Below are 142,826 nucleotides of genomic sequence, written 5' to 3'. Positions count from 1 at the left end.
GCTAAAGTCAATTTCCAGTAAATGAAATAAGGAAGCTGGATATAACTTTCACAAGTGTCCTTCAATGTAATTTCACTGCTGCTGCAAAACTAAATAAAGAAATAGACAGGCCTGTTCCCTTTAATTAATGTTTTAAAAGTTTGTTTGTCCTTGGTTTACATTTAGAAACATTAGGAAAGTAGAAAGTGTGTGGTGAGGAAAAACCGATTCCTTATCTCTGGTAAAATGTGTTAACTCTTTTCCATAAGTTGTTTTTCATGTTTCTCTATACTTTTTCTCTTTATTCTTTAAAACCCTTTCCCCTCATTTTCCTCTTTCTTTATGTAACTTTATTTTTACTCTTTTATTTGATTGCTTTCTCTATTCTTTAATTCAAAATACCCCTTTTTATTTTCTTTAAAATCCTCTTTTCTCTCTTTTTTTCAAAATAACCCTTATTTTTTCTCTAAAGCACTTTTAAAACTCTTTGCTCCTCTCTCTTACTGCTTTCTATACTTTTATTTCAAAGTAACTTTTTTATTTTCTCTTTTTAAAAAAATACTTTCTTTTTCTCTCATCTTAAAACCCTCTCTTTATCCTGTGCTCATTAAACCCTCTCTCAACCTAATGAAGAAATCTTTAATTTTGAAATAACCCTTTTTATTTTTTCTCTCTATTCTTATCTTTATATTTTACACTTTTCTTTCATAAACCTTTTGCTTTTCTTTAATTTAAACAATTCTTTTTATTTTATTTTCTAATAAAACCTTTTTTTTTCTGTAACAACTTTTAAAAACCTTCTTAGTGACACTGGTTCTCTTGCCAAACATGTCAATACACAGGCACACCAGCACCCCTCATATTCCCAAATAAAAAATATTTCAAAATCATAGACTTTAAGGTCAGAAGGGACCATTATGATCCTCTAGTCTGACCTCCTGCACAATGCAGGCCACAGAATCTCACCCACCCACTCCCGTATCAAACCCCTAACCTATTTTTGAGCCTTTGAAATCCTCAGATCATGATTTAAAGACTTCAAGATGCAGAGAATCTTCCAGCAAGTGACCCATGTCCCATGCTGCAGAGGAAGGCAACCCCCACCACCCATGGCCTCTGCCAATCTGCCCTGGAGGAAAATTCCTTCCCTACCCCAAATATGGTGATCAGTTAAACCCTGAGCATGTGGGCAAGACTCACCAGCCAGCACCCAGGAAAGAATTCTCTGTAGTAACTCAGATCCCACCCCATCTAACATCCCATCACAAGCCACTGGGAATATTTACCACTAATAGTCTAAGACCAATTAATTGCCAAAATTAGGCTATCCCATTATACACTCCCCTCCATAAACTTATCGAGCTTAGTCTTGAAGCCAGATAAGTCTTTTGCCCCCACTAGTCCCCTTGGAAGGCTGTTCCAGAACTTCACTCCTCTGATGGTTAGAAACCTTCATCTAATTTCAAGTCGAAACTTCCTAATGTCCAGTTTATATCCATTTTTTCTTTTGTCCACATTGGTACTGAACTTAAATAATTCCTCTCCCTCCCTGGTATTTATTCCTTTTATATATATATATAAAGAGAGCAATCATATCTCCCCTCAGCCTTCTTTTGGTTCAGCTAAACAAGCGAAACTCTTTGAGTCTCCTTTCATAAGGCAGGTTTTCCCATCATCCTAGTAGCCCTTCTCTGTACCTGTTCTAGTTTGAATTTATACTTCTTAAACATGGGAGACCAAAATTGCACACAGTATTCCAGATGAGGTCTCACCAGTGCCTTGTACAACGGTACTAATACCTCTTTATCTCTACTGGAAATACCTTGCCTGATGCATCCCAAGACCGCATTACCTTTTTTCATGGCCACATCACACTAGCGGCTCATAGTCATCCTGTGATCAACCAATACTCTGAGGTCCTTCTCCTCCTCTGTTACTTCCAACTGATGTCTCCCCAGCTTATAACAATAGTTGTTATTAATCCCTAAATGCATGACCTTGCACTTTTCAATATTAAATTTCATCCTATTACTATTACTCCAGTTTACAAGGTCATCCAGATCTTCCTGTATGATATCCTTATCCTACTCTGTATTGTCAATACCTCCCAGCTTTGTTATCACATTCCCACTTTTTGTGCCAAGGTGAGTAATAAAAAGATTAAATAAGATTGGTCCCAAAACCGATCCCTGAGGAACTCCCCTAGTAACCTCCCTCCGGCCTGACAGTTCACCTTTCATTGTGACCCATTGTAGCCTCCCCTTTAACCAGTTCCTTATCCACCTTTCAATTTTCATATTGATCCCCATCCCCAAACATAACCAGAAATGGGACCAGAAGGTGGGACATAAACTCTAGAAAGGGCATGGAAACCTGTCAAAAATACATGGTGATGAGGCCTATTGAGCGGTATACTACTCAGGCACAGGTTTCAGCTGTGGTAGTCATGTTAGTCTGTATCAGCAAAAAGAAGGAGGAGTTCTTGGGGCACCTTAGAGACTAACAAATTTATTAGGGCATACGTTTTCATAGACTAAAACCCACTTCATCAGATGCATATTATATACACACAGAGAACATGAAAAAAGGGGGGTTGTAAACATGCTAGACCCTCAGATTGTACAATCAACTCACCAGACAGTCCATCATGGGCCAAAAATGACAACCCAGGGTTTGTTTTATTAAAACTCCCTCAGCAACATGAGATATTCAACCATTTTTGCCACTGTCCAAACACAAAGTTGCTGCACACAACCCCAGCTCTGGTGTCATGGCCGCTGCACCTCATCCAGACAGATTCCAGCCCCTAGTTACGTTTTGATTTTTTGACACTTGTTCAGGGCACTGACCAGACACGGGCCTTTCTGCTGCAGAGGGTGGGAAGAATGATCCTGGGGGCTACGCACGGGCCTGGGTGCTTGGACACCTGGGTTCCAGCCTTAGCTCTGCCGCTGTCTTTGGCAGGTTCCCTCCTGTCTGGATGTCTCAGTTTGCCCCTCTCTAAGCTGGATCTATAACATTTGTGGGCTTCATCAGGCTGTTAACAGCCAGGCCTAATCTGAAAGCAGCCATGGAAATGACACCCCAGCAGTGTGTGCACAGAGCCGGGGACCACAGGTGACTGATGCGATGGGGAAGTTCATCTCCACAATAACTGGGAGGCGCGACGCAGCTCGTGTAGACAGACCCATGTTAGTGCCTGTAAACAGCAGAGCGGCTGCAGTTGTGCAGTGGGTACTAGGCCCAGCCGTCAAAGTAGATGATCACTGTGGTCAGACCTCCTCTGTCACCTGCCCGTCCCCCTTCCACCCTCAGCCCCCATCTCCCGCCGATCCCCCCTCCCCTCCCCTCAGCCCAGCTTATTCCCCACCCCACCCCCTTCCCCAAGAATAGACTTTTTTGGTTTGTCTCAGTTGTTTGGTTTCTAACAAGGGTTTTATGTGAGAACTGCTTCTCACAGTGGTGGGGCCACCCCTCCCCCAGGCCCAGGCCCAGCCCCACTGACACAGAATCACCAAGAATGGGGCCCCGTCGCGCTGGGCATTGCCCAGACACAGAGTCTCCGAGATCGGGGCCCTGTTGTGCTGGGCAATGTCCGGATACAGAGCAAGAGACAATCTCTGGCCTGAGGAGCGTGCCCTGACTAGTGCTGTTAGGGGGTTAAGTGGGTGTCATCTGGTCTAGATTTCCAAGAAAGCTGAATCAGCTGAATCTAAACTGCAAGGGGCCCATTTGCTCTGGCGTTTGGGGAAGTGAGAGCAGAGGAAGGTGCTGACCCCACTCACCAGCTGGGTGGATTTTGCTGACTGGGGCTGGGTTAGACTGAACAACATGTCAGCGCTTTAGCCAGGCGGCACCAACGGGACCTTTCACCCTGAGGTTCCTGGGTGCAGAGTGTGGCCCAACAATGCCCCGGGCGGCGTGTGGTGGAGAAAGCTGAGGGCACTTCCTGGGCAGGGGTGGTGGGAGCAGGATTTGGGAATGATCTGAGTGCACTGTTGGAACCAGGGTGGGGCTAATGCCTCAGCCCTATTCCCCTGTGCCCAGGGGAGAGGTGGGGGGCAGGGGAACTCAGCAGGGTTTCCATGGGGCAGGAGTAAGGCAGGGGTGTCATGGTGGAAGATTGTCTCAAACATGCAGCAACAATGACGTGGCCTACTCCGGGAGACACCACTGGCGGGTCCCCATGGCGTGAAAGAGCCTCTTCTCCCACAGCCACATCCCCACGCGGGTGAGCTGAGGGTGCAGATCAGGCACCTGCTCTCGCTGTGGGTCGTAGCCAGGAGCCTCCCCTCTGGACACCGGGGAGCAGGCAACACTGGGACCAGGCAACACTGTCATGGGACAGCAACACTGGGATCAGTAGGGCCAGGAGGCTGCCCCTGCCCCTACCCGGGCTCCACAGTCGCTCTCCGCATCTTTTCCAGCCAGTTCCTGGGCAGAGCCCCCTCCCTTCTTCCAGGGCTGCCTGAAACTGGCATGGGGCTGGCTGGAGAGTGGCCCTTTGACCCTGCACTGCCAAGGGCCAGAGCACAGTGAGGGCAGAGACATGGGCCATTAGCTCTGGGCTGTCTGCATCCCTGTCCCTCCTGCAATCCCATCACCCCTGGGAGAAGGGCTGGTGGCAAGAAGCAGGGGGACCATTTCCTGCTGCTCCTCAGTCAGCCAGCGTTCCGGGGAAAGGTGGTGGGACATCTGTCACAGGGCCCAGTGTGACGGGTTGGATCACTGAAACCCCTTTGGGACTGCCTCCTGATATGCTTAGTCTACCTCTGAGCCCATTTTCCCTGCCAGCTTGAGACTTCAGTGCCCTGCCTTATTTGTGCCAGACACGCTAGCCTGCTGCAAACTCAGATCCAAGTCTGAACCACGTCCCACACAAGCTGCAGGCTTAACTGAAAACAGCTTAAGAAGTGCTTCTGTCTCCAGCACTCAGGTACCCAGTTCCCAATGGGGTCCAAACCCCAAATTCATCTATTTTACCCTGTATAAAGCTTATACAGGGTAAACTCATAAATTGTTTGCTCTCTATAACACTGATAGAGAGATATGAACAGCTGTTTGCTCCCCAGGTATTAATTACTTGCTCTGGGTCAATTAATAATAAAAAAGTGATTTTATTAAATATAAAAAGTAGGATTTAAGTGGTTCCAAGTAATAACAGACAGAACAAAGTAAATTGCGAAACAAAATAAAATAAAACACCCAGGTCTAAACCTAAAACAGTAGGAAACTAAATGCAGGTATCAGAGGGGTAGCCGTGTCAGTCTGGATCTGTAAAAGCAGCAAAGAATCCCGTGGCACCTTATAGACTAACAGACGTTTTGCAGCATGAGCTTTCGTGGGTGAATACCACTTCGTTGCATCCGACGAAGTGGGTATTCACCCACAAAAGCTCTAAATGCAGGTAAAACTCACCCTCAGCAATGTTCCAATAAACCTCTTTTACAGACTAGTCTCTTTCTAGTCTGGGTCCAGCAATCACTCACACCCCTACAGTTACTGTCCTTTGTTCCAGTTTCTTTCAGGTATCTCTCTGGGGTGGAGAGGCTATCTCTTGAGCCATCTGAAGACAAAATGGAGGGGTATCCAGGGGCTTATATAGTTTCTCTCTTGTGGGTGGAAACCCCTCTCTCTCCCTGTGTAGAATCACAGCCTAGAACATGGAGTTTTGAAGTCACATGGGCAAGTCATATGTCCATGCATGACTCAGTTCTCTACAGGCCGAGCTGAAAGCTCATATATGGATTGATGTCTATCAAGGTCCATTGTTAGCCAAGTACTTCCATTTACTTGAATAACCCCTTCACACTAAGTTGACCAAATTTGCCTTGGGTGCTTTCTACAGCTAACACTTTAAAAACAAGCAAAGAGCCAACGCTCATAACTTCAGATATAAAAATGATACATGCATACTAATAGAATGAATACATTCAGTAGAACATAACCTTTGCAGAGATATGTTACATGGCATATGTAGCATAAAACATATTCCAGCTATATAATATTTACACTAATAAGCACATTTCTATAAAGCATTATGGGGTGCAATGTCACACCCAGCCAGAGCCCTCCCCGGCCACCCAGTAGGGCTGCTGTGAGAAGATCTAAGTCTCTGTACATCGCACCCCAGGGATATTGCGAGCTCCTGGAGCGTGACCGGAAGTCAGCCACGGCCCAGGCCTCAGGATCCAGACACACCTCAGGGTGCAGCCCTTCTCCCCAGCACCTCCCTCTGGGCGTGGGAACCAACCCAGCCACCCCGCCCCTGGTCACAGCATGCTCCCCTCCCCAATCTGCCCCCCACCCCGCATGAAGCTGCTGTTTCCAGTTTAATGCCTTCAGGGTGCAGAGCCGGTGTGAAGCAGACAACACACGGTGACCACTCTGACCGTGTTGTGCTCCTTATATTTGATCACATAAAGCCCAGAAAATGTTGATCGTACAGTGCCATCAAACCTCCCAGCACCCTGGTGTCTGGACCCATTGACTCCAAGAGAGTGTGACCAGTTTACACCAGCTGGGATCTGATCCATTGACTCGAAGGGAGTGGGGCTGGTTCACACCAGCTGGAATCTGGAGCGGGGCCATTGACTCTGGCCTTGTTTGGGCCCATGGACTCTCCTTAGTGAGGCCATGTCTGTGGGTCGCGTGTGGTGGGGCCCTGAGCCCGAGGGTCCGTCAGTCTCTCTCTCAGCAGGTTATTTTGGGTGTGAGTCCTTCAGGGAAACGATTCTCAGGGGTTTGTTTCCTGTGGGGGTTGAAGTAAGTCCCCAGACTGTGCCAAGCTCATGTCACTGCCCTGGGATTGGCGTGAGGGGAGTGACTATTATGGGCCAAACCCCCCCGCTGGTGCTGAAATCAATGGGGTGACGCCGGTCACACCCACTGGGATCTGGCCCTGTCTGCTCAATCCATCTCCATTTTCCCACTGCAAGGGGGTGAAAAACAAACCCAGCCTCAGCTCTTCCCTGCACACACAGTCCTGCCCAGCGGGGACGCCAGACTTCATCACCAGAGACCTGACTCCTCCCGCTGCCCCACAGCCCTGGGTGAGTGCCCCCCGCTCCCTTAGGGGAAAGCCTGGCACTGTGTGACGATGATCGCCCCCTCTTGGCCACTCACTAGATTGCTGTGAGGGGACCCAGCCACTGGATCCTGAGTATGAAGAAAGCCCAGACTTTGTCCCTGTCTTGGGGTCCCCAGGCACACTCTTGGGGTGCAGACCCCCTGCCTAGCACCCGCCCTGACAGTTTAGACACCCGGCGCCCTGACAGTTTAGACACCAGGAATCTCGGATTCTGCCCGTGGCTCCCTGGATCAGAGCCACGGGCAGAATCTGAGATTCCTGGTTACCAGTGTGCTGCTGCTGCTGACAACTGACTAGTTGTGTAACCCAGTGAGACAATGTTTGTCAAGTCTTTCTCCCCTGGCTGGTGTAGGAATGTGCTAATGACTAGTTATTACTCCTTGAGCTCAGCTAATAAGGGCCTAAGTTAGGGAGCTAAAGTGTAAGGGGTTCAAACGTTGCTGCTGATCTACGTTGGGCTGAGTGTTCTTTTCATTCTGGGTTTGTACCACACCTAAGAACTCCTCGTTGTTTTTACAAAAACTAATCCCCCCTTGCTAAATACTCACCCCTTCTTGTCAACTGTTTACATTGGCATCATTAGCACTACAAAAATGATTCCACTCCTTCTTGTCAACTATTGAGAACAGCCCACTTCCATCTTAATTGAATTGGCTCGTTAGCACTGACCCCCCACTTGGTAAGGCAACCCCCATCTTTTCATATGCTGTGTATTTATACCTCCCCACTGTATGTTCCACTCCATGCATCTGATGAAGTGGGTTTTAGCCCACGAAAGCTTATGTCCAAATAAATTTGTTAGTCTCTGAGGAGCCACAAGGACTCCTCGTTATTTCACCTGTAAGCTTTGCAAAGAGGAAACAAACCCTTTAATTTTTTTTTGCTAGCAGTGAATATAAAGATGTTCTATTTCTCGCAAAAATATACCAGCTTGTTTTTTAAAGTTACTTATGCGCAAAGGTAAACTTAATTTTCATACCTAAATAATTGTCATTCTTGCAACACAAAGATTTTATTTTAAAGGCCATGCCTAATAAGAAAACCCCTGTGTACTGGAATGTCACTTGTAAAGAAATAACAATATAACCATTTACAATCAAAATAAAATGTATTTAACACATTCTTTTCAACTGTTTTAAAATAAAAGTTTAAAGAAGAGAAATTCTGTAGCACCGGGTCCCCTCCTCTTTTTTCCCTAGAAGAAAATTATGCAAGGAAGGTAGATAAAAACTGACCCCTGTCCCACCCCCACACTTTCTTCTTTCTAATGTTTTTAAAAATGTAAACCAAGGACAAATCAATTTTTAAAACATCTGCATGTACATTTCTTTATATAGTTTTGTTAAAGACATTTGTGAAAGTTAGATCAAACTTCCTTATGTCACTTACCGGAAACTGACTTTAGCATTGTAAAGGGCGAATATCATTTACAATAAAAGTTGAAGAGGAATGAATTATAAGGTATAAAAATAATACAAAACTAAAGGTACAACAGTGCCCATATTCCTATGTCTTTAAATAGAAGTTCCTCCTTACTTAGGGAGAGAGATCGATGGACTTCTGAAATGTTAGACCTAAACTATTGGCTAATCATTGTATGAAGGAGGTTGAGCCATTTAAAGGGGGGTGGGGGGGAAGACTGTTGCTTAAAGATAGCAAGGCCCTGGCCAACACCAGCAGTCAAACTGCTCATGAAAAGGTGTTACACAGGCACCGTTGTGGTACCTGAAGAAACAAACATATCCTTGACACAAACGGTGTTTGAGATGGGTCATGGGAGTGGGGAAACAGCAATAGCCACCGACAACTGTAGCCACAAGAATGATGCGGAGGAGGAACATGAGGCCAGATCATTGAGCCAAGTTGTGCTTGAGACTCCGGACCCCGACCAGGAGAACCCAAACGATTCAAGCAAAGAGATGTACGAAGGCGAGGTGCGGGTATATTATATATAAGAATGTTCAAGGGGGTTTGGTGGGATCCTGGGCACCAGTGCGTGGTTGGCGAGAACCTTTTGGCTCAAGCCTGCACAGATACATATTGTTTTGGGGTTTTATTTAAGCTGCATGCTGAAGGGGTAACACAGTGTAAAATGTTTTAAAAACACATTATGAAAAAGTATGAAGATGCCTTACATGTATTTCTTACTGTAATTTTTTCAGCAGTTGAGCAATAGTTCTTTAGAGGATTTGGAGATTCTGGACACTGACAGCTCCAAAGGGACAAACGGATTTATGCCCAGACCCAAAGACAGATGCTCAACGGGATGCCGAAAGAGAGGGAGATGCTTATTCTATAGGCCTGTACTATGTAACATTGAGGACGAAATATAGTATTGAGCCTCTGCGAGTTCATAAAACCATTATGCATTGAATTGTACAAGTTGCTGTGCACGGAATCATCAAGCAGTGTCTGAGAGAGAAGGAAATTGAGGATTGCCCTGGGTGTGTCGTAGATGCCCTGATCAGAGGTGTCATGACTGCGTGAACTGGTCTGTAGATGACGTAAACTGTAAAATTAAAGAAATTAGTGATAGCTTGTGTTAGGAGAGTGTTTTAAATATCTTCAAAACAACGAGGAGTCCTGTGGCACCTTAAAGACTAACAGATTTATTTGGGCATGAGCTTTCGTGGGTAAAAAAACCACTTCTTCAGATGCATAGAGTGAAAATTACAGATACAGGCATAAATATATATTGACACATGAAGAGAAGGGAGTTACTTTATATGTGGAGAACAAATGTTGGAGGCCAATTTAGTCAGGGTGGATGTGGTTGTGACGGTGCCCCCCATAAGGCTTTATGGAAATATGCTTATCAATGTATATGTGACATAACTGGAATATGTTTTATGCTACATATGTCATGTAACATATCTATGTAAAGATTTGATCTACTGAATATATTCATCCTATTTGTATGCATGTGTCATTGTTGTATTTGGAGTTATGAATATTGGCTGTGTACTTGTTTGATTTTAAATAACCTTAGTAAGACATTTGGTCAGCTTCTTTAGAAAGGAATTTGCAAATTAAGTGCCCAGTCAGGAAGTACTTAATGCACAATGGATCTTGGAAGGCTCCAATCCACATAAGAAGTCTACATGAGGACATTCAAGGTAACATGCAAACAATGGCTGCTGCCTGTAGAAACTGAATCATGCATGGACATGTGACTTGCTCAGTGTAGAACTGATGAATGAAATTGTTTTTAATTGTTCACTTTATTAATGTAACTTCATAAATAAAGTTTATGAATGAAACAACATTCATTCATAAAACCGGTTACCCCAATAACTGGCTAATTGGCAATTAAGATGCTTTTTAAGAGCCACAGCCTTCAGCCAGTTGCCCTTGTAAGTTTCACTGTCAATCCAATTCCTGTTTAAATCACTGACACTTGCACTGTTTCAGTATTGTAACTTCTGTTCATTGTTTGCCATTCATTACACTTGTCTACTTCTGTTCACTGTTTGCCATATTGTAATTAAAACACGATTTTAAAACACTCACTCCATTTTGTAAAAGCTTCCTCCAACCTTCATTTTTGCAAACCCTGCTGTAATATTATTCGTTTAGTTTAGATGTGTGAATGAGGTATGTATGGATGATGGAATCAACCTCCAGCACTAGCCTGTCCTGATGAAATAGAGTTCAAACACCAATGGCTAAAGATGCAGACAAGAGCCCTAACAAAGTAAGAAGAGTCCACCCTAAAAAGAAAAGAGCAAAGGTACAATAGAAGGGAGATCCAAGCCAGGTCTGAGGCTGAAAGTCACGCCTGCAATTGACGGGTGATCAATCACACCGAACCCAGAGGCAGCGTGACACAGCAAGACCTATAGACTCTGGAGTCAAACTAAAGCCTACAAAAAGGATGGGTGAGATGAAAGATTTTGGAGGGTAACGTTCTGCTGCCAACATGAGAGGGCAGATCCAGCCCTTCCTTGTGCCCAGCTTTCCTGGCCAGTTAGCCGCCACAAGCTACAATCCCAAGCTGGGGCCTGGAATTGCTGTTGGCCAGCCTGCTACTAGCCATGTCCTTTCAACTAAAATGTTATGCCGCAGAAATGATAATTATTTAGTTATGAAAATTAAGTAAATGTAGCATCTCGTTAGGCTTGCATTGCTTAATTTTAACCCTGTGCTTTCATTGCAAAAGTTAACAGCTTTTGAAAAACATGCTGCTTCAAGTACACCTCATTGCATGCTAATTTTTTTTGTTGAAACACATGTGTAAACTCTTCTCAGCTGAGTTTTCATATAATACCAAGTTATTATTTTGGTAGTTTTAAAACTCTTTTTTAAAAAACTCTTATTTTTTTCATGATAAACTTTTAAACTTTTTTAAAAAGCTTTATTTGATATGATTAAACACTGCATATTTAGCGAAAAAAATGTAAAAGATTTTAATTGAGGGGAAAAAAGTCAAGAAAAGAGGTGGAGGTTCAGGTGTGGGGAGTGGGGTGGTGTTGGTGATGCTAGTCATTTCATCAAACAACAAGGGTGAGGGGTTAGTTTTTATCTAACTCCTCCATGAAGTTTTTTTTTAGGAAAACAAAGGAGAGGACCTGTTATTACATGATCTCTCTCCTTTAAACTTTTATTGTCAATGCTGGGATATGACAGTCACTGTTTTCCATGTTTTATATAAATCTAAACTCTAAAAAGCAAAGTGGGATATTTGTTTAAGAGAAGGGTTTGTTTCTTCATCTTACATCTTCAAAGCAGTTAGAAGGGGGTGGCTGGTTCTTGCAGTAAAATATAAGGTTTTCCTTTACATTTGAAAAAGTAGCCCATTTCTTTGTAAAAGCTGCTTTCTTGCTGTCATCTAGTATAAAAACCTGCTAATATAGCTTTATTCTTATCATGCTGTTCTTCAAGCCTTTTATTATAAACGCTGGGGATACGATATTCTCCATTTCCAAAGCTAACAGCTAAAGTCAATTTCCAGTAAATGAAACAAGGAAGCTGGATATAACTTTCACAAGTGTCCTTCAATGTAATTTCATTGCTGCTGCAAAACTAAATAAAGAAATAGACACACCTGTTCCCTTTAATTAATGTTTTAAAAGTTTGTTTGTGCTTGGTTTACATTTAAAAACATTAGGAAAGTAGGAAGTGTGTGGTGAAGAAAAACAGAGTCCTTATCTCTGGTAAAATGTGTTAACTCTTTTCCATAAGCTGTTTTTCATGTTTCTCTATACTTTTTCTCTCTATTCGTTAAAACCGTTTCCCTTCATTTTCCTCTTTCTTTATGTAACTTTATTTTTACTCTTTTATTTGATTTCTTTCTCTATTCTTCAATTCCAAATACCCCTTCTTATTTTCTCTCTTCTTTTTCAAAATAACCCTTATTTTTTCTCTAAAGCACTTTTAAAACTCTCTTTGCTTCTCTCTCTTGCTGCTTTCTATACTTTTATTTCAAAGTAACTTTTTATTTTCTCTTTTTTAAAAATACTTTCTTTTTCTCTAGTCTTCTTAAACCCCTCTCTTTATTCTGTTCTCATTAAACCCTCTCTCAACCTAACAAAGAAATCTTTAGTTTTGAAATAACCCTTTTTATTTTTTCTCCCTATTCTTATCTTTATATTTTAATCTTTTCTTTCATAAACCTTTTGCTTTTCTTTAATTTATTTAAATAATTCTTTTTATTTTCTCTTTTCTACAAGAACTCTCTCTTTGCTGTAAAGTACTTTTAAAAACCTTCTTACTGCCGTGTGTTCACTGACACTGGTTCTCTTGCCAAACATGTCAATACACAGGCACAGCAGTACCCCTAAGTGGTTAGTGGATAGACATGGATAGTGACCTAGTGAGGCACTGAGCTCGCTGTTGATTAACCTGGCCATCGGCTGCCATCTGCTGGTGAACTGGAGTAAGACACGTCACGAACACAAGGAGAAGACCCTAGTTTGCATGGGACAGAAGCTCACAGAGCAGCAGAGAGACTCAACCCTCAGTGGGAAAGGGCTGAAAGGGGACTGGGGCAGATCTATCCTGTACGCCCTCAGCTGGGTGCATGATGACACAGAGTTCACAAGAACTGCTGGACAAAGCGCTCCTGCTCCAGCGCTGGGCGCACATCTATATGCACTGGGACGTGTACGTGACCTGAACTGATGGGACGAGGCTGGGCAAGTGGAATGAGGGGCAGGAAAGCCAGTTAGATAGAAACGCAGGCCTGTCCTGGCTTTCTCATTCGTACATGCCTATTTCATTTCATCCAGCTTCTCTCCTTGAGCCAGTCTCACCTGCTCATTAACCAGGCAGGGATCCGCTGATGTGGACTGGTGGGTGGTAAAGGCCATGGCTAGGGTCATGCCCCTGTCACTAAAGCACGTGCTTCTTATGATAATTCAGAGGAGAAGAAATATGTTTCTGTTCCGGCAATGTGGCTCTAATCAAATGCAAAAGAACCCAATAAAGCCTGAACATCTGGGCAATGTGCAGTGAAGGAATTGTAGAAATCAGAATGAATTCTATTTACTGGAAAATTACAAGGATCACATGGCTGATGTGATTAGGTCCTATGATGGTGTCACTTGAATAGATATGTGGACATAGTTGGCATATGGCTTTGTTGCAAGGTTAGGTTCCTGGGTTAGTGTTTTTGTTCAGTGGTGTGTGGTTGCTGGTGAGTATTTGCTTCAGGTTGGGGGGCTGCCTGTAAGCGAGGACAGGTCCGAAGATCTGTGAGAGTGAGTGATCATCTTTCAGGATAGGTTGCAGGGGCTCGTTCACTTGCACATCTACCAATGTGATATATGCCATCATGTGCCAGCAATGCCCCTCTGCCATGTACATTGGCCAAACCAGACAGTCTCTACGCAAAAGAATAAATGGACACAAATCTGACATCAGGAATCATAACATTCAAAAACCAGTAGGAGAACACTTCAACCTGTCTGGTCACTCAATAACAGATCTAAAGGTGGCAATTTTGCAACAGAAAAGCTTCAAAAATAGACTCCAAAACTGCTGAACTTGAATTATTATGCAAATTAGATAGTATCAACTTAGGCTTGAATAGAGACTGGGAATGGCTGAGCTATTACAAACATTGAATCTATTTCCCCAGGTAAGTATTCTCACACCTCTTGTCAAACTGTCTGTACTGGGCTATCTTGATTATCACTACAAAAGTTTTTTTTCTCTTACTTAATTAGCCTCTTAGAGTTGGTAGGACAACTCCCACCTTTTCATGCTCTCTGTATGTGTATATATATCTCCTCAATATATGTTCCAGTCTATGCATCCGAAGAAGTGGGCTGTAGCCCACGAAAGCCTGTGCTCAAACAAATTTGTTAGTCTCTAAGGTGCCACAAGTGCTCCTGTTCTTTTTGCAGATACAAACTAACATGGCTGCTACTCTGAAACCTTTCTTCCCCAATGTGATTTTTGCCCAGACAAACTCTGTCTTATCCATTCCATCACTTATTTCTTTACAGTCTACCTCATCATTGATATACAATGCTACTCTACCACCTTTGCCTTTATTTCTGTCTTTCCTAAACAGCACATACCCTTCAATACCTGTACTCCAGTAATGACTCTATTTCACCATGTTTCTGTTATCCCTATAATATCCGGTTTCACTTCCTGCACCAGTAGCTCTAAATCCTCCATTTTGTTACCTAGGCTCCTTGCATTAGTGTACAAACATCTTAATTTTTGCTGTTTGGCTTCACTCACATTCTTTACCCAATTAGGCACAGACATTCTACCACCAATATTACCAATATTACCTATTAGACTGGTATCTACACTACCTTTCTTCCTTATGTCCATTCTCCTGCTCACGGCTGTATCCTTTCTTACTTTGCATCCGACGAAGTGGGTATTCACCCACGAAAGCTCATGCTGCAAAATGTCTGTTAGTCTATAAGGTGCCACAGGATTCTTTGCTGGTCTTTCTTACTTTGTTTTCTTCCCTCTCAAAGAGAAAATCCAGCATGGAGATTACCTGGACATCTCCCAACCATCTCCCCTAAATTCCTAGTTTAAAGCTCTCTTGACTAGTTGTGCCAGCCTCCATCCTAGAAGTCTATTTCCCTCCTTACTCAGGTGAAGTCCATCCCGAGAGAACAGTCCTTTGTCCATGAATGCTTCCCAGTGGCCATACATCCCAAAGCCCTCCTTATAGCACCACTGCCTGAGCCTTCTGTTGAGCATCATAATTTTGTCACACCTTTGTTGCCCTTCTTTAGGAGGAGGCAGAATCCCACTGAAGATCACTTGAGCCTTGATTTCCTTAAGCGTCTTCCCCAACCTGGCATAGTCTCCCTTGATACATTCCAGTGAGAATCTAGGGCTTTGATTTAGTCCCATGTAACAGTCTGATCAAAGAAATTAGCACTCTACAAAATCAATGTAGCTCATATTCAACAGATTAAAAACTGGCTAACTGATAGATCTCAGCATATCATTGCAAATAGAGAATCCGCAGAGAATGGGGACTGTTCCAGTGGGATTCCCCAGGCCTCTGTTCTTGTCCCAATACTATTCAATATATGCATCAATGATGTGGAAGAAAATACACACACACACACGGGTTGCAGACTTCCTAGCTTGTGTCAGTCAAGTTCACTGCACACACCAGGTCTCCTTCCATCCCCCCACACCCGCCACCAGCTGCCTGGGTGTCACATCATCCCTTCTCCCTAGTTTCACAGACCCTCCACACTCCCACCCCTTTGTCAGGGGCTTGGTGTATCACCTTTTTCTAGAGGGTTTCCCATGTCATTGCTTATGTAGGCCAAGCTGTATTCCCTCCACTCTGAGTCCCATCTGCCCTCACTACCCACGCACCCACTGCCCCCTCGTAAGGAATGTGTAGGTGTCTGGAGTGGGGGAGACCAAGATCCTGAGAGGGGAGGGTACAGCTTGGCCTACGTAAGCAATAACATGCATCCCTCCATGGGGCTGGCTGGCTTTCAGCCTCTGCAGGGGTGGACATGTGTAGGGTGCCATGTGTGACGAAGTGAGAATTTTTGATAATATTTGTATGGAGCCTAGGTGTGCCTCAATTTCCCTCTGGACATTACATTGTTACCCAGTGGTGGCAGAGGGGGTAGCACTGCTCCTGGAAGAGCACGGGAGACAGGAGATGTGTGCATGTCACCTCGCTGTCTGAGTGGGATGACTGGGTCATTAAGGAACGGGCCCAAATTCATCGAGGGTCCCTGGGTCAGTCAGGAAATTCAGGCTTGAAATTAGACGAAGGTTTCTAACCATCAGGGGAGTGCAATACTGGAACAGCCTACCGAGGGAAACAGTGGGGGCGAAGGACCTCCATGACTTTAAGATTAAGCTAGATAAGTTTATGGAGGAGATGGTATGATAGGATAACGGGCTTAGTCAATAGGTCAATTAAGTGCCACACTGGTAAATAGTACAATGGGTCAATGGTATGATATAACCTTTTCCAGAGGGTTTGGCTGGAGAGTCTTGCCCGCATGCTCAGGGTTCAGCTGACCGCCATATTTGGGGTCGGGAAGGAATTTTCCTCCAGGGAAGATTGGCAATGGCCCTGGAGGTTTTTCGCCTTCCTCCGAAGCATGGGGCAGGGGTCGCTTGCTAAGGAGTGGGTGGATCGGCTTATGTGGCCTGCATCTTGCAGGAGGTCAGACTAGATGATCATAATGGTCCCTTCTGATCTTGAATTCTATGATTCTATGAAGACAAAGAGACACCCAGCAACTGAATGCTCTGTACCTACCAGGGGGAACCCCTGGTAGGTGGACATGTGAATGGAGCTGGGGAACACGGGGCTGGGGACTGGAATAAGGCCGGCCTTCTGGAAGCACTCAGGAGCTCTGACCTGGGCAGGTGAAGGGGACCTGGGCAAGAGAGGAGGAGAGAGGGAGCCGGAGATGGGGCCATGACAGCTTGGCTGGCTCATCTGGGCACTGGCTTGGCCAGAGTGGACTATGGCTGAACTTCTGCCGCTCTGTGCTAACCTAAGGCCTGTCAGGCTCTGTGGCCAGGTGACTCAGTGGTACTGAAGGGCTGGTCTTGGATTCGGGGAGGCCGTGGACCCGCCCCTGTGGAACAGTCCTTGGGGCCTGGCCAGCCATGGGGGTCACTCCCAGGGGCTGGTTCCAGGCTGTGGCATAGATCAGCCCTGGTGACTCCGTGACACCATGTAGTGTCCTTAGAGAGAAGCGAGGAGGAGCTGGCCTGTGGGGATCCAGGCCGTGCTGTGTCTCTGGGCATCTGAAGCTTCCCCAAATGCCCTTCCTATTTTCCGATTTTCACCAGAATCAATAAGGCTCTGCCTCCTGAGGCCTAGCACAATCCTGTATGCTTTGGAAGGGGTGGGGTGTGATGTTCAGAGGTGATTATGTGACACCCAGACAGACAGAGCGAGCGAGTAATGCCGCCCTGTGGTGGTAGGGTCCAGCTTAGCTCGGCCAGTAATCCTTGCTAGTAAACTTGGCAGAGGCGTAAACACTGGGGGAGTGTAAATAATGGTGGGGACTCAGTTCTACAGAGTAACCCTAGATCACCGGATAAGCTGGGCTCACTCAGACAACAGGTGTTTTAACACAGCCCAGAGCCGGGTCAGACACTTAGGAGCAAAGAGCGCAGGTCACAGGTACAGGATGGGGCTTGTCTCCTGAAAAGCATCGACTCTGCAAAGCATCCAGGGATCACGGTGGAGGTCAACAGAACATGAGCTTCCAGTGCAATGCTGGAGCTGATAGAGTGAAAGCAACACTTGGCTGGATGAACAGGAATATTGGGTAGCAGAGAGGAGGCATCACCTCTGTATACAATGTTATCAACCCCTTTACAGGATACTGCGTCCAGTTCTGGGTCCACGCTGCAAACAGGATGCTGAACAATTGGAAAGGGATCGGAAAAGATGGATCCGAGGTCTGGATCTCCTAGAAAGAGACTAAAGGAGCTCAATCTATTTGGCTTATCACAGAGCAGCCAAGAGACGTGACTTCAGCAGGGTCTGTAAGTATCTGCGTGGGGAGGAGATTTCTGACAGCAGAGGGCACAGGGGCCGACTTTCATTTTCCCCATTCTGCCTCTTTTCCCAAGACCCCACCCTTGCTCCACCTCTTTCCACCCCAGCCCCGCCCCCTCCCCCAGTGTCTCCCGCCCACCGCCAAACAGCTGATTGGCGGGTGGCTGATGGGTGCTGAGCACCCACTATTTTTTTCTGGAGGAGCTCCAGCTCCAGATCATCCATGGAGTCAGTACCTATGGCAGTGGGTGCTTTGGTCAAGCAGACAGAGGCAGAACGAGATCCAGTGGCTGGATGCCAAAGCGAGACAATTTCAGAGGGGAAATAAGGTGCAATGTCTAACCGGTAGAACAACTTACTAAGGGACACGGTGGCGTCTCCATCATGTGGAGTCTTTAAACCAGGGCTGGGTGTTTCCTTCTTAAACATCCACCCTAGCTCATACAGGAGTCATGGGCAGGGATCCCTGGGGGAGGCTCTCTGGCCTGGGCCATGCAGCTCAGACTAGATGGTCACAATGGTCCCTTCTGGCTTTAAACTCTATGAATCTGACCCAGACTCTCTCCTCTTTTCCCCACAAAGGTTTCTTCCCGACAAGGATGGCCAATACACAGTTGCGGTGAACCTGCCCCAGGCGGCGTGTAATCTCCTTGATGAGCAGCAGCTGAGGGCGTACCTGAGTGAGGCAGAGCTGAATGAGATGAAGGCTAAACTCAACAGCAAGGAGCTGTTCGAGGGCCAGAACGTTGCAGCTGCCCGGCCCAAGTTCCAGAAGAAGAACCCCGACCTGCACTCTGAGTTCCTGCTGCTCAGCCCGGACCAGAACAATGTCAGCCCCGTCTCCTGCCTCCTGGACAAGACCTGCCCAGAAACCCACGTCCTGGGCAAGGAATGCGGCAACAACTGCTACAAGAAGTGTCCCTGGGCCAGCGCTGTGGTTGGAACAGCTGCCTCATCTTCTTCACCAAGAACGCACCGTGCCTGGGCACCTGCCTTAACGACTTGAGCTGCATCCGGGACCTCATGGACGGGGTCTTCGGTGCCATCAACAACAATTTCTGGGGGCAGAACCAGGGGCTTGAATCTGTCTGGATTAGGTGCCGTGGCAGTGAGACCAGAGCTAGGTTGTATTTGGACAGTGGCAAGGATGGTTGAATATCTCGTGTCGCTGAGGGAGTTTTAATAAAACAAAACCTGGGTTGTCATTTTGGTTCACGATGGACTATCTGGTGAGTTGATTGTACAATTTGAGGGTCTCGAAAGTTTACAATAAATTGTTGAAAAACAGGTGTGTTGATGATGTGTGTGTGCGCGTGCGCTATGTCATTTTTCTCCATACTCCTATAGCAGCAAGATCCCATCAGAGACATGGGCCACATTGGCATATAGCATAGTTCGCATACAAGGTAAAGTACTTTGAAGTGTTCATGGTAAATTTTGTGCCTCAGTTTGAAGGTGCCAAATTTTAATCTGATGGCAAAAATGTGGTGTTGGAAAAATGGCTAAAAATGAGCGAGAGGAGGAGCAGCCCAGGACCCAGGGCTCTAAAATGACAAAATCCACTTTGATCTGCTACAGCCCGACACTGTTTTCAGAGTGACTAACCCAGGTTGGGGGTCTCAGATTTCTAACCACTAAGCCACATTCCTCTCCCAGAGCTGGGGGGAGAATCCAGGATTCCTGGGCACCAATACGCTGCTGACAAGTGAATACATGGGTAACTTACTGAGAAAACATTGCTCACATCCATCTTCAGTGGCTGCGTGCAGAAGGGTCTAGTAATTACTACTGTTCTCTTTCTGGTCCAAAAACTGGGAAATTAAATAGCAAAAAGCTTTGTTAACGGAGAGTTAAGGTTGCCCGGTGACAGCTCATGCCCTCCCGGAACATCAAATTCAGCAAAACTCCAACTGGTGAGCGCCAGGCAGCATGGAGGGAAGGTAAGTGCCCACGCCACCGAAACTCTGCCCTCTTGGAGCGATGCCCCAATGAGCCTGCACCACGTCCTCACCTGGCACTGACCAGCAGCTCCCTGCACTCAAATCCTTCGCCTGCGCCACAGAAAGACAATCACAGCTACTGACCGTGACAGCTCCTTCCGCCCTTTGCAGTCTCTTCACCCTTGGGCACACGAGACCATCACTCTTCGTTCACTTACCCGCTGCCCTCCTCTCCCACCTCACTGCTGACAGTCCCCACGGCCAGGAGCCCCTGCATCCACCCAGTGGCACAGCCAACCCCAGTGGGTCCCCAACTTCTTTGCCATGTAACTATTGTGCACTGTGGGGGGAATTGCTGCACTGTGGAGTGAGGCTGTGACCTCCTGAGTGGGTTAGTGGAGATGGTGCTAGACTAGGAGCCTGGCAACTTCCGTTCTAATCCTGACGCTGACCTTGGGCAAGGCTGTGCCTCAGTTTCCTGATACGAAGAAGCTATTTACCCTCCCTATGTAAAGGGCTTAAAGTTGCAGAGGAGAGTCTATAGAACAGGCAGAGAGGCCAGGTGGGTGAGGTAACATCTCTTATTGACCCAGCTCCTGCTGGTGACAGAGACAAGTGTCAAGCTGCACAGGTTGGGTGTGTAACCTCCAAAGTGTCTCTCTGACTAGCAGAGACTGGTCCAATAAAATCTGTTACCTCCCCCACCTCGTCTCTCTAATACCCCAGGACCGACACGGCTATGGCATTGCTGTATAGTACAGTGAGCCGCTGTTACTCTTCGCTGCCTCTGCGCTCTGGGTGGGAGGGTTCAGAGGCAGCTGCCTCCCCCACTGAGCTGCCCTCAGGTGCCCAAGCCGCACACCCATTAGCTATTGCCCTGCCTGTGCTCTGTGCTGCACTCCCCCTGCCCTGCGCAAGGACCCTGTATCTGCCCCCCGGACACTCTCTGCAGCTGCGTTTGGGACACACTCAGGGATACGCAGCAGATCAGTAAATCAGAGCAGAAGTTAGTCCAGAAGAAGGAAAAGCGTCAGGGCGATTCCCCTGTGTGTTCGGTTCTCCCCCAGCCCCACCACTCAGGGGAGCAGGAACACTTGAGAATCGTTTCCCTGAAGGACTCACACCCAAAATAACCTGCTGAGAGAGAGAACAATGGAGCCTCGGGCTCGGGGCCCAAACACCACATGTGACCCACAGACATGACCTCACTTGGCCCTCCATGGGCCAAAAGTGAGGCCTGAGTCAATGGCCCCACCCCAGATCCCAGCTGGTGTGAACCAGCCCCTCTCCCTTGGAGTCAATGGGGCCAGACACCAGGGTGCTGGGAGGGTTGATGGCTCTGTACAATCTACACTTCCCTGGGCTTTGCAATGATCACATATAAGGAGCACAACGAGGTCAGAGTGGGCACCATGTGCCCTTGTGTTGTCTGTGTAAGGGGACTGTTGCTCCCTTACTAACATTCAGTGGGGGTCTTTGGTTGCTAGCTCCCAGCACTAAAAAGGGAGGGGTCGATGGGAAATCAGGAGCCTGAGACTGATAGTCTAAAGTGACCATTTTTTTCAAATTTAAAACTAGGACATGACGAGTATTGCCGAGATCCAACGACGAGAACCGTCGTGTAAACTAAAACTAAAACTAGAATAAATTAATACAATTGATTTAGGCTGGTTTATCAAGGATTGATTTGATGTACTCAATCTTTTGATAAATTAATAATTTTTGATTTTTGATTTTGTAGTCCTAAACTGTACTGGTTACATCTCACGACTAACCAGACCAATGTCCAAAAAACCAGTACTGTACTGGTAAAACCAGTACGTATGGTCACTTTATGATAGTCTCCAGGAACAATGTGGAGAGGCCAATGCTCCAGGTCAGCCTGATTGGCAGGGCGGGCTGGCTAATCAGGGAGTCAGGAGGCCAGGGGGGTCCCGTCCTCCGTGTAAGCTGGAATTGTCTGAGTTGGATGAAGTGGGGCCGAGCTAAGGAGAGAGCAGGGGCCCAAGCTAAGCTGCTGGGAGTAGAGCTGCAGCCCAAAAAAGCCAGATCACAGTCCAGAGAGAGCAGCCCTGCCCTGGGAGCAGAGCTGCAGCAACCAGAGCCAGAGGGGCCAGAGAAGCAGCCCAGGGAGCTGAAGGCAGACCAGCAGCAGCAGCAGCAGCCGTGCTGAGGTAGTGAGGAGCTGGAGCTGGGGCTGGGGCTGGAGCAATCCGGAGCCGGGTGCCGTGAGCACCTGGAGAGAGCAAGGGGGGACCCTGGGCAGCAGGCCCAGTGCAGGGAGATGCCTCAGCCAAGAGGCCCTGCAGGTCAGACTTGGAGGGGGATCGTAACCCTGACAGTGCGGGGGTGACGCTGGGGAGAAGGGTCCTGCCACCCAGAGCCTGAGAGTGTGTGGCCACCGCCAGAGCAAGTGTCCAACCCGCAGCGTCCCTGCAGCACAGCCAGGGCCTGAGAAGGAGGCCTGGGACCTACAAGGAACAGAGTGAACTGCCCTGACATTCCAGAGACACTGTTTGTGATGTTCCCTGCCACAGAGCGGCATGATGTGTTTTCCTTTAACCTTTCCCATTTTGCCTTATTCTTTTTTTAAATTAAGTGTTAATTAAATAACTTGTATTTGCTTTACATTGTATGATGTGATCAGTGGGTCAGGGAGGTGCCCCATGCAGAGAGAGTACCCTGGAGTGGGGACACCCTGGCTCCTGTCCTGGGTGACCACAGCAGGGTTGGGGGTTGAGCCCCCCAGGAATCCTGGGCCCAGCCTTGTTGGGGTTACGAGGACTCTGCCAGACAGGAGAGTGGAAGGGGAGTCCTCAAGGTCAGGCAGGCCTCTGGGTAAAGGAGGTGGGAGCTGTTGTCAGAGTTGTACCGGTATGGTGCTCTGCTCTCTCCAATGTTGATATCACTCAGCTGCGTGCGTGTGTTCCCTCTGTGTGCTGCCCCAGCTCTGCGCAGATAGCTGACACAGCAGACCCAACGAGAACCCCCAATAACCACAGAGTCCAGTAAGATGCAAAGTCACGTCGACTAGGTTTATTGCGACCTCAGACACAATGGCAGTTCCCTGTAGGTTTCTTAGCCTAACTCAGGGCATACTACGAGAAAGTGCCTCTTGGCAATGGACCCGGCTCAGTCAGTGGTGGGACTTTCCACTGCCCCCTAGGCCGAACAAAGGCACCTCCCCAGGAATGCATTCTTTTACACAGATACAAACAAGTTACACATCACACCTGATGTATTTTCCTCCAGGGTAGATTGGCAGTGGCCCTGGAGGTTTTTCGCCTTCCTCCGAAGCATGGGGCAGGGGTCGCTTGCTGGTGGATTATCTGCTACTTGAAGTCTTTAAATCATGATTTGGAGCATTCAACAGCAGAGTCAAGGGAGAGAATTAGTTCAGGAGTGGGTGGATCGGCTTATGTGGCCTGCATCTTGCAGGAGGTCAGACTAGATGATCATAATAGTCCCTTCTGATCTTGAATTCTACAACCCCTCTACGTATTTAGGTGCCGCCTTCTACCTTGTACATGATGGTTCGATCAAAACAACTCTATCCATCATTTTACCCTTTTGCCCCTGTCATTGGGATGGGCCAGCCTGTTCTTTATTATCTGTGTGGAATGTGCAAGTATGTGAATGTTCAGTACCTTTTAGGTACATATCAGCCCTTTCCTTGCCAGCTTCTGTGAGCAGGGCCTGTCTCTGGCTTTCTTTGCTTTATGTTAGCAAAGTCTTGACCATTACTTTAGATCAGGCCTCAGGCCTCATATCGGGCCTCTGATACCAAGGTTTATATCTTAGGGCCTCCTCTTACTACAGGAGCGAGGACTCAGATCCTTTCGCTAGCCCATTTCACCGGGGTAGTGCAGAAGCCAGGAAAGTTCCCCACAACAGCGGGACCATTCCCCCACTTTCATCTGCTTCACACCGGCTGCACACACTGAGGGCATTAAACTAGAAACAGCAGCTCATGCTGGGGGGGCAGTTTGGGGAGGGGAGCATGCTGTGCCCAGGGGCTGGGCAGATGGCTGGGTTCCCATGCCCAGAGGGAGATGCCAGGGGGAAGGGATGCACCCTGAGGGGTGTCTGGATCCCGAGGCTGGGGCAGTGGCTGGCTTCTAGTCAGGCTCCAGGAGCTTGAAATATCCCTGGGGTGCAGCGCACAGAGACTTAGATCCTCTCACAGCAGCCCTGCTGGATGGCCGGGGACTGGGAAGGCGCTGGCTGGGCCCTGTGACAGATGCCCCACCACCATTCCCCAGGGCGCTGGCTGACTGGAGAGGGGCAGGAAATTGTCCCCCTGCTTCTAGCCACCAGCCCTTCTCCCAGGGGTGACAGGGCTGCGGGAGGGGCAGGGATGCTGCCAGCCCAGAGCTCAGGGCTGCGCAGCCTGTGGCCTAGTTGGTGGCCCATGTCTCTGCCCTCACTGTGCTCTGGTCCCCGGTGGTGCAGGGTCAAAGGGCCATTCTCCAGCCAGGCCCATGCCAGTTGCAGGCAGCCCTGGAAGAAGGGAGGGGGCTCTGCCCAGGGACTGTCTGGAAAAGATGCAAAGAGCGACTGTGGAGCTTGGCTGAGGGGACGGGGGCAGCCTCTCGGCCCCACTGATCCCAGCCCAGCAGTCCAGTGTTGCCTGCTCCCCCGTGGCCAGAGGGGAGGCTCCTGCCTAGGACCCACAGCCAGAGCAGGTGCCTGACCTTCACCGTCAGCTCACCCCACATGGGGATGTGGCTGCGGGAGAAGAGGCTCTTTCATGCCATGGGGTTGGCCAGTGGTGCCTCCCAAGGCAGCAACAACGATGCGGCCTGTGTGTTTGAGACAATCTTCCACCACGACTTCCGCGCCCTACTCCTGCTGCATGGAAACCCTGCTGAGTCCCCTGCCCCGCACATCTCCGCAGGGCACAGAGGAATAGGGTCGAGGCATTAGCACCACCCTGGTTCCAACAGTGCACTCAGATCATTCCCAAATCCTGCTCTCACCACCTCTGCCCAGGAAGTGCCCTCAGCTTTCTCCACCACACGCCGCCCAGGGCATTGCTGGGACACATTCTGCACCCAGGAACCGCAGGGTGAAAGGTCCCATTGGTGCTGTCTGGCTAAAACCTGACATGTTGTTCAGTCTAACCCAGCCCCAGTCAGTAAAATCCACGCAGCCGGTCTTCTGCTCTCACTTCCCCAAACTCCAGGGCAAAGGGGCCCCTCGCTGTTTGGATTCAGCTTCCTCAGAAATCTGGACCAGATGACACCCACTTAACCTGCTAATAGCACTAGTCAGGGTGTGCTCCTCAGGCCAGAGACTGTCTCTCACTCTGTGTCTGGGAAGTGCCTGGCGCAATGAGGAGCTCTGGCCAGTTCACCCTGTTGGTGTCCCTAGGCCTAAGTAAACCAAAGTTGTGACTTTGGGCTTGAGTGAACCAAAGTTCTTCCATGCTGTGAACTTTAACCAGCCTAAGATGCTAATAAACGGCAAGCAAAAAGGGGGGGAAGATGCTTCACATTTGCTCTCTGTGGCTTTTTATCTGGCATTGGTGGCTCAGAGCTGGGAGGGTGATTCTGGGGTGCAGGAGGAGATGGGGCCCAGAGCTGGGCGGGGTGATTCTGGGGTGCAGGAGGAGAGGTATTGCAGTGCTGGAAGGAGAGATTCTGGAGGAGCAGGGGGGAGATGTGGGTCTCATTACTCATGTAAAGGTCTGGTCAGAAACTGGAATTCCAGTTCCATTGGAAATTTCTATTTTTTTCCCTTACGAATCAGAACTAAAATTTGAAATCTTCTACAGAACGGGAATTTTGATTTTGGAAAAATTTAAAACAGATTTTGGTTTGATCATATCTAACTATTTCATTTCAGTAAGTTCATAATCTTTCCATTTCAGCTTTAACAGCTTGACTATATAATATAATATAATGTGAAAGTCCAGATGTTTTCACTTGTATATTATAAACAGTAATATAACGTAAGAAAAGTAAAAAAACTAAATGTTTCAATCTAAACAAATTGTTCTGATAATTTTTCATCAGAAAATTACACAAAATCGAGGTAATCCCTTGGAACCTTTCAATTTTTTTGAATCAGCGTTTTCCTAAGGAAAACTGTTCTGTCTGAAACATTTTGACCAGCGATAGTCATGTGCTTGCTGTATACTCCCTTTGGAATAAATCAGGAGCAGATAACTTGCACCCAGGAGTCTTAAAAGAACTGGCCGCGAGCTCTCTCAGCAACTGATGTAGATTTTTAACAAAACTTGGAACCCTGGGGAAGTTTCACAGGATGGGGGGAAAGTTAAGGTTGTGCCTGTATTTACAAAGGGTAAATGGGATGGTCTGGGGAAGTATAGGCTGGTACCTGACACCAATCCTGGGCACAATCTGTGTGCGCTTCCATTGCCCACACATCTCAGTACCAGGGTCCCCATCCCTTCCCACCAGTGACTCAGTGTGTCCCCCCATTTCCACTGACAGTGACCCTGGATAGACTCATGGAATGCTTCACCCAGGGCTCCAGGAATAAAGGTAACTGTGCTGACTGCCACGGCTCTGCGGAGGACGATGGGCCAGTAAGTGACAGAAGGCTGGGATGGAAGCTGCCTTTGGAGAGACACAGCAGCTCTTGCCTGGGAATGACAGAGGTCAGGTAGATTGATCCCCTTACATCACTCACAGGTGTGAAAAATCCACCCCCCTGAACAACATAGTTAAGCCGACCTATGCCCCAGTGCAGCCAGCGTGAGGTTGAAAGAGGAACTCTTCCGTTGACCTCTCGGGGAGGTGGATAATACAGCGCTGAGAGACCCCTGTAGCATTTCAAGTGTAGACAAACCCAGACAGACAGACAGAGACGGGGCCCAAATGGTTTCCACGGCAGCTTGGCCGGGTAGAGCCCTGACGTCGGCCAGTCTGAACCGTGTCATAACGTTCACGTCTCTGTGCTCACCTACGGCCTGCCCAGTGCTGGGTTCCCGGTGACTGCTAGACCCTGCTCTGTGTCGCAGAGGCTGCCTGGTGTTGCTGCAAGGACTGGCTGAGATACATGGATCTATGAAGAACATCAAAGTCTCTGACCAGGACGGAGTGAAGCAGGAGGGCGGGAGACCAGGGGCTCAGGCTCAGAAGTGGGGAGGCCCTGTGGCCTGCCTTTGAGGAGGAGTGGGACCACTTTGGGGGCTGGCACACTGAAGGGCTCCTCCAAGGGACTGTAAAATCTGGGGCTGTAGCTCATTGGGTTGGCTCACCATCCCTCTACTCAGCTGTAACACAAGGAACAGGCCTGTCTCCTGTCAGACATTAGCTCAGGCAAGTTAGCGTAAGTGCAGCCGAGTATCATCAGCCTGTGACACAGTTAAATGGTCTGACAGTTACCCTGAGATTTTGGGGAGCTAGGAATAGCAGGAGATGGAACTTAACGGTACACGGCAGCTGCAGGAACATGGACGTGAGAACCACAAATCTGCTTGAGCACGAGGTGACGGGTATGATAATGAGCTAAAATAGCATTAATATGTATCACTGTGTCAGCCTATAGCCAGGGCCCTACCAAATCCACGGCCATGAAAAACATGTCGCGGACCGTGAAATCTGGTCTCCCCTGTGAAATCTGGTATTTTGTGAGCTTATACCCTACACTGTGCAGATTTCATGGGGGACACCGGTGTTTCTCCAACTGGGGGCCCTGATCCAAAAGGGAGTTTGGGGTGGGGGAGAGGACAAGGTTATTTTAGTGGGGTTGGGATACTGTCACCTTTTCTTCTGTGCTGCCTTCAGAGCTCGATGGCTGGAGAATTGTGACTGTTGGCTGGGTGCCCAGCTCTGAAGGCAGCGCCCTGCAAGCAGCAGCGCAGAGGTAGGAGTAGCAATACAGGTCTGTCACATCTTAGGCGCATTTAACATGCGCAATTTCAGCTTTACGCAGGTGGCAAAAACAATGAAAAAAAAAAAGAGAAAAATAACAATTTAAATACTGTTTCTGTAGTGCGGGTGATTCCACCCGCCATTACACTCAATGTAATTTTGACTGTACGCGATTTTCGCTATACGCGCTGACTGCAGAAGTAACCCCAGCGTAAGATGAGACAGACCTGTACTGCAAGACCCCCTACAATAACCTTGTGACCCCCCGCCCACACACACAACTTCTTTTTGGGTCAGGACCCTTCAGTTACAACACTGTGACATTTCTGATATAAATAGATGAAAACACGAAATTTATGATTTGTAAAATCCTCTGACCATGAAATTGACCAAAAGGGACCACAAATTTGGTAAGGCCCTACCTATGGGGTAAGTGCTCCCCAGTATTATGAGGGTGAAGAAGTTAGATTTGGACATGGGAGGCTGAGCATTAGCATGAATATTCGTGATAGCGCTCAGGCCCTATGATAGGGCAAACCACCATGAACCCAGCTTCATTCCCACCCCCTGCTGCAGAGGTTGGGGGCTGCAGCAGGAGGGGAGGCTCAGCTTAGAGGATGAAGGATCTGCAGTGCTCCCCCAAGCCCATGCTGTAACTCCCAGAGCAAGGTTCCCTCCCAATATATCGTAGCTAAGGAGAAGGTGCACTGGGCTGGGAGCCAGTGTCTAGTGCTCAGCACAGCCCTTGTTACTGATTTGTTACCTGCACACTCCAGCCATCTTTACCCATCCGTGGGCTCAAGACGTAACCCGGTTAATTTAGGCACCCCCGCGCTTTCCCAATTCCTAGGGCTCAGAGTGTAATTTTCCGCAGGTTTTGTGGGGCCTTTTACCAGTGAAAGAGCCTTGCACAGTAATATCCTTAACGTCTGTTTATTAACAGCTACCAAAACAGAATACACAGGGGACGCAGACAATGCTCACCACTCCCAATAAGGCAGAGGAACATTTCCTGGGGGCCAGTCAGTGCCAGGTCATGTGGGGCTCCAGCTGCTGCATTGAGGGCTGGCAGGGTGCTGAGGGCTGGCAGCTCTGATCTTGGGCTGTGCCCTGGAGTTAGTGTCCAAAGAACTTCCTTCCTTTTGGATCCCAGTTTATATAGTGAAACGTGAGTCCGGCTTATCTGTGCCTGAACCAGTCATTGTAAACTGAAGTTCTACAAAACAATCCTTGCCTCACTATGAAACAATTCTTTACCCAATTAGACCCCACCACCTTGGTTGGTTTAAATCTTGCAAAATTAGTTCTGTACCAGACAGAAACCACAGAGCTAAACAATAGAGAAGTGGGGACCATAAGGGCAAAACATTAGAAGTAGCAATTTCACAATCACAGCTGTTGCTAAGTGGTTTCCTGTCAGACAGAACGCTATCAAAGTTTTATTAACGATCTTAAACTCTGGTGATGGTGGGTACTATTAGAACAGGAGCGCCGCCTTAACAGCCTGATACTAGATTATTTTGATATATTTTAGAGGGAATGTGAGCATGTGACTCTCTCTTTCCTGGCTGCTGCTGCTGACTGCAGAAAAAGGCCTCAGACCATACAGATTACTACCCTCTCCTCAGCTCCCCTCCCTCCCCAAATCAGCTGCATAAGGTCACTTCAGGTAGAGATGGGACTAGAACCCAGCTTTCTAACATAGCAGACACAGCCTTTCACAGGGAATGTGCCACATAGCTGTGCTGTTGTTAACCTCTCTTTAACCACAGTCACAGTCCCTTCCCAGAGCCTGGGGGAGAACCGAGGAGCCCCAATCTGCAGTGTTCTTCAGCTCTCCAGCAAATCGCTGTGTATCCCAGGGGCCAACTGTGTGTCAGATCCCCCTCTCTGGGTGGCTCCGCATAAAAGCTCCAGCTTGCCCCTGAAGCGCAAGTGGTAACGCTCAGGCCTGTGGGGCTGACGGACCAAAGCTCACACCGGGCTGATGAGTCCCGGGGGCATCTGTGGCAGTTTCTGATCTTAAAACCACCCTCCAAGTGTATTTCATTCTCCCAGGGTGCAAACATCCCCTGACCCAGGCTGGAGCCCTGAGAGCTTAGAACTAGCCAGTAACGGCACCAGGTGTGACCCAACCCAAGTGCCAGCACTGCAGCCATTTGCTGCTCAGGGCTGGGGACAGAGCCATCCAGAGCCCCACAGGCCCTCACTGCCCTTTGCTTTGCCTTCCCTTAGGTATAGCGTGAAGGGTCAATACGCCTTCGCCGTCAGCCTGAAAAGAACCTATTGCCAGAACGTAGCTGATCTGGAACAGGAGCTGCCTGAGCGTGAGCTGGAGAAGATGCAGAAGGCCATTGAACCAGAGGGTGGCCTGTACAACCCAGACTGGGGGAACATCGTGGCTGCCAGGGTGAAGGAGCTGTCCAACAATCGCAAGGAGCACGCCGAGTGGCGCCTGCTCAAGGGCGGCCAGAACAGCCCTGTGTCAAATCTCCTGGCCCAGTCCTCCAGGAAGAACAACTGCCTGATCTTCTTCACCCTCAACTCACCCTGCACGGAGATTTGCCTGGCTGAGAATGGGCCCTACAGCATCCTACAAATGGTGAATAACACCTTCCACCTCATCGATGGCAACAACAAGGCCTTTGTCTTCCGGCACATCTACCAGGACCCTGTGACGCCCCAGAGACAGCTGGAGGCCTGGCACCGGCTGTCCAACATCCCCCTGTATCGCTGCAATAGAACACAGTGCTCCAACTGCCGCAGGAACGACCCCAAAACCAACGCCTGCCTGCATGGGATGTGAGCCGTGGGCCGCCACTGCACCCACCTGGCAGAGGGCACAGGGGAAAGCAGAGGATGCAGGGGAGAGCATGGGGCACCATCAGAGGGATTGGGGGATGATGGGGCAGGGGGCACTGTCAGAGGGATAGAGGGGATGGCGGGGCAGGGGGCACTGATGTGGGGATGCCATGGTGGAGCTGGTGGGATCTTTCTTCTTGCAAGGCCTGTAATTTTTCTGAATCCCCCCATCCCCGTCCCCTCCAGCCCATAAAATTAACACCAATAAAGTGTCAGACCATCCTGGGGCCTCCTGTCTCTGTCCATGCGTCTGGTGCCCTCGTCTCTGTGCGTGTGACTCAGCTTTCCAGGGAGTGTGAGGCCTCCCAGTCTCCCTGGCAGTGCCCCCTTCATTGGGCCAGGCCTGGGCCCCCACTTTTTCCCTGGGGCTCCCCCTGAACCCAGACCCCTGGTAGAGTCACACCCCTGGGAGCGACACAGGCCAGCCTTTGCGAAAGACCCAACTCGCTATGGATTGACCTGGCCATCTGCTGCCATCTGCTGGTGAACTGGAGGAAGACATATGATGAGCACAAGGAGCAGACCCTAGTTTGCATGTACCCTGCCAGCTCCCACTGGCAGTGGGGAGACCCAACCCTCTGAGGGAAGGAGGCGAGAGGGGATCAGGGCAGATCTGCCCTGTACGCCCTTGGCTGGGAGCATAGTGACATGGAGGCCACCCATGTAGCCCCCTGAGAACTGCTGCTTAAAGTGCGCCAGCGTGAGTGCTGGGTGCACATCTACCTGCAGTGGGATGTGGATGTAAGCAGAGGCTACGTCTTCACTACCCGCCGTATCGGCGGGTAGCGATCGATTTTTCAGGGATCGATATATCGCGTCTCATCTAGACGCGATATATCGATCCCCGAACGCGCTCCTGTCGACTCCGGAACTCCACCACCGCGAACGGTGGTGGCGGAGTCGACATGGGGAGCCCCGGACATCGATCCTGCGCCGTGAGGACGGGTAAGTGATCGATATAAGATACTTCGACTTCAGCTACGTTATTCACGTAGCTGAAGTTGCGTATCTTATATAGATTTTCCCCCTTAGTGTAGACCAGCCCAGAGTCTGAATGAGCTCTCCCCTGACATCTAGTGGTGAGCTGTGGAAAGACATCAGAAGCTGATGTTTGCATGGACACACCCACCCTGCCTAGGTGCTCAGCACGATGGGACTGCTTGCCCAATTGATCAGTTGTGGGTGGTGTTGGATTCCCCAGTCTCTTTGTTATTGGGGCAGGAGTAATAAAAGGTTGCTATACTTGTTGTGCGAACTGAGGGCAGCAGAACTGTATGTGGCATACCCCAATGGAGGGAGTCACCCTCAACCCAATAGCACTTGCTAGGCAGGGGACATGGGTTCCAAATCCTAATGCATTCAGGTAGGTAAGTGGGTTGTCCCCTTGCCTGTTAGTTATAGCAAAGGTAGATAAGTGTTATGAAAAGGTTAATTTAGAGTTGATGGAGACCTTTATTACATGCTACAGAGCTTAATTCACTATTTTTTAGGGCTATGTACTAGGTGTGCTTTGGGACAGTGTTTCTGTTGTAGTGTTTATGTGCCCTCACAGTGAGGATTCCCCCCACTAAGAGCTGGCTGTAGGGGCATGAAGACATTTTGGTGAACAGCCAGCAGGGGGGCTGCCAGAGAAGCTGATGGAGAGGAGCGAGTTCCCCAGCAGTGCAGCATGTAAGGTGCCTCCTTAATCCCCCCACCCCCCCTGCCTTCTGCCAAGGTGGGAGGTGAACTGTGCAGATGAACCTCTGAACTCTGAGGTTGCACTGGCCACAGACTGCAACTGTGAGTGGGGTACAGAGAAGGGATGGGCACGTTAAAGGGACTTTTGGGTAGCTGGACTTAAGACCCTGAGAGGAAAAGGACAGTGCCCAACCTACTTCAGGGTGGGTCTTTTGCTCATAGTTTGTGTTTATGAGCCCTAGTTGTGGTGTTTTCCCTAATTAATGCTGAGTTAATTTCCTCCTTTTATTACAAGTTTTTGCTCCACTCAGACTCTGTGCTTGTGAGAGGGGAAGTTTTGCCTCTTAGCCCTGGTCTACACACACCCCCTAATTCGAACTAGGGTACGCGAATTCAGCTACGTGAATAACGTAGCTGAATTCGAACTACCCTAGTTCGAAAACTTACCCGTCCAGACGGCGGGGAAGCGAAGTCCGCGGCTCGCAGGTCGACTCCGGCAACTCCTCCTGACGCGGTGGAGTACCGGAGTTCGACCTAGCGCTTCCGGAGTTCGAACTATCGCGTCTAGATCAGACACGATAGTTCGAACTCCGAGAAGTCGAACTCCCCGCGTCGGACTGCAAGGTAAGTGTAGACCAGCCCTTAGAGGCACCCAGGGGGTGGTGTGTAATTGTCCCAGGTCACTGGGTGGGGGCTCAAGCTAGTTTCATGTTGTATTGTTGAAAAGGAACCCCTAGATCCTGAACCCGGCCCCTGTTGCTGCTGGCTCCACCTGGCAGAAAGGTTACACGTATGTCCCTGTCACTTTACAGAGACCTACAGCTCCCCAGACTGATGGGATGAGGCTCCAGTTGGTGGCTGGGGGTTCTGACATGCCGTGCTGGGGATGGGGGAAATGGGGACCAGAAGAGCCGGTTAGATAGAAACGTGGGCCTGGCCTGGCTTGGTGATTCGTACGTGCCAATTTCATTTCATCCAGCTTCTCTCCTTGAGCCAGTCTCACCCACTCATTAACCAGGCAGGGATCCACTGATGTGTACTGGTGAATGGTGCTGACAGACACCCAAGAGCAATCCGTCCCCAGCTCCACCGAACCTGCAGGGAAGGCAGCATCGGCACAGTGATCTCTGCTGGGTCCAGGCACAAGGATGTTGCTGGTGCAGGGAGCGCGTGGTTGAGGGACAGGCTGCCGTAATGCAGATACAAGCAGAGGGTCGCTGCTGAGGGGCTGCATTAGCAGCAGGGGTGGCTCTAGGCACCAGCAAAGCAAGCACCTGCTTGGGGCAGCCCATTTGCAGGGGCGGCATGGGAGCTGAGAACCAACAGGGGGCTCTGGGAGCTGTAGTTCCTTGGTTAGCTCCCTGCCTATAGGGCCAGCCCTGAAGCAGGGAAAGAACTACATTTCCCAGCATTCCCTTGGCCACTACCAACTGGAAAGGAAGGAGGGGGACCTTATGTGGCAGCGTGCTGTGAGTGGAGAGTTGCACTGTGAATGGTGGGGAGACCATATTTTAACATTCAAAAAACAGGACACTCCAATGGGAGGGTAGCCCCAGCCTGCCATCATCCACTCCCTCCGACTGCCCCCCACAGAAACCCCAACCCATCCAACTCCCCCCCCTCGCTCCCTGTCCCCTGATCACCACCTCCTGGGACCTCTGCCCCTAACTGCCCTCCGGGACCCCACCCCCTATCTAAGCGCAGCTGGTCCTTGTCTACTGATTGCCCCCTCCTGGGACCCCTGCCCCTAACTGCCCCATGGGACCCCAGCCCCTATCTAAACCTCCCTTCTCCTTGTCCCCAACTGCCCCCTCCTGAGACCACCCCCAACTGCCCCTCAGGACCCCACCCCCTACCTGTCCCCTGACAAACCCCTGGGACTCCCATGCCTATCCAACTGCTGCCTGTCCCCTGACTGCCCCCCCGAACCTCTGCCCCATCCAACCCCCCCTTCTCCCTGTCCCTTGACTGCCCCCCTGGAACCCCCTACCCCTTCTCCAACCCCCCAGCCCCCTTACTGTGCCACTCAGACCAGCGTGTCTGGCTCCGCACAGCTCCAGACATGCTGCTGCATACATGCTGCCGTGCTCCCCCGCAGAGCCACAGCCCCCACACAAACCCACCCAGCACCTGCCTTCCAGATTTGAACACCTCAACATTCAGGAGTGCTCAAGCTCAGTTTGGGCAGCTGTTACTTCATTTCTCCCATATTTAATATACTGATCCACTGTAACTTGCAGTAGAAAAAGTAGGATAAAATTGAGCAAGAAATGCTTCCCAGTGGTTATTAGGACTGGAATTGCTGTTTTCAACAGCCATTGCCTTTTTTGTTTGTTTGTTTGTTTGTTTAAAAGGAAGACAGTGATATCGCATTGGCAAATTCCCCATAGAAAGAAAGAGTGGAACAAAAGAGTAATAAAGGCACCTCAACTTTTCCTCATTTATGGAGGACAGTCTTATAATATGCATCCAGATATTCTCCAGTCACACAAGCTGAAAATTGTTCCACTTCACTGCAGCTCTGTAACCATATGAGAACCAATTCTGTCTGTGTTCTGTGCACATCCAAAATTCCCACTGAATGACCCGCCCTGGGAGCGAGTTACCAGTGACTCAGGACTGCGGCGGAAGGAGGGTGCAGGTGTGTGAGGGGAGAGCCCAGGGCTGGGGCGGCAGCAGGGTGGGAGGAGGGCACTGGTGGGGGGGAAAGGGGGAAGCCCAGCACTGGGGCGGCAGGGGGTGCGGGTTGGGGGGGGGAGATCCCAGGGCCGGGGCATCAGGGTGGTGCAGGGGGGAGCCCAGGGCTGGGAGGGGGGGGGAGCCAAAATATTTTTTGCTTGGGGCGGCAAAAAACTTTGAGCCGGCCCTGGGATGGAGGCTGAATTCTGTGCTGGGAATGACAATTCCTGTCTTCCTGCTGCTGGGGCTGGGCCTGGCGGGTTACCTGCTGCTGTGAAAAGGGAGACGAGGTAAGAGCAGCAGGGACTGGAGAGGCAGTGGGGTCTAGGGGGAAGGGCAGGGGCCTAGAGACAGGTAGTGAGGTTTGGGGGAGGGGCAGGCAGTGGGGTCTGGGGAGAAGGGCAGGGGCCTAGAGGCGGGTAGTGGAGTCGGGGGGGGGACGGGTCGGGGTCTAGGGGCAGGCAGTGAGGTCTGGGGGAAGGGGGAGGGGCCTAGGGGCAGGCAGTGGGGTCTAGGGGCAGATAGTGGGGTCTAGATGGAAAGGCAGGGGCCTAGGGGCAGGCAGTGGGGTCTAGGGAGAAGGGCACGGACCTAGGGGCAGGTAGTGGAGTTGGGGGGAGGGGCAGGGGCCTTGGGGCAGGCAGTGGGGTCTGGAGGGATGGGGAGGGGCCTAGGGGCAGGCAGTGGGGTCTAGATGGAAAGGCAGGGGCTTAGGGGCAGGCAGGGGGTCTGGGGAGCAGGGCAGGGGCCTGGGGGAAAAGGCGCTGGCGTACAGACAGGTGGTGTGGTGTAGGGAAGGACACACTTACACCCCACACCCCACCCATCTGAAGGATTCTTGTGATGCTGGGCATGTGTCAGCCCCTCTGCACAGGGAACAGCCTCCCCCACCCACAGAAAAACAAGGGTCTGGGTTTAGCCAAGTGCTGAATGATTTTGGGGGGCAGCGAGGTTGGGGAGCCCACACTGAGATGCCTCTGAGGGGCCAAACCCCAGAGTTTGATACTCAGCGTGGTGGGGAAATCAGCCCCTTTTCGAGGACTCAGGTGGACTCCTGACCCTCTGAAGCACCTGACGCCGGCCACTGTCAGGAGACAGGATTCTGGGCTAGACGGACCTCTGGTCTGACCCAGTCTGGCCACTCTTATGTTATCAGTGGATAGAAGCAGGTCAGCGGGAGGGGCTGCAGATGTTTGTAACCCACGGTTAGAAGTGACCATTTGGTCTGTTGGACTCTAGAACCATCGATGACATTCAGTTAACCATTACAGCACCTAATAGTCATTAATCGACCCTTAGTTAACGATTTATCAACAGAATCTGATATAAATACTGGCTGACAGCAGTGGGCTCTTTACGAAGGCAGAACCCACCTCCAGTAACTGGAAGTTGAAGCTGTGTAAATTCAGACCAGAACTAAGCTGTATAAATGTTTAACAGTGTCATAAACAGTTAGTTAAGGGTTAAGGGTTTTTTCTACCAGTAAAGGGTAAACAAGCAGTACCTGTGAACACCTGACCAGAGGACCAATCAGGGACAAGATATTTTCAAATCCCTGTGGAGGGAATTTTTTTTTCCTGTTCTTTTGTTTTTTGGAGAGTCTCTCTTGGGAGTTAAGAGAGTCCAGACATCTTAGTCAAGTCCTCCCAGGTTTCTGCAATAAATTCTTCTATTCAAGCTAGTGAGTATTAGCAAGGAACTAGTATTCTTATACTTATATTTCTGTATTTGCAATTCTGTGTTTTGCTATAAAATTTCTTTAATTCTTTACTGTTATTGCTTTTACTGAGAAAGAAAGGAGGGGGGATTCTCTCCAGAGATTGATAAGTTTAGACCCTGTGTATTGTTCCATCTTGGTATTACAGAGACAAGTTACTTTCTTTTTATTCTTTAATAAATCTTTTCTGTTAAGGACTTGGTTGATCTTTCCTTGGGTGAATTCTCAGGGAAAGGGGAGGAGGGAGGCATCCCTCTGTAGTCGGATCCCGGTATCTCTCCTAGGAAAAGGGAGGGGGGAGGAAGCAGGGGGGAATGGTTTATTTCTCCTAGGTGTAAGAACTCCATGGATTTGGGGCTCTTGGGATCCCCAAGGATTTTGGGGAAGGACTGTGTCCCAATACACGTACATTATTGGGTGGTGGCAGCTTTTACCAGATCTAAACTAGGATTTTAGTTTAGGGGAGTCCAGGCAGGTCCCCATCTTGTGAACCCAACAGCTCCAAGTGAGGGAGAAACCTATGACAAACAGCGAGGGTGATTAACCGCCAGAACGATTTAACTACAGACGAGGCGGATTCTCCAACACTTGGAGTCTTTAGATCAGGATCCGAGGATACTAATAGATACACCTCTACCCTGATATAACGTGACCCGATATAACACGAATTTGAATATAACACGGTAAAGCAGCGCTCTGGGGGGCTGCACACTCTGGCGGATCAAAGCAAGTTCAATGTAACGCGGTTTCACCTATAACGCAGTGAGATGTATGATTACCTGCCCTGTGGGCGGGTGGCGTATGTGTGCAGTCGGTGCAAGGAGCTCTTGGCCCTCAGAGACCATGTACGGACTTTGGAGGCCAGGGTGGCGGAACTGGAGGAGCTGAGAGAGGCAGAGAGGTATGTTGATGAGGCTTTCCGGGACACTGTAGAATTGTCCCACCTCCGCTTAGACAGCTCCTGTGCTGTTGAGGAGGAAGAACGGCCCAGGGAAGTAGAGCAGTCAATGGAAGCAGAGGGAAACCTTCCCATAGTTGGGACCCTCCTGCCAGATGGTGCTGGGGTTGCCTCTCGCACTGAGGTTGCCTCTCCGGGGGAGGGAACTCCAGTTTCTAGGAAAAGGCAGGTGTTAGTAATGGGAGATTCGATTATTAGAAATGTAGATAGCTGGGTCTGTGATGACCGGGAGAACAGTATGGTGACTTGCCTGCCTGGTGCGAAGGTTGCGGATCTCTCGAGGCATCTAGATAGACTTATGTGTAGTGCTGGGGAGGAGCCGGTGGTCGTGGTACATGTAGGTACCAATGACATAGGGAAGGGTAGGAGAGATGTCCTGGAAGCCAAATTTAGGCTGCTAGGGAAGAGACTGAAATCCAGGACCTCTATGGTGGCATTTTCAGAAATGCTCCCAGTTCCACGCGCAGGGCCAGGTAGGCAGGCAGAGCTTCAGAGTCTCAATGCGTGGATGAGACGATGGTGTAGAGAGGAGGGGTTCACGTTCATTAGGAACTGGGGAAACTTCTGGGATGGGAGGAGCCTATACAGGAGAGATGGGCTCCACCTAAACCAAAGTGGAACCAGACTGCTGGCACTAAACATTTAAAAAGTTGTAGAGCAGTTTTTAAACTAGGAGATGGGGGAAAGCTGACTGCTGCAGAGGAGCGTGTGGATCGGACACAGACTTCTCTTAGGGGAGAGTCTGATGGTAGAGAATCTCCAGGTTATAGTCAGGAGCAGAGGACTGAAAAGTATAATGTAAGGGCCGGATCAGATGATAAACAGTCACATAAAAAAGAATCTGGCACATCAGAAAAAGGCAGGCTAATAAACAGGGACAAGTTTTTAAAGTGCTTGTACACAAATGCCAGAAGTCTAAATAATAAGATGGGTGAACTAGAGTGCCTTGTGATAAAGGAGGATATAGATATAATAGGCATTACAGAAACCTGGTGGACTGAGAGCAATCAATGGGACACAATCATTCCAGGGTACAAAATATATCAGAAGGACAGAACAGGCCGTGCGGGGGGAGGAGTGGCACTATATGTTAAAGAAAGTGTAGATTCAAATGAAGTAAAAATCTTAAGCGAATCCACAGGTTCCATAGAGTCTCTATGGATAGAAATTTCATGCTCTAGTAAAAATATAACAGTAGGGATCTATTATCGACCACCTGACCAGGACAGTAATAGTGATGATGAAATGCTAAGGGAAATTAGAGAGGCTATCAAAATTAAGAACCCAATAATAGTGGGGGATTTCAATTATCCCCATATTGACTGGGAACATTTCACTTCAGGACAAAATGCAGAGATAAAATTTCTCGATACTTTAAATGACTGCATCATGGAGCAGCTGGTACGGGAACCCACAAGGGGAGAGGCGACTCTAGATTTAATCCTGAGTGGAGCGCAGGAGCTGGTCCAAGAGGTAACTTTAGCAGGACCGCTTGGAAATAGTGACCATAATACAATAGCATTCAACATCCCTGTGGTGGGAAGAACATCTCAACTGCTCAACACTGTGGCCTTTAATTTCAAAAGGGAGAACTATACAAAAATGAGGGGGTTAGTTAGACAAAAGTTAAAAGGTACAGTGACTAAAGTGAAATACCTGCAAGTTGCGTGGGCCCTTTTTAAAGACACCATAATAGAGGCCCAACTTCAATGTATACCCCAAATTAAGAAAAACAGTAAAAGAACTAAAAAAGAGCCACCGTGGCTTAACAACCATGTAAAAGAAGCAGTGAGAGATAAAAAGACTTCCTTTAAAAAGTGGAAGTCAAATCCTAGTGAGGCAAATAGAAAGGAGCACAAACACTGCCAACTTAAGTGCAAGAGTGTAATAAGAAAAGCCAAAGAGGAGTTTGAAGAACGGCTAGCCAAAAACTCCAAAGGTAATAACAAAATGTTTTTTAAGTACATCAGAAGCAGGAAGCCTGCTAAACAACCAGTGGGGCCCCTTGACGATCAAAATTCAAAAGGAGTGCTTAAAGATGATAAAGTCATTGCGGAGAAACTAAATGGATTCTTTGCTTCAGTCTTCACGGCTGAGGATGTTAGGGAGATTCCCAAACCTGAGCTGGCTTTTGTAGGTGACAAATCTGAGGAACTGTCACAGATTGAAGTGTCACTAGAGGAGGTTTTGGAATTAATTGATAAACTCAACATTAACAAGTCACCGGGACCAGATGGCATTCACCCAAGAGTTCTGAAAGAACTCAAATGTGAAGTTGCGGAACTATTAACTAAGGTTTGTAACCTGTCCTTTAAATCGGCTTCGGTACCCAATGACTGGAAGTTAGCTAATGTAACGCCAATATTTAAAAAGGGCTCTAGGGGTGATCCTGGCAATTACAGACTGGTAAGTCTAACGTTGGTACCGGGCAAATTAGTTGAAACAATAGTAAAGAATAAAATTGTCAGACACATAGAAAAACATAAACTCTTGAGCAATAGTCAACATGGTTTCTGTAAAGGGAAATCGTGTCTTACTAATCTGTTAGAGTTCTTTGAAGGGGTCAACAAACATGTGGACAAGGGGGATCTGGTGGACATAGTGTACTTAGATTTCCAGAAAGCCTTTGACAAGGTCCCTCACCAAAGGGTCTTACGTAAATTAAGCTGTCATGGGATAAAAGGAAAGGTCCTTTCATGGATTGAGAACTGGTTAAAGGACAGGGAACAAAGGGTAGGAATTAATGGTAAATTCTCAGAATGGAGAGGGGTAACTAGTGGTGTTCCCCAAGGGTCAGTCCTAGGACCAATCCTATTCAATTTATTCGTAAATGATCTGGAGAAAGGGGTAAACAGTGAGGTGGCAAAGTTTGCAGATGATACTAAACTACTCAAGATAGTTAAGACCAAAGCAGATTGTGAAGAACTTCAAAAAGATCTCACAAAACTAAGTGATTGGGCAACAAAATGGCAAATGAAATTTAATGTGGATAAATGTAAAGTAATGCACATTGGAAAAAATAACCCCAACTATACATACAACATGATGGGGGCTAATTTAGCTACAACGAGTCAGGAAAAAGATCTTGGAGTTATCGTGGATAGTTCTCTGAAGATGTCCACGCAGTGTGCAGAGACGGTCAAAAAAGCAAACAGGATGTTAGGAATCATTAAAAAGGGGATAGAGAATAAGAATGAGAATATATTATTGCCCTTATATAAATCCATGGTACGCCCACATCTCGAATACTGTGTACAGATGTGGTCTCCTCACCTCAAAAAAGATATTCTAGCACTAGAAAAGGTTCAGAAAAGGGCAACTAAAATGATTAGGGGTTTAGAGAGGGTCCCATACGAGGAAAGATTAAAGAGGCTAGGACTCTTCAGCTTGGAAAAGAGAAGACTAAGGGGGGACATGATAGAGGTATATAAAATCATGAGTGATGTTGAGAAAGTGGATAAGGAAAAGTTATTTACTTATTCCCATAATAGAAGAACTAGGGGTCACCAAATGAAATTAATAGGCAGCAGGTTTAAAACAAATAAAAGGAAGTTCTTCTTCACGCAGCGCACAGTCAACTTGTGGAACTCCTTACCTGAGGAGGTTGTGAAGGCTAGGACTATAACAATGTTTAAAAGGGGACTGGATAAATTCATGGTGGCTAAGTCCATAAATGGCTATTAGCCAGGATGGGTAAGAATGGTGTCCCTAGCCTCTGTTCGTCAGAGGATGGAGATGGATGGCAGGAGAGAGATCACTTGATCATTGCCTGTTAGGTTCACTCCCTCAGGGGCACCTGGCATTGGCCACTGTCGGTAGACAGATACTGGGCTAGATGGACCTTTGGTCTGACCCGGTACGGCCTTTCTTATGTTCTTATGTTCTTATGTTAACACAGTTTCACCTATAACGCAGTAAGATGTTTTGGCTCTCAAGGACAGCGTTATATCGGGGTAGAGGTGTACAATTTAGCTCAGACGGAAGTTCTGGGCTAGACACATGAATTACTGGGGGCGTTCTCTAGCCTGTGTCATGCAGAAGATCAGACTGGGACGTGATCACAGTGGTCCTGTCTGGAATTAAATCTGTGCATAGGCGCAGCCTTTGATTTTGTGTTTATACAGGGCCCAGTGCAATCACAGCTGGAGCCTCTGGGCCCCAGTGCAATAATATTAATAATTAATAATAAAGTCATTGTATTTCTTCTGCAGCCCCCTCAGCCCTGGAAGCCCCCAGTAAGTCACATTTTATATTAAAAGCCCTCTGTATCCATTTCAGTTCTGCCATGTTATTTATGCTCAGGGATTCCCAGGCTGGATTTTGTTTCGTGATCACATCTGTAACCAATGGTGAGATCACTCCAGCACATCGGGCCCGATCTTGTTGCAGATTCTGATCTGTTCCCGGGCCAGATCCCCAGCTGGTGTCAGAGCGCCATTGGTTTACATGGACGTGGCCACCATGCTGTTTTGCACCAGGCAGACGCCTGCCCTGAGGGGGACGAGGGGTGTTTGGTGTCCAGGCAGTCACAGCTGGTTCTTTCAAGCACGTGTGCAAATGGAAACATTTCCCGCCACTTCTCTTCACTTCCTTTTCCCTGTCTCCACCTCCTGGTTGTTTTATGTAGCTGCTTGCATGCCTTTAGATGTCCCTCTATGCTGTGGGGTGCAATTCCCCCTGTGCAGAGGGAGCACGAGGCCCAGGCACCCTATTTTGACGGTCCAGTGGGAGGTCAGTCAGGCCTGGGTGTTGTGCTGGCCCCTCTGTGCGGTGGCGGCGGTTGGGGAATCCCAGCCCCTGCGAAAGGCTTGGACACTCCTGCGGCAGGTGACGTCCCGTTGTCCACAGCATCCCCAGCCACCAGAAGAGGCTGGGCTGTGCATGCAGCCAGCTGCCAACGCACTGGTGCAGCTGGTCGATTCAGAGATCTACGGGCCCCAGCCAGAGCGAGAATCCCAAGTAGAGAGAGGCACCTCTCTCCGGCCCATCAGTCAGGCGACGTGAACCCAGATCAATGCGGGGTCAGTCTCAGTCCCGGTGAGACTCCAGCCCTAGGCGCCTCAGCCACTGGGTACGTCTACACTGCGATCAGAAACCCGCTGCACCGAACTGCAGAGCCCGACTCAGCTGAGCTGGGTTCCCAGGGCTATGGAATTGCAGGGTAGCTGTTCAGGCTCTCCAGCCCAGGCTTTCCAGCCCACCCTCCTTGCGGGGTCCCAGAGCCAGGGCTCAGACCGAGCCTGAACACCTACCCTGCAATTCTGCAGCCCCGCAGCCCGAGTCGGCTGAGCAAAGCCAGCGGCGGCCGTGCCAGGAGTCTCAACTGCAATGTGGACGTACCTGTAGGGCCAGGCTTTCAAAGGGATTTAGGTGTGTAGGGAAGCAGAGAGGTCCCACTGGGATTTTTAAGGACCCAAGCAGGTTTGGCACCTCAGTCCCATTGACACCAGTGGCTGACAGGGGCTGTGTGAGGGCTTTGGGAAGTGGCTCAGGTTCTGATCTGCTTCTTTGGGAGCCCAAATCCCTTAGCACACCTGGCCCTGAGCAACTCCCTGCCTCCTCAGGTGGCACGGGGGTGGGGGTGGGGCAGCTGCATCGACTCCGACGGCACTGAGTGCGCTCTGAGAGGTAGGCACATGCGGATGGGCCTGACCCCAGCTGGGTGCTGCTGTGATACAGGAAATACTACATGGATTGTCCCTACTTGGGAAAGATCAGTGCCGCTCCCCCCATGTCACCCTGGGGTAGACGTGGTGGATGCAAGCCCCCCACCAGTGTCGTCGTGGGGAATGCAGCATAGTTTGCCCAGACAGCAAGTGTGAAAAATCAGGATGGGGGCGTGGGGAGTAATAGGTGCCTATGTAAGACAAAGCCCCAAATATCGGGACTGTCCCTCTAAAATCAGGACGTCTGGTCACCCTAAATGCAGGCCCCCCGCTATGTCACCCTGGGGCAGTCACGGGGAATGCAGACCCCCCATAACATCACCCTGGGATAGTCATAGGGAATGCAGGGCCTCCCCGCAATGTCACCCCGGGGCAGTCGTGGAGAATACAGGGCCCCCCCCAAGTGAAGAGGGGCCTTACACGTAACAAAGAGACATGGTCAAAAACGCTGATTATTTTTTGAGGGATATTTTTAAATTCATTTTCTTCTAAACATCCCATGAACATTTGTCAGTTCTCAGATGAAAACTCAAAGGTGGCTATGATGATATAGTCAGGTTTCGAAAACTTCCGCTTTCCTATAAAAAAAACACCTGGATTTCTGAAAAAAAGCTCAAAGAGTTTTGGAGTCCAGGGAAAGTTGTTTTCTTTAACCGCCTGCCTTTTTTTTAACCAACCCCCCAACTGTTTTCCAGCAATTAGTTTTTGATTTTTGGTTTTTCATTCCAAAATGGAAAATGTTCACTGGATTACAAAATGTTTGTTTTGATCAAAAATGCCATTTTTTTCATGCACAAAATGTTTCAATGAAAGAATTTCCACCAGTTCTGCCAAAGCATCTCCGGTTCTGTCCAGTCACGGCTGACGATCCAGCAGAGAAGCTGGCTTAGCTTTAGCCAGGTCTCCTTTGAAATACCCGGCATCCCGTGGCTGCTTTGCAGCTGTTTCCATGCCGCCATCCCTGTGGGCTCCCCCTCTGTGCTGGGCGAGGGTGTTACTGACCCAGATGCTGCGAACGCTGAGTCTAACCCCTGGGGATCTGCCCCCAGACGTGAGGGAGGTGCCAGTGTTTTCTGTCGGATCCGCCCCACAGAATCCACTCAACTGTCCCCCCTCACACCTTTCTGGGCCTTTTCCTCTGTGACGTTATTGATATAAATTGGGACCATATAGAACATGGGTTGCAACCAAGGTCCTGCAGTGGCACCAAATTTTAGATAAAGGGGGTCATCTAAGGTGTCTAAGACCAGATTATGGGTTGCTGGTTATAATTATGCTGTCTGTATGTCTATCATTTTTAGTTGAAGTTATGAATGTTGGCTCTATGCTGTCTGTATTTCAAGTTTGTGCTGTGCTTCTGGGGGAAGCCTCCCAGACAAGCTGGTGTTAGCTCTGCCTAGCCTGTTTGATGGCCCATTAAGGACCATCAGCTACACAATTGACCCATGGAGAGAAGGCAGACACGCCTTGTGACTCAGCAAGGTATACAGAGACTTGTCCATGTGACTGCAGACTCCATTTTGCTGTGATTTTCCACAGTGAGAACAAAGAGATTCTTACACCTGGAAAAGTCTATATAAGGCTGATTCATCATCTCCATCTTGTCTTCAATCCTGCTTCTGACCTCTGGAGGGACTTTGCTACAAACTGAAGCTCTACACAAGGGACTGAATGACCCATCCCAGCGGGGGATGTATTCCAGAGACTTAATTTGAACCTGCAGTTTACTCCATCACTGCTGCAAGCCTGAACTAAGAACTTTGCCATTACTGTATGTAATTGATTCCATTTAACCAATTCTACCTCTCATCTCTACCTTTTTCCCTTTGTAAATAAACCTTTAGATTTTAGATTCTAAAGGATTGGCAACAGCGTGATTTGTGGGTAAGATCTGATGTGTATATTGACCTGGGTCTGGGGCTTGGTCCTTTGGGATCGAGAGAACCTTTTTCTTTTATTGGGGTGTTGGTTTTCATAACCATTCATCCCCAGGACGAGTGCACTGGTGGTGATGCTGGGAGACTGGAGTGTCTAAGGAAATTGCTTGTGTGACTTGTGGTTAGCCAGTGGGGTGAGACCAAAGTCCTTTTTGTCTGGCTGATTTGGTTTTCCTTAGAGGTGGAAAAACCCCAGCCTAGGGCTGTGACTGCCCAGTTTAAACAATTGGTCCTGATTTGGCACTCTCAGTTGGGTCCCGCCAGAATCGCTCCGTCACATCCTCAAACGGAGTGTATGCATGGATCTGTTTATTCATTGGCTGATCTATTGTGCTCAGTGCATGCACAATGTCAGGTGATACATAGCGCTGGCACATGCTCCTACACATGGGGACACACAACAGGATAATAGCCTACTACTGCTACTAGCTGACAGAGCTGCTCCTTTAGCTCCACTGACAGCATTCTCTGCCTTTTCATGCTGAAAGTCACAGGTTTGAATGCTAATACTGCTGGCTCAGGACAGGGCTGATTACATTGTCACAGGCCAGCTAGCTGCCAGGGTGTGGAGAGGCCTGTAAAAACCAAAATATTTTAGTTCCGAAAGGCTGCAGTGGGGCCCCATGGACAGTTCTTTATAGGCCAGGCTCCCGGGTTGAACCCTGGCTGTCTCCCCTGGTGGCGAAGGGAAGCTGTATATCATGGGAATCCTTGGCCTCAGTCTTTTTTTAGCTGAAATCCAAAATTTCACCTGCTCAATTTTAACCAGCTGCAGAGTGGGTGAAAAATAAAGTGTGTGTGTGTGTGTGTGTGTGTGTGTGTGTGTGAGAGAGAGAGAGAGAGAGAGAGAGAGAGAGAGAGAGAGAGAGAGAGAGAGGGATATTGGAGCCATTCCACTTTCATTTAAGAAATAAGCAAGTTTCTAGCCCTTGCGGTTGCAGAGGAAAGCTGGAAAACGTGACCCGACGGCCCCGAAAGGCTCAGAGACGAGAAGGCAGCAGCAGTCCCTCTCGCCTCCCCACCCCACCAAAATTATTATTAATTTAAAAAATACTTGATGGATTTTAAACCAGTCTTGTGATCTGGGGCCTGACAGTGTGAGCTCGGGGCGGCCACACTGCTAGCACTGGCGCAATGTGGCTTGACTGGGAGCCGCATGTAAATCTCCACCGGCCCGTCTGAGCCGTGGCATTTCTCCGGCAAGCCCAGACCCCTCTGAACACACCAGTCCCCTGCAGCAGCATCCCCAGAGCCCCCCAGTCCCTGCCGGCATGATGCTGTGGTGGTCCACTGAGTTGCTGCCCCCCTCTGCCCTCGGCTGGTCAGTTCTCATTTCCCACGGTGACCCCCCGGTCTGGCTGGCTCGGGCCTGGTGGCGGCTACTTTCCCCAGCACCCAGGTGATGAGTGGAGCGGAGGCCAGAAGGAGCAGGAGCAAGGTGCTGCGGAGGATCCAAACCCAGAGCGGGATGGCAGGGCCTGGAACGTGAGAAAAGACAAGGGCCGTGAGATGGCAGCTGGGACCCTGTTTGTGGGGACAGAGCGGGGGGTGGATTGTGTCCGGGGTGTAACTGCAGTGCCAGGGACTCTGCCAGGGGCCCTGGGCGTAGGAACCAGAGCCGGCCTTGGCAGAATAGTAACACCGGCAGCCTGGTGCGCTGATGGAGCCGATGTTACTATAGGCGCCAGCTCTGTAGGTGCTCAGCACCCACCAGCCACAGCTGTTCAGCAGCCAGTGGGGGGCAGGCAGGGGCCTCAGGAGGGGATGGATTGGGGGCAGGAAGAGGCGGAGCCAAGGCGTGACCTTGGGGGAAAGGGCGGAGTGGGGGCGGGGCCTCAGGGCAGAGCAGGGGTGGAGCATCCCTGGGGAAAAATAAAAGTACGTGCCTCTGGGTGTTACTTAGGGTTGCCAACGTTGTATTTCAAAAATAAGGGACTGTTTTCCTAGCACCCCCACCCTACCCCCTCCTCTCAATATAATCATTATTTATGATTATTAGCAATAATAATAATAATAACGAACAAGCAGAACTCACCGACATTTGCCAGGAGTATTTCTTGCTGCTTTTTGCAGCACTCAGCAATCCCTGATCTTGTTGTACAGAGATGAAGACGCAAGGGACGTGTCTAATAAGGTATCGCTGGCAAACCCCAGTTTAGTGTCCCTGTAGCGCCTACGGGGGGGGAGGGGCTAGGACCGTGCTTTGGCGACAATAAACCTGGCCGGGCACCTTGGCAACAGGGCTGATTCCAGGCACCAGCTGACCAAGCACGTGCTTAGGGCGGCACCTTGGGGCGCTCGGGTTTATTTATTTATTTTTGGTTCCTCAGGGCAGCGCTGGAGGTTTTTTTTTTTGTTTCAGCGGCGCGGCGCTGGGGGAGTGGGGCTGGTGCGGCGCTTGGAGGGGGTGGGGGCTTGGGCAGCATGGTGCTCGGAGGGGGAGCGGAGGCGCGGCGCTTGGGGGGGCGGGGCCTTGGCGCGGCACAGTGCTTTGAGGGGGCGGGGCTTCAGGGGGCGTGTCACTCAGGTCGGCGGGGGCTGGTGCGGTGCTCAGAAGGGGGGTAGGGGCTTGGGGCAGCGCAGCGCTTGGAGGGTGGCGGGGGCACGGCGCGGCACTCGGGGGGGCGGGGGCTTGGGGCAGCGCGGCACTCGGACAGGGGGTGGGGGCGCGGTGCTCAGAAGGGGACGGTGTTTGGGGGAGCGTGGCACTCGGGGGGCAGGATTTTAGTGGCGCTCGTGGGGGGGGGTATGGCAGGGCGGCGCTCTTCTTTTTTGCTTGGGGCGGGAAAAAGGTTGGAGCTGGCCCTGCTTGGCAACCAGCCCGACTTGGCCTCTGTTTATGAACAACCCTGAGGTCGGCTGAATCTGCTCGTGCTGCTGACCCCGGAGCTCTGAGAACAGCCTGGGGCATTACCCACACAGCACATCGTGTCTGCTCAGTGCGGGCTGGGCGGTGCGGGGGGGCGTTACATATCACAGCTCCCATCCTGCGTGGCTGCTGACACAGACACGGAGCTGAGACCCCTGCCCTGCTGTCCCATTCACAATGGGCTTTTCCCCGGAACTCCTCCTACCCCTTCCATTCAATCCCGGGGAAACGCCGGGACATCAGAGCTTTGCTGCATTCAGAGCAGCTTTGGGACACCCCAGTCTGATCCCATGGTGAATGCCAACGGGGGTGGGGTGGGTGTGTGGCCAAGCAAATGTCCAGCTCCTGCTGCCTCGTGTTTATAACCAGGGCTCCCCGCAGCCAGCCACGCATCGCTCTATGTTCCCTCATCACCAGGGGGAGCTCCAGCACATAAGGGGCCACGATTTTGCCAAGCCACTAGTGACTCTGGGTGCCTGGCTGGAGAAGGATTTTTCAGACAGTGCCGAGCGCCTGCCTCTGGACTCAGGGCTTCGATGGGGTCTCCTGGTAACCCCCAAATCTCGCTTCGCTTTAGGGAATCTCAGGCTGCTGCACGATTGATTGCGATTCTCACACCATGGGCTCTCTGCCCTCTCTAGTGGCCCCGGGGCAGCTGGGGGAAGCCTCCCTGAGCTACCCAGCATGCACTGCACACCGGCCCTTACACACACTGCACTGGGGCAGAGAGAGTGCCCCACTGAAGGAGCAGGCACAATCAGGCCCCCGTAAGCTGCCCCCCTGGTTTCCAAGCACTCAGCATGCGCAGGCAGGCCCGGATCCCCAAGGGACCGTGTGTGCGAGCACTGGTTAGTGCCTCAGTGGGGATGGAGCGCTTGGGAAGTTGGGCCCAGCTGTAGGATCTGGGCCTTGCTAAACATCCAGGCCTCAATGGGCCTGCAGCTGCCCCTGTCCAGTGCGTGGGAGCAGAACCAGAGCCAGTGAGAGCAGGGGCCGCCGAGAACAGCAGGGAAGCAGAGAGGAGGGAGCGACAGGCAAGCGGGGGAGCCTCGGGGAAGGGGTGGAACAGGGGCAGGACGAGGCAGAGTGAGGGCGGGACCTCGGGGTCTGGGCGGAGCAGGGGCGGGGCCTCGAGGCGGAGGGGGAGTGAAGCACCTACCAGGAAAAATACAAGTCAGTGCCTGTGCAAAGAGCCCTGGAGGCCCCGGTATTTTTTCTTTAGTATTTTCTTAATGCCAATTGGCAAGTGCTTCTACTGGCCAAGCCGTAGAGTTGTGTCCTTGCAGCGACTAAACAAGGACAGCGTCTAGTCAGTAAATCAGCTGCAGGGGGACTATATGGCCACAGAACTGGGGGTCCTTTGTAACCGAGCTGTAGGTGATTGATCTGCACCCCTGACACCGACGGAGCAGTACATTGTGCCGCCCGTGTTGGCTGGCTGTGGACTCACCTGTCACACGCAGGAACCGGGAGGTGCTCAGAAGCGAATTTGTCTCTTGGTTCCAATCGCCTTTGTGCTGATACAGACAGGCAAAGCTCGTGGAGCTGTTTGCCCTCACGTCATAACGCAGGTCGTAGGCATATTTGCCTTCCTGTACTGGCTGGACTGCGAGATCCTTCCCGTCTCGACAGAATATAACCCGGGTAGCAGGAGAGAAAGCAGGCACTTTACACTTCACCACCACGGTGTCCCCGGGGCGACTGGCCACCGTGTCTAGCAGTATCTGTGGGGCTGGGAGGTCCCCTGGAAACATAGGAGCGGCTGTTGAGAACAGATTGTGTATGGAAGAAGGTGGCTTTGTGGGTTAAACAGTGGACTCAGGACACCTGGGTTCAATTCTGGGCAGGGCCGCCCAGAGAATTCCGGGGGCCCGGGGTCTTCGGCGGCGGGGGGCCCCCGCTCAGGGGCGGCTCTAGACCCCAGCGCGCCAAGCAGGCGCCCTGGGGGGCGGCATTTGGCTCTGGTGGACCTGCCGCAGGCATGACTGCGGCGGGTCCCCTCTTCCCGCGGCTCCGGTTGAGCTCCCGCAGGCATGCCTGCGGCAGGTCGACCGGAGCCCGGGACAAGCGGACCTGCCGCAGGCATGACTGCGGCGGGTGCCGTGGTCCCGCGGCTCTGGTTGACCTGCCGCAGTCATGCCTGCGGGAGGTCCAGCCGAGCCGCGGGACGAGCGCCCCCTCCGCAGTCATGCCTGCGGCAGGTCCGCTTGTCCCGGGCTCCGGTCGACCTGCCGCAGGCATGCCTGCGGGAGCTCAACCGGAGCCGCGGGAAGAGGGGAAACACTCCAGGGCCCCCGGAAAACACTCGTGGGGGCCCCTGCGGGACGCGGGGCCTGGGGCAAATTGCCCCTCTTGCCCCCCCCTCTGGGCGGCCCTGATTCTGGGTGCTGCCACAGAGTCGCTGTGTGACCAGGGACCAGGCACTGCATTGCTCTGTCTTCAGCTCCCAATCTGTGACATGGGGCTAATCCGCCTTCCTTGGTCTGCCCGGTCTACTTAGCCTCCTGGAGGCAGGGCCTGTGTGTCACTGTGTGTGCACAGTGCCTGGTGCAGTGCAGCTCTTGTCTCAGCCAGGTTTCTCAGCTGGTTAATGACAGTTCACTCAGCCCCTGGCTCTGTGTTTTGAGAGATGGCTACACATTGCAGCAGGCCACTCACTCGTTGGTGTTGTGCTCCCCGTACACACAAAGGAGTTAGATAAAAAACATGATTCTTCTGGCTGGAAGGCTGCAGCGCAACATGGCTTCAGTGCTTAGAATCCAGAACGATAACGCACCAAAGCAAATCCAGAGAGAGACAAAGCAGGCTGCTCCCTCAGGTTGGGGGGCCCAACTCCCCCCCACCTCTCTGTCTGCAGAACTCACTCTGCTTCCCTGCAGCAAAAGCAGGACCAGGAACACTGGAGAATTTAAAGGGAGAGTCTATACTTTTAACACAGCTTTCTCTACCCCTAGACTGTTAACAGGTCACTCAGGGTTTCCTCTGGTTGCTCCTATTTCTGCAGTGACTGGGGTGTAGGGGATTTTCTTTGTCTTGGAGGTAAATCTCTGCAGTGGGGCCACCTGTTGTGTGTGGGGATCCCCTCCTGGCATGTGTCAGGAGCCTTCACTGGATGCCCACAGACAAACTTCTCCTGGCTGTGAGGAGCTGCCAGTTCACCTCCTGGTCACACTCGTCCTATTGCCCCTTGGAAAGTGGATGGGGAGGGAGGGGGCTGTATGGTGAAGGCCTATGGACCCATCTTCCTCCCAGCTCTCTGGCCATGGAGGTGTTGGGGCCACTCCTGCAGGCCAGACAGGGTCAGGCTCCCTGTGTTTCCTGCTCCTGCCTAACCCACTATACAATTGCTGCTGAGAGAGTCTGCTCTCCTCTCTACCTAGTACATCCCCCAGCCCTGCCCACCAGGGGACCTCATGGCTTATTTTCTGCTGGCAGGCAGGGAACGCTCCCCCATGGCACAGAGGGGGTGCTGAGACACAGGGTGGATTAAGGGACTTGCCCAGGGCCACACAGGGAGTCTGTGTCAGGAATTGAACCCAGATCTGAACACACCCTACCTACTAGGCCACCCTCCCTCACCAGGCTCCGCTTGCGCTGCCCTTTTGAGCCCAGCCCTGTGTGTATCCCCTGGAGCCAAGGGATGAGCTCCCACTGGCTGCAGCTGGACCCATCGCAGGCAGCCGGGCTCCTGGGTGACTCAGGCGAGTAGGGCTCAGCTCCAGCCCTTCCCAGCCGGCCAGCATCTCTGCAGCTGCCTCTCTCCTGGGTTCACCACCGGGCTGCGGGTATGACGGGGACGCGCTCACCTGGGGAGCTGCAGATCTTGGCCATGACCAGAGGTAGACCTGTGACAGGAGGGAAGGGACAGGGGTGAGAATGTGACGAGGGCCGTGTGGGGATCCCAGAGTGGGGTGCGTCCCAGTGAGAGCACTGCAGCCATCTCAGGGACACCAGGCAAGAGGGCTTATCAGGGAGGGTAAATCCCCCCTGCAGAAATCCAGGGCCAGGCCCTGCGCTGCGGGGTCCCTGAACAGCACTGGGCTCTGGGAGAGCCCCACTGACCCTGCACAGGCTACCTGTGAAGTCAAGAAGTCGGCATCCAGCCGCATGTTCGTAAGATCACCCAGGGCTCATCAGAAGCAAGAGCAAAGCTCCTGCTGGGTCTAACGGGCCCTGGATCCAGCCTGTCTGTTTGGGGCTGGCTGGAAAATTACCACCGGGCTTAATTTTCCATGTCTCAGTTTAAAACCACAGGAACCGCCAGAGTGGGTCAGAACCGAGGTCCACTTACCCCAGCATCGTGCCTCTGACAGGGGCAGCACCAGACGCTGCAAAGGAAGGTGCAAGAAACTCACAGTAGCACCTGTGGGATAATTTCTGCCACTAAAAGTTCCTTCCACTCCACGATTGGTTACGGGCAGGTTCATGCCTTGGCTAGAGCTGCTCAAAAATGCCAAGTATTTTTGCAGGAAATGTTGAAAAAAATCATTAAAAAATTTCTACCAACAAATTCAATTTTGTATTTAAAAAATCCCCAAATCTTAGGCATTTGAAAACCATTTTGGAGGTAGAAATATTCAGCGTGAGGCGGAAATGTTTGGGTTTGGAAAGCCAAAGGCTGAAAACTCTTACTGCAAAGTAACATTTTGTACCTTTTGGTAATAGATGGTGGGGTTTGGGTCACATCTGGGGCAGTCACATTTTTGGTTAGGGGATTTTCATTTAAAAAAAAAAATCAAAAAATTGTGCCTAGAGTGGGTGTGCCTGGTTTGCTCAGAAAGTCGTTTCCCATCACAACTTTGTTTTGACAGAGAAGCGTCCCTCAGCTGGAGCCCGAGGAGTGACTGGGGCTTTCTACTGCCTTCCCTTTCACAAGTTACGATCTTTGCCTAAAAAAGCAAGCTACCAAGCTTACATCAAGCTAGCAGCGTCTCCAGCCGTTCCGGATCCAACGCTCACAGAATCAGCGGGCGCTGCCCCTTTTGCCCCCAAAGCCATGGATCACTAGAATGTCTTTTTGCTCCCTTTATATTTTCCAAAGTCCATTGTCTTTGCCTCCAGAGCCAAGAAGACCTCCTGGGGGGTTTAGACTCCGATGTGTCCCCCGTGGGCTCCCCAAGCAGTTTCCTCCAGGGCTGCTTAGCTTGATTGCTTTGTTTACCGTATATGTAAATGTACTCTCACTCTCTATGGCTTATAAAGCTTGACCCCAACAGGTAAATCCACATTCCTTTGTCTAAGGCAGGCTTGTCCCCAAAACATATTTTAAGAACACATTTCCAGCACACATGTACTGCTATTTACACAATCTGTCATTGCCTGACACAGTGATATTCATGACCGGCCTGTCAGCAGTTCTTCTATCACATCTTACAAGACACAGTTTGGCTAAATATTCTGGCAACGGGGTGCCGAGTGTGCCTGCTGCCACAGAGGGGCTTTTAGGGTCACAAGCATAACGGCCGTAATCTCTAGGGCTCGGGGAAGGAGCTGATTGGGTCCAGTGTGCTCCTTTCCGGGGCTCAGTCCTGGCGGCTGCTGATGGGCCGGGCCCAGCTCCAGCAAAGCACCGAAGCAGCCAGTTCACTTTCAGCACAGGCGTAGGGCCATAGGTGTAAACGGGCCCAAGTGCTTTGCTGGATTGGGTCTGAGGGCTCATTACCCTGCAGGGTCATTCCCTCTCTGGGTTCAGTGTGTGACGTTGCCAGTACAGGGGGTTGTGCAGCACCTGCTGATTTCAGGGTTTGGGGGTTTTTTGGAAGGGGGGGGGTTGTCAAGATAAAGTGACCCAGGACAAGGGGGCTATGGACAAACAGGAACACTGGGACAGCCCCTTATCCCACCCACTATTCCAGCCACTCCCGCTCTCGGGCTCCAGCTGAGGGACGTTTCTCCATTAAAATAACGCTGCGATGGAAGTCGGTTTTCTGGCCAAACCAAACATTCCCACTCTGGGCACAAAGTTTTGATTATTTTTAACTGAAAACCCCCCAACCAAAAACATGACTGCCCCAAAGACAGAACCCATGTTTTAGCTGGTTGTATTGGTAACTATTTTCTCTTTCTGTTCTCTCTGCTTATGCCACGTAAGTCTCTGCACTTTCTTAATAAACTTTGTCTCCATTTTACCATAAACCATCTCAGGGCTGTGTTCAAGGGACTGAGTGTGTCTCCCCCCACCCCGATAAAGCCCCCCAATCCTGATTAACAGACCCCCCACCCCCGATAATGCCCCACAATCCTGACCCGCAGCCCCTGCCTCATTCATAGGTTTTAAGGCTAGAAGGGAGTATTAAGACCATCTAGTGCAGGGGTAGTCAATTATTTTGTGCCAGTGGCGGAATGTCTTGGTCAAGGTATAGCCAAGATCCAGACTGCAGAGAGAACAATAATAATAATAATAATAATAGTAAATAAAAAGATTTTGAGGTCTGTTCAAAAGCAGGTGGCTGTCCGGATTTGGCCCACAGTCTACCTATTGACTAACCCTGACCTAGCATGACTTCTTGCACCATAAACACCAGCAAATCTCCTCCGGTGATCCCTACATCCAACCAGTCTGCACCAGGCAGAGCAATAAACAGATACACCCGCTCTGGTGGTGGTGCAGAGGGGGCCCTGTGTGTGCTAGGGGTGAACATCAGCAAGGATGCCTGTTTCGTGAATCAAGGGGAGCCGCCATTGTAAACGCAGCTCGTGCCCCGTCGCTACCATTCTCCAAGCAGTTGGGCATCAGGGATGAAGCCAGCAGTGAATGTCCTGCCCCACAACAAACCTGAGAGAGGGGAAATGGCTCCAGCGATGGTTGGAACCGAGAGCCAGACCCCCAGCTGGTGTAAATCGGCCCTGCACCATTGGAGTTACTCCAGTTTACACTGGCTGAGGAGCTAGTCCAGAAAATCCAGCTGCCAGGCGGCCGCAGCAGTGGAAAGGTGACACTGCCCGAGCTGCGTTCTAGCCATGTGGACATTCGCTGCATTGAAATGTGCTTGTGCAGCCTTCCATCGCAATAGCATTGCATTCAGCCCTGTGTGCATCTCATACAGAGCGTCCCAGCCCGAGATACGCTCAGCTGGGGCCTTCATCTCACAGGTGCTTTGGCTTTGCTCAGAACACCCCTGCCCTGTAATTGTCCCAGGGATGGAGAAATCCCCAGTCTGGATGGTCCCAGGGTCCCTCTAGCCCAGGATCCTGTCTCTGACAGCGACAGCACCAGATGTGGTAAAGCAAAGGGTAAAGATCCCTGCAGCTCTGGGCTAACCTACCCCCTCAGGAAAATTCCCACGCAGCGCCCAGTGGCTACCGCTCAGCACCCCCCCTGCAGCAGACAGGCCTTGTGTCCCTTCCCAAACGCCTGGGTATCGTTTTTAATCGTCGCTGCGCTATCTCTGGACACTCTTGTTCTCCGCAGACATGGGGAGAAATAAGAATCCCATTCTCTGTCCTGTTTTTTGAATCCCACTAAACTCAACTCTCTCCTGTGGCAATGAGTTCCACAGGCCAGCTGGCGCGGTGAGGCAGAAAGCATTTGATTTTGTCACAGTTTTAACAACCAGCTCACGCCTTGCCAGAGCAAAGCTCAGACTCGGAGATGCAGTGCGGGGACAACCCCCACATGCAGCCCATGGCTCAGGACCCCAGCTTGGCACTGACATACCCGGACAGCTGGAGGACTCCCCACTCAGCACGTCCCTGACTCGCACGGAGAGGAAAACACCCTGAGAAACACGTCGCCCTGGCTAGTCACTGGGTGGACAGCAACGCACCAGCCAAAAGGTTCAAAGGTGGCCAGCCCATCCTCCCATTATCCTGCAGCCCAACAGCGTGGACGACACTCACCGAGGATCCACAGGCCACGCGGCAGAAACATGGTGAGAATCCCTGGTCAAAATCCGGTCTGCAAACAGCCCAGCAGCTCCAGCCCCCTAGAGCTTAAATACCAGCGACAGCCACTCTCTGACCTGCCTCCAAATCAGTCACTCTCTGACCTGCCTCCCGCGCTTCGGGGGCTGTGTGGGACAGAAACCGCAATGGCTCCTGTGCTCTGCCTCTCCCACAGCTTCTCAGTGCCCCGGCACATCAGACACCAAGGGCCAGATCCTCTGCTGGGAGAATGGCTCCAATGGAGCACGGCGGATTTACACCCGCTGGGGATCTGGTCTGTTGAATTTCACCCAGTTAGGGACCCTGCCGTCAGAGACACTCCTGGGCTGGGGCCCGCTGGCGGATGCCCTCATGTCTGCACATCCCTGTTTTGTTGTGTGCTGCTCAGAAACCTTTGGCCCTGAACTGCTCCCTCTGGGCCTGATGAAAGCCCCTGGGAGGCTGCAGGGCTGGATCGGGCATTCAGCGCTGACGCTTACAAAGTTATGGCTGCAATCAAGGCCCCATGGATTCTACAGCCGACTGGACCAGCCTTGGGGATAGCTGTGTGGGGAGCTGGTGGGGAAGGGTGTGGGGATGAGCTGGGGAGATCTATCGGCATTGCTCCCATGGCTGTGCAGCCCACAGCAGGATCTGGGCTGGGGACTGCTGGGCGTCTGTGCCATTCTGAATAAAAGGAGTTTGTTTAACACAACTCCTCTGACATTAAAACTGAAGAAGTCTGCTGCTCTTGGGGGGATTCTGCATAGTCGTTTTATCAATGGAGGGTTTTACTGAAGTCAGTATGAAATGAACAACCCAGCCAGAGCAGCCACATCCTGTGCTGTTTATTTTGATAGTAAATACAATTTATTTGATGCCGTCCCAATATTTGTAGTGTCTAGTGTGCTGCAGGTTGTCATCTGTAGGGTTCAGAATTAACAGTCTAGCAAGATAATCAAGGGTGGTTCCCTCCCCTCACAGCAATGGGCTCAGGCTCTCAGCAGACTCAGGCTGCATAGTTGCATCAGTCACACTTGGGGTGGCTCCCCCTCTCACAGCGACAGGCTCAGGCTCTCAGCAGACCCAAGCAGTGTCACTATATCAGTCACACTTGGGGCAGCTCCTCTTTCTCCCAGAGATGGGTGACTCCTCCTCTCTCAGGAACAGGCTCAGGCTCTCAGCAGACCCAGGCAGCATCAGTTACACTGTGGGTGTGTCAGGTTGGCTAGGTGAGGATGAGTGTTAATGGTGCATGTAGGGCAGAGGTGGGCAAACTATGGCCCGTGGGCCACATCCGGCCTGCAGGACCAGCCTGCCTGGCCCTTGAGCTCCAGGCCAGGGAGGCTCGCCCCTCAGCCCCTCTCCCACTGCCCCCCCCACAGCCTCAGCTTGCCGTGGGGGCTGTTAGGGGCAGGGGGGTCCCAAGAGGAGGTGGTTAGGGGACAAGGAGCGGGGGGGGGGGTTGGATGGGTGGAGAGTTCTGAGGGGGGCAGTCAGGGGGTGGGAAGTGGGAGGGAGTGGATAGGGGGTAGGGGCCAGGCTGTTTAGGGAGGCACAGACTTCCCTACCCGGCTCTCTGTAGTTTTGGAAGCCCTCAGGCCAAAAAGTTGCCCACCCCTGATGTAGGGTGTTGGTTTGGTGGGTGTCGGTGAGTCTGAGCGAGCGGGTGTGTGTGGGGCTTTGTGTGCGTTAGGAGAGTCAGTGTGTCTGTCAGTCAGTGGGTCTGGGCGTGTTGGGTGTGTGGGTCTGTGTGTGCTGTATTACGTTGGGTTGGTCTGGGCTGTGTCAGGTGCATGTGTGTGGGTCTCAGTGTATTAGCGGTTCTGTGTGTGTCAGTGGGTGCTGGGCAGGTGGGGCTCATGCACCCCTGAGCCTCTGGTGGCACCTCAGCCGCAAAGCACCTCACGCTGAGTCTCCATCCCCGGGGTGACTCAGCTGGCGAGAGCTATTGGGCAGGGGGCAGTATGTGGTGATGGACCAGCCTCCTGGGGTGCAAGGCTCATGGCAGGAGTTGTAGGGCCCGCACTTAGCCCCGGCACCTGGGGCTGAGAAGATCCTGAAGGTTCCCTGGGGGTGGCCAGGAGGCCTGTGTGTGGCTGAGCCTGGGTGCAGGGAGCGGCCACCCCACCTCATGCTCCCTGCCAGGTTGCAGACACCTGGTCTGGCCGAGGCTGTGACACCTCCCCGGCAGGGCTGGCTATTTCCCAGGTGTGGGCAGGCCTGGATCCTGCCCGCTCTGTTCCCATTGGTGGAGCACGGGGGCAGCGGGGCCCAGCTGAGAGCAGGCCCCCGCCCCTTGCGCCGGGGGCTGCATACCCAGAGCTCCCCGGGGGCTGGGCCTGTCTTTCACAGCCCATCAGCGCACAGGAGCGAATGGCCAGTGTCTGAACTGTAGCAAGCAGCTCAATGTCTCCAGCTGAGCATGACGGTCTCTGCTGCAGCTGCGCCTGGGGGGCGAGGTCCTGTGGCCCTGGGGGAGAGGGGGGCTGCTCCCATCGGCTGCTCATGGGCAGCCCTGGAATAAAGGAGGCTGCCGGCTGACTGGAAGTACCAGGCTCAGCTCACGCAACGAGAGGGCTGAAGCTGCAGCAAAGTGCAAATGCAGGAGCCAAAGCCGCATCCAGCCCAGCCCCGTGTGCAGGGAGCTACTTATAGTCGTGGCTCAGATGCACGTGGGCCCCTGCTCTGCTTGAAGCCACAGCCTTGGCCTGTGAGCTCACAACACCCCTGGCTGTGGCTGCTGCAGGCCGTATCCCCAGGTGGGAGCCCGTTCCCGCAGGCAGCAGCTTGCACGGTAGCAGTGTCCGGTGCAGAAATAGCAGGCTGGGGCCAGATCCCTGCAGCCACACGCTCGCTCTGCTGGTGCTGTAGTCGCTGCTCTTTGTCCCCTCCATTCCCACGCGATCCGCTTGCCGAACCGCAGCCAGACCGGAAACGGGGAGCTCTGCTCCGAGCAGCAATGGAGTGGGGCGTGAGAACAGGCCAGAGCTGTTCCCAGGTCACCTTCGGCCAAACCTCCACTCACCCCGTGACAAGCCGGGCCCAACGAGAGACCCACACAATGTCATGCCTTCCCTGGATTCCAATCCCTCCTGCTGCTCTCAGTTTGTGCAGCACCTTGCACCTTGTGGTCAGGGCCTCAACAAATAAGTAATAACAACACGCAGGCAAAACCCTTAGCCAAAGTCCTAGCGGATTTACTTTGCACCCTTCGGCCAGGCGGTGTCAGCAGCAACAAAGGACTGGGTTCCATATCTAGGGGTTCCTCTTAATATCAGAAAACAGAACTGGCTCGAGACCCTGCCCGGTAACCTGGGAAAACTAAACCCCACCCCTGGGCATTTCAAAGAGGCAAAACTTCCCCACTCACAAGCATTACAACGACTCAAAAGTAAGTAACCAATAGAAAAGAGACAATAAGTGAAACACCCGCCTCACGGTGTCTTGGGCAGTGTCCTTTGCCTCAGTTTCCCACCTCGTGGTGTGAAAGTCCAATGGACAGAGATCCCTCTGGCCCTCCGCCGCACCCCACTCACGGTTGGTTGCTGCTCACTGCCTTTGCTGCCACTTCTGCCACTCGCTGCAAGGCCATGGTTCAAGGTTCTGCCTCTTAGCCGAGGTCTTAGGGATCTCAGCACCGAGGGATTTCACTGGGCAGCAGAGCACCTCACGGCTGCTGCAGCCTCTGGGTTATCTTTCCTCCCAGCTTTGTCCCCACACGAGCTCTAAGGCGCTCACCCTCCAGACCAGCTTATCAGTGAGTTCATCTCGAGTGAAACTAAATAGAAACAAGGAGTCTAAACTGATCTGAGCAGCTGTGTTTTCAAGCACTAAAGATGCACGGAGAACCGTATCTGTAATTCTGTAATCGCAGTGCAAAGCACCAAACACGACCGTCTCTTCCCATCGCCTCAGACTTTCCCAGGGCTTTGGCATCACTGCCCACTGCTTAGCGAGTGACATTCATAGCCTAGGTGGAGCTACTATAAGGTGGGTGCGTAACTGGTTGGAAAACTGTTCCCAGAGAGTAGTTATCAATGGTTCACAATCAAGTTGGAGGGACATATCGAGTGGGGTCCCACAGGGATCAGTTCTGGGTCTGGTTCTGTTCAATAGCTTCATCAGTGATTTAGATCATGGCATAGAGAGAACACACATAAAGTTTACAGATGATACCAAGCTGGGAGGGCTTGCAAGTGCTTTGGAGGATGGGATTAAAATTCAAAATGATCTGGAGAGACTGGAGAAATGGTCTGAAGTAAATAAGGTGGTAGAGTCCTGCTCTGGAATTCTATGGACAGGGTCTCGCTCTCTTCCGGCTCTATAGGAGTTTACAGTTGTTTCTCTTGAGCCTTAGTCATTGCTAAGGAACCTGATTGGTTTCCTGGCCATTAGCTCCCCCAATTTTCCATGCTGGATTTGGGCACCTCCCGTCCTGCCTTTCCAGGCCTCGTCTCTCTATGCAGCTCTGACGATGCACCTCAAAGACAGCCCCGCTGCTATGCCAGCCCTGGGCTCCCTCCCTCCCAGCTCTATGGGCACCTGAGAATGGGAGTGAGCTAGGTGGAGGCCGGCTAAGCTATCTAAAGGGGGATGCCAACAAGAGGGGGTTGTCCTAAACCGTGTCCCTCTCAGGGACTTTGGTGCCTATTTTGCGATCCAAAGCCAGGAGCTCTCTCCTGAAGCCAGGCAAACTTTTGCCAAATGGATTAGGGCACTTAGCTGATAGGGGGCAGATTCCTATTCAAATCCCTTCTCTCCATCATGCAGAGAAGGGACTTGAGCCAGGGGTCTCCCACATCCTGCCCACCCTACCCACTAGAGAGATCACTGCCTCCCTTTGGGTGGAGCCAAGTAGCCTCTGATCACGCCTCCCGGCTCCGAGCTCCGCCTGTAGCAAGAGATTTTTGCTCTGAATGTTCGGAGATACCTTGCAGCACCTTAACAGAGGCTCGCAGAAAAACCTCGGAAAGGGTTTAAATACCACAAAAATTCCAGCTCTCCCAAGTGACATAATTACGACGGTGACAGTATCGGGACACTTTGATTTTCATAAAACAGTCATTAGTTTTAAGAGTAAGGCTCCAAATAAGTTGAAATGAACGACAGTTTACGTTTAGCAAATCCAAGATGGCGGAGACAGAGATGACGTAGTTTAAATGTAGAGAGTGGCAGCTGCTGAGGAGAGGTTTTGTGGTTCACAGAGATGCCTAAATCCCGCTGTAGATCAGAACATCTGTGTCTCAGCTCCCCAGCTGTACAAGGGGAACCCGCTCCTTCTGTTTCCCACCCTGTGTGGGTCTGTTTAGACAGTGAGCTCTTTGGGGCAGGGCTAGTCCCATTCTGTGTGTGTGCAGCACCTGGCACAATGGGGCCCTGGGTCTCAGCTGGGACAGGGGTTACCTCCCACTCTCTGTCTGTGCAGCACCTGGTACAACGTGGCCTTGATCTCAGGCTCAGCTGGGTCTATCTCCCACTATATGTCTTTGCAGCACTAGTGTGATGGGGCCCTGATCTCAGCTGGGACAGGGACAATCTCCCACTCTTTGTGCAATGCCTGGCATTCTGGGGCCCTGATCATAGCTGGACAGGGCAGATGTGAGACATCCAAGGGGCCATGTGCCCTTCCAGTGATGGCAAACGCCCCCACACCCATCCACAGATTAACCCCAGGCATTGTTCTCTGGCCAGTCATCCTGTGACTCACATGACAGGAACTTTACACTGATCAGAAAATAAACATCAAGGAAACTAATAAGAGAAACCGAAATAACTAACCTTTCACTCAGACACTCTGCATTGTTATGAGGTAACGTTTCTATTGTGGAAACACCTAGAGACTGACCGGGTCAGGGCTCCGTTGTGCTGGGTGCTGTAAAAACAGAGCAGATGACAGCTCCTGCCCCACAGAGCTCAGTCTAACAGCTGAATCCCAAGGCTCCACTGGAGTCAGAAGAAAAGCCAGCTCAGGTACAGAATATCAAAGCAGGAACAGAGACCTTGTTCCTTGTCTCCTTGTCCAGCACCACTGAGCCCCGATTGCATTTTGTCATTATTATTTATATAACAGGACCCACCAGAGACCCCAGCCAAGGTCAGGGCCCCTTTGCGCTGGGTGCTGCAGACACCAAGGGTTGCTCTGCAGGGGAAAATAGACCAGCAGAACTAGACTAGTCTAACTTACCCACTACAGCTATCACAGGATAACTCCCCGTGGGGACACTCTCATTCCAGTGTACAAGGGACTTTGTCCAGTTTAGCTCATGTCACTTTGAAACCAGTTTAGCTCATGTCACCAAAGCTCTCTCTCTGATTCTGGAATAAGAGTGTCCCCACAGGGAGTTATCCCAGGATGACTGTAGTAGTTTAATTACACCAGTGTGGTTCTGCTGGTCTATTTCCCTGTGCAGACAAACCCTTAGTGAGAAACAGTCCCTGCCTGGAAGAGTTCACATTCTAAGCCCTGATCTACACTACGAGTTTAGGTCGAATTTAGCAGCATTAGATCAATTTAACCCTGCACCCGTCCACACGACTAAGCCATTTTTGTTGACTTAAACGGCTCTTAAAATTGATTTCTGTACTCCTCCCTGATGAGGGGATTAGTGCTGAAATCGACATTGCCGGGTCGAATTTGGGGTAGTGTGGACGCAACTCAATGGTATTGGCCTCCAGAAGCTATCCCAGCGTGCTCCATTGTGACCACTCTGGACAGCACTTTGAACTCAGATGCACTAGCCAGGTAGACAGGAAAAGCCCCGGGAACTTTTGAATTTCATTTCCTGTTTGGCCAGCATGGCGAACTCAGCAGCACTCAGCAGTACAGGTGACCATGCAGTCCCCCCAGAATGTTTCTACGTTCCCCCTATCATCTCCGTCCCTGAGTTTACCACAGATTAGAAGGCGAAAAAACGCACTTGCGATGACATGTTTTCCGAGCTCATGCAGTCCTCCCACACTGATAGGGCACAGCATAACGCATGGAGGTATTCAGTGGCAGAGGCCAGGAAAGAATCGCTGTGTTTGCTTAACGGCAAAAGTATCATGCCTCGCTAGCGATGCTGCCCGAGCCAGGTTGCTGTGTCAGCTTTGGGTGGGGGCATGACTGCTTAGGAAGGCCATAGATATAGACATTGCATTAGGTAGCTTCTGTAGCTAGAGAAAATATTCCTCTGCATTTGGCAAAGTCTGTCACAAAAAAAGAGAAGCCCTGTAGTGTAGCAGTTATCATGTTCACCTAACATGTGAAATGGCCTGGTTCAAAACTGGGTGGAAGCATATCACTGTTCCTTTTTTCTGACTCCCCTCCTGCATTTTTAGTCTTAGAACAGAACACGCTGTGAAATTTTACTTTGAATTATATCAATTACGAATTAAATAATATGGAAGCTCTCGCTAAGTTATAGTCCCGGGTTCCTTACCCTTTTTGCTGCTCCGATAAATTAACATTTTTGTTAGAGGCGGGGGAAAATTTTCATGAAGCCTTTTATAGGGACTAAATGCTATCTAGGATTCTGAAATAACCTCAACGAAGCCCACAGAGTGCAATCCTTCATTCTGGATTTGTCATTCCACAAGCTGAACTGCTCCTTACTACTGTCCAGGCTTCATGAGCCATGGGAGCAAGGGGTAGGCTGGGGTAGGTGCGACCGCGTGGTGCTGCTGGCTGGGAGAGCAGCCTGAGGCAGAAGCCTCCAGCTCGCATGATATTCCAGGCAGGACTGAATCTCCATGAGACGAAACTTAAAGAAGAGAATGACCTGGAGTCACTTTCTTCCTCTAGGAGGAGGATAGCCATGTCTGTCCAGGCACCCCTGATTGACCTCACTGAGGTCTGCCAGCTGAGCGGGGCTGAGAGGGACCTCGGCTGGCAGGAGCCGGCGGACGGAGCCCCAGACTGCCAGCAGGCTGAGTCGCTCAGCCTGCTGCCAGCCTGAGGCTCTGTCCACCAGCCCAGCTCAGCCCGCCGATGGTCTGGGGTTTTGATCATCCAGGCAGGCAGCGGGCTGAGCAGGTCTGGCGGACAGGACCCCGGAAAAAAGGTGCAAAATGATTGTCTGCTGTTGCTTTCATGAAAGGAGGGAGGGAGGGGGGGCCTGACGACATGTACCCAAAACCACCCATGACAAAGTTTTTGCCCATCAGGCATTGGGAGCTTAACCCAGAATTCTAATGTGCAGTGGAGACTGCGGGAAGTGTGGGATAGCTACCCACAGTGCACCGCTCTGCAAGTTGATGCTAGCCGCGGTAGTGAGGCTACTACACTCTTCCAACTTAATGCGCTTAGGGTGGACATACGCAATAAACTGTATAAAATTGAATTCTAAAAAATTGACTTCTATAAAATCGACCTAATTTTGTAGTGTAGACATACCTTAAGGGAGGGATTTTCAAAAGCATGTGAGGGACTTAAGAGCACAAGGCACTGGGCACAGAGCACAGTCACACACTTGTGCTCCTAAATCCCTTAGGGGCTTTGGAAATTCTCCCCTGAGACAAGGCAGAATTATTATCCCCATTTCACAGATGGGAGCTGAGGCCCAGAGAGATGAAGTAACAGGCCCAAGGACTCTGTAGCAGAGCTGGGACATGACCCCCAATCTCCCAGAAGTGTCACCTTGGTGCCTTAACCATGAGCCCAGCCTTAACCCCTAATCATACAGCCTCTCTGCAGGAGGGATTATTTGCACAGAAGGAAGGAGCTGGGCTGGGCTGTCTGGCTGGGACTGCTCATGGCAGGGCTAAGATCTGGCAAAGCTCGGTGTGGCCCTGGCCTGGCTGGTGGTGTGCAGAGGTCTGCAGGCTGCAGGGCAGAGTGGCTGACAACGTCCCTGATCGGGGGAGGGAGGGGGACTGAAGGAGGCTGGAGGAGTTACCTGGGCAAAAACTGTTACCGCAGGGGCCTATTGTGCAGCACTGACCAATGGTGTGTCCCCAACATCCCTCTCAGAGCTGGTCACTGGTATCACCCCTGCTCATGACTTTTTAATGGGGTTTCCCCACTCCCAGTCCCTCTCCCCGCAGGATGCAGCTGCTTCCCCCATGCAGCCCCGCAGGCTCGGGCAGGCCCCGTTTCTCCAGCACGAAGGTGATGACGGGCGCAGACACCAGGAGGAGCAGGACCAGGACACAGCGGGCGGCCCAGATGGCAGGGGACATGACCGGCCCTGCAACATGGAAAGGGATGCGGTGACGTCTGCAAAGCAGTGGGTGGGACTGCAGTGCCACAGGGCAGCTGATACAGGGCAGCTGCGGTGTAACAGGGACCCCGTGTGAGCTCCCAGAGGCCTAGATCTAAGGTGGGATCATGCTGCAGGGGGCACGTTCCCCCGACAGGAGGTCTAAGCGATGGAGACTGTTGGGGAGGGTCCACCCTTTGCCCAGCACAGCCCTCAGGGGTCGGAAGAGCAGGGAACGGCCCCAGTTTGCTCAGGCTGCACTGGGACTCTCTGCAAAGGCCCCACAAGAGCCAGTGACAGACATAGAAGCCCAGGCCCTCTCAGCCCTCTCCAGTGTGGCTGGTAGTTCACCGCGGGGGTGACCCACCCTGGGCACAGGGGCAGCACGAGCCTTGGCACCAGCTGTGTGCTCAGGAGAGGGTGGACATGGGATGTAAGTGATGCCAGGGGCTCTGCTGCCCCTCTGCCCTGGGGGAATTGCACCCACAGAGCCCAGCCCATTGGGGGTGACTGTGCAGCAGGCTGAGGAGTTACCCACCGTGGGGTGAGATTGGCCCAGACTTTATGCCCTGAGGCCAGAGCTGGGGGCACAGAGCCGGGCTCTGATAATCAGGGTGTGACAGAGCAATAGCCCGTTACCTGTGCGGGTCGGCTCCGCCCCTCCTCCGCTGCTGCTCGCGCTGCCTGTGGGACAAGGGCAAAGAGAATCGCACCGTGTGGGAGAGACGCCTGCAGCGTCCGCAGGGACGCGCCTCCCAGCGACAGACAGAGCGGTTCTGCCAGCCACAGGGGTGAGATTCCGAGCAGGTGTAAATCAGCATCACCCTGCTGGAGTCACTGGGGCCAGATTCCCAGCTGGTGTAAATCAGCATCCCTCCAGTGGAGTCCATAGGGCTCTGCCAGTTTACACCAGCGAAGGAGCTGGTCCCTGGACTCTCTCTCTTGCGCTGAGTATCACACTGAGTTTCCCCACTGCAGACTCAGGGAGGATGTCACTGTCCATTTAACAAACCAACATTTCACTGATCCCCGGCACCTGTCACTGAGGTTGAAGCTCCACGGGGCTGAAAATGCCCCAGGAAGCCCTGAGACAGGATTTCCCTGCCCCCCGAGTCAGACGCACTTCTCTGTGGAGCACCCTCGGGGACCTGAACGTGCCGGAGACCCCTGCACCCTGCAGACAGCCCAGGGCTCGCCTGGTGGGCAGAGCGAGTTGTGTGATAGGCTGTGTGCACGGGAGACATTCCCCAGCCGCCCCTGTGCCTGGAGCAGCACCAGGCCTAGGCCCTGCTCAGGCCCAGTGCTGAGGGTTCAGGGGAGTTAAGTGCTGCCTGGCCCTGGGGCTGACCCCTCTGCACAGGCCGGGTTTCACTCCTGAGACCTGGGTCTCCCCTTGGGGTAAGTGCTGCAGGCAGAGGAGTTACCCCAGGGGTGAGTTTGGCCCAAAGTCTCTATGCAGCGAGGGGAGAGCTGTGGGGACAGAGCCGGGCTCAGATACCCAGGGTCTGTCACAAAAGCGTCTCTGTGAGCTGTGGGGTCTGACTCCTCTCCACTGCTGCTCGCCTGGCCTGTGCAATGGGGACAAGGAGCATCTGGGCCTGTCAGAGCTTCCAGGTGACACTCAGTGTGTGAGAAACGCGGCTGCGATGGCTGAGCCCAGCCCCCTGCACCAGTCAAATGGGACATGATTGTTCCCCGAATGGAAACCTCCTCAAAGGGGCTCCCCCTGGCTCTGTCAGACCTGCCAAGTGTCACACACATCATGGGCATTTGGCAGCCCTGTCACCCTGCATAGAAGCTGTGGGTGTGGGCCTGGACTCCTCACTCGGTGTCCTGGACCCCGGGGGTGACTCTCAGCTACAAGCCAGGAGACCCTGCAATCTAGGCCCAGCTCTTCCACTGAGTGTTATTCACTTCTCTGTGCTCTTCACCGCCCCAGGTGCTGCCTCTATGGTACAGGTGAAACTGTCATTCACTCCTTGTACAGATCAATGTGGTGACAGATGGTCACTTGAGGCAGTGCTGGGAATACGGCAAAAGTATTGAATTCAGCAAACCCCAGTCCCATCTAGTTTCTTTCACTGCCTTCAGAGGGAATGTGCCAGATTTATGTGCTTGGCTGTGCTGCCCTTAACTCTACCCACAGTCCGCTCCCAGAGTCAGGAAGAGAACCCAGGAGTCCTGGGAACCAATGTCCCCATCCCGTCTCACTAACAATTGAGTGACACACATACAAAGCAGGTGCAATGTCTCCATCTAGGGACTGGTGCACATGGAGGATAACAACCTACTTCTGCCCATCACCCTGCCACTCAGCTATGTGTCTCTGGATTCTCTCTCAGCCATTGTATGAACGATTGTACTCGCTCTGCTGTTCATCACTCTTACCAGTGATGCTGAACTTCTTGGCAGGGCTGAGCTGGGATCTGCTTGCCCAGTTGTCTCTGTTCTTGGTCTTATACCCGCAGGAGTAATTCCCGGAGCTGCCCCTGGATACTGTATGGTTCCAGCTGTAGATGACCTTCTCTGAGCCTTTCTGTGATGAAATCTCTTCCCCGTCCTTGCAGAAGACGACGCGGGTGGCCAGGACCCGGGAGAACACGGAGCACTGGAGCAGCACAGAGTCCCCTGGCTGGGCTGACATCTGGTTCAGGTAGAGGGTAGGGGCACGGTGAGGGCCTGGGAAGGGAAATGGGTCAGAACTGTCAGTGGGGCTGTTGGTGGTGCCCGTTTGGGGGGGAGCCAGGGAGCAGTTTGCCAAGGGAAGCTGGTTACTGTGGAAACAGCTTACAGCTGCTCAGAGTATGTCTACACTGCAATCAAATCCCCATGACTGACCCATGCCAGCTGACTCAGGATGGTGGGGCTTGGGCTATGGGGCTGTTTGCACAGCACAAGCCAGCTGTGGGCGTCTAACTGCAGTGTAGATGCACTCTACCTGCTGCAGGGTCTGTGCAATGTGTCTGGAGCAGGCTCTTATTTCAGCACAGCTGGGTACCGGGGGGATAATGATAGATCTGAGACTGTCAGCTCTTCGGGAGCTGGGACGAGAGCATCACATGGGGGGTGCAGCACCTGGCGCCATGGGGCCCTGATCCCTGAGAGGGCATCTGGGGCCACAGTAATCGTAATAATAATAATCTTCTGTAGCTGGAAGCCTTTTCTATAAATACAAACCCTTCTGGCATGAGTGTATGTGGGGACAGACAGACAGATGGACTCACCGGGAGCTGAGCAGATCTCCTGGCTGCTGGGACTCAGTGCTGGGAACAGAAAGGTGACGTGTGGTTAGTGCTGGAGATAAAATCTCTCCCTCGTCTGAGATCCCTCTTGAGGGACAAAAGCTGCCTTTAATAGACAGGGAAATTAATTCCTGATTTGTGTGTCGGTGAAGAAGCAAACCAGGCAGGACGTTAGCTCTGGGGCATGGCAGGTTCCTCACACACACAGACCTTGGCTGAGCTGGGAACTGCCTTTTCCTTCAGCTCTCTAGAGCAGGGGCTCTCTCTGAGGCCCCCCTCACATGCTATAAAAACTCCATGGCCCACCTGTGCCACAATAACTAGTTTTCTGCATATAAAAGCCAGGGCCGGCGTCAGGGGGTAAGAAGCAGGGTGACTGTCTGGGGCCCCCACAAAGCTACATTGCTCAAGCTTTGGTTTCATCGCTGGGTGGCGGGGTTCAGGGCCCTGGGCATCAGCCCCATAGAGTGAGGCTTCAACGTTCTCCCTGGGACCCAGCGCGTCTAATGCTGGCCCTGCTTGGTGGCCCCCCTGAAACCTGCTCACCGCCCCCAAAGGGCCCTGGATCCCTGGCTGGGACCTGTTGACCTAGAGGGCCAGATCCTCAGCTGTCGTAAACCAGCATTGACTCCAGTGGCGCTACACTGATTTACACCAGCTGGGGATCTGGCCCAGTAGCTCTCACACTCAGTGTTTACACTGTTTCCCATTTCTCTCCCACTAAAGAGGATTTGCCGAGAATCTGGGCCGGAGCTGCTCTCGGTTCTGTTTCCTCCCAACCTGCTACGAATTAGCACAGGGGTCCCGGATACTCACTGGTGTTGGTGTCATTAGGCATGACTCTAGGTAACTCAGGAGGGTGGAAAACCACAGTGTCAATGAAGCCTTTCTGTAGTAGGCCTGAATGAACTAAAGTCACTCCATGTCTGACCAGAGTGCCTCCATGTTTAAACTCTAATCGACCTAGCAGGCCAGTAACCGAGAATGGAATGTGCAACAGCTAGCTCAACCCTGATACTGCCAGGAGATAATGATGAGGCCTGCTTGCACCTGGCTAAGAGGGGGCAGAATAACAGATCAAGGAAAGTAAAACAAGATAACAGTTGAAGAAAAAGTCACTAACGAGATGAATTGTTTGCTGCCAAGAATGATTTAACCTGCTTCGTGTAATTGCTACTTTATAATGTATTTGTTACATGGGAATAGACAGGAGGGGCAAGAAGGGAGGGTAGTGGGGGTAATGAGAATGCTTAGCTGAAATCATGTATAAAGAGAGAAAGCTGCTTGTATGTGTGTGCTTGATTTGAGACACCTCTGTCTCCTTGCACAAGCTTTGAGATCTCAAATAAACTTTGTCTGCTTCTCCACCTTGGTGTGTTTATTGGAGCGAAGCACACCGGGCAACGAACCACTGTTGCTGTCCTCGGGCCTCTGTGCCGGCAACACTGGGAAGCAGGAGTGATAATGTTGTGTATTTGGTTGTCATGGTAATAGACTCTTGTGTTGCTATGGCAACTGAGTTAGATTATTAGGGGATAGCCCAGACAGTTTTGGCTGGTTTTTGGTTAGTTCAGTGTGTGGCAATAAATGGCTGCTCCCAGGTTTACAGATCTCTGTGTCTCCAGTGATTTCTTCCTAAAACTGTTGCCCCGAAGGATACAACACACAGAGACAAGATCATCAGGGCTGTGGGGGAACCGTAAGGGATGGAAACGGCTCAGCATCTACTTTTGCTCCTTATGGGGTCAGGAGGCGACAATCCACAGTCGCTCCTGCTCCCAACAGCCCCCTCTGCCCTGTCTGAGTTCAGCAGAAGGGAAGCTCCAGTCTCTCTCTCTGCTCCGATCTGCCCCTGTCTGCTCCCCAGGGTTGGATGCTCCAGCCAGCCATGGGCGGCGCGTACTGCAGGCTGGGAGAGGCTGTTCCTCCCCAAACAGCCGGGCGTGGCCCCGCCCATCCTCCACCCGGAAGTCCTGCTCCTGTTTGCCCTTCCCACTTGGCCCCAGGCAGGCAGGATGTGTCGCATGCTGGGACTGGAGCTGGGGCTGGGGTCGCTGCAGTCGGGACTTGGGGTGGCTGGGGATGCTCAGCGCTGGAGGGCTCCCAGGTGCCAGGGCCATGCCACCCAGCGCTCAGTGGGGCGGGGGCTGCTGATGCTGCCCACCCTGTGCTGAGGGTTGGCTGAGGGCAATGGGGCTAGGGGCACCACTTGCCACCTGCCTGGCACTTGGCAGCTGGGAGGGCCATGTGCCGCCTGCCCAGCTTGCTGGGGTGGGGGTGGCTGATGGCCACAGGGAGGGGGAGCTCTGGACTCGGGTGGGGAAGGGGGTCAGGAAAGGTGGGGCCTCAGGCAGAGGGGGCGGGCCAGTCAGAGGCTAGCCTCCCCAAGCCGGTGGGTCACCCATCGCCCTTGCTCCCAGGCCCCCATGGATCTGCAGGGCTCAGGCAGCAGAGATGCTGCAGCCTCTGTCTGTCCTCCTTTGTCTCCTCCTTGGGTCTCGTAGTCATCACCACCCCCTCTTTCCTGCCCTTGCTACAGCATCTCTATTTAGGGCTGGAAGATTGAGAACCGAAGGGGCCTGGTTTGCTTGTTTGAGTCTAAAATGTCACTGAGGAAATGCCTCCCATCCCATCCTACTGCCTGGGGACCGAGACAGCCCCCTGGCTAAAGGCACAGCTGGGCCAGGGTGAAAGGTCACTGGGTGACTGCGGGGCCTGAGATGTTGGATGAGCCCGAACCTTTTGCCTCCACCCTGGTCTCCAGTCCCTGGTGAGAAGGACCCAGCTCCCCCAGGGGGTAATTCACCCTCTGGAATTAAGTGAGAAATAAATAGGGGGTGGGCCCTGTGTAGGACCCTCTCTACAGGGTGAATTTCAGCCTCAGAGAACACCGACCGTGGGACTGAACCTGCCTTCCCCACCTGCTTAGTCATCACTGCCCCGTCCTCCACACCCAGCTCCAGCCACTTCTGCTCATCCTGCCCTGACTGTCCCCGCTCCCCATTCTGGGTTCCTGAGGCGTCTGCTGTCCCTGCTGGGAGGCGGGTACCGGGGCACGGCCGGACGGGGAAGAACACAAGGCAGTTGAGAAAGAGCATCCAGAGGTGACCTCTGAGCAGGTGGGAGCCAGAATCAGTGTGACTAAGCAAGTGGTGGAACTCGGGCAAAAGGCCAAACAAATGTGGGAAAGAAAGGAAGTCTTGCGAATAGACGTTAACACCCGAGTGTGAAGCCAAGCAGCTGAGGGCCTCAAGGGAAATCTGTCAGCAGCACAAGGCAGAGCAGTTTTTCAGAGCAACTTTGCAGGGTATAATTGATGCAGAAGTGGATTGTCCTGGGATGGTGGCTGGGCACATGTCACCATTGGGATGGAGTCAACTCGGCAGAGCAGCTGGGCAGGGGGGCACATTCCCATCACGGGAGGCCTGTGATGGAGGCTGTTGCAGCGGCTCCTCCCTTTGCCCAGCACTGCCCTGAGGGGTCGGAGGAGCAGGGAACAGCCCAGGTTTGCTCAGGCTGCACCAGGACTTGGTGCAAACGCCTCACACGAGCCAGTGACAGACACAGCAGCCCAGACCCTATCGCCCCTCTCCAGTGTGGCCGGCAGTTCACCACGGGGGTGACACCACCCTGGGCACAGAGGCATCACGAGGCCTTGGCACCAGCTGTGTCCTCAGGAGAGGGTGGACGTAGGTTGTGCTGCCCCTCTGCCCTGGGGGAATTGCACTGGCAGAGACCAGTTCATCAGGGGTGACTGCGCTGCAGGCCGAGGAGTTACTCACCCCAAAGTGAGCTTGGCCCAGACTTTAGAGCTGGGGGCACAGAGCCGGGCTCCGATAATCAGGGTGTGACAGAGCAATAGCCCCTTACCTGTGTGTGTCGATTCCTCCCCTCCTTTGCTTCTGCTCGCGCTGCCTGTGGGACAAGGGGAAAGAGAATCGCACTGTGTGGGAGAGACGCCAGCAGCCTCCGCAGGGACGCGCCTCCCAGCGACAGACAGAGCGGTTTTACCAGCCACTGGGGCCAGATCCCCAGCAGGAGTAAATCAGCATCACTCTGCTAAGAGTCAATGGACCAGATCCCCACCATTGGAGTCATAAGAACATAAGAACGGTCATACTGGGTCAGTCCATTTAGTCCAGTATCCTTCTTCCCACAGTGGCCAATGCCAGGTGCTTCAGAGGGAATGAACAGACCAGGGCAATTCATTCAGTGATCCGCCCCCTGTTGGCCATTCCCAGCTTCTGGGAAAAAGAGGCTAGGGAAACCCTCCCTGCCCATCCTGGCTAATAGCAATTGAAGGACGTATCCTCCATGAACTTATCTTGTTCTTTTTTGAACCCTGTTAGTGTCTTGACTTTCATAGGATCCTCTGGCAAGGAGTTCCACAGGTTGACTGTGTGTTGGATGAAGAAATATTTCCTGTTGTTTGTTTTAAACTTGCTGCCTTTTCATTTCATTTGGTGACCCCTAGTTCTTGTGTTATTAGTCCATTGGGCTCTGCCAGTTTACACCAGCCAAGGAGCTCATCCCTGGACTCTCTCTCTTGCTCTTAGTGTCACATTGACTTTCCCCACTGCAGACACAGCGAGGACGTCACTGTCCATTTAACAAATCACCATTTCATTGATCCCTGGGACCTGTCACTCTTGTCAAAGCTCCGCGAGGGTGAAAATGCCCCAGGAAACTCTGAGCCAGGATTTCTCTGTCCCCCAATCAGATGTGCTTGACTGTGGAGCACCCTCGGGGACCTGAATGTGCTGGAGACCCCTGCACCCTTCAGACAGCCTGGGGGTCGCGTGGTGGGCAGAGCGGGTTGTGTGATAGGCTGTGTGCATGGGCGACATTCCCCAGCCGCCCCTGTGCCTGGGGTAGCACCAGGCCTAGGCCCTGCTCACGCCCAGTGCTGAGGGGTGAGCTGTGGGGTCTGACTCCTCTCCACTGCTGCTCGCCTGGCCCTTACCAGTGATGTTGAGGTGCTGGGCAGGGCTGAGCTGGGATCTGGTCACCCGGCTGTCGCTGTCCATGATCTCATATGCGCAGGAGTAATTCCCAGAGCTACCCCTGGATACTGCATGGTCCCAGCTGTAGGTCACGTTCTCCGAACCCGTCTGGGACCAAACCTCCTCCCCATCTTTACAGAAGATGATGTGGGTGGCTGGGACCTGGGAGATCACGGAGCAGTGGAGCCACACGGAGACCCCCAGCCGGGCTGACGTCTGGCTCAGGTAGAGGGTGGGGGCAGGCAGAGCACCTGGGAAGGGGAATGGGTCAGAGCTGTTAACGTGGTGCCTATTTCAGGTGGATCCAGGGAGCAGTTTGCCAAAGAAAGTTGGTTGCTGTGGAAGGAGATTGTAGCTGCTAAGGGTACATCTATAATGCAATTTAAAAACCCATGGCTGGCCCGTGCCAGCTGACTCTTCGGGGGCAGGGATCAGAGCTTCACATAGGGGTGTGCAGCACCTGGCATGATGTAGCCCTGATCCCTGAGTGGGGCATATCGGGACCATAGTAAGAAATATAATTAATAATAAACTGCTGTAGTGGAAAACCTTTTCTATCAATACAGACCACTCTGGCAGGATGGATAGAGAGAGGGGTGAGTGTGTCTGGGGACAGACAAACGGACGGACTCACCAGGAGCTGAGCAGATCTCCTGGCTGCTGGGACTCAGCGCTGGGAACAGAAAGGTGCCATGTGGTTAGTGCTGGAGATAAAATCCCCCCGTTTTCTGAGGTCCCTCTGCAGGAACAAAAACTGCCTTTAATAGATAGGAAAAACATTCCTGATTCATGTTTTGGTGAAGAAGCAAACCAGGCAGGACATTAGATCTGGGGCAGGGCAGGTTCCTCGCGCACACAGACCTTGGCTGAGCTGGGACCGACTTTCCCTTCAGCTCTCTAGAGGGCCAGACCCTCAGCTGGCATAAACCAGCATTGACTCCAGTGGAGCTACACTGATTTACACCAGCTGGGGATCTGGCCCATTAGCTCTCACACTCAGTGCTTACACTGGTTTCCATTTCTCCCCACTGAAGAGGATTTGTGGACAATCAGAGCCAGGGGCTGCTCTCGGTTCTGTTTCCTCCCAACCTGCTATGAATTAGTACAGGGTTCCCAGATACTCACCGGGCAGCAAGAGGCACAGAGATGGGAGCATCAGGGCGGTGGGGAGAATTGATCAGGATGGAAACAGCCCAGTGGCTTCTGCTCCTGACAAGGTTAGGAGGGGACAATCCACAGTCGCTCCCAGATGCCACCTGCCCCCTTTGCCCTCTCTGAATTCAGCAGAAAGGAGACTCTGGTCTCTCTCTACTCCGATCTGTCCAGGTCTGCTCCCCTTGGTAGGACACGCCAGCCAGCCCCTCTTCCAGTCCTTGGGGTTTGCAGGGCTCAGGCAGCAGAGTCGCAGAGTCGCTTCAGCCTCTCTCTGACCTGTTCTGTCCCCTCCTTGGGTCTGATAGTTGTCACTGTTTCCTGCCGTGTGCCGCCCCGTTCCCTGCCCTGGCCATGCCCTATGTAGGGCTGCAAGACTGAGAACTGAAGGGGCCTAGTTTGCATATTTGAGGCTTATAAGATCATTGAGGAAACACCTCCTGTCCCATCTGACTGCCTGGGGACTGAGACAGCCCCCTGGCTAAAGACACAACTGGGCCAGAGTGAAAGATCATTGTGGGGCCTGAGATCTCAGATGAGCCTGACCCTTTTGCCTCCACCCTGGTCTCCAATCCTGGGTGTGAAGAACCCAGCTCCCCTAGGGAGAAATTCACCCTCTGGTGTTAAGGGGATATAAATGGGGTCTGAGCTTCATGTGGGAGCCTCTGCACAGGGGTGAATTTGTGCCCCAGAGAACAGCAGCCAGGAATCTGCACAGTCTGTCCCTGCCCTGTCCTCCATCCCCAGCTCCAGCCACTTCTGCCCTGACTGTCCCCGCTCCCCATTCTGGGCTCCTGCTGTCCCTGCTGAGAAACGGGCACCAGGTCCCTTCTCCCATCCTGATCCCTTCTGCTTCCCTGCTCATTCTGCTGCCCCTGCTGAGAGACGGGCACCAGGTCACTGCCGGACGGGGAAGAACACAAGGCAGTGAATAAAGACCATCCAGAAGTGACCTCTGAGCATGCGGGGAGCTGGAATCAGTGTGACTAAGCAAGTGGGGGAACCACACAAAAAAATATGTTGGAAAGAAGAAAGTCTTGTGAACAGAAGCCAAACAGCCCAGGGCCTCAAGGGAAATCTGTCAGGAGCACAAGGCAGAGCAGTTTTGCAGAACAACTTTGCAGAGTAATTGATGCAGAAACAGATTTTCGTGGGATGGTGTCTGGGCACATTTCACCCTGGGATGGAGTCAGCTCTGCAGAGCAGCTGGACAGGGGAGGTTTGGGGGAGCTCAGATGTTCAGGGGATGGTCGGGGAGCTGAAATATTCGCTGGATGATGGGGGAACACATGGTTGGGGGAGATCAGATGTTGGGGATAGGCGGGGGTTTCAGAAGTTTGGGGAATGGATTGGAGGCTGTTTTTGAGGGATGTTTTTCAGAGATCAGAAGATGAAAATTAGCAGGGTGCTTAGATGTTCAGGGTATGATTGGGGGAGCTCAGAGGATCGGGGGAGCTAGCTCTAAGGGGGGAGCATGTGCAGGGGGACATGTTCCCCTGATGGGAGGCCTAAATGTTGGAGGCTGTTGGGCAGGGGCGGCTCCGGGCACCAGCGCGCCAAGCACGTGCCTGGGGCGGCAAGCCACGGGGGGTGGGGGGAAGGGGGGCGGCTTGCCGGTCGTCGTGAGAGTGGCAGTCAGGCTGCCTTCAGTGGCATGCCTGTGTGGGTCGCCGGTCCCGCGGCTTCGGCGGTAATTCAGTGGCAGGTACGCCGAAGGTGCGGGACCGGCGGACCTCCTGCAGGCGCACTGCCGAAAGCTGCCTGCCTACCATGCTTGGGGCGGCAAAACACATAGAGCCGCCTCTGCTGTTGAGGAGGCTCCTCCCTTTGCCCAGAACAGCCCTGACCCTGCCCTGGGCACAGGAGCAGCACAAGGCCTTGGCACCTGCTGTGGGCTCAGGAGAGGGTGGAAGTGGTACCTAAGTGATGCCGGGGGCTGTGCTGCCCCTCTGCCCTGGGGGAATTGCACCGGCAGAGCCCAGCCCAGCCGGGGGTGACTGCACTGCAGGCCTAGGAGTTACCCACCCCGTGGAGAGTGTGGCCCAGGCTTTATGCCCTGAGGTCAGAGCTGGGGGCACAGAGCCGGGCTCTGATAATCAGGGTGTGACAGAGCAGGAGCCCGTTACCTGTGGGGGTCGGCTCCTCTGCTCCTCCGCTGCTGTTCATGCTGCCTGTGGGACAAGGGCAAAGAGAATCGCACCGTGTGGGAGAGACGCCTGCAGCCTCTGCAGGGACGCGCCTCCCAGCGACAGACAGAGCGGTTCTGCCAGCCACTGGGGCCAGATCCCCAGCTGGTGTAAATCAGCATCACCCTGCTGGAGTCAATGGGCCAGATCCCCATCTGGTGTAAATCAGAATCACTCTGCTAGAGTCAATGGACCAGGTCCCCACCATTGGAGTCATAAGAACGGCCATACTGGGTCAGTCCATCTAGTCCAGTAACCTGTCTTCCCACAGTGGCCAATGCCAGGTGCTTCAGAGGGAATGAACAGACCAGGGCAATTCATTCAGTGATCCGTCCCCAGTTGTCCATTCCCAGCTTCTGGCAAACAGAGGCTAGGGTCACCCTCCCTGCCCATCCTGGCTAATAGCAATTGAAGGCCGTATCCTCCATGAACTTATCTTGTTCTTTTTTGAACCCGGTTAGTGTCTTGACTTTCATAAGATCCTCTGGCAAGGTTGACTGTGTGTTGGGTGAAGAAATATTTCCTTGTGTTTGTTTTAAACCTGCTGCCTTTTCATTTCATTTGGTGACCCCTAGTTCTTGTGTTATTATTCCATAGGCCTCTGCCAGTTTACACCAGCCGAGAAGCTGGTCCCTGGACTCTCTCTCTTGCTCTGAGTTTCACACTGAGTTTCCCCACTGCAGACTCAGCGAGGACGTCTCCGTCCATTCAACAAACCAACATTTCACTGATCCCTGGGACCTGTCACTCTTGTCAAAGCTCCGCGAGAATTAAAATGCCTCAGGAAGATCCCAGCCCCTATGTCACTCTTGTCTGTGGAGCACCTTCAGGGATCTGTATGTGCGGGAGACCCCTGCACCCTTCAGACAGCCCGGGGCTCGCCTGGTGGGCAGAGCGGGTTGTGTGATAGGCTGTGTGCATGGGTGACATTCCCCAGCCGCCCTTGTGCCTGGGGCAGCACCAGGCCTAGGCCCTGCTCACACCCAGTGCTGAGGGTTCAGGGGAGTTAAGTGCTGCCTGGCCCTGGGGCTGGCCCCTCTGCGCAGGCCGGGTTTCACTGCAGAGAGCTGGGTCTCCCCCGGTGTAACTGCTGCAGGCAGAGGAGTTACCCCAGGGGTGAGTTTGCCCCAAAGTCTCTATGCAGCGTGTGGAGAGTGGGGGAGACAGAGCCGGGCTTGGATCCCTGGAGTCTGGCTCAAGAGCATCTCCGTGAGCTGTGGGGTCTGACTCCTCTCCACTGCTTCTCGCCTGCAGGGACGGCTTTAGGAAGTGTGGGGCCCAATTCAAACAGTTTCGACAGGGCCCCGGCAGGGATGACTTAAAAAAAACCCAAAAAACCATGTGGTGCTTGTACTCACCGAGCGCTGCTCCGAGTCTTCGGCAGCACTTTGCCGGCGGGTCCTTCGCTCACTCCAGGTCTTTGGCGGCACTGAAGGACCCGCCGCCGAAGTGCCACTGAAGACCCGGAGCAAGTGAAGTACCTGCCATCGAAGTGCCGCCGAAGACCCAGAGCGCCGCCGGGTTAGTAAAAATTAAAAATGCACATCTAGCCAGGGAAGGGATTCTCACTGGGCGTGGGGCCCTCTTAGGCGCGGGGCCCAATTCAGGGGAATTGATAGAATAGGCCTAAAGCCGGCCCTGCTCGCTTGGCCCTTACCAGTGATGCTGAGGTGCTGGGCAGGGCTGAGCTGGGATCTGGTCACCTGGTGGTCGCTGTCCATGATCTCGTACGCGCAGGAGTAATTCCCGGAGCTACCCCTGGATACTGTATGGTCCCAGCTGTAGGTGACATTCTCCTCCAAGCCTGCCTGGGACCAAACCTCCTCCCCATCTTTACAGAAGATGATGTGGGTGTCTGAGGCCTGGGAGATCACGGAGCACTGCAGCAGCACAGAGTTCCCCGGCTGAGCGGACGTCTGGCTCAGGTAGAGGGTGGGGGCAGGGAGAGCACCTGGGAAGGGGAATGGGTCAGAGCTGTTAATGTGGTGCCTATTTCAGGTGGATCCAGGGAGCACTTTGCCAAAGAAAGTTGGTTGCTGTGGAAGCAGGTTGTAGCTGCTAAGGATATGTCTACACTGCAATTAAAAACCTGTGGCTGGCCCGTGCCAGCAGACTCAGGCTGGCACGGTTCAGGCTATGGGGTTGTTTGCACAGCACGAGCCAGTGGCGAGCATCAAATTACAGTTTAGACGTACTCTGCCTGCTCCAGGGCTGCGGGGTCTGCTCATTGTCTCTGGGTCAGGCTGTTTTTTCAGCACTGCTGGGTACCAGGGAGATAACATCAGATCTGAGACTGTCGGCACTTTGGGGGCAGGGACCAGAGCTTCACATAGTGGTGTGCAGCACCTGGCGCAATGGGGCCCTGATCCCTGAGAGGGGCATCTGGGGACCACAGTAAAAAATATAATTAATAATAAACTGCTGTAGCGGGAAGCCTTTTCTTTCAACACAAACCCCTCTGGCATGATATCTAGAGGGGTGAGTGTGTCTGGGATGAAAAGACAGACAGACGGACTCACCGGGAGCTGAGCAGATCTCCTGGCTGCTGGGACTCAGCGCTGGGAACAGAAAGGTGCCGTGTGGTTAGTGCTGGAGATAAAATCTGCCCTTTTCTGAGGTCCCTCTGCAGGGACAAAAACTGCCTTTAGTAGCCAGAAAAAAAATCCTGATTTGTGTGTTGCTGAAGCAGCAAACCAGGCAGGATGTTAGATCTGGGGCATGGCAGACTCCAGTGGAGTGATGCCCATTCATACCAGCTGAGAATCTGGCCCAGTGCTCTCATGCTTCTACTAATTTCTATTTCTCCCCATTGAAGAGGATTTGTGGGCAATCAGGGCTCTAGGTTGTTTCCTCCCAACCTGCTAGGAATTAGCACAGAACATGTGATGAAGTAGGAATGTTCTTCATGTGTTCTTTGAATACTGAGCGGGGAGTATAGACCTGGGAAGGTTGCAGGGGAGTTTTGCTGGGACTGTCTGCATTGGGGATGGGAGACTTTCCTTGAGGGAGGATACCTGACCATGTAACATGAGTACCCAGGAGGGGGGTTGGAGGCCAGGTAATACCCTCTACTGGGAACCTGGACAAAGGCTGGCGGAGGAGCCGGGTGAGGCTGAGTGAGAGGGCTGGAGGGAATTTCAGTTTGGAGCTGGCTGGGAAAATGGAGGGAGCCCAGATGGGGCTCTGGCCTCTCAATGAGGCTGTGACCTCCCTGGCCCCCCCAAGATGGGCCTAACTGAGGGGGTCCTGTTATCTGTACCTGCAAGACCTGTCTTGGACTGTGCTCCTGTCGCCTAAATAAACCTTCTGTTTCACTGGCTGGCTGAGAGTCGCAGTGAACCAAAGGAAGCCAGGGGTGCAGGGCCTTGTCTCCCCCCCCACACTCCATGACAATCCAGGGTGACTGTGCTGCAGACCAAGGAGTTACTCACACCGGGATCAGTTTGTCCCAGACTTTATGCCCTGAGGTCAGAGCTGGGGGCACAGAGCCGGGCTCTGATAATCAGGGTGTGACAGAGCAAGAGCCCGTTACCTGTGGGGGTCGGCTCCTCCCCTCCTCCACTGCTGCTGTCGCTGCCTGTGGGACAAGGGCAAAGAGAATCGCACCGTGTGGGAGAGACGCCTGCAGCCTCCGCAGGGACGCGCCTCCCAGCAACAGACAGAGCGGTTCTACCAGCCACTGGGGCCAGATCACCACTGGGTGTGAATTAGCATCACTCTGCTGAAATCAATGGGCCAGATCCCCAGCTGATGTAACTTGGCATCCCTCAATTGCAGTCCATAGGGCTCTGCCAGTTTACACCAGCTGAGGAGCTGGTCCCTGGGTCTGCCCGTGGTGTAAGTGCTGCAGGCAGAGGAGTTACCCCAGGGGTGAGTTTGACCCAAGCTCTCTATTCTGCGAGAGGAGAGCTGAGGGGACAGAGCCGGGCTCGGATCCCCAGGGTCTGTCACAAGAGCGTCTCTGTGAGCTGTGGGGTCTGACTTCTCTCCACTGCTGCTCGCCTGGCCTGTGCAATGGGGACAAGGAGCATCTGGGCCTCTCAGGTGACGCTCAGTGTGTGAGAAACACGGATGCAATGGCTGAGCCCAGCCCCCTGCACCAGTCAAATGGGACATGACTGTTCCCCGAATGGAAACTGCCCAAAAGGGGCCCCCCTGGCTCTGTCAGACCTGCCAAGTGTCACGCACTTCACAGGCTTTTGGCAGCCCTCTCCCACCTGTGTAAGGGTTGTGTGTGGGGCCTGCATTTCATAGAATCATAGAATCATAGAATCTCAGGGTTAGAAGGGACCTCAGCAGGTCATCTAGTCCAACCCCCTGCTCAAAGCAGGACCAAACCCAACTAAATCATCCCAGCCAGGGCTTTGTCAAGCCTGACCTTAAAAACCTCTAAGGAAGGAGATTCCGCCACCTCCCTAGGTAACCCATTCCAGTGATTCACCACCCTACTAGTGAAAAAGTTTTTCCTAATGTCCAACCTAAACCTCCCCCTCTGCAACTTGAGACCATTACTCCTTGTTCTGTCATCTTCTACCACTGAGAACAGTCTAGATCCATCCTCTTTGGAACCCCCTTTCAGGTAGTTGAAAGCAGCTATCAAATCCCCCCTCATTCTTCTCTTCCGCAGACTAAACAATTCCACTTCCCTCAGCCTCTCCTCATAAGTCATGTGCTCCAGCCCCCTAATCATTTTTGTTGCCCTCCGCTGGACTCTCTCCAATTTATCCACATCCTTCTTAGTGTGGGGCCCAAAACTGGACACTGTACTCCAAATGAGGCCTCACCAGTGCTGAATAGAGGGGAATGATCACGTCCCTCGATCTGATGGAAATGCCCCTACTTATACAACCCTAAATGCCATTAGCCTTCTTGGCAACAAGGGCACACTGCTGACTCATATTCAGCTTTTCGTCCACCATAACCCCTAGGTCCTTTTCTGCAGAACTGCTGCCCAGCCATTCGGTCCCTAGTCTGTAGCAGTGCATGGGATTCTTCCATCCTAAGTGCAGGACTCTGCACTTGTCCTTGTTGAACCTCATCATATTTCTTTTGGCCCAATCCTCTAATTTGTCTAGGTCCCTCTGTATCCTATCCCTACCCTCCAGCGTATCAACCACTCCTCCCAGTTTAGTGTCATCTGCAAACTTGCTAAGGGTGCAGTCCACACCATCCTCCAGATCGTTAATGAAGATATTGAACAAAACCGGCCCCAGCACCAACCCTTGGGGCACTCCACTTGATATCGGTTGCCAACTAGACATGGAACCGTTGATCACTCCCGTTGAGCCCGACCATCTAGCCAGTTTTCTATCTACCTTACCGTCCATTCATCCAGCCCATACTTCTTTAACTTGCTGGCAAGAATACTGTGGGAGACTGTATCAAAAGCTTTGCTAAAGTCCAGAAATAGCACATCCACTGCTTTCCCCTCATCCACAGAGCCGGTTATCTCATCATAGAAGGCAATTAGGTTAGTCAGGCATGACTTGCCCTTGGTGAATCCATGCTGACTGTTTCACTTTCCCCTCCTTTAAGTGGTTCAGAATTGATTCCTTGAGGACCTGTTCCATGATTTTTCCAGGGACTGTGGTGAGACTGACTGGCCTGTAGTTCCCTGGATCTTCCTTCTTCCCTTTTTTAAAGATGGGCACTACATTAGCTTTTTCCAGTCATCCGGGACCTCCCCCGATCGCCATGATTTTTCAAAGATAATGGCCAATGGCTCTGCAATCTCATCAGCCAACTCCTTTAGCACCCTCGGATGCGGTGCATCCGGCCCCATGGACTTGTGCTCGTCCAGCTTTTCTAAATCGTCCCGAACTACTTCTTTCTCCACAGAGAGCTGGTCACCTCCTCCCCATACCGTGCTGCAGAGTGCAGCTGTCTGGGAGCTGACCTTGTCTGTGAAGACAGAGGCAAAAAAAGCATTGAGTACACTAGCTTTCTCCACATCCTCTGTCACTAGGTTCCCTCCCTCATTCAGCAAGGGGCCCACACTTTCCTTAACTTTCTTCTTGTTGCTAACATACCTGAAGAAACCCTTCTTGTTACTCCTAACATCTCCGGCTAGCTGCAACTCCAAGTGTGATTTGGCCTTCCTAATTTCACTCCTGAATGCCTGAGCAATACTTTTATACTCCTCCCTGGTTATTTGTCCAATCTTCCACTTCTTGTAAGCTGTTTTTTTTGTTTTTAAGATGAGCAAGGATTTCACTGTTAAGCCAAGCTGGTCGCCTGCCATATTTACTTTTCTTCCTACACATTGGGATGGTTTGTTCCTGCAACCTCAATAAGGATTCTTTAAAATACAGCCAGCTTTCCTCGACTCCTTTCCCCGTCATGTTATTCTCCCAGGGGACCTTGCCCATCAGTTCCCTGAGGGAGTCGAAGTCTGCTTTTCTGAAGTCCAGGGTCTCTGTTCTACTGCTCTCCTTTCTTCCTTTTGTCAGGATCCTGAACTCGACCATCTCATGGTCACTGCCTCCCAGGTTCCCATCCACTATTGCTTCCTCTACTATTTCTTCCCTGTATGTGAGCAGCAGGTCAAGAAGAGCTTTTCCCCTAGTTGATTCCTCCAGCACTTGCACCAGGAAATTGTCCCCTACACTTTCCAGAAACTTCCTGGATTGTCTGTGCACTGCTGTATTGCTCTCCCAGCAGATATTGGGGTGATTAAAGTCACCCATGAGAACCAGGGCCTGTGATCTAGCAACTTCTGTTAGTTGCTGGAAGAAAGCCTCGTCCACCTCATCTCATTTCCCACCAGGAGTCCTCGAGCTAGGGGGTGGCACTCAGGTACTAGCCAGGAGACCCTGTGCTTTACTCCCAGCTCATCCACTGAGTGTTATTAACTTCTCTGTGCACTTCACAGCCCCTAGTACTATCCAAGTGCTCATGTCCCTGCAGTTTAGGTGACAATTGGCATTCACTCCTTGTATGGATACTGAAGGGTGCACAAGGTCACTTGAGGTGGTGCTGGCAATAGAGGGGAGGGTTCTCACATAGCAAACCCCAGTCTCATTCACTTTGTCTTGGTGCCTTTAGGAGGGAATGTGCCAGATTTGTGTGATTGGCTGTGCTGCCTCTAATACTAACCACAGTCTGCTCCCAGAGCCAGGAAGAGAACCCAGGAGTCCTGGGAACCAACAACCCACTGCTGCTAACTAACAGTTGTGTGACCGACAGACAAAACAAACATTGTGTCTGCAACAAGAGGCTGATGCACTCAGAGAAAACAACTTACTTCTTCTGCCTGACACCCCCGTTACTGAGCTATCTGCATCTGGAATCTCTCTCTTCCACTGCATGGACAATTGCACTTGCTGCGTTGATCACCTCCCTTACCAGTGATGCTGAGGTGCTGGGCAGGGCTGAGCTGGGATCTGGTCACCTGGTTGTTGCTGTCCATGATCTCGTACCTGCAGGAGTAATTCCCGGAGCTCCCCCTGGATACTGTATGGTCCCAGCTGTAGGTGACATTCTCCTCTGAGCCCATCTGGGATGAAACCTCTTCCCCGTCTTTACAGAAGAAGATGTGGGTGGCTGGGGCCTGGGAGATCACGGAGCACTGCAGCAGCACGGAGTTCCCTGGCCAGGCGGATGTCTGGCTCAGGTAGAAGGTGGGGGCAGGGAGAGCACCTGGGAAGGGGAATGGGTCAGAGCTGTCAGTGGGACTGTCGGTGGAGCTCTGTCCGTTTCACCTGGAGCCCAGGGAGCAATTTGCTGAATGAAGCTGGCTGCAGTGGAAACAGCTCACAGCTGCTAAGGGTTTGTCTACACTGCAGTCAGAAACCCACGGCTAACCCGTGCCAGGTGACTCGGACAAACAGAATTCAGGCTATGGGGCTGTTTACACAGCACAAGAGCCATGGGCCTCTCATTGCAGAGTAAACGTACTGTGCCTGCTCCAGGGCTGCAGGGTCTGTGCAATGTCTCTGGAGCAGGCTCTTATTTCAGCACAGCTGGGTACCGGGGGGATAATGTCAGATCTGAGAGTGTCAGCTCTTTGGGGGCTGGGACCAGAGCTTCACATAGGGATGGGAAGCACCTGCCATGATGGAGCCCTGATCCCTGAGTGGGGTGTCTGGGGTCACAGTAATAATAATAATCTTCTATAACTGGAAGCCTTTTCTTTCAAGACAGACAGACAGAGAGAGGGGTGAATGTGTCTGGGGACAGACAGACGGATGGACTCACCGGGAGCTGAGCAGATCTCCTGGCTGCTGGGACTAGGCGCTGGGAACAAAAAGGTGCCGTGTGGTTAGTGCTGGAGATAAAATCTTCCTCTCTTTTAAGGTCCCTCTTCAGGGACAAAAACTGTGTTTAATAGACAGGGAAAACATTCCTGATTCATGTTTCAGTGAAGAAGCAAACCAGGCAGGACGTTAGATCTGGGGCAGGGCAGGTTCCTCGCGCACACAGACCTTGGCTGAGCTGGGACCTTCGTTCCCTTCAGCTCTCTAGAGGGCCAGATTCTCAGCTTGTGTAAACCAGCATTGACTCCAGTGCAGCTACACTGATTTACACCAGTTGGGGATGTGTCTCCTCTGACCCCGGTGGAGCGACATCCATTCACGCCAGCTGCAGGTCTAGCAGCTCTCACACTCAGGGCTTGGCTACACTTACAAATTTGCAGCGCTGCAGCAGGGTGTGAAAACACACCCTCTCCAGCGCTGCAAATTGCGGCGCTACAAAGCGCCAGTGTAGTCAAAGCCCCAGCGCTGGGAGCCGCGCTCCCAGCGCTGGGAGCCGCGCTCCCAGCGCTGTCCGTTATTCCCCACAGGGAAGTGGAGTACGGACAGCGCTGGGAGAGTTTTCTCCCAGTGCTGGCGCTTTGACTACACTTAGCGCTTCAAAGCGCTGCCGCGGCAGCGCTTTCAAATGCAAGTGTAGCCAAAGCCTCAGTGTTTACACTGGTTCCCATTTCTCTCGCACTAAAGAGGATTTGTCGACAGTTGGGCCAGGGGCTGCTCTCGGTTCTGTTTTCTTCTAATCTGGTACAAATTTGCACAGAATTCTCACATACTCACCGGGAAGCAAGAGGCACAGAGACAGGAACATCAGGGCGCTGGGGGGAGGAATCTCAAGGGATGGGAACCGCCAAGAAGCATCTGCTGCTGCCAGGGTTGGCAGGGGACTATCCACAGTCACTTCTTGCTCCCACCTGCCCCCACTGTCCTGTCTGACTTCAGCAGAGGGGAAGCTCCGGTCTCTCTATGCTCCGATCTGCTCCTCTCTGCTCCTCTTGGTAAGAAACTCCAGCCAGCCCCTCTCCCGGCCCCCAGGCCCCCTGGTGTCTGCAGAGCTCAGGCGGCAGAGACACCGCAGCCTCTCGCTGACCATCTTTGTCCCCAACTTGGGTCTGATATTTGTCACCGCTCCCTATTTCCTGCGTCACACCATCCCCATTCCCCGTCCTGGCCACAGCATCTCTATTTAGGGCTGGAAGATTGAGAACCGAAGGGGCCTGGTTTGCATGTTTGAGACTAAACATATCACTGAGGAAACGCCTCCTGTCCCATCTCACTTCCTGGGGACCGAGACAGCCCCTGGCTAAAGGCACAGCTGGGCCAGGGTGGAAGGTCACTGGGTTATTGCAGGGCCTGGGATGTTGGATGAGCCTGAACTTTTTGCCTCCACCCTGGTCTCCAGTCCCTGGTGGGAGTGACCCAGCTCCCATACAGGGTAATTCCCTCTGGGCTTAAAAGGGACATAAATAGGGTTTGGGCCTCATGCTGGACCCTCTGCACAGGGGTGAATTTCTCCCACAAAGAACAGCAACCATGGGGCTGCACTGGCTTCCCCACCTGCTTAGCCTCCATCACGCCATCCTCAAAACCCAGCTCCAGCCACTTCTGCACACCCCACCTTGATTGCCCATTCTGGGTTCCTGAGGAGTCTGCTGTCCCTGCTGAGAGATGGGTACAGGGCACTGCCAGGTGGGGAGACACAAGGCTGTTGAAAGAGAGCATCCAAAGTGACCTCTGAGCAGGGCCGGCTTTAGGAAGTGCGGGGCCCAATTCAAACAGTTTCGAAGGGGCCCTGGCAGGGATAACTTAAAAAAAAAACACATGTAAAAAAACACGTGGGGCTTGTATTCACCGGGCGGTGCTCTGAGTCTTTGGCGGCACTTCGGTGGTGGGTCCTTCACTCGCTCCAGGTCTTCAGCGGCACTGAAGGACCCGCCACCGAAGTGCCGCTGAAGACCCAAAGCGCCGCCAGGTGAGTAAAAATTAAAAAGGCGCCTATAGCCAGGGAAGGGATTCTTAGGCGCGGGGCCCGATTCGGGGGAATTGGTGGAATAGGCCTAAAGCCGGCCCTGCCTCTGAGCAGGTGGGGAGTGGGGATCAGTGTGACTAATCAAGTGAGAGAACCGGGGTAAAAGGTCAAAGAAACATGTGGGAAAGAAAGTCTTGTGAACAGATGTTAACACCTCTGCAGGAAGCCAAACAGCCGAGTCCCTCAAGTTTCAGAGTAGCAGCCCTGTTAGTCTGTATCCACAAAAAGAACAGACGTACTTGTGGCACCTGAGGATATGTCTATACTACCTGCCGGATCCGCGGGTAGCAATCGATCTATCGGGGATCGATTTATCGCATGTAGTGTAGACGCAATAAATCAATCCACAATCGCTCTCCCGTTGACTGCTGAACTCCAGCTCGGCGAGAGGTGGAAGCAAAGTTGATGGGGGAGTGGCGGCCGTCGATCCACTAAGTGATTCTAAGTCGATCTAAGATACATCGACTTCAACTACGCTATTCTCATAGTTGAAGTTGCATATCTTAGATCGACACCCCTCCCTGCCCCAGTGTAAACTAGGCCTTAGAGACTAACACATTTATTTGAGCCGATAAAGTGGTCTGTAGCCCACGAAAGCTGATGCTCAAATAAATGTGTTAGTCTCTAAGGTGCCACGAGTACTCCTGTTCTTTTTGAGAGCCTGGAGGGAAACGTGTCAGGAGCACAAGGCAGAGCAGTTTTGCAGAACAACTTTGCAGAGTAATTGACACAGAAGCAGGTTGTCCTGGGATGGTGTCTGGGCACATTTCACCACCGGGATGGAGTCAGCTCGCACAACAGCTGGACAGGGGTTTACAGGGGAGCTCAGATGCTTGGGGATCATGGAGGGGGGGTCAGATGTTTGGGGAATGTTTTAGGGAATGGAATGATTGAGGAAACTCAGATGTTTGGTGGATGGTCGGGGAAACTCAGACGGTGAGGGAAGCTCAGATGTTGGGGATTGTTGGGGGACTAAGATGTTCAGGGCATGATCAGGGGGCTCAGATGTTGTGGATTTTTTTGGGCCTCAGATTTTGTGGGGATGGGCCAGGGGCTCAAATGTGCAGGGTATGGTTGGTGGTTCAGATGCTGGGGATGGTTGGGGATGCTTAGATGTTTAGGAGATGATCGGGATGCTCAGATATTTGAGAAATGGTCAGGTGAACTGTGACACTGACAGCCTGGTCAACAGGTTTGTGACCCATAACAACTTAACAGGAAGCACTGAAATGATCAACAGGGCCATTCCTTGTAGATATTTTCAAAGCCATGTTAAGTGGACTCAAATCTTTAACATGTTTGCCTGTGTTAGAGAATCAAAAGTAGATACTTATTGTATTCATCTCCTTCCCCAGAGCACCCAATGCATGGGCTCCTATGGCATTGATAGTCTGAAATGGCTAATTGCCTTATGTGAATGAATGCAACTAGTTACCTGTGTATGTGTAGGAAACAGAAAATTAACTTAAAAGCAAAGGGCTTGCTGGGACAATTGCTGTCAAGAGGCTATCACCTGCTAGAGAACTATAAGAAAAAAGCTTCTGGCCTCATCCTTTTAATCTCAGATCTACTTAATCTTTGACAGGAACTGAGCTACAGGACTGAGGTCTCTAGGTTTGCTCTTGATTCACCCTGGATTTCTCATGGAAGGATTTGAACAACATAGAGATAAGGAGATGAATGAAGAAGTCAGAAAAATGACTGGACAAGGCACCCTCTCAGAAACCATCTACAAAAGACGACATCAGTGGCTGGGGCACGTGCTGGGAATGGAAATAGAACACTTAGCAAATACCGCTAGAAGCCAGAAAACGCAAGAAGAAAGAGGAAGACCACGAATAACATGGAAACGAACAGTTCTGAGCAACATCAAACACCTCAATGTGAAATGGGAAGATTTGGAGAGAAGGGCAGTTGACAGGCAAGGATGGCAAATGTGGGTAGCCCAATGTGCAGCAAAGCACGGGATGGACTAAGGTCTAATCTAGGGTCTATATCTGAACTGCCTATTGGGTTATAACTGTTTTCATTGATTCCAGCAGGACTTTTACAAATCAGTAACCCACCATCTCCGCTGTGAAACTGACCGAAGGACTTTATACGCATTTGTATGTATATTGATCTCTTAACTATATATAACTCGCTTTCTTTTTCCCTTGGTTAATACATCTTTGATTTAGTTAATAAGGATTGGCTGTAAGCATGTATTTGGGTGAGATCTGAAATAGTCATTGATGGTGGGCAATGTGTCTGGTCTTTTAGAATTGGTAGAACTTTAATTATGGTAAATAAGGTTTTCAAAAAACCTTCACTATGTTAGATTTGGCTGTCTGGGTGGGAGCCAAAGGCTGGATTGCTTAAAGAGTCCTGCACTTAGGACGGAAGAATCCCATGCACTGCTACAGACTAGGGACCGAATGGCTGGGTAGCAGTTCTGCAGAAAAGAACCTAGGGGTTATGGTGGACGAAAAGCTGAATATGAGTCAGCAGTGTGCCCTTGTTGCCAAGAAGGCTAATGGCATTTTGGGTTGTATAAGTAGGGGCATTTCCAGCAGATCGAGGGATGTGATCATTCCCCTCTACTCAGCACTGGTGAGGCCTCATTTGGAGTACTGTGTCCAGTTTTGGGCCCCACACTACAAGAAGGATGTGGATAAATTGGAGAGAGTCCAGCGGAGGGCAACAAAAATGATTAGGGGGCTGGAGCACATGACTTATGAGGAGAGGCTGAGGGAACTGGGATTGTTTAGTCTGCAGAAGAGAAGAATGAGGGGGGATTTGATAGCTGCTTTCAACTACCTGAAAGGGGGTTCCAAAGAGGATGGATCTAGACTGTTCTCAGTGGTAGAAGATGACAGAACAAGGAGTAATGGTCTCAAGTTGCAGAGGGGGAGGTTTAGGTTGGATATTAGGAAAAACTTTTTCACTAGTAGGGTGGTGAAGAACTGGAATGGGTTACCTAGGGAGGTAGTGGAATCTCCTTCCTTAGAGGTTTTTAAGGTCAGGCTTGACAAAGCCCTGGCTGGGATGATTTAGTTGGGTTTGGTCCTGCTTTGAGCAGGGGGTTGGACTAGATGACCTCCTGGGGTCCCTTCCAACCCTGAGATTCTATGATTCTATGATAGTTTGGCTTCTTGGTAACCAGTGTGGTATTACAAGAGTTGTTTGGTTACTGGCTTGGTGAATCTAATGATAGAATAAACTATCAGTTTTGGGGGCTCTATTGCTTGCAGTTTGCCCTAAGTAAGCATTCTGAGTGTGGCCCCTCCAGGCAACATGGTCACAGGAACTCATATATTTGGGAGATGGTTGGGGGATGTTGTGATGGTTGCTAGGCTCAGATGTTTCAGAGATGGACCAGGGGCTCAGATGTCTGGAGGGATGTTTTGAGGAGCTCAGAAACTCAGGGGATGGTTGAGGGAGCTAAGATGTTTGCGGGATGGACCAAGGGCTCTGATGTTTGGAGGATGTTTGTGGAACTCAGATGTTGGGGAAGCTCAGATGTTCAGAAGATGGACGGGGGAGCTCAAATGTTTCAGGGACAGATCAGGCCCACAGATGTTCTAGGGTTCTTTGGGGGAGCTCAGATTTTTGGGGGCTGTCTGGGGGAAACTCATGGTTGGGGGCCTCAAATGTTTGGGGGAATAGTTTCATGAGATCAGATGTTTGCCCTCAATCAGCCCAGCCAAAGGCCATAGACTTTATGGGCATTTGTCAGCCCTGTCCCCCTGTGTAGATGCTGTGGGTGTGGGCATGCACTCCCCACATGGAGTCCTGGAGCCTGGGGGTGACTCTCAGCTACAAGACAGGAGACCCTGTGCTCTAGGCCCAGCTCTTCCACTGACTATTAGTAACTCCTCTCTGGACTTCACAGCCGCTAGCTCATGCTGCTATGGTATCGATCACAGCTGCTGTTCACCCCTCGTACAGATAAGGAAAAGTTGCACAGGGTCACATGAGGCAGTGCTGGGATTAGAAGGGAGGTTTTCACACAGCAAACGCCAGTTGAATCAACTTTGTCTTGGTGCCTTTAAGAAGGAATATACCAGATTTATGTGCTTGGCTATGCTGCCTCTAATACTAACCACAGTCTGCTCCCAGAGCCAGGAAGAGAACCCAGGAGTCCTGGGAACCAATAACCCACAGCTGTCTAACTAACAGTTGTTTGGCCAACAGACAAAGTGAGTGTCGTGTCTGCAACTAGGGGCTGGCGCATATGGAGGATAACAACGTACTTCTTGTGCCTGACACCCCTGTTGCTCAGGTATCTGCATCTGGATTCTCTCTCTGCCATTTCATGGACAATTGTACTCGCTCTGCTGTTCACTTTTCTTACCGGTGATGCTGAGGTGCTGGGCAGGGCTGAGCTGGGATCCATTCACCCGGTTATTGCTGTCCTTGATCTCATACCCACAAGTGTAATTCCCAGAGCTGCGCATGGACACCACATGGTCCCATCTGTAGATGACCTTCTCCTCTGAGCCCTTCTGGGACGTAACCTCCTCCCCATCTTTACAGAAGACGATGTGGGTGGCTGGGGCATCGGAAATCACGGAGCAGTGGAGCCACACGGAGTCCCCTGGCTGAGCAGACGTCTGGCTCAGGTAGAGGGTGGGGGCAGGGAGAGCACCTGGGAAGGGGAATGAGTCAGAGCTGTCAATGGGTCCATCAGTGTCCCCGATATTAGGGGGAGCCCAGGGGACATTTTGCCAAAGGAAGTTGGTTGCTGTGGAAGCAGCTCTCGGCTGCTAAGGGTATGTCTACACTGTAGTCAGAAACCCACAGCTGACCCGTGCCAGCTGACTCAGACTCACAGTGTTCAGGCTATGGGGCTGTTTACACAGCATGAGCCAGCCAGAGGCCTCTAACTGCAGTGTAGACGTGCTGAGCCTGGTCCAGGGCTGCGGTGTCTGTGCAATGTCTCTGGAGCAGTCTCTTATTTCAGTACAGCTAGGTTACAGGGGGATAATGTCAGATGACTGTCAGCTCTTCGGGGGCAGGGACCAGAGCATCACATAGGGGGTGCAGCACCTGGTGTGATGGGGCCCTGATCGTGAGTGGGGTGTCTGTGGGCCACAGTAATAATAATAATTAATAATAATCTTCTGTAGCAGGAAGCCATTTCTATCAACACAAACCCCTCTGGCATGACAGCTAGAGGGGTGAGTGTGTCTGGGGATGGACAGAGAGACGGACTCACCGGGAGCTGAGCAGATCTCCTGGCTGCTGGGACTCAGCGCTGGGAACAGAAAGGTGCCGTGTGGTTAGTGCTGGAGATAAAATCTGCCTTTAATAGATAGGAGAAAATTTCCTGTTGCATGTTTTTCTGAAGAAACAAACCAGGCAGGATGTTAGATCTGGGGCATGGCAGGATCCTTGCGCACACAGACCTTGGCTGAGCTGGGACCTGCCTTTCCCTTCAGCTCTCTAGAGAAACTCTCTAGTAAATGGGCATTGACTCCAATGGAGCCACACTGAGTTACACCAACTGGGGATGTGCCTCCCTTGACTCCAGTGGAGTGACACCCATTCACACCAGCTGGGGATCTGGCCCAGGAGCTCTCACACTCAGTGTTCACACTGGTACCCATTTCTCTTCCACTAAAGAAGATTTACCGACAGTCTGGGCCGGGTCTGCTCTTGGTTCTGTTTCCTCCCAACCTACTACTAATTAGCCCAGAGTTCCTGGGTACTCACCGGTCAGCAAGAGGCACAGAGACAGGATCATGGGGCTGGTGGAGGAAACTGATTGGGATGGAAATGTCCCAGCAGCGTCTGCTTCTGACGAGTTAGGAGGGGTTGGTCCCTGCTCTGATCTGCTCCCACTGCCCTGTTTCACTTCAGCAGAAGGGAAGCTCTAGTCTCTCTCTCTTTGTTCTGATCTGTCCCCTTCTGCTCCCCAGAGTTGGATGTATCGGTCATTTCCTGCACTGCGCAACCCTGCACCGGCCACAGCATCTCTATTTAGGGATGGAAGATTGAGAACCGAAGAGGCCTGGTTTGCATGTTTGAGACTAAACATATCACTGAGGAAACGCCTCCCATCCCATCTCACATAAGAACATAAGAACATAAGAAAGGCCGTACCGGGTCAGACCAAAGGTCCATCTAGCCCAGTATCTGTCTACCGACAGTGGCCAATGCCAGGTGCCCCTGAGGGAGTGAACCTAACAGGCAATGATCAAATGATCTCTCTCCTGCCATCCATCTCCATCCTCTGACGAACAGAGGCTAGGGACACCATTCTTACCCATCCTGGCTAATAGCCATTTATGGACTTAGCCACCATGAATTTATCCAGTCCCCTTTTAAACATTGTTATAGTCCTAGCCTTCACAACCTCCTCAGGTAAGGAGTTCCACAAGTTGACTGTGCGCTGCGTGAAGAAGAACTTCCTTTTATTTGTTTTAAACCTGCTGCCTATTAATTTCATTTGGTGACCCCTAGTTCTTGTATTATGGGAATAAGTAAATAACTTTTCCTTATCCACTTTCTCAACATCACTCATGATTTTATATACCTCTATCATGTCCCCCCTTAGTCTTCTCTTTTCCAAACTGAAGAGTCCTAGCCTCTTTAATCTTTCCTCATATGGGACCTTCTCTAAACCCCTAATCATTTTAGTTGCTCTTTTCTGAACCTTTTCTAGTGCTAGAATATCTTTTTTGAGGTGAGGAGACCACATCTGTACACAGTATTCGAGATGTGGGCGTACCATGGATTTATATAAGGGCAATAATATATTCTCAGTCTTATTCTCTATCCCCTTTTTAATGATTCCTAACATCCTGTTTGCTTTTTTGACCGCCTCTGCACACTGCGTGGACATCTTCAGAGAACTATCCACGATAACTCCAAGATCTTTTTCCTGACTCGTTGTAGCTAAATTAGCCCCCATCATGTTGTATGTATAGTTGGGGTTATTTTTTCCAATGTGCATTACTTTACATTTATCCACATTAAATTTCATTTGCCATTTTGTTGCCCAATCACTTAGTTTTGTGAGATCTTTTTGAAGTTCTTCACAATCTGCTTTGGTCTTAACTATCTTGAGTAGTTTAGTATCATCTGCAAACTTTGCCACCTCACTGTTTACCCCTTTCTCCAGATCATTTATGAATAAATTGAATAGGATTGGTCCTAGGACTGACCCTTGGGGAACACCACTAGTTACCCCTCTCCATTCTGAGAATTTACCATTAATTCCTACCCTTTGTTCCCTGTCCTTTAACCAGTTCTCAATCCATGAAAGGACCTTTCCTTTTATCCCATGACAGCTTAATTTACGTAAGAGCCTTTGGTGAGGGACCTTGTCAAAGGCTTTCTGGAAATCTAAGTACACTATGTCCACCGGATCCCCCTTGTCCACATGTTTGTTGACCCCTTCAAAGAACTCTAATAGATTAGTAAGACACGATTTCCCTTTACAGAAACCATGTTGACTATTGCTCAAGAGTTTATGTTTTTCTATGTGTCTGACAATTTTATTCTTTACTATTGTTTCAACTAATTTGCCCGGTACCGATGTTAGACTTACCGGTCTGTAATTGCCGGGATCACCCCTAGAGCCCTTTTTAAATATTGGCGTTACATTAGCTAACTTCCAGTCATTGGGTACCGAAGCCGATTTAAAGGACAGGTTACAAACCTTAGTTAATAGTTCCGCAACTTCACATTTGAGTTCTTTCAGAACTCTTGGGTGAATGCCATCTGGTCCCGGTGACTTGTTAATGTTGAGTTTATCAATTAATTCCAAAACCTCCTCTACTGATACTTCAATCTGTGACAGTTCCTCAGATTTGTCACCTACAAAAGCCAGCTCAGGTTTGGGAATCTCCCTAACATCCTCAGCCGTGAAGACTGAGGCAAAGAATCCATTTAGTTTCTCCGCAATGACTTTATCATCTTTAAGCGCTCCTTTTGTATTTTCATCGTCAAGGGGCCCCACTGGTTGTTTAGCAGGCTTCCTGCTTCTGATGTACTTAAAAAACATTTTGTTATTACCTTTGGAGTTTTTGGCTAGCCGTTCTTCAAACTCCTCTTTGGCTTTTCTTATTACACTCTTGCACTTAAGTTGGCAGCGTTTGTGCTCCTTTCTATTTGCCTCACTAGGATTTGACTTCCACTTTTTAAAGGAAGTCTTTTTATCTCTCACTGCTTCTTTTACATGGTGGTTAAGCCACGGTGGCTCTTTTTTAGTTCTTTTACAGTTTTTCTTAATTTGGGGTATACATTGAAGTTGGGCCTCTATTATGGTGTCTTTAAAAAGGGCCCATGCAACCGAGACAGCCCCTGGCTAAAGGCACAGCTGGGCCAGAGTGAAAGGTCACTGGGTGACTGGGGGTCCTGGGATGTTGGAGGAGCCTGAAACTTTTACCTCCACCCTGGTCCCCAGTCCTGGTGAGAAGGACCCGGCTACCCCAGGGGGAAATTCACCTTCTGGGGTTAAGGGACATAAACTGAATCTGGGCCTTTAGTTGGACCCTCTGCACAGGGGTGAGTTTCCCCTGCAGAGAACAGTAACCACGGTACTGCACTGGCCTCCCCACCTGCTTAGTTTCTTCTGTCCCACCCTCCATACCCAACTCCAGCCAATTCTGCACTGACTGCCCCCGCTCCCCATTCTGGGCTCCTGTGGAGTCTGCTGTCTCTGCTGGGAGCACCAGGTCCCTTCCCCCTACAGGGCCCTTCTGCATCCCTGGTCCCCAGTCCTCATTCTGCTGCCTCTGCTGAGAGATGGGTACCAGGGCACTGCCAGATGGGGAAGAACACAAGGCAGTTGAGAAAGAGCATCCAGAAGTGACCTCTGAGGAGGTGGGGAGCTGGAATCAGCGTGACTAAGTGAGTGGGGGAACCAGGGCAAAAAGCCAAAGGAAAATGTGGGAAAGAAAGAAAGTCTTGTGAATGGACATTAACACCTCTGTGGGAAGCCAAACAGCAGAGGGCGTCAAGCGAAATCTGTCAGGAGCACAAGGCAGAGCAGTGTTGCAGAGCAACTTTTCATGGTAATTGATGCAGAAACAGATTATCATGGGATGGTGGCTGGGCACATTTCACCACTGGGATGGAGTCAGCTCTGCAGAGCAGCTGGACAGGGGAGGTTTGGGGGAGCTCAGATGATCTGGTAAGGGTCAGTGTGAGCCCTGGTCTACACTACGGGGTTAGGTCGAATTTAGCCGTGTTAGGTCAATTTGAAAATGACCACATCCACACAACGAACCCCGTTCTGTTGACCTAAAGGGCTCTTAAAATTTACTTCTGTACTCCTCCCTGGTGAGGGGAGTAGTGCTAAAATCAACCTTGCTGGGTCGAATTTGGGGTAGTGCGGATGCCAATCGACAGTATTGGCCTCTGGGAGCTATCCCAGAGTGTTCCATTGTGACCGCTCTGAACAGCACCTTCAACTCCAATGCACTAGCCAGGTACACAGGAAAAGCCCCAGGAACTTTTGAATTTCATTTCCTGTTTGGTCAGTGTGGTGAGCTCAGCAGCATGGGTGACCATGCAGTCCCAGAATCGGAAATGAGGTCCCGCATGGAGCGAAGGGGAGACACTGGATGTAATTGCTGTATGGGGAGAAGAATCTGTGCAGGCAGAACTCCGATCCAGAAGAAAAAATGCTGATATATGCCAAAATCTCACAGGGCATTTTGGACAGAGGCTTCACCAGGGACACACAGCAGTGCTGGGTGAAAGTTAAGGAGCTCAGGGAAGCCTACCAAAAGACAAAGAAGGCAAACGGTCGCTCTGGGTCAGAGCCCCACACATGCCGCTTCGATGGCATTCTAGGTGGGGACCCTAACACTATCCCACCACTGTCCATGGACATCTGCAAGGGGGGAATCTCACGCAACACGGAGGAGGATTTTTCAGATGAGGAAGAGGAGGAGAATGAGCAGCAGGCAAGCGGTGAATCCCTGACCCTGAAGCCAGAGAAGGCACCTCTGGTGAGTGCACATTTTGTAACTACAGTACTGGGTTTAAAAGCAATAGTGTTCATGGTCACCTGGTTGAAATAGGGGAATTTTTGTAAGGGAACAGTAAAAGGACCCTGTTCATGCTGGGCTGTTTGCACTTGGCTAAAAGGGATCATCCAGGAATAGCTATGCGGTGAGGGGAGGGTGGAAGGGATCATCCCAGAGAATACCACGCAGTGGGGTGGAAGTAGGTGTGTGCTGCACATCTACCTGAATACTGCAGCCCCTCCTTTTAAATGTGAAACCCAACTCATTTTTTGCTCTGGGAAAGGGGGGCGCTGCAGTTTGAAAACATTCCCACATGTTATGAAGGCGTAAGAAGCCAACTCAATTTTACTCTCCTTTTTTATCTTCCCCCAGGTGCAAATGTTTCTATGCTCCCCCATCATCTCCATCTCTGTGGTTATCGCAGATTAGAAGGTGAAAAAAACACACTGCAATGACATATTTACTGAGCTGATTCAGTCATCTCGTACTGATAGGGCACAGCTCAATGCATGGAGGCATTCAGTGGCAGAGGCCAGGAAAGAATTAAGTGAGCATGAAGAGCAGAGGTAGGACACACTATGCTGAGGCTAATGGGGGAGCAAACGGAGATGCTGAAGCATCTGTTGGGGGATCAAACGGACATGATGAAGCGTCTGTTGGGGGAGCAAACAGACATGATGAAGCGTGTGTTGGAGCTGCAGGAAAGCCAACAAGAGCACAGACCCCCCACTGCATCCACTGTATAACCATCAACCCTCCTTCCCATGTTCCATAGCCTCCTTACCCAGTTGCCCAAGAACACGGGAGGGGGAGGCTCTGGGCACCCATCCACTCCACTCCAGAGGATGGCCCAAGCAACAGAAGGCTGTCATTCAAGCAGTTTGATTTGTAGTGTAACTACAATAAACAATGTGGCCTTGTCCTTCCCTCCTCCCCCACCCCACCCAGGCTACCTTGTCCGTTTTTTAATTTTTTAAAAAAATTATTAAAGAAAGAATGCATGGTTTCAAAACAATAGCTACTTTATTTCGAAGAGGGGAGGGTGGTTGGCTTACAGGGAATTAAAATCAACAAAGGGGGCAGTTTGCATCAAGGAGAAACACACACAACTGTCACACCGAAGCCTGGCCAGTCATGAAACTGGTTTTCAAAGCCTCTCTGATGCGCAGCATGCCTAGATGTGCTCTTCTAATTGACCTGGTGTCTGGCTGCTCATAATCGGATGCCAGGCGATTTGCCTCAACCTCCCACCCTGCCATAAACGTCTCCCCCTTACTCTCTTACCCTTATGGAGCACACAGCAAGCAACAATAACAATGGGAATGTTGGTTGCGCTGAGGTCTGATCTGGTCATCAAACAGCGCCAGCGAGTTTTAAACATCCAAAGGCACATTCTATCACCATTCTGCACTTGCTCAGCCTATAGTTGAACTGCTCCTTACTACTGTCCAGGCTGCCTGTGCATGGCTTCATGAGCCATGGGAGCAAGGGGTAGGCTGGGTTCCCAAGGATAACTATAGGCATTTCCACATCCCCCAATGGTAATTTTCTGGTCTGGGAAGTAAGTCCCTTCTTGTAGCTGCTTGAACAGCCCAGAGTTCCTAAAGATGCGAGCGTCATGCATCTTTCCTGGCCATCCCACGGTAATGTCAGTGAAGCATCCCTTGTGATCCACAAGTGCTTGCAGCACCATTGAGAAGTACCCCTTGTGGTTTATGTACTGGTTGGCAAGGTGGTCCAGTGCCAAGATGGAGATATGCGTTCCATCTATTGCCCCACTACAGTTAGGTAATTCCATTGCAGCAAAGCCATCCATTATGACCTGCACATTTCCCAGAGTCACTACCCTTGATTATAGAATGTCAACGATTCCACTGGCTACTTGGATCACAGCAGCCTCCACAGTAGACTTGCCCACTCCAAATTGATTCCCGACTGACCAGTAGCAGTCAGGTCTTTCAAGCTTCCACAGGGCTATTGCCACTCACTTCTCAACTGTCAGGGCAGGTCTCATCTTGGTATTCCTGCACTTCAGGGCAGGGGAAAACAACTCACAGAGTTCCATGAAAGTAATAATTGGAGATATGCCAATCTCCTAGAACTGGAAGGGACCTTGCAAGGTCATCAAGTCCAGCCCCCTGCCTTCGCTAGCAGGACCAATTTTTGCCCCAGATCCCTAAGTGGCCTCCTCAAGGATTGAACTCACAACCCTGGTTTAGCAGGCCAATGCTCAAACCACTGAGCTATCCCTCCCCCCTAAAGTGGCCTTATGCATGCGAAAGTTTTGCAGCCACAGTGAATCATCCCATGCCTGCAAAACTATGCGGTCCCACAAGTCTGTGCTTGTTTGCCTGGCTCAGAATCGGAGTTCCACTGTATCAACCAGCCCCAGTGCCACCATGATGTCCCAATTGCCACAGTCTGTGCTTTCAGGAACGTCTGTGTCCATGTCCTCATCAAAATCCTCCGTGTGCTGGCATCTCTTAGCCCGGTTCTGCATATACTGAAGGATAATGCATGAGGTGTTTACAATGCTCACAGCAGCAGCGGTGACTGTGAGCTGAGTGGGCTCCATGCTTGCCGTGGTATGGCATCAGCAGGAGAGCAGGAGAGCAGAGTTGCAGCAGAAGCGGTGGATGATTATGGTTAGCACCGCACTGATTTCTGACAACGTCGAGAAATTTGCTATTGAGACTGAACTCATGTACAAAAGCAGGAGAGCAGAGTTGCAGCGGGAGCGGTGGATGACGACAGTTAGCAGTTCTACTGCACCGTCTCCTGCAGATGCCATACCACGGCAAGCATGGAGCCCGCTCAGCAGCACCCAGGACACAACAGCAGTGGTGACGGTGAACTGAGCTGAGTAGGCTCCATGCTTGCCGTGGTATGGCATCTGCATGGGAAAAAGCCGCAAAACGATTGACGTTGCTTTCACGGAGGAAGGGGCGACTGACGACATGTACCCAAAACCCACCTGCAACAATGTTTTTGCCCCATCAGGCATTGGGAGCTTAACCCAGAATTCCAATGGGTAGCGGAGACTGTGGGAACTGTGGGATAGCTACCCACAGTGCACTGCTCTGTAAGTCAATGCTGGCCATGGAAGTGAGGATGCACTCTGCTAACTTAATGCGCTTAGTGGGGACATATGCAATCGACTGTATAAAATCAATTTCTAAAAATTGATTTCTATAATATTGACCAAATTTCGTAGTGTAGATATACTCTGAGACTGCCTGTTATGAGCAGTGGCCAGAAGACAGCAGAGTGAAAAAGTGTTAATATTTTCGCATTATTTTTAAAATCATTATTTCAAACCTTGTGTGGAAAATATTTTCCCCATTTTTTCCCTCTCTCTTGGTGGCAAAAGGCTAAAAATTGAGGGAGGGGAAACCCAAAACCTGAAATTAAAAATCTCTGAAAAGTCAGTCATTTAAACGAAAATGTTCATCTTTTTTTTAAAAAAACATTTCCAGTTTTATTTTTACAAAATCTCCAAGACAGTTTTAATTTTTTCTTTGAAGAAATTGAAACTTTGGAAAAAAAGAAAATGTTTGACAAAAACTCTCTCTTTTTTAAAAAAGATAATTTTTAGAACAGAGCAGAGTGTGGTTCAGGCTGAGCTGCTGGCACCCTTGGATGGCAGCCGGGCCCTGCTTGTAGCTCATATAATCCTGCCAACAAAGGTCCTGATTCAAAACCCTTGGTATCAATGGAAAGACTCCACTGAGCTCATTGGCCTTTGGATCAGGCTGCTTTGTAAGAGGGTCGGTTCTCTTGTGACAGATAAATGGCTCCAGAGCTTTCACTGCGAGAGGCCCCAACCCAAACGGGCCAGAGAAACGGGAACAGGGAAAGTCTCCACCATGGGAAGGCGAAGAGGAGGTTGATGACGGGATCATGGACAGTGCAAAATGGGATGTGAAGAAGGGGAACTCTCCCCATGCCCCTCCTAGTCAGAGCTGTAAACACAGCTGAGATGTGAAGCAAGACCATCCCCAGAGTTCCTCCTGCTGCACACACCCTGCAGCCGCCTCACTGCACAAACCCCGAAAGGAGCAGAGAGATGACTCCATATAGGAGAGAAAGGACCAGGGCTCCTCTCTATGCTAATATTTTAGCAGAGACTTGAAAGTACTCAGCTGCACAGAGCCTGCGATAGATAGATAGATAAATGGCTATGTTTGGGCACAGAGAGCTAGACAGAGGATGTATATATGGGGATAGATAGACAGATACAATATTATTTTTAAATACCATGCTGGGTTTATGGTTAAGCACGGAGACCAAGACTTTCAAAAACAATTAGTGAATTTGGGGGCCCCATTTAAGCCATCCTAAAGGGGCTGACTTCCAGCGGGGGGGGGGGGGGGGAGGCTCAGTGCAGTCTGTCTGTCACCCCTTAAGCTGTCTCATGCTGGGGTCCCCAAAGACTGATAATTTTGGAAGGTTTGGCCAGAAGTGTTTGTGCCAATTATGCATGTGCAGAATCTGTGTGTGAGACCAGCTGTAGGGATGCGAGGGGCTGTGTCCCCATGGCCCAGTCCATCCTTGTCCCTCAGGTGAGACTGCAATCAAGGGCGATCAGTGCCAGTTGTGATGGGGATTTTGTGATAAAGCTCTGGCACAACCACACTGTGTGGACACTGAGCGGCCAGTCCAGTTCTCAGCTGCCCCAACCTACCTGAGGCAGTAGAGGCAGCTGTGTGAAAGCTGTGGGCACCACTAACATGTTGCCAAAGCACGTGAACTAGACCCAGCACCTGCCCATGAAACACAAAGCCCCTGCCGCTAGGGTACTTCCCTGGAAGTTATCTGGTATCAGCTAAAGGCTGAATTTATACCGCTCCAGTTACCCCAGTATAAGTCCACCCGGTGCACACCTGGGTTCTGGTCTAAGAGACCCTTTGTCTGGTTTATCTTTTCTTGTTTTGGAAGCAATATTAATGATAACTGTACATTTTTACCAGTGAGGATAATTAACCATGGGAAAAACTTACCATGGGATGTGGTGGATTCTCCATTACCAGCAATTTTAAAATCAAGGGTGGATGTTTTTGTCAAAGAGATGTTCCAGTTCAATCAGGAATTATTTTGGGGCAGTTCTCTGGCCTGTGTTATACCGGGCTGTGTGTGTGTGTGTGTGTGTGTCAGATTAGATTATCACAGTGGTCCCTTCTGGCCTTAGATTCTATGAATACACCTGATCAAGGCTCTGATTCCACAATAAGAGTGTCCCTGTGGGAGTTACACCAGCAAAGCTAGAGCAGTTTAATTACACTGGTAAATTTCCCTGTCTATAGAGAAGTTTTAATAAGCAGCTCTTCTTGTCAGTGCTCTCGCTCCTTCTACATCCCCTGTCACTGGAGTATCTGAGCCTCTTACAATCATTAATGGGGGTTATCCTCACAAGCTCCTGAGAGGGAAGTTCAGCCTCATTTCACAGATGGGGAAACTGAGGCACACAGTGACTGAGCACAGGACACACAGAATTTTCTACTGAGTCAAGGATTGAACCCAGGGTGTTGCTCCCCAGTGCATTTCCCTAACCACTTAATCATCCTTCCTCCTCTCAGCCCCAACCCCCCCACAAAGTCTGCTGGCAATCACCAACCTTGTAGTTGCCTGGAAGGCCAATGACCCTGGACTTCTTCACCCAAAGAGGAGAAGAACCTGGAGGGGATGGGAATGGGAAACAGGGAAAACCTGAGTCACAAGGTGGGAAATCTGCTGCAGCAGTCGTACACCCTATTTGTACCAGCCTCAATCCTGCCTCCTTTCCCATCGCCCAAACCCCAGGGCAGTCAGGGCAGAATTAGAATCATTTTCCCACACTGCAGGGGATATTGATGGATCCAGATGCTGCAGGACTAGAGAGCGACTGGCTGCTGCTCAGCAACTCTCTGCGCACACAGTCAAGCTGCTCCATGCAGCCACACAGGAAGGGAACCGCAGGATGAGCCGACAGCTCCCAGAACATCTGCAGAGTCACATATGCACATGCCTCTTCCCCCTCCCAGCAGTGATCTGTCCCCAGCCTGACCCCGAGCTCGCAGTTCAGTGGAGCGGGGGCGTATCACACGCCGTGATGTGGGATTGAAGAACCTGCTCTCACAATGTTATTTTTGTCCTCACATGTTAACCTGCCTCATTCTCTCTCTCTCTCTCCAGTTAGTCTGTTCTCATGAGGTTTCCAGGGCAGTTTATTTTCATAGTTGTACATTTAAAGGCCAGAAGGGACCAATGGGACCATCTAGTCAGAGCATCTGCACAGCCCAGGCCAGAGAGCCTCCCCCAGGGATCCCTGCATTGAGCTGCTAACTTCTGGCTGGGCTAGAGCCTGTGTGGTAGAAAGAAACGTCCCCTCTCGGTTTAACGACTCCAAACCAGCTCCCATTTCTAAACACTAAGGTGGTTGTGGCTGATCAGGGCAAGAGGGGACCAGGGTGAAGGAAGATGCTGGACTGGGACAGAGCAACTGGAGATGGGCCCTGAGGTTTAGCTGCAGCTGTGGGTCCTAATCTGACCTTCCCCAGAGTTTAGGGGTGTGGACTTGGGGTTCCAGTTTGTGCCTATGACAGAGACAGCCCCAGGCCACACAGTTAGGATCTAAACTCCCCCGAAGTCCAGGAGTGGTTGGGCACCTCATGGTCAATGGGGAAGAGGGACAAGGTAAAGCTGTTGGTCTTGGCATAGATTTCAGGAGCTCAATGGCACGTCTAAATCTGGTGCGTACTCAAGACCTGACGCTGACAGACTGACTGAGCAGCTACGCCAGGCCACAGATAGACTTTAGCAAAGGACGCTGGGAGGTTTAACACTGTAGTCAAGGGTACAGTCCATGGCAGATTGTCAGGGCAGGGACCGTGTTGTATGATACCCGACTGTACAGCACCAGGGACACCAATGGTATTGAGGAAAAAAACTAGTCACACTGACAACTGCACCAGGGCCAGCTGTGAATTTAAAAATCAAGATCGTTTTCAATACAGAACTAGATTCTTGAAAAAAATGGTTTTTTGATTTATTTATTTATTTGTGGCAGTCTCTGCTTTCTTTGAAGATTTTTGATTTGTCATTGGAAAACCAAAAGCCCCAAAGTATTTCAGTTTTTAGAAGTTTTCTGCTGAAAATTTTCAGTTTTCAGATGCCAAAACTGACATTTCCTTCCCAATTTTCAGGTTTTCAGTTCATTGATGAAAAGTTAAACTTTTATTGCTGAAAATTTCAAGGGAAATTCATTTAAATTTTCCACAGGAAAATCCATTTTCTGCCCCACCCCAGGGTGCACCATGTTTAAGCCCTCACTGGTTGCAGGTGGAATCTGCCAATTCTCTGTTCTGCCCTATGTCCCTACGATCTCCTAGAGGTTAATGTTTATTAGCCTGACGGACTGTGTAACAAGTGCGGGAATGTTGGTAATCAGAGAATCATGGAAATATTGGGCTGAAGAGACCTCAAGACGTCATCAAGTCCAGCCCCCTGCAGCGAGGCAGGACAGAGTAAACCTAGACCAGGGATGGGCCACCTTTGAGAAGTGGCCTGCCAAGTCTTCAGTAATTTAAGGTTTCGCGTGCCAGTAATAAAGTTTACATTTACAGGCTCCCCCCGACAGAACCGCAGACCGTCAGATGGCTGAACGGGGCCGGCGGCCGGGACCCCGGCTGGCAGGGGCCAGAACCCCAGACCAGCAGCGGGTTGAGCGGCTCAGTGTGCTGCTGGTTTGGGGTTCCATCTGCCGCCTTCGCTGCTGGTCTGAGGTTCTGTCCGCCAGCTTCTTATAACCTTGTTATCATCCAGGTGCGTATTAACTGATTGTTTAATAATTTATTCTAGTATCTTTACAGGTATGGAAGTGAAAACAACTCTATAGGCTGGGGATTGAGGTGCTCACTTGGGTGGTAGGAGCTAGGGACTCAAATTCCTCCTCTGAATGAAGAAGACAGAAGATCTGAATCAGTGTCTCCTACCTCCCGAGTGCCTTAATCCCCAGGCTGGAGAGTCGTTCTCATGCTCCTTGGCCCAAGGAATAGCAAATTGTTAGCTACTATTTTGGGGTCAAACACACTTCTGAAGCAGCCTGAACAACGTATTAAAAAACCTTTGTCCAGCTACAACTAATCGGGTGAAATTTGTGAATAGTTTTGGGTTGGCCAAAACAGCATTTTTCAGTGAGTAAACTATTTGTTCAGAAATTTCCACCCAGCTCTGCTTGTGAGAAACCAAACTGGTTTGTTGTTGTGGGATTGTTTGTGAGTGCCAGGACTGCACACAAAGGGGTTTGTGTGAAGGTCTGTGACTGCTGGGGTTGCATTTTGATTTATTTTTGTAGGTGCATCCGTGAGCACTGGGACACTTTCCATGTGGGATTGTTATTATAGGGTTCTCCATAAGTACTGAGGCTACTCATATGTTGGGGCTGCAGGCTTACTGGTTTGCTATGAAAGGGTCTTTTTGTGAGCTGTGGGGCCACTCCTGCTGGTTTGATTTTGTAGTATTGTTTGTGAATGCACAGGCTATCATCACACTGGATTGTTGTCAGGATGCTTGTGAGTACTCCGGCTGAGGTCACACTGTATTGTTATGGTAGGGCTGCTCATGAATGCTGGGTGTGTTGTTAATAACAACAGTGAAGTGGAATGAGAATCCCCAGTTGTTTCCATGTGTAAATTGCTGCATTGCTAAGAGTGAAATTCCCATGTGGGGTGAGGCTGTTCTATGGGGCGGGGGAGATGACTTCACTATTGGGGGAGACCTCCCTGTATTGCTCTGCTTTGTTTCCCCAACTCTGCCCCAGAGCAGAAACTCCCTCTCTCTCCCAAAGGCATCACTCAGGGGGTTGTGTTTTTTGTTTTGTTTTTGTTTTTTAATAAATGCCACTGCTGGGATAAGGGCAGGTCCATAGGTTTGGGCCTTACTCACAAGGGGCCTCCCTGTTTCTCCTAGAGCAGCGTGTCTGACCTGAAACCATCTATAGTTTGTGTGGGGGGAGCGATCCCACTGGGTGCCCCCTCGTGTCAGGACCCCCATTCTGTGACATGTGACTGAGGGGAGCGGGAGCAGCCACAGCCGTGGACACACCCTGAATGTGCTGCTGGAGGAAAGACACTGAGGCACCCAAACAGGAGGAGACTTACCAAAGCTCACATGGTGAGTCATTAGCACAGCTGGGAATGGAACCCAGTGCACCAGACCCTGGGTGTTAGCCCTAAGAGCCTTCCTCCCACCCTCGGCAATGGGAAGTCTCGTGTCTTGTCCGTGCGTGGAAGTGACACCATTGGCCCTGGAAGCAAAACATAACCGGGGGCTGGAATCTGTCTGGATTAGGGTGCATCCATAGTTGCACCGGATCTAGGGTTGTGTTAAAGACATTTGTGTTTTGACAATGGAACAGATGATGTGGTTTTGAGTGAGTTTTAATAAAACAAAACCTGGGTTATAATCTTTAGCCAGTGATGGACTGTTTGGGGGATTGATAGTACAGTTTGTGTCTCGTACCATATCCCACTGGGCCAGCCAGTTCCTCCAACCTAGTCTGTTTAGTCTGCAGAAGAGAAGAATGAGGGGGGGATTTGATAGCTGCTTTCAACTACCTGAAAGGGGGTTCCAAAGAGGATGGATCTAGACTGTTCTCAGTGGTAGAAGATGACAGAACAAGGAGTAATGGTCTCAAGTTGCAGAGGGGGAGGTTTAGGTTGGATATTAGGAAAAACTTTTTCACTAGGAGGGTGGTGAAGAACTGGAATGGGTTACCTAGGGAGGTAGTGGAATCTCCTTCCTTAGAGGTTTTTAAGGTCAGGCTTGACAAAGCCCTGGCTGGGATGATTTAGTTGGGTTTGGTCCTGCTTTGAGCAGGGGGTTGGACTAGATGACCTCCTGAGGTCCCTTCCAACCCTGAGATTCTATGATTCTATGAACCTGGAACTGGATCAGAGCCTGAGTCCCCTCTGTTGGGAAGGCCTCATATCCCATTTCATTTCTGGCTGACACGGAAGGGTTGAAACCATGGCTCCCAGACAGCAGGAGAGAGAAATTTTCCTGTTGAAAAAACAGCCCTTTCCTAATGCTGAAGTTCAGGAGAAGCCATTGTGGGGGTGGCCACAGGGATGTTACGCGGGTGCTAATGGCAGGGGAGGTGTCTGCTAGACAGTCTGTCTGCTACTGTGAGCTCCACATAACAGAGAAGTTCATGAAATTCTGGTGCAGAGACAAAATACATGAAAAATTTGCACAGTTGCAATTGTAGATTTGGCCAGTAGATGGCGGCATTAAGGTGTGACTCGAAAAAATAAAAAGACAAGGCACGGGAGGTAACATCTTTTATTGGACCAACACAGGTAAGATGGAGTTTTCCACTGGGATTGGTGTAAAGTGCCATCTAGTGGATGGGAAGCTGCCTTAACTGGGATAAGCCTGCAGGGGTCAGAGATGAAATATTTCCAGAGGTCAGGGCCAGTGCAAGGAAGTTTCACACCCTAGGGGAACCTTCCACCTTGCGCCCCCCCTCCTCCAGCAGCTCCCCCACCCTCCACCCTGAGGCGCCCCCCCCCCGCGGCAGCTCCCTCCCTGCCCTGAGGCACCCCCCCCACGGCAGTTCCCCCCTGGGGAGCCATGCAGCACCTCCCCACCCCAGTTCACCTCTGCTCCGCATCCTCCCTGAGCACGCCGCCCCCGCTCTAATTCTCCTCTCAGGCTTGTGGAGCCAAACAGCTGATTGGCCCTGCAAGCCTGGGAGGCAGGAGAAGTGGAACAGTGACCGCGCGCTCGGGGAGGAACCACTGTAAAAAAAAATTGGGGGGCACTGCTTTTTGGCACCTCCAAATCTTAGCACCCTAAGCAACCGCCTAGTTTGCCTTAATGGTAGCACCGGCCCTGCCAGGGGTTTCTTGTTATCTCTGCTCCCCTACTTCAAGAATTGCACATTGTCTAATAACCCCTCACTGCAACCCTTGCAGCACTGTTGACATTCCCAGCCAAGTGCATATTGCTAAAGACCCTGTATACATCCAAGGGGCCATGTGCCCTTCCAGTGATGGGAATCGCCCCCACACCCACCCACAGATTAACCCCAGTCACTGTTCTCTGGCCAGTCATCGTGTGACTCCCCTGATGGGAACTTTACACTGATCAGAAAATAAACACCTAGGAAACTAACACGAGAAACCCAGATAATTAACAGGAGACGGGACCTTTCACTCAGCCACTCTGCACTGTTATGACGCAACATTTCTATTGTGGTAGCACCTAGAGACCAACTGGGTCAGGGCCCCATTGTGCCTGGCAGTGTACAAACAGCGAGCGAATGACAGCCCCAGCCCCAAAGAGCTCACAGGCTAATATCTGAATCCCAAGCATCCGCTGGAGACAGAAGAAAACCTCAGTAGGGTGCTGCTTACCACTGTATGCTGGCTAGCATCTGTATCGCTCATATTAATAATATGTATTATTCTCACTGTATATATATTAGCATGCATTAAGCACAAATAATATTAAACACAAATATTAGAGCAATTATATAGCCTAGGTTGACCTACACCTTTATTATAGCCCTGTTCACTTGCGCTAAGTATCCAATCACATCTTGCATTTGCTGAAGGAAGCTTTGGCTTATAAATAGGAAACCTGTCAGGATCAGGACATGTGAGTGTTTTATCATAGCAACAGGTAGGGAGTTACTCTTACAGGTCTGTATTTGAATGTATAAAGGAGAGGACAAGACATTTGATTATTCCAGCCTAGTACAGACCTAGGAGGTTTTGTTATGCCCTTTGGTACCATGTGTTCAGAATAAGAAATAAGGGGTACACCATGGTACAGAGAAACAAGGTAGCAAGTTGATTGCAAGTTGAAATCCAGTGTCTCAGATGACAGACACAGCACCTTGTACCTCTAAACAGGTAAGGTATAAAAAGAGGCTTTAGGGGTGTAACTTGGGGAGCAAACCTTTTGTGTAAGGGGAATGTAACAACGCTGCACAAGGTGCTTCCCAGAGATTGGTATTGTACTGAACCTTTTCCCTAGACTATATCATTGTTGTCTTAGACCAATAAACCTGACTGATATTGGTTATTTGGGCTCTTGAATACATTTCATAACAAATCAGAATGTGTTCAAGCCACTGACTTTACAATTTATCCACAGGACATAATATCAAATCAGAAACAGAGACCTTGTTCCTTAGCTCCTGTCCACTGAACCCCCTTCTGCAATTTCCTGTGACTATAGACGTTACAGCAGCCCCTGGAGACCCCAGCCATGCTCAGGGCCCATTTGTACTGGGTGCTGCGCAGACACTAATTGCTGGTCTGCATGGTACTCAGGGGCGGCTCTAGACATTTCGCCACCCCAAGCATGGCGGCATGCAGCAGGGGGGCGCTCTGCTGGTTGCCATGAGGGCGGCAGGCAGGTTGCCTTCGGCGGCATGCCTGCAGAGGGTCCACTGGTCCCACGGCTTTGGTGGACCTCCCGCAGGTGTGCCGCCGAAGGCTGCCTGCCTGCCGCCCCACCCCGTGGCTGGCAGAGCGCCCCTCGTGGCATGCCGCCCCAAGCACGCACTTGGCGTGCTGAAGCCTGGAGCTGCCCCTGTGGCTGGTGAGTCTTGCCCACATGCTCAGGGTTTAGCTGATCGCCATATTTGGGGTCGGGAGGGAATTTTACTCCAGGGCAGATTGGCAGAGGCCCTGGATTTTTTTTGCCTTCCTCTGCAGCATGGGGCATGGGTCACTTGCTGGAGGATTCTCTGCAGCTTGAAGTCTTTAAACCATGAATTGAGGACTTCAATAGCTCAGACATAGTTACAGGAATGGGTGGGTGAGATTCTGTGGCCTGTGTTGTGCAGGAGGTCAGACTAGATGATCATAATGGTCCCTTCTGACCTTAAAGTCTATGATTCTATGATTTCTAGTTAGTAGTGAACAAATATATGCGGTCATATGCTCAGTATTACATCACAGACAACTGAAGAGTAAGTGAGGGCTGGGGACGCAAACTCACAATTTATATTGGCTACTGACCATCTCCAGAAAGGCCAGTAGTAAACAGTTCACGGAGCACGTTTTGATGGGAAAATTTATCAGTCCAGAAATTTAGATCAGTTTTAATCACTAAAGCATCATAAGCATTGTAAGGTCATACTGTCATTTACAATAAGGCTCCTTTACACCACTCTAGCAATGCAAAGGAACTTTAAAATGTTTACACCTGTTTTATGCCTCTGGGTTGAATTCACTAAGAGTGGGAAAAATTCAGTAACAACAATGGGAACAAATATGCAGACAGGCTGCTACATTATGCTGGGCCAGAGGGGACAGAGTTTGCCACACGCCTACCTCCAAACACCTCAAAGCCCTACCCCTCCATGCCAGGCATGCTGGAATAGCAAGCCAGAATCTCACCCACTCACCCAGTCCCACCTCCTGGCCTGTCACTTAATCTCTTTGCACCTCAGCTCCCATCTGTGAAATGGGGATAGTAATTCTGCCTTGTCTCAGGGGAGAATTTTCAAAGCCCCAAAGGAATTTAGGAGTACAAGTATGTGACTGTGCTCTGTGCCCACTGCCTTGTGCTCCTCACAAGTGCTTTTGAAAATCTTCCCTTAGATTGTGAACTCCTCCAAGCGGGGTTAGAATAATAGAATCATAGAATATCAGGGTTGGAAGGGACCTCAGGAGGTCATCTAGTCCAACCCCCTGCTCAAAGCAGGACCAATCCCCAACTAAATCATCCCAGCCAGGGCTTCCTCAAGCCTGACTTTAAAAACCTCTAAAGAAGGAGATTCCATCACCTCCCTAGGTAACCCATTCCTGTGCTTCACCACCCTCCTAGTGAAAAAGTTTTTCCTAATATCCAACCTAAACCTCCCCCACTGCAACTTGAGACCATTATTCCTTGTTCTGTCATCTGGTACCACTGAGAAGAGTCTAGATCCATCCTCTTTGGAACCCCCTTTCAGGTAACTGAAAGCAGCTATCAAATCCTCCCTCACTCTTCTCTTCTGCAGACTAAACAAACCCAGTTCTCTCAGCCTCTCCTCATAAGTCATGTGCTCCAGCCCCCTAATCATTTTTGTTGTCCTCTGCTGGACTCTTTCCAATTTTTCCACATCCTTCTTGTAGTGTGGGGCCCAAAACTGGACACAGTACTCCAGATGAGGCCTCACCAATGTCGAATAGAGGGGAATGATCACGTCCCTCAATCTGCTGGCAGTGCCCCTACTTATACAGCCCAATATGCCGTTGGCCTTCTTAGCAACAAGGGCACACTGTGGACTCATATCCAGCTTCTCGTTCACTGTTACTCCTAGGTTCTTTTCTGCAGAACTGCTTCCTAGCCATTCGGTCCCTAGTCTGTCCCTCGATAAGGATTTGCCTGCACAAGGAGCAGCTGGCGGAGATGTAAATTATTGTGGGTGTGGGGAACTGGGCGTGCATGGGGAGACATCAATCACCACCAGGGGGGCTGGCCTGGATATGCGTGAGAGCGGGTGCTCCTCCTGGGGACGCTCTTACTCAAGTGTATGAGGGGCACTTTCCAGTTTACCTCATAGTGAAAATGGTGTAAAGTAACCCCAATCAAGGCTCTCTAATTCCAGAATAAGGGTGTCCTCACAGGGAGTTATCCCAAGATAACTGCAGTGATTACTTACACCAGTATAGTTCTGCAGTGTCATTTTCTTCTGCAAACAAACCCTTAGTGAGGGGCAGCCCCTACCCAAAAGAGTTCACAATCTAAGGGGAGATTTTCAAAAGCACTTGAGGGATTTACGAACACAAGGCAGTGGGCACAGAGCACAGTCATGTACGTGTGCTCCTAAATCCCTTAGGGGCTTTGAAAATTCAACCCCGAGACAAGGCAGAATTATTGTCCCCATTTCACAGATGGGAGCTCAGGCCCAGAGAGATGAAGTGACAGGCCCAAGGACTCTGCAGCAGAGCTGGGACATGACCCCCAGTCTCCCAGCAGTGTTACCTTGGTGACTCATCCAGGAGCCCAATCTTAATCCCTGAATGTGCAGCTTCTCTGGAAGGAGGGATTATTTGTACAGAAGGAAGGAGCTGGGCTGGGCTGTCTGACTGGGTCAGTTCATGGCAAGGCTAAGTTCTGACAGAGCTCAGTGTGGCCCTGGCCTGGCTGGGAGTGAGCAGAGCTCTGCAGGCTGCAGGGCAGAGGGTCGCCAGGTACCCAGTTTTTGTCCAGAAAGTCCAGTCAAAAAGGGGAACTGGCAGCCAGGCCAGGGCCACACTGAGCTCTGTCAGAACTTAGCCTTGCTCCTTCCTTCTGTACAAATAATCCCTCCTTCCAGAGAAGCTGCACATTCAGGGATTAAGATTGGGCTCCTGGATGAGTCACCAAGGTAACACTGCTGGGAGACTGGGGGTCATGTCCCAGCTCTGCTGCAGAGTCCTTAGGCCTGTCACTTCATCTCTCTGGGCCTGAGCTCCCATCTGTGAAATGGGGACAATAATTCTGCCTTGTCTCGGGGTTGAATTTTCAAAGTCCCTAAGGGATTTAGGAGCACACGTACATGACTGTGCTCTGTGCCCACTGCCTTGTGTTCGTAAATCCCTCAAGTGCTTTTGAAAATCTCCCCTTAGATTGTGAACTCTTTTGGGTAGGGGCTGCCCCTCACTAAGGGTTTGTTTGCAGAAGAAAATGACACTGCAGAACTATACTGGTGTAAGTAATCACTGCAGTTATCTTGGGATAACTCCCTGTGAGGACACCCTTATTCTGGAATTAGAGAGCCTTGATTGGGGTTACTTTACACCATTTTCACTATGAGGTAAACTGGAAAGTGCCCCTCATACACTTGAGTAAGAGCGTCCCCAGGAGGAGCACCCTCTCTCAGGCATATCCAGGCCAGCCCCCCTGGCGGTGATTGACGTCTCCCCATGCACGCCCAGTTCCCCCACACCCACAATAATTTACATCTCCGCCAGCTGCTCCTTGTGCAGGCAAATCCTTATCGAGGGACATACTAGGGACCGAATGGCTAGGAAGCAGTTCTGCAGAAAAGTTCTGCAGCTGTACTGACTGGACCCTGATGGTCCAGTTATTGGGGAGGAGGAGGCACTGGGTCATCAACCCACATCAGCCTCTGCTCAGTTAGGGCCACCTCCTACCTCCAGGCAGGCTCTGAATCAGGCTGCAGTAGCTCCCATCCCCGCCCTGGAGCAGAGGCAGCCCAGCAGGTTGAGGGGAGGTGGAGACGATCCAGTGATGAGGAGTCGGGGGAGAGCAGAGAGGGATGGAGGGAGGCAGGAGATGGGCAAGCAGGGGTGGTAGCAGGGTCTGGAGAAGAGGCAGAGAAGGGGCAGAGCCTAAAGGGAAGAGAGGCAGGTAGCGACAGGGACTTGGGGGTCTGGTTTTTCAGCCAATAGAAAGTTGGCAACCTTAGTCACTGACTGACAATGTCCCTGATGGGGGAAGGGAGGGGGACTGAAGGAGGCTGGAGGAGTTACCTGGGCAAAAACTGTTACCGCAGGGGCCTATTCTGCAGCACTGACCAATGGTGTCTCCCCAACACTAACTCAGAGCTGGTCACTGGTATCGCCCCAACTCCCTCCTCACCCTCCCTCCTGCTCACAGCTGGTCAGTGGGAATCTCTCTTTGCCTCCTCCCCCAAAATGCTGCCGCTCCTGCCACAAGTCTCCTCCAGCTCCACAGGATGGGCAGGCCCTGTTTCTCCATCACGAAGGTGATGACAGGTGCAGACACCAGGAGGAGCAGGACCAGGGTGCAGCGGGTGGCCCAGATGGCGAGGGTCATGGCCGGCCCTGCAACATGGAAAGGGACATGGTGACGACCGTGTGCAAAGCAGCGTGTGGGACTGCAGTGCCAGTACTGGACACAGAGCAGCAGCTCTGTAATGGGGATCCTGTGTGAGCTCCCGCAGGCCTAGATCCAAGGGGGGATCATGCTGCTGGGGGCACATTTTCCCGACGGGAACCCTAAGTGATGGTGCTTCTTGGGGAGGGTCCACCCTTTGCCCCAGCACTAGGTCACTCTTGTTGCAGTTTGCTCAGGCTACACCCAGATTCTGTTAAAAGGCCTCACAAGAGCTTGTGACAGACGCAGCAGCCCAGACCTTATCACCCCTCTCCAGTGTGGCTGGCAGTTCATCATGGGGGCGACCCCACTCTGGGCACAGGGGCAGCATGAGGCCTTGGCACCAGCTGTGTCCTCAGAAAAGGGTGACAGTGGGACGTAACCAATGCCACAGGGCTGTCCTACCCTTCTGTCCTGGGGGAACTGCAGTGGCAGAGCCCAGTTAGTACTAAGGGTGACTGTGCTGCAGGCCGAAGAGTTACCCACCGTGGGGTGAATTTGTCCTAGACTTTATGCCCTGAGATCAGAGCTGGGGGCACAGAGCCGGGCTCTGATAATCAGGGTGTGTCAGAGCAATAGCCCGTTACCTGTGCGGGTCGGCTCCTCCCCTCCTCCGCTGCTGCTCGCGCTGCCTGTGGGACAAGGGCAAAGAGAATCACACTGTGTGGGAGAGACGCCTGCAGCCTCCACAGGGACACACCTCCCAGCGACAGACAGAGCAGTTCTGCCAGCCACTGGGGTGAGATCCCCTGTGGGTGTAAATGAGCATCACACTACTGGAGTCACTGGGCCAGATCCCAAGGTGCTGTAAATTGGCCTCCCTCTATTGGAGTCCATATGGACCCTGCCAGTTTATACCACCAGTCCCTGGACTCTCTCTTCCTCTGAGTTTCCCCACTGCAGACTGAGCGAGGACGTCACTGTCCATTTAACAAACCCTCATTTCACTGATCCCTGGCACCTGGCACTGAGGTCGAAGCTCCGCGGGGGTGAAAATGCCCCAGGAAGCTCTGAACCAGGATTTCCCTGCCCCCAAGTCAGATGAGCTTGTCTGTGGAGCACCCTCGGGAGCCTGAATGTGCGGGAGACCCCTGCACCCTTCAGACAGCCCGGGGCTCAACTGGTGGGCAGAGCGGGTTGTGTGATAGGCTGTGTGCATGGGCGACATTCCCCAGTTGCCCCTGTGCCTGGGGCAGCACCAGGCCTAGGCCCTGCTCATGCCCAGTGCTGAGGGGTCAGGGGAGTTAAGTGCTGCCTGGCCCTGGGGCTGGCCCCTCTGCGCAGGCCGGGTTTCACTGCAGAGTCTCCCCCGGTGTAAGTGCTGCAGGCAGAGGAGTTTCCCCCAAGGGTGAGTTTGCCCCAAAGTCTCTATGCAGCGAGAGGAGAGCTGAGGGGACAGAGCTGGGCTCAGATCCCCAGGGTCTGGCCCAAGAGTATCTCTGTGAGCTCTGCGGTCTGACCAGGGCTGGCTCTAGGTTTTTCACCGCCCCAAGCAAAAAAATGTTTGGCTGCCGCCCACCCCAGCCCTGGGCTCCCCCCTGCACTCCTCTGCTGCCCCAGCCCTGAGTTCCCCCCCCAACCCGCACCCCCTGCCGCCCCTAGCGCTACGCTCCCTCCTTTCCCCACCACCCGTGCTCTCCCCCAACTTGCACTCCCCTGCCGCCCCAGCCCTGGGCTCTCCCCCGAACCTGCACCCTCCTGCTGTCCCAGCCCTGGGTCACTGGTAACTCGCTCCCAGGGCGGGTCATTCAGCAGGAATTTTGGATGTGCACAGAACACAGACAGGATCGGTTCCCATATGGTTACAAAGCTGCAGTAAAGTGGAAAAAATTTCAGTTTGTGTGACTGGAGGATATCTGGATGCATTTTATAAGACTGTCCTTCATAAATGAGGAAAAGTTGAGATGCCTTTATTATTCTTTTGTTCCACTCTGTTTCTATGGGGAATTTACCGATGCAACATCACTGTCTTCCTTTTAAACAAATAAAACTTTTTTTTTAAAAAAAAAAAGGGTAATAGCTGTTGAAAATAGCAATTCCAGTCCTAAAAACCACTGGGAAGCATTTCCTACTTCTTCATTTCTTACTCTACTTTTTTCTACATCAAGTTACAGTGGATCAGTATATTTGATTTGGGAGAAATGAAGTAACAGCTGCCCAAATTGAGCTTGAGCACTCCTGAATTTTGAGGGTGTTCAAACGTGGAAGGCAGGTGCTAGATTCCCTTTCTAAATATTAGCTAAATCTGGAAAGGAAAAGTCAATTTCTGCTGCCATGGCTCAGAAGTGGAAATCCTCCTACACGCCTGGTACTGTATCTAAAGCTGCCCAGGTCCAGTAGAGTCTCCCCTCCCTTACTTTTCATTTTAAATTCTAGTAGGATCCACGTACTGCCCTTGCTAGGCTTCAGATAGAGAGGGGCCCTGTCCATTTAGTCCACCCAATTCCTTCTTTGGGGGCTGCAAGGTGAGGTCACACCAGTATCCCTAATCCAGTCTGGGGAAGTCTTCTGAAGGAGACATCTGGGCCAAAGCCTTCTACTCCTTAGGCACACTTGTTCCCCATTCACAGTGCCACCCCTTTCGACTCAAATAATAGCTCAGCTACCTCACTCCCTACTCCTCCCTTTCCTGTTGATAACAGCCAAGGGATTGCTGGGAAATGTAGTTCTTTCCCTGCTCCAGGGCTGATTCTATAGGCAGGGAGCTAGGCAAGGAACTACAGCTCTCAGAGTCCTATGGGTTCTCAGGTCCTATGTTGGATCCCCAGCTGCTCTATGGCTCTGCTTCTGCAGGGTTGTGAGAGGGGAGGAAGTGAGGTGTTTTGTTTTTTTTTTAAAAAAAGGGATGGCCAAAATGATGCCCCCTGGAAATGTGCTGCCCCAAGCACCTGCTTGTTTTTCTGGTGTCTAGAGCCGGCCCTGGGTCTGACTCCTCTCCCCTGCTGCTCACCTAGCCTGTGCAATGGGGACAAGGAGAATCTGGACGTGTCAGTGCCTCCAGGTGACACTCAGTGTGTGAGAAACGTGACTGTGATGGCTGAGCCCAGCCCCCTAAACCAGGCAAACGGGACATGACTATTCCCCAACTCGGAACCTCCCAAAAGGGGCTCACCCTGGCTCCATCGGACCTGTCAAGTGTCACACACATTATGGGCATTTGGCAGCCCTGTCACTCTGCGTAGAAGCTGTGTGTAGAGGCATGGACTTCCCACTTGGTGTCCTGGATCCTGGGAGTGACTCTCAGCTACAAGCCAGGAGACTCTATAGTCTAGGCCCAGCTCTTCCACTGAGTGTTATTCACTTCTCTGTGCTCTTCACTGCCCCAGGTGCTGCCTCTGTGGTACAGGTGAAACTGTCATTCACTCCTTGTACAGATCAATGTGGTGGCACAAGGTCACTTGAGGCAGTGCTGGGAATACGGCAAAAGTATTGAATTCAGCAAACCCCAGTCCCATCTAGTTTCTCTTGCTGCCTTTCAGAGGGAATGTGCGAGATTTATGTGCTTGGCGGTGCTGCCCTTAACATTACCCACAGTCTGCTCCCAGAGCCAGGAAGAGAACCCAGGAGTCCTGGGAACCAGTGTCCCACTCCCATCTCACTAACATTTGAGTGACACACATACAAAGCAGGTGCAGTGTCTCCATCTAGGGGCTGGTGCACATGGAGGATAACAAGCTACTTCTGCCCATCACCCTGTCACTCAGCTGTGTGTCCCTGGATTTTCTCTCAGCCATTGTATGAATGATTGTACTCACTCTGCTGGGACGGATGGCTTGGAGGTGGGAGGGATAGCTCAGTGGTTTGATCATTGGCTTGCTAAATCCAGGCTTGTAAGTTCAGCCCTTTAGGGGGCTACTTAGCAATCTGGGAGGAAAAATCAGTACTTGGTCCTGCTAGTGACACCAGGGGGCTGGACTCAATGACCTTTCAGGGTCCCTTCCAGTTCTATGCAATGGGCATATCTCCATATCTTATTATATTGTCACTCTTACCAGTGATGCTGAACTGCTTGACAGGGCTGAGCTGGGATCTGCTCACCCGGTTGTCTGTGTCCTTGGTTTCGTACCCGCATGAGTAATTCCCGGAGCTGCCGCTGGATATTGTGTGGTTCCAGCTGTAGATTACCTTCTCCTCTGAGACTGTCTGCGATGAAACCTCCTCCCCATCCTTGCAGAAGACGATGCGGGTCGCCAGGACCTGGGAGAATACGGAGCACTGGAGCCGCATGGAGTCACCTGGCCGGGCAGACGTCGGGCTCAGGTAGAGATGGGGGGCTCGGCGAGGGCCTGGGAAGGGAAATGGGTCAGAGCTGTCAGTGGGGCTGTTGGTGATGCCCATTTAGTGGGGGGGCCAAGGAGCAGTTTGTCACGGGAAGCTGATTATTGTGGAAGCAGCTCACAGCTGCTCAGAGTATGTCTACACTGCAATCAAATCCCCATGGCTGACCCATGCCAGCTGACTCAGGATGGTGGGGCTTGGGCTATGGGGCTGTTTGCACAGCACAAGCCAGCTGTGGGCATCTAACTGCAGTGTAGATGCACTCTGCCTGCTGCAGGGTCTACACAATGTGTCTGGAGCAGGCTCTTATTTCAGCATTTCTGGGTACCGGGGATAATGTCAGATCTGAGATTTTCAGCTCTACGGGGGCAGGAACCAGAGCTTCACATAGTGGGCTGCAACATCTGGTGCCATGGGGCCCTGATCCCTGAGGGGGCATCTGGGGTCACAGTAATCATAATAATAATAATAATAATCTTCTGTAGCTGGAATATCAATACAAACCCTTCTGGCATGAGTGTGTGTGGGGACAGACAGACAGATGGACTCACCAGGAGCTGAGCAGATCTCCTGGCTGCTGGGACTAGGTGCTGGGAACAGAAAGGTGATGTGTGGTTAGTGCTGGAGATAAAATCTCCCCCTTTTCTAAGGTCCCTCTGCAGGGACAAAAGCTGCCTTTAATAGACAGGGGAATAAATTCTTGATTTGTGTTTTGGTGAAGAAGCAAACCAGGCAGGATGTTAGATCTGGGGCATGGAAGGTTCCTTGCCTTTCATAGGGGATGTGCTTGGCTATGCTGCCTCTAATACTAACCACAGGCTGCTCCTGGAGTCAGGAAGAGAACCCAGGAGTCCTGGGAACCAGGAGCGGCTCTAGACATTTTGCCGCCTCAAGCACGGAGGGTCCGCTGGTCCGGCGGCTTCGGTGGCCCTCCCACAGGCGTGCCTGCGGGAGGGCCACCGAAGCTGCCGGACCAGCGGACCCTCTGCAGGCACGCCTGAGGGAGGTCCACCGAAGCCGCGGGACCAGTGGATCCTCCGCAGGCATGCCGCCGAAGGGAGCCTGCTTGCTACTCTAGCAGCGACCGGCAGAGCGCTTCCCGCAGCTTGCCGCCCCAGGCATGCGCTTGGAGCACTGGTGCCTGGAGCCGCCCCTGCTGGGAACCAACACCCCACTGTTCTCCCACGATCAGTTGAGTGACCCAACAACAAAGCTGGTGTCATGTCTCCATCAAGGGGCTGTTACACATGGAGGATAACAACCTACTTTTGCCAGTCACCCCTGTCGCTCAACTATCTATCTCTGGAAAATCTCTCTGCCATTGCATGGATTGTACTCACTCTGCTGTGTTTCCCCTTTATCAGTGATGCTGAGGTGCTGGGCAGGGCTGAGCTGGGATCTGGTCACCCGGCTGTCGCTGTCCATGATCTCGTACGCGCAGGAGTAATTCCCGGAACTACCCCTGGATACTGCGTGGTCCCAGCTGTAAGTGAAGTTCTCCTCCGAGCCCGTCTGGGACCAAACCTCCTCCCCATCTTTACAGAAGACGATGTGGATGGCTGGGGCCTGGGAGATCACGGTGCATTGCAGAAGCACAGAGTTCCCCGGCTGGGCGGAAGTCTGGCTCAGGTAGAGGGTGGGGGCAGGGAGAGCACCTGGGAAGGGGAATGGGTCAGAGCTGTTAATGTGGTGCCTATTTCAGGTGGAGCCAGGGAGCAGTTTGCCAAAGGAAGTTGGTTGCTGTGGAAGCAGACTCAGGCTGGCGCCGCTCGGGCAATGGGTTGTTTGCACAGCACGAGCCAGTCGCAAATGTCAAATTACATTCTAGACGTACTCGCCTTAATAATAATCTGCTGTAGCTGGAGCCTTTTCTGTCAATACAAACCGCTCTGGCAGGATGGATAGACAGAGGGGTGAGTGTATCAGGGGACAGACAGACAGATGGACTCACCGGGAGCTGAGCAGATCTCCTGGGGGCTGGTACTAGGCGCTGGGAATAGAAAGGTGATGTGTAGTTAGTGCTGGAGATAAAATCCCCCCCTTTTCTGAGGTCCCTCTTGAGGGACAAAAACCGCCTTAATAGATAGAAAAAAATTGCTGATTTGTGTGTCGGTGAAGAAGCAAACCAGGCAGGACATTAGATCTGGGGCAGGGCAGGTCCCTCGCACACACAGACCTTGGTTGAGCTGGGAACTGCCTTTCCCTTCAGGTCTCTAGAGGGCCAGATCCTCAGCTGGTGTAAACCGGCATTGAGTCCAGTGGAGCTACACTGATTTACACCAGCTGGGGTTGTGCCCCCATTGACTCCAGTGGAGAGACACCCATTCACACCAGCTGGGGATCCGGCCCATTAGCTCTCACACTCAGTGCTTCTACTGGTTTCCATTTCTCCCCACTGAAGAGGATTTGCGGACAATCAGGCCAGGTGCTGCTCTCGGTGCTGTTTTCTCCCCATCTGCTATGAATTAGCACAGTGTTACCGGATACTCACTGGGAAGCAAGAGGCACAGATCATTGGATCATTGGAGCGGTTGGGGGAACTGATCAGGGTGGAAATAGCCCAGTGGCTTCTGCTCCTGATGAGGTTAGGAAGGGACAATCCACAGTCGTTCCCAGATCCCACCTGCCCCCTTTGCCCTCTCTGAATTCAGCAGAAGGGAAACTCTGGTCTTTCTCTCTGCTCCGATCTACCCCCATCTGCTCCTCTTGGTAGGATTCTCCAGCCAGCCCCTCTCCCAATCCCTAGTGTCTGTAGGGCTCAGGCAGGAGTGGGGAGGGATAGCTCAGTGGTTTGCGCATTGGCCTACTTAAACCCAGGATTGTGAGTTCAATCCTTGAGGGGGCCATTTGGGGACTGGTCCTGCTTTGAGCAGGGGGTTGGACTAGATAATCTCCTGAGGTCCCTTCCAACCCCAATAATCTATGATTCTATGCTGCAGCCTTTCTCTGACCTGCTATGTCCATTCCTCAAGTCTGATATTTGTCACCACTCCCCATTTCCTGCACCCCCCTTTCCCTCCCTGGCCACAGCTTATCTATTTAGGGCTGCAAGACAGAGAACCAAAGGAGCCTGGTTTGCTTGTTTGAGTCTTAATAGATCATTGAGGAAACACCTCCCCTCCCATCTCACGGCCTGGGGACCAAGACAGCCCCTGGCTAAAGGCACAGCTGGGCCAGGATGAAAGGTCACTGGGTCATTGGGGGGCATGAGATGTCAGATGAGCCTGACCCTTTTGCCTCCACCCTGGTCCCCAGTCCCTGGTGTGAAGCACCCAGCTCCCCTAGGGAGAAATTCACCCTCTGGTGTTAAGGGGATATAAATGGGGTCTGAGCTTCATGTGGGAGCCTCTGCACAGGGGTGAATTTGTGCCCCAGAGAACAGCAGCCATGGGACTGCACAGTGTCCCCCTGCCGTGTCCTCCATCCCCAGCTCTAGGCACTTCTTCCCTGACAGTCCCCGCTCCCCATTCTGGGCTCCTGCAGAGTCTGCTGTCCCTGCTGAGAGATGGACACCAGGTCCCTTCCCCCATCCCGGTCCTTTCTGCATCCCTGCTCATTCTGGTGTCCCTGCTGGGAGGCGGGTACGAGGATACTGCCAGATGGGGAAGAACACAAGGCAGTTGAGAAAGAGCATCCAGAAGTGAGCTCTGAGCAGGTGGGAGCCACAATCAGTGTGACTAAGCAAGTGGGGGAACCACACAAAGAAACATGTGGGAAAGAAAGTCTTGTGAACAGAGGTTAACACCTCTGCAGGAAGCCAAGCAGCAGAGGGCCTCAAAGGAAATCTGTCAGGAGTACAAGGCAGAGCAGTTTTGCAGAGAAACTTTGCAGAGTAATTGATGCAGAAGTGGCTTGTGCTGGGACGGTGGCTGGGCACATTTCATCCCTGGGATGGAGTCAGCTATGCAGAGGAGATGGACAGGGGAGATTTGGGGCAGCTCAGATGTTCAGGGCAGGGCCGGCTCCAGACCCCAGCGTGCCAAGCGCGCGTGTGGGGGGCATTTTGCCGGGAGGGCGGCAGGCGGCTCCGGCAGACCTTCCGCAGTCATGCCTGCAGGAGGTCCACCAGAGCCACGGGACCAGCTCGATTTGGAGCATTCAACAGCAGAGTCAAGGGAGAGAATTAGTTCAGGAGTGGGTGGATCAGCTTATGTGGCCTGCATCTTGCAGGAGGTCAGACTAGATGATCATAATGGTCCCTTCTGATCTTGAATTCTATGATTCTATGACTGCGGAGGGTCCTCTGGTCCCGCGGCTCCGGTGGACCTCCCGCAGGCATGACTGCGGAGGGTGCACTGGTCCCGTGGCTCCGGTGGACCTCCCGCAGGCACGTCTGCAAGAGGTCCCCCGGAGCCGCGGGACCGGCGACCAGCAGCACGCCCCCCGTGGCATGCCGCCCTGCTTGGGGCGGCGCAATTCCTAGAGCCGCCCCTGGTTCAGGGGATGTGCCCCAGGGTGAGTTTGGCCCATACTTTATGCCCTGAAGTCAGAGATGGGGGCACAGAGCCGGGCTGTGATAATCAGGGTGTGACAGAACAATAGCTCCACTGCTGCTCGCACTGCCTGTGGGACAAGGGCAAAGAGAATCGCACCCTGTGGGAGAGATGCCTGCAGCCTCCGCAGGGACGCACCTCCCAGCGACAGACAGAGCAGTTCTCCCAGCCACTGGGGCCAGATCCCCAGCAGGAGTAAATCAGAATCTCTCTGCTTGAGTCCATGGGCCAGGTCCCCAGCTGGTGTAAATTGGCCTTTCTCCATTGGTATCCATAGGGCTCTGCCAGTGTACACCAGCCAAGGAGCTGGTCCCTGATTCTGCCCCTGGTGCAACTGCTTCAGGCAGAGGAGTTTGCCCCAATGTCTCCATGAAGTGAGGGGAGACCTGGGGGGACAGAGCTGGGCTCGGATCCCCAGGGTCTGGCCCAAGAGCGTCTCCGTGAGCTGTGGGGTCTGACTCCTCTCCACTGCTCCTCACCTGGCCTGTGCAATGGGGACAAGTTGAATCTGGACCTGTCAGAGCCTCCAGGTGACACTCAGTGTGTGAGAAACGTGGCTGCAGTGGCTGAGCCCAGCCCCCTGCTCCAGTCAAACGGGACATGACTGTTTCCCGACTGGAAACCACCCCAAAGGAGCTCATTGACTGTCTCTGTCAGACCTGCCAAGTGTCACACACACCACAGGCATTTGTCAGCCCTGTCACCATGTGTAGAAGCTGTGGGTGTGGGACTGGACTCCACACTTGGTGTCCTGGATCCTGGTGGTGGAACTCAGCTACAAGACCCTACACTCTAGGCCCAGCTCTTCCACTGCGTGTTATTAACTTCACTCTTCACTTCACAGCCCCTAGTACTATCCAAGCGCTCATGTCCCTGCAGTTTAGGTGACAGTTGTCATTCACCCCTTGTGTGAATAATGAACGGTACACAAGGTCCCTTGAAGTGGTGCTGGTAATAGAGGAGAGGGTTCTCACATTGCAAACCCCAGTCTCATTCACTTTTTCCTGGTGCCTTTAAGAGGGAATGTGCCAGATTTATGTGCTTGGCTATGCTGCCTCTAATACTAACCAGTCTGCTCCCAGAGCCAGGAAGAGAACCCAGGAGTCCTGGGAACCAACAATCCACTTCTGTCTTACTAACAGTTGTGTGACCCATTGTCTACAGCTATGGGCTGGTGCACACAGAGGATAACAACCTACTTCTTCTGCCTGGCACCCCTGTCACTGAGCTATCTGCATCTGGATTCTCTCTCTGCCACTGCATGGACAATTGCACTTGCTGTGTTGATCACCCCCCTCTTACCAGTGATGCTGAGATGCTGGGCAGGGCTGAGCTGGGATCTGTTCACCTGGTTGTTGCTGTCCTTTATCTCGTACCTGCAGGAGTAATTCCCGGTGCTACCCATTGACACCGGATTGACATAGTTGTAGGCGACCTCCTCCTCCGAGCCCGTCTGGGACCAAACCTCCTCCTCGTCCTTACAGAAGACGACGCGGGTGACTGGGGCATGTGAGATCAAGGAGCACTGGAGCCACATGGAGACGCCCGGCTGGGTGGATGTCTGGCTTATGTAGAGGGTGGGGGCAGGGAGAGCGCCTGGGAAGGGGAATGGATCAGAGCCATCAATGGGGCTGTCGGTGGAGCTCTGTCTATTTCAGCTGGACTCCAGGGAGCAGTTTGCTAAAGGAAGCTGGTTGCAGTGGAAACAGCTTGCAGCTGCTACAGGTATGTCTACACTGCAGACAGCAGGGCCGGCTCCAGGCACCAGCCTACCAAGCATGTGCTTGGGGCGGCACCTTGGGAGGGGGCAGCGATCGGGGTTTGGTTTTGTTGTTTTTGGTTTGGCCAGGCGGCGCTGAGGGGAGGGGGGGACTTGGGCGGTGCGACGCGGTGCTCAAGGGGCGGGGACTTGGGCGGCACGACGCTCAGGGGGGCGGGGACTTGGGCGGTGTGACGCAGCGCTCGGAGAGGCGGGGACTTGGGCGGTGCTGGGGAGGGGGCGGGGACTTGGGTGATGCGGCGCTCGGGGGGGTGGGGACTTGGGCGGTGCGACGCGATGGTTGGGGGGGTGGGGACTTGGGCGGCGTGACGCAACGGTGGGGGGGCGGGGACTTGGGCGGCGCGACGCTCGGGGGGGCGAGGACTTGGGTGGCGCAACGCTCGGGGGGGCGAGGACTTGGGCGGTGCGACGCTCGGGGAGGGGTCGGGCGGCGCTCTTTTTTTTTTTTGCTTGGGGCGGCAGAAATGTTATAGCCGGCCCTGGCAGTCAGAAACCCGCGGCTGACCCGTGCCAGCTGACTTGGACTCGCAGGGTTCAGGCGACGGGGCTGTTTACACAGCACAAGCCAGCCATGGGCCTCTAATTACAGTGTAGACGTACTGTGCCCGCTCCAGGGCTATGGGGTCTGTGCAATGGCTCTTGAGCAGGCTCTTATTTCAGCACAGCTGGGTACCGGGGGGATAATGTCAGATCTGAGATTCTCAGCTCTTCAAGGGCAGGGACCAGAGCTTCACATGGCGGGGAGGTGGTGCAGCATCTGGCACGATGGGGCCCTGATCCCTGAGTGGGGTGCCTGTGGTCACAGTAATAATAATAATAATCTTCTGTAGCTGGAAGGCTTTTCTATCAAGATAAATAGATAGACAGAGGGGTGACTGTGTCTGGAGACAGACAGACCGACGGACGCACTCACCGGGAGCTGAGCAGGTCTCCTGGCTGCTGGGACTCAGCACTGAGAACAGAAAGGTGCCCTGTGGTTAGTGCTGGAGATAATATCCCCCCTTTTTCTGAGGTCCCTCTTCAGGGACAGAGAAAACCTTCCTGATTCATGTTTCAATGAAGAAGCAAACCAGGCAGGACGTTAGATCTGGGACTTGGCAGGTTCCTCGCACACACAGACCTTGGCCGAGCTGGGACCTTCTTTCCCTTCAGCTCTCTGGAGGGCCAGATCCTCAGCTGGCGTAAACCGGCATTGACTGCAGTGCAGCTACACTGACTTACACCAGCTGGGGATGTGTCTCCTCTGACCCCAGTGGAGCGACATCCATTCACACCAACTGTGGATCTGGTCCAGCTGCTCTCATGCTCAGCGTTTACACTGGTTCCCATTTCTCTCCCACTAAAGCGGATTTGCCGACAGTCTGGGCCAGGGGCTGCTCTCGGTTCTGTTTTCTCCCAATCTGGTACAAATTTGCACAGGATTCCCACATAAAGCCAGAGGTACAGAGACAGGAACATCAGGGGCACTGGTGGGAATCGCAAGGGATGGAAACAGCCAAGCAGCATCTGCTGCTGCCAGGGTCAGCAGTGGACAATCAGCAGTGGCTCCCTGCTCCGTGCTCCCACCTTATGCCTTTGCCATGTCTGACTTCAGCAGAAGGGAAGCTCCAATCTTTCTCTCTGCTCAGATCTGCCTCTGTCTGCTCCCCTTCGTAGGAAACTCCAGCCAGCACCTCTCTCTGCTCCCAGGCCCCCATGGTGTCTGCAGGGCTCAGGAAGCAGAGACTCTGCAGCCTCTCTCTGACCTGCTCTGTCCCCTCCTTGGGTCTGATATTTATCACTGCTCCCCATTTCCTGCACCACATCATCCCCGTTCCCCACCCTGACCGCAGCATCTCTATTTAGGGCTGGAAGATTGAGAACTGAAGGGGCCTGGTTTGCTTGTTCGAGTCTAAAATGTCACTGAAGAAACACCTCCCATTCCATCTCACTGCCTGGGGACCAATATAGCCCCCTGGCTAAAGGCACAGCTGGGCCAGGGTGGAAGGTCACTGGGAGATTGCGAGGCCTGGGATGTTGGATGAGTCTGAACTTTTTGCCTCCACCCTGGTCTCCAGTTCCTGGTGAGAGTGACCCAGCTCCCCCACAGGGTAATTCCCTCTGGGCTTAAAAGGGACATAAATAGGGTCTGGGACTCATGCTAGTCCCTCTGCACAGGGCTGAATTCCCCCCAGAGAACACCAACCATGGGGCTGCACTGGCTTCCATAGGCGGCAGGTTCGTATAATTTTTGGTGGGGCCCAAAATGGTGGTTTCCCCACCCCGCTCTCACCCTGTAAGCTGATATAAAATGAAGCTACAATGCGTCAGCACCACAAGATTACAAGGGTCAATTAAAAGTGGAAAGTCAGAAGCAGCACTTGCAACAAAATTTAATACTGTATATTGAAGCAGGCACCTGTTGTGACAAAGTGGGAATGTTCTTAATGTTTTCTCTAAATATTGTGTGGGTGCCTCAGTTTCCCCTGCAAGGTGCCAACTGACGGTGTTGGGGACAAAGAGATCAGGTGGCCTCCTTGTCCAGAAGAGACACAAAGGCCAGATGAGGGAGTGTCAGTTTGGAGCTGGCTGGGGAAATCGGGAGAGGACCAGAACTTGGGTCTGGGCTCCCCACCCCCCAAGATGGACCTGACTGAGGGGTCCTGTTTTCTGTACCTATAAGCTCTGTTTTAGACTGTGATCCTGTCGTCTAATAAACCTTCTGTTTTACCAGCTGGCTGAGAGTCAGGTTTACTGCAGAGTTGGGGTGCAGGGACCTCTGGTTGCCCCAGGACCTGCCTGGGCACACTCGCTGCGGAAAGCACATGGTGTGGAAGGGGATGCTGAATGCTCCGAGGTCAGACCCAGGAAGGTGTAAGCTTCTTGCCCTGGAGACAGTCTGCTCCGAGAGAGGAGGCTCCCCCAGAGTCCTGACTGGCTTTGTATGGAGTAGTTCCAAAGCATCCCAGCATCCCCTTCCACACCATGCGCTTCCCGGAAGTCTGCACAGGCACTGACACTCCCTCCTCTGGCCTTTGTCTCTTTTCCAGGCATTAGGAGGCCACTTGATCTCTTTGTTCTCCAACACCTTCAGTTGGCAGCTTGCAGGAGAGTGGCCCAGGCCATCAGTTGCCTGGAGACAGGGTTGCAGCCATTCTCTGTGCAGACGGCATCACACTGGCCCTCTAGGGCTCTACAACAATCACACCCCCTTATCCCACCATCTAGATCCTTGAGAAATGCATAGGGGAAACTCAGGCACCCACACAGTATTCAGAGAAGAACATTCCCATTTTGTAACACCTGTATACGACTAGTTATATACTTTAAAGGGGTGTAAAATAATCAAGTATTGTGCTAAACACAATGATACTCCAAACTAACCACCAAATTTAAGGTGCACGTTTTTCCCCTCAGGTGAGGGCTCTGGGGTGGGGCTGGGGATGAGGGGTTCACAGTGCAGGAGGGTGCTCAGGGGTGGGGTGCTTGGGGCACAGGGCTGGGGATAAGGAACTTGGGATGCAGACAGGCTGCCCCAGGGCTAGGGCCAGAGAGGACTCCCCCCTACACCCCGTTACCGGCAGCAGCTAGCTCCAGGGGAGGGACCCCTCCTCTCCCCACTCCTCTCCCCCCTCCCTGCAGCACACTCACTCTGCACCACACTCACTGCACATGCTCCTAGGGACTCTCTCAGGTCCAGAAACCCCACTCACCTCCCCTATGGTGAGTACCGGGTGTCACGAAGTCCCTGGGCGATGCTCTGGAACTGCTCCCCACCAAGCCAGGCAGGACTCTGGGGAGCCTCCTCTCCCTCGGAGCAGCCTATCTGCAGGGCAAGAAGCTCATACGGCTTCACCTCCTGGGTCTCTCCTTGGAGCATTCAGCATCCTCTGCCCCTCCGTGCGCTTCCCACAGTGAGCCCACCCCAGCAGGGTCCTAGGGAAGCCACAGGGTCCTGCCCCCCCCCACTTCGCAGTCAGACGTGACTCTCAGCCAGCCAGTAAAACAGAGGTTTATTTGATGACAGGACGGGGTCTAAAACAGAGCTTATAGGTACAGCGAACCAGACGCCTCGGCCGGGTCCATCCTGGGGGGCAGTGAGACAGACCTCCCCCCATCTGCACTTCACTCCTCATCCCCAGCCAGCTCCAAACTAAACACCCGCTCCAGCCCCTCCTCCTCTGCTCAGCCCCTTTCCGGGCCAGGAGGTCACCTGACCTCTTTGTCTCCCACACCTTCAGCTGGCATCTTTGCAGAGGAGGGGCCCAGGCCATTAGTTGCTAGGAGACAGAGTGCCAGGCATTTAGGTGCACTGGCCTTTTGCTCTGCAGCAAAGAACTGCATAGGGGACACTGAGGCACCAACACAGTATTCAGAGAAAACATTAAGAACATTCCCAGTTCATCACACCAGGGGGGGGGTTGCCATCATGTGTGGCCTCCCCACCGCTGCTGCTGTCCCGGGGGGGGGCAGGGGAGAGAGCTCCCAAGCACCTGTGTGCCTCTTTCCTCCTCCTCTCGCCCTCTTCCCCTCCCCCGGTGCTCCAAGAGGCTGCTGGCTGCTGATCTCTATAGCCTTAGGCAGAAGCAGCACAAACAAAGGAGAGAGGCACTGGCTGTTTTCTTTCAGGCAGGGAAGCTCCGAGGCGGGGGCAGGGGAGAAACCCAGCTCCAAATACTAGTGGAGCAGAGCCCTCAGCCTTGAATATTCCTGGGGCTTAAGCCCCTTGAGCCCATATAAGTTGGCACCCCTGCTGGCTTCCCCACTCCTCCACACCCACTTCTGCACACCCTGCCTTGAGTGCTCCTGCTGCCCATTCTGAGTTCCTGAGGAGTCTTCTGATCCCTGTTGAGTACAGGACACTTCCAGGTGGGCAAGAACACAAGGCAGTTAGGAAAGAGCATCCAAAAGTGACCTCTGAGCAGGTAGGAGCTGGAATCAATGTGAATAAGCAAGTGGGGGAATCAGGGTAAAAGGTCAAAGAAACAGGAAAAGAAGGAAGTCTTGTGAATAGATGTTAACACCTGTACGAGGGAGCTCAGATGCCCAGAGGATCATAGTGGGCTCTGATGTTTGAGGAATGTTTTGGGGAATGGAATGATTGAGGGAACTCAAATGTTTGGTGGATGGTTGGGGAAACTCAGGTGGTGAGGGGAGCTCAGATGTTGGAGATTGTTGGGGGACTCAGATTTTGGGGGGATGGGCCAGGGGCTTAGATGTGCAGGGAATGGTTGGGGGTTCAGATGCTGGAGATGAAGCTCAGATGTTCAGGGGATGGTCAGGATTCTCAGATGTTTGAGAGATGGTCAGGTGGCTGCATCGTCGTGATTGTGAGTGCTGGAGATAGGTGACGCTGAGCAGTTTTTCGTTAAAGTCTGCAGCTTTGGGGGCATGGACCAGACCTGGGTCTGTGTTGCAGCAGACTAGCATGTCTGGCTCAACCAAGCAGGGTTCTGGAATCCCAAGCTGGCAGTGGAAAACGGGCTCAAAGGTAACCTCAGCACATCAGGTGACAGTCTCAAGGAGGTCTCTGTGACCAAACGCATCACAGGTAGAACTTTAAGTATGGTGAATAAGGTTTTCAATAAACATTCACTGTTAGATTGGGCTGTCTCGGTGGGAGCCAAAGGCTGGATTGCTTAAAGGTGACTATAGTGTGGTTTCTTGGTAACCAGTGTGATATTACACAAGCTGTTTGGTTATTGGCTTGGAGAATCTAATGATAGTTTGGGGGGTTGTCTGCTCTATCGCTTGCAGTTTTCCCCAAGTAAGCATTCTCAGTGTGGCCCCTCCAGGCAACATGATCACAGGAATTCATATATTTGGGAGATGGTTGGGGGGATGTTGTGATGGTTGCTAGGCTCAGATATTTTGGGGATGGACCAGGGGCTCAGATGTTTGGGGAATGTTTTGTGGAGCTCAGATGTTGGGGAAGGTTGGAGGAACTCAGATGTTCAGAGGATGGACGGGGAGCTCAGATATTTGGGGGACAAACTAGGGCCATAGATGTTCTAGGGTTCTTTGGGGGAGCTCAGATGTTTGGGACATGGTCAGGGGAGCTCAGATATTTGGGGGATGGTTGGGGGAACTCATGGTTGGAGGCTCAACTGTTTGGCGGAATAGTTTCAGGAGATCAGATGTTTGGGGAAACTCGGATTTGGGGGATTATCAGGAGGGCTCAGATGATCAGGGGATGATTTGGAGAGAGAGATCTCAGGGGGGATCATGTGCAGAGGGCACATTCCCACAGTGGGAGGCCTAAGTGATGGAGGCTGTTGGGAAGGCTCATCCCTTTGTCCAGCACAGCCCTGAGGGGTCGGAGGAGCAGGGAACGGCCCAGGTTTCCTCAGGCTGCACTGGGTCTCAGTGCAAAGGCCTCACAAGAGCCAGTGACAGACCCTATCACCCCTCTCCAGTGTGGCTGGCAGTTCACCGCAGAGGCTCAGATCCCTGGGGTCTGGCCCAAGAGCGTCTCCATGAGCTGTGGGGTCTGACTCCTCTCCACTGCTGCTCACCTGGCCTGTGCACTGGGGACAAGGAGAATCTGGGCCTGTCAGTGCCTCCAGGTGACTCTCAGCTACAAGCCAGGAGACCCCGTGCTCTAGGCCCAGCTCTTCCACTGACTGTTACTATCTCCTCTCTGCACTTCACAGCCACTAGCTCATCCTGCTATGATATAGATCACAGCTGCTGTTCACCCCTCGTAAAGATAAGGAAAAGTTGCACAAGGTCACATGAGGCAGTGCTAGGATTAGAAGGGAGGTTTTCACACAGGAAACCCCAGTCTCATTCACTTTGTCTTTGTGCCTTTAAGAGGGAATGTGCCAGATTTATGTACTTGGTTGTGCTGCCTCTAATACTAACCACAGTCTGCTCCCAGAGCCAGGAAGAGAACCCAGGATTCCTGGGAACCAATAACCCACTGCTGTCTAACTAGCAGTTGTGTGAGTGTCATGTCTGCAATTAGGGGTTGGCACATATGGAGGATAACAACGTACTTCTTCTGCCTGACGCTCCTGTTGCTCAGGTATCTGCATCTGGATTCTCTCTACCATTTCATAGTCAATTCTACTCGCTCTGATGTTCACCCTCCTTACCGGTAATGCTGAGGTGCTTGGCAGGGCTGAGCTGGGATCCATTCACCCGGTTATTGCTGTCCTTGATCTCATACCCACAAGAGTAATTCCCAGAGCTGTGCATGGACACCACATGGTCCCAGCTGTAGATGACCTTCTTCTCCGAGCCCTTTTGGGACGTAACCTCCTCCCCGTCTTTACAGAAGATGATGCGGGTGGCTGGGGCATGGGAGATCACAAAGCACTGGAGCCACACGGAGACCCCTGGCCGGGCAGACGTCTGGCTCAGGTAGAGGGTGGGGGCAGGGAGAGCACCTGGGAAGGGGAATGAGTCAGAGCTGTCAATAGGGCTGTCAGTGTCCCCCAGGGAGTAGTTTGCCAAAGGAAGTTGGATACTGTGGAAGCAGCTCTCAGCTGCTAAGGGTACATCTACACTACAATGAAAAACCCGTGGCTGTCCAATGCCAGCTGACTGAGACTCACAGTGTACGGGTTACGGGGCTGTTTACACAGCACGAGCCAGGCATGGGCCTCTAATTGCAGTGTAGACGTCCTGTGGCTGCTCCAGGGATGCGGGGTCTATGCAATGTCTCTGGAGGAGGCTCTTCTTTCAGCACAACTGGGTACTGGGTGGATAATGTCAGATCTGAGACTGTCAGCTCTTCGGGGGCAGGGACCAGAGCATCACTGCAGTGTGGCGGCTGCCCCACTCCTGGATAAACAAGGCTGTGGACAGGTGACCTAGCAGCCTCAGTTGTGGTCATGCCCCAATCAGGGCCCAGCTGGCCCTTAGAACAGGGCAGTGGTCCAGGAGCAGTCTCCCTCTAGCTGAGGAGGGAGATGGACCTGGCTGCCTGAGTGCTAAAGGGCACTGAAGTGAAGCCAGACTGGGGAAAGGCCAGAGGAGCTGGGGAGCTCGAGGCTGGCAACTCCCTGGGCTGCAGGGCCAGGGCCAAGGCCCCCGGAGGTTACTGGGCTGCAGGGAAAAGGAGCAGGTCAAAACCTCCCTTGACTATGATGACTGGCTTATACAGATTGCAGTCTGCCCCAGTGAAAGGGGGCTAGATGGTGACTGGCAGTAGCCCATATGCTGAGGCAAGGTGGGGATAGATGGTGGGGGTTTCCCAGAAAGAGGAGACTCAGATCTGTGGGGTATTGCCTGGAGGGGCAGCATCCCAGGTAAAAGGGTATCAGAGTCTGGGAGGGACACGGGGGCCAGCGACAGTGAAACACTGGCAGAGGGTGTTCCGGAATTGGTAAAAAGAGCTAATTCCCAGGCAGCCTTCAGGAGGCACCGCAGCGGTGACACTTGACCATGCTACATCACATGGGGGGTGCGGCACTTGGTATGATGGGGCCCTGATCCCTGAGTGGGGTGTCTGGGGGCCACAGTAATAATAATAATTAATAATAATCTTCTGTAGCGGGAAGCCATTTCTATCAACACAAACCCCTCTGGCATGACAGCTAGAGGCGTGAGTGTGTCTGGGGATGGACAGAGAGACGGACTCACCGGGAGCTGAGCAGATCTCCTGGCTGCTGGGACTCAGTGCTGGGAACAGAAAGGTGACGTGTGGTTAGTGCTGGAGATAAAATCTCCCCCTTTTCTAAGGTCCCTCTTAAGGGACAAACACTGCCTTAATAGATAGGAAAAAAATGCTGATTTGTGTGTTGCTGAAGAAGCAAACCAGGCAGGGCGTTAGATCTGGGGCATGGCAGGATCCTCACACACAGGCCTTGGCTGAGCTGGGAACCGCCTTTCTCTTCAGCTCTCTAGAGAAACTCTCTAGTAAACCGTCCAATGGAGTTACACTGAGTTACACCAACTGTGGATGTGCCCCTGTTGACTCCAGTGGAGCGATACCCATTCACAGCAGCTGGGGATCTGTCCCAGCAGCTCTCACACTCAATGTTTACGCTGGCTCCAATTTCTCTCCCACTAAAGAATATTTGCCGACACTCTGGGCCAGGGTCTGCTCTTGGTTCTGTTTCCTCCCAACCTGCTACTAATTAGCACAAAGTTCCCGGATACTCACCGGTCAGCAAGAGGAACAGACACAGGATCATGGGGCTAGTGGACAGAACCAATCGGGATGGAAACGTCCCAGCAGCGTCTGCTCCTGATGGGGTCGGGAGGGGACAATCCACAGTTGTTCTCTGCTCTGATCTGCTCCCACTGCCCTGTCCCACTTCAGCAGAAGGGAAGCTCCAGTCTCTCTCTCTCTCTCTTTGCTCTGATCTGCCCCTGTCTGCTCCCCAAGGTTGGATGCCCCAGTCAGCCCCTCTTCCTGCTCCAAGGCCCCTGGGGTCTGTAGGGCTCAAGCAGCAGAGACACTGCAGCCTCTCTCTGATCTGCTTTGTCCCCTTGGGTCTGATATTGATCACTGCTCCTCATTTCCTGCACTGCGCAACCCCGCACTGGCCACAGCGTCTCTATTTAGGGCTGGAAGATTGAGAGCCAAAGGGGCCTGGTTTGCTTGTTTGAGTCTAAAATGTCACTGAGGTAACACCCCCAGTCCCATCTCACTGCCTGGGGTCCTAGACAGCCCCTGGCTAAAGGCACAGCTGGGACAGAGTGAAAGGTCACTGGGTGATTGCAGGGCCTGGGATGTTGCCTGAACCTTTTACCTTCACCCTGGTCTCCAGTCCCTGGTGAAGAACCCAGCTCCCCCAGGGGGAAATTTACCCTCTGGGCTTAAGGGGGCAAAAATGGGATCTGGGCCTCGAGTTGGACCCTCTGCACAGGGGTGAATTTCCCCTGCAGAGAACAGCACCCACGGGTCTGCTCTGGCTTCCTCTCCTGCTTAGTCTCTCCCTGCCCTGTCCTCCATCCACAGCTACAGCCACTTCTGCCCATCTTGCCCTGACTGCCTCAGCTCCCCATTCTGGGCTCCTGTGGAGTCTGCTGTCCCTGCTGAGAGAAGGGCACCAGGTCCCTTCTCCCTATCCTGGTCCCTTCTGCATCCCTGCTCATCCACCTGTCCCTGCTGAGAGACATCTACTAGGGCACTGCCGGAGGGGGAAGAACACAAGGGAGTTGAGAAAGAGCATCCAGAAGTGACCTCTGAGCAGGTGGGTGCCAGAATCAGTGTGACTAAGCAAGTGGGGGAACGAGGGCAAAAGGCCAAAGAAAAATGTGGGAAAGAAAGAAAGTCTTGTTGAAGAGATGTTAACACCTGTGTGGGAAGCCAAAAGACTGAGGTCCTCAAGGGAAATCTGTCAGGAGCACAAGGCAGAGCAGTTCAGCAGAGGAACTTTGCAGAGTAATTGACGCAGAAGTGGATTGTCCTGGGATGGTGGCTGGGCACATTTCACCCCTGGGATGGAGTCAGCCCTGCAGAGCAGCTGGACAGGGGTGCGTGGAGGGAGCTCAGATGCTCTGAAAAGGGTCAGTGTGAGACTGCCTGTTACGAGCAGTGGCCAGAAGACAGCAGGGTGAAAAAGTTTTAATATTTTTCCAATATTTTTACAATAATTATTTCAAACCTCGTGTGAAAATACTTTTCCCATTTTTTTCCTCTCTCTTGGTGACAAAATGCTAAAAATGGAGGAAGGGGAAATCCAAAACTTGAAGTTAAAAAGAAAGAAGTTGGTCATTTAAATGAAAATTTGTCTTTTTTTTAATATTCCCAGTTTTGTTTTTACAAAACCCCCAGAGCAGTTTTATTTTTTTCTTAAAAAATTGAATCTTTGGAAAAAAAGAAAATGTTTGAGAAAAATTCTCACTTTTTCAAAAAGGGTCCTTTTTAGATCACAGCATTGTGGTGGCTCAGCCCAGAGTGACCCCCAGGGCTGTGGGTCAGGCTGAGCTGCTGGCACCCTTGGATGGCTTGGAGCTCAGACAATGCTGCCCAGAAAGGGCCTGATCCAAACACCCTTGGTGTCAATGGAAAGACTCCACTGACTTCACTGGCCTTGGGATCAGGCCCCTGTGTAAGAGGGTCGGTTCTCTTGTGACAGAGAAATGGTTCTTCAGGAGCCTTCACTTGGAGTGACCCCAGCCCAGACAGGCCATGGGCAGGGGCGGCTCTAGGTATTTTGCCGCCCCAAGCATGGCAGGCAGGATGCCTTCGGTGGCTTGCCTGCAGGAGGTCCCGGTCCTGCGGATTCGGCGGCACACCTGCGGGAGGTCCGCCGAAGCGGCGGGACCAGCGGACCCTCTGCAGGCATGCTGCTGAAGGCACCCTGCCTGCTGCCTCGCGGCGGCCGGCAGAGTGCCCCCTGGCTTGCCACCCCAAGCATGAACTTGGTGTGCTGGTACCTGGAGCCGCCCCTGACCATGGGCAGGTGAAGGGGAGGTTGACGATGGGATCATGAATAGTGCAAAATGGGATGTGAAGAAGGGAAATTCACCTCATCCCCCACCCAGAGCTGGAAACGCAGCTGAGATGTGAAGCAAAACCATCAGCAGAGTGAGTTCCTCCTGCTGCATGTACCCTGCAGCTGCTTCACTGCACAGACCCTGAAAGGAGCAGAGAGACGGCTCCACACAGGAGAGAAATAACCAGGGCTTCTCTCTATGCTAGTGCTTTAACAGAGGCCTGGTCTACACTAGGCGTTTAAATCGGTTTTAGGAGCCTAAAACCGATTTAACGCCACAACCGTCCACACTAGGAGGCACCTTATATCGATTTTAATGGCTCTTTAAATCGGTTTCTGTACTCCTGCCCGACGAGAGGAGTAGCGCTAATATCGGTATTAACATATCGGAATAGGGTTAGTGTGGCCGCAATCGACGGTATTGGCCTCCGGGAGCTATCCCACAGTGCACCACTGACCGCTCTGGACAGCATTCTCAACTCGGATGCACTGGCCAGGTAGACAGGAAAAGCCCCGCGAACTTTTGAAATTCATTTCCTGCTTCCCCAGCGTGGAGAGCTCATCATCACAGGTGACCACGCACAGCTCATCAGCACAGTTAACAATGCAGTCTCCTGAGAATCGAAAAAGAGCCCCAGCATGGACCGCTCGGGAGGTAATGGATCTGATCGCTATATGGGGAGAGGATTCAGTGCTAACAGAACTGCGTTCCAAAAGACGAAATGAAAAAGTATTTGAAAGAATTTCTAAGTCTATGACGGATAAAGGCCACAGGAGGGACTCCGTGCAGTGCAGAGTGAAAGTTAAGGAGCTCAGACAAGCCTACCAGAAAACCAAAGAAGCAAACGGAAGGTCCGGGGCAGGTCGAAAAACATGCCGCTTCTATGCTGAGCTGCATGCAATTTTAGGGGGCTGCGCCACAAGTACCCCACCCCTGACCGTGGATTCCGAGGTGGGGGTTGTAATCTCTGCCATGTCAGACGGGGAAGATGAAGATGAAGAAGAGGAGGAAGACCTCGCAGAGAGCACACAGCACTCCGTGACCCCCAGCAGCCAGGAGCTTTTTATCACCCTGACGGAATTACCCTGCTCCCAGCCCTCACAAGCAACTATTCCAGAGAATGACGCCATGGAAGGGAGCTCTGGTGAGTGTACCTTTGCAAATAGCAAACAGTGTTTTTTAAGCAAGCCTTTTTTAATGATTGATTTGCCCTGAGGACTTGGGACGCATTCGCAGACAGTATAGTTACTTAGAAAAGTTTGTTAACATGTCCGGGGATTGAGAGGAAATCCTCCAGGGACATCTCGATGAAGCGCTCCTGTAGGTACTCCAGAAGCCTTTGCAGAAGGTTTCTGGGCAAAGCATCCTTGTTCCGCCCACCATGGTAGGACACTTTACCATGCCATGCATGTAGCAAGTAATCAGGTATCATTGCGTGGCAAAGCATAGCGGCGTATGGTCCCGGTGACTGCTGGCATTCAAGAAGCATGCGCTCTTTATCTTGTTCTGTTATCCTCAGCAAAGTGATATCGTTCAGGATAACCTGGTTAGAAATCAGGAATTTAAGTAAGGGGGGGTGGCCATTTTTCTACTGGGTTCGTGGAATGCAGCAGCTTAAAAAAAACACTTTCCTGCACGTAGCGAAGCGGGGGGAGGGGAGGAGTGAAATGCCGATGATCTTTTCTGTTTGGTCACCGGCGAGGCGATCTTCCCCAAGCTACCGGACAAGCAGTGGGTGGGGGGGAGGGGGAAGGTTGTTGATTAGCAGGGAGCTAGCGTGGTATTAGCCATGCGTTGGGGGGGGAGGGGTAAATCACTGAGACAGTGGCTTACCATGGCCGCATGCAAGCTGAATCCTGATGCCTGGACCTGTGTCTGAGATCTGTAACCCAAGAGTTGCAAGCAGGCACTATTAAGATGAAAAATGCGACCTTGTAGGGAAATCACATGTGCTATGTAAGGTGAATAGTGCTTTTCACTGTGAAAGAGTATAACCATTGTTCTGTAAAATGTATCTTTCTAAATATTTATCTCCCTCATGCAGCTGCAAATATTTCAAGCGTCCCTCCTCCATCCCAAAGGCTAGCACAGATAAGGCGGAGGAAAAAGAAGACGCGAGATGAGATGTTCTCGGATATTATGGAAGTTACACGCAATGAAAGAGCTCATCTGAATGAGTGGAAGGACGTGGTTTCAAATTACAGGAAAGAGGCCAGTGAACGTGAGGACAGGAGGGATGAACGTGAGGACAGGAGGGACAACCGAGATGAGAGGTGGCGGCAGGAAGACCGGCAGGAAAATCAGCGGTGGCGGCAGGAAGATCAGCGGTGGCGGGATGCAACTCTGGGGCTGCTGCGTGATCAAACTGACATGCTCCGGCGTCTTGTGGAGCTTCAGGAACGGCAGCAGGATCACAGAGTGCCGCTGCAGCCCCTGTATAACCACCCTCCCCCCTCACCATGTTCCTTAGCCTCCTCACCCAGACGTGTAAGAACGCGTGGGGGGAGGCTCCGTGCACCCGCCCACTCCACCCCCGTGGACAGCCCAACCAGAAGGATGTCGTTACTCTGAATTTTATTTTTTTAATGGCCTTCTCCATCCCTCCTTTCCTCCTCCCAAAGCACACCCTTACTTCTCTCCCTCTTTTTATAATGAATCAATAAAGAATTCATGCTTTTTAAATGAGTGACTTTATTTGCATAAGTAAGCTGTACTCGAAGGGGGAGGGGGAGTTGCTTACAGGGACTGAGTCAATCAAGGGGGTTGGGTGTTCATCAACAAACACAGCAGTCACACTGTACCCTGGCCATTGATGAAGCTCGTTTTCAAAGCTTCTCTGATGCGCACCGCTTCCTGGTGTGCTCTTCTAATCTCCCTGGTGTCTGGCTGCGCGTAATCAGCGGCCAGGTGATTTGCCTCAGCCTCCCACCCCGCCATAAAGGTCTCCCCCTTACTCTCACAGAGATTGTGGAGAATACAGCAAGCAGCAATAACATAGGGGACATTGGTTTGGCTGAGGTCTGAGCGAGTCAGTAATGTGCGCCAGCGCGCCTTTAAACGGCCAAATGCACATTCCACCACCATTCTGCACTTGCTCAGCCTGTAATTGAACAGATCCTGACCACTGTCCAGGCTGCCTGTGTATGGCTTCATGAGCCATGGCATCAAGGGGTAGGCTGGGTCCCCCAGGATAACGACAGGCATTTCAACATCCCCAACTGTTATTTTCTGGTCTGGGAAGTAAGTCCCTTGTTGCAGCCGTTTAAACAGAGTAGTGCTTCTGAATACGCGAGCGTCATGAACCCTCCCTGGCCATCCCGCGTGGATGTTTGTGAAACGTCCCTTGTGATCCACCAGTGCTTGCAGCACCATTGAAAAGTACCCCTTCCGGTTTACGTACTGGGTGCCCTGGTGCTGCGGTGCCAAGATAGGGATATGGGTTCCATCTATCGCCCCCCCACAGTTAGGGAATCCCATTGCAGCAAAGCCATCCACTATGGCCTGCACGTTTCCCAGAGTCACAACCTTTCGTAGCAGCAGCTTAGTGATTGCTTTGGCTACTTGCATCACAGCAGCCCCCACAGTAGATTTTCCAACTCCAAATTGATTCCCGACTGACCGGTAGCTGTCTGGCGTTGCAAGCTTCCACAGGGCTATCGCCACTCGCTTCTCTACTGTGAGGGCTGCTCTCATCTTGGTATTATGGCGTTTCAGGGCAGGGGCAAGCAAGTCACAAAGTTCCATGAAAGTGCCCTTACGCATGCGAAAGTTTCGCAGCCACTGGGAATCGTCCCACACCTGCAACACAATGCGGTCCCACCAGTCAGTGCTTGTTTCCCGGGCCCAAAATCGGCGTTCAATGGATAGAATCTGCCCCATTACCATCAGGATCTCCAAAGCGCCGGGGCCCGCGGTTTGAGATAATTCTGTGTCCACGTCCTCATCACTGTCATCGCCGCGCTGCCGTATCCGCCTCTTACTCGCCTCGGTTCGAAGGTCCTGGTTCAGCATATACTGCACGAGAGTGCGCGAGGTGTTTAAAACATCCACGATTGCGGTATGGAGCTGAGCAGGGTCCATGCTTGCTGTGCTATGGCGTCTGCACGGTTCACCAAGCAAAAAAGGCGCGAAACGGTTGTCTGCCGCTGTCAGGGAGGGAGGGAGGGGTGAGGCTGTACCCAGAACCACCCGCGAAAATGATTTTTGCCCCATCAGGCACTGGGATCTCAACCCGGAAATGCCAAGGGGCGGGGGAGGCTGCGGGAACTATGGGATAGCTACGGGATAGCTACCCACAGTGCAACGCTCCAGAAATCGACGCTAGCCTCGGACCATGGACGCACACCACCGATTTAATGTGTTTAGTGTGGCCGCGCACACTCGATTTTATAAAATCTGTTTTACAAAACCGGTTTATGCAAATTCGGAATAGTCCCGTAGTGTAGACGTACCCAGAGACTTGAAAGGACTCAGATGCACAGAGCCTGCGATGGATAGATACATAGATAGATAGATGGCTATATTTGGGCACAGAGAGATAGAGGATGGATATATGGGGATAGATAGACCGATACAATATTATTTTTAAATACTGTGCTGGGTTTATAGTTAAGCACAGAGAGCAAGACTTTAAAAAACAATTAGTGAATTTTGGGGCCCCATTTAAGCCATTCTAAAGGGGCTGATTTCCAGCAGGTGGGGGCTCAGTCCAGTCTGTCTGTCACCCCTTAAGCTGTCTCATGCTGGGGTCCCCAAAAAACTGGTAATTTTGGAAGGTTTGGCCAGAAGTGCTTGTGCCAATTATGCATGTGGAGAATCTGTGAGACCAGCTGTAGGTGTGCGAGGGGCTGCATTCCCACGGCCCATTCTATCCTTGTCCCTCAGGCAGACTGCAGTCAAGGGTGATCAGTGCCAGCTGTGATGGGGATTTTGTGATAAAGCTCCTCTGGCACAACCACACTGTGTGGACGCTGAGCGGCCAGTCCAGTTCTCAGCTGCCCCAACCTTCCCTGCCGGGTGAACATTGATCATTTCCTGCTGAGGTAATAGAGGCAGCTGTGTGAAAGCTGTGGCCACCCTAACGTGTTCCCAAAGTAACTGAACTAGACCCAGCACCTGTCCATGAAACACAAAGCCCCTGCCACTAGAGTACTTCCCTGGAAGTTATCTGGTATCAGCTAAACTGTGAATTTATACTGCTCCAGTTACACCAGTATAAGTCCCTGTACTCACCCAGGTTCTGGTATAAGAGACCCTTTGTCTGGTTTATCATATCTTGTTTTGGAAGCAACATTAATGATAAGCTGTACATTTTTAACAGTGAGGAAAATTAACCATGGGAAAAACTTACCACGGGCTGTGATGGATTCTCCAATACCTGCAATTTTTAAATCAAGGGTGGATGTTTTTGTCAAAGAGATGCTCCAGTTCAAACAGGAATTATTTTGGGGCAGTTCTCTGGTCTGTGTTATACCGGGGGGGTGGGGTGACTAGATGATCACAGTGGTTCCTTCTGGCCTTAGATTCTATGAATGAACCTGACAAAGGCTCTGATTCCACAATAAGAGTGTCCCCGTCGGAGTTACACCAGCAAAGCTCTAATGGTTTAATTACACTGGCAAATTTCCCTGTCTATAGAGGAGTTCTAAATAATCAGCTCTCCTTGTCAATGCTCTCGCTCCTTCTACATCCCCTGTCACTGGAGTATCTGAGCCTCTTACAATCATTAATGGGATTTATCCTTGCACACTCCTGAGAAATAGAAAAGTTCAGCCTCATTTCACAGATGGGGAAACTGAGGCACACATACTCAGTCACTGAGCACAACACACACAAGAATTGTCCTGTAGAGTCTGGGATTGAACCCAGATCCTTTTTCCCCTATTGTATTTCCCTAGCCACTTGACCAGCCTTCCTCGCTCACCCCCAACCCTCCCAAAAGCCTGCTGACAAGACCAGCTTTGTGGTTGACTGGAAGGCCAATGACCCTGGACATCTTCACCCAAAGAGGGGAAGAGCCTGCAGGGGACAGGAATGGGAAACAGGGAAAACCTGAGAGACACAAGGTGGGAAATCTGCCGCAGCAGTCGTACACCCTATTTGTACTGGCCTCTATCCTGCCTCCCTTCCCATCGCCCAAACCCCAGGGCAGTCAGGGCAAAACTAGACCCATCTCCCTGCCCTGCAGGGGATCTTAATGGAACCAGATGCTGCAGTACTAGAGTGACTGGCTGCTGCTCAGTAACTCTGCACACACAGTCCAGCTGCTCCGTGCAGCCGCACAGGAAGGGAACCACAGGATGAGCCGACAGCGCCCAGAGCGTCTGCAGAGTCTCCTGTGCAGACTCTTCTTCCCACACCCAGCAGTGAGCTCTCCCCAGCCTGACCCCGAGCTAGCAGTCCAGCAGGGGGGAGGGTGTCACACGCTGTGGTGTGGGATTGAAGAACCTGCTTTCACAATGTTATTTTTGTCCTCACACGTTAACCTGCCTCATTCTCACTCTCTCTCCAGTTAGTCTGTTCTCATGAGGTTTCCAGGGCAGTTTATTTTCATAGTTGTACATTTAAAGGCCAGAAGGAACCAATGGGACCATCTAATCTTAATGTCTGCACAGCCCAGGCCAAAGAGCCTCCCCAAGGGATCCCTGCATTGAGCTGCTCACTTCTGGCTGAGCTAGAGCCTGTCTGGTAGAAAGCGACGTCCCCTCTGGGTTCAAAGACTCCAAACCGCAGGGGTGAAAGTAACTTACAGGACTTATCAGTACTGCCGGAGTCCTGAGGGGGGCGTGGTCTCATCCAGAAGAGGTGGGGCCTCTCAAGATTTAAAGGCCCTGGGGAAACCAGCTGTGGCTGGGAGACCCAGAGCCTTTAAATCAACCAGGGGCTCCCAGCTGTAGAGGTGGCTGGGAGCCCCTTGGGGCTCAGGGGCAAATTAAAGGGCCCGAGGCTCTGGCTGCTAGGGGGAACCCTGAGCTTTGCAGGGCTGGGGCAGGGATTTAAAGG

General features: G+C 51.7%; 1 protein-coding gene across 2 annotated transcripts; it reads right to left on the bottom strand.

Annotated features, from left to right (window-relative positions):
* Positions 1-46,618: 46,618 nt before the first annotated feature.
* LOC123349901 lies at positions 46,619-132,356 on the bottom strand. Of its 2 annotated transcripts, XM_044988174.1 has the most exons (7): positions 73,450-73,520; positions 72,357-72,401; positions 68,469-68,507; positions 67,633-67,923; positions 52,006-52,044; positions 49,650-49,943; positions 46,619-46,808 (listed from the first exon to the last, which is right to left on the bottom strand). In XM_044988174.1, exons 1-7 carry the CDS (start codon positions 73,511-73,513, stop codon positions 46,660-46,662), a joined length of 921 nt encoding a protein of 306 aa, XP_044844109.1. In that variant the 5' UTR covers positions 73,514-73,520; the 3' UTR covers positions 46,619-46,659. The 2 variants fall into 2 exon arrangements, with proteins under 2 accessions (XP_044844109.1, XP_044844110.1); XM_044988175.1 differs by lacking the exons at positions 72,357-72,401; positions 73,450-73,520 and adding an exon at positions 131,525-132,356.
* Between the last annotated feature and the right edge of the window lie 10,470 nt (positions 132,357-142,826).

This window comes from Mauremys mutica, chromosome 15 (genome assembly GCF_020497125.1).
Source record: "Mauremys mutica isolate MM-2020 ecotype Southern chromosome 15, ASM2049712v1, whole genome shotgun sequence".
Lineage (NCBI taxonomy): Eukaryota > Metazoa > Chordata > Testudines > Geoemydidae > Mauremys > Mauremys mutica.
Note: the sequence above shows the minus strand (reverse complement) of the source record. Positions and strands in the feature narration are given on the sequence as shown.

Bases quoted from the DNA above. Each gene is read 5' to 3' on its own strand.
- LOC123349901 (XM_044988174.1), bottom strand. From the start codon at position 73,513: ATGGACAGCGACAGCCGGGTGACCAGATCCCAGCTCAGCCCTGCCCAG. The intron at 72,402-73,449 runs GTAAGGGCCAGG...CTTGTCCCACAG, and splicing joins CCAGCACCTCAACATCACTG to GCAGCGCGAGCAGAAGCAAA. The intron at 52,045-67,632 runs GTAAGAGTGATG...CTCCTGTCACAG, and splicing joins CAAGAAGTTCAGCATCACTG to GTCTACCTCTGGTCATGGCC.